This window comes from Mustela erminea, chromosome 10, assembly GCF_009829155.1.
Source record: "Mustela erminea isolate mMusErm1 chromosome 10, mMusErm1.Pri, whole genome shotgun sequence".
NCBI lineage: Eukaryota > Metazoa > Chordata > Mammalia > Carnivora > Mustelidae > Mustela > Mustela erminea.
Window position 1 is genome coordinate 93,539,279 of NC_045623.1, and position 144,179 is coordinate 93,683,457.

A 144,179-nucleotide genomic window follows, 5' to 3' on the forward strand; every position below is an offset into this window, starting at 1 on the left:
GAGCCACCGCGCGCCGAGCCGCGGGCAGGGCAGGACGCTCGCCGCGACACCGGGACGCGCGGGCCAGACGGGGGAGTCCCCGCGTGGACACTCACGCAGAGGCGAGGCGTCCTCCCGCACACTCACGCTCACACGCATGACCCTCAGACACACGCGCCCAAAGTGCCTCGCGCGGTGACACATTTGGATGCCCCCTAACTAGTGCGCGGACACAGAGGCTCGAAGGGCAATTCAGAAGCACGCTGGGGTAAAAACTCCTCGCCCCTTCCACAGCCTAATGGCTGGGCGTGGGGAAGGCAACTCGAGTTTAGGAAGCGGTAGAGTGCAGTGGTCGGGAGTGCAGACATACAAGATTTTCAACCTGGCTGTGTGGCCTTGGGCATGTTTCTTAGCCTCTCTGAGCCTCAATTTCCAGATCTGTAAAACAGGAATAACCGTTTCTGTGTCCTAGGGTTGTTATGAGACTCCTATTCAAGGACTCAGGTAAGGGTCCAGCATACTGCCAGGCATACTGCCAGGTGCCCAGTAACGGCAGCTGTTCCTAGATGATGGTGATCACCATTCCCTGCTTTTCCCTCCCCTGACTTCCCCACCTCCAGTTCCATTCTCGGGAGTAGGGATCCCGTCCTGGGAAGGCTGCAGTCTGTGTGCCGATGGTGGGGATGTGGGGGCTCCCTCCCTGGGCCCTGCTTGCCACCTGAGCACCTGGAGGGCCAAGCTGTCTAGGAGGCAGATAAGAGACCTGCAGCTTCTGGGGGGCTGGTCCTCAAGTGTTGGTACCCCAGGACAAGTTGGGACTCTCTGCCTGTGACTTAGCTGGCATAGACCTTTCCTTAGCTCTCCAACTGCACTCCCAGCCTCCAAGTTCACCGGGAAGAGCTGGTTGGATCCCTGGCTGGAGGTTGCATAGAATGATCAAGACCACTGGGGGAGGACGTGCCAGACCCTGCTTTAGGCGCTTCATAAATTTGCTCTGCTTTGAGTCTCACAGTCCTGCAGCAGCCATGCAGCTAAGGAAACCGAAATGAAGAAAGAGCATTGCTCGCTTGCACCACACAGCTGGTTACATGCTAGAGAGGAGCTCAGATCCAGATCCACTGGATTCTAACACCCACTTCTTTCCCGTGCATCTTTCTTAGTGACACAAAGGGGGAAGGTAGCTCAGATTAGGTGCTTTCCTAGCACCAACTGCTCAGACCAACTGCCTCAAAGACATAGTAAGCCCCCTGTTACCAGAGGCATTCAAGTAGACACTAGCAAAAGGCTGTTCGGGGATGCTGTGAAGGGGGTGGGGGTTAGAGGGAGCAGATTGGACTAGACCCGGAGAGGCAAACTCAAATGCCCACATGAGACAGGCAGGCATCCTGATGAAACCCACTGTGGCGGCGGGGGTGGGGGGGTGTCTCCCCAGCTCCAGTTCACATTGCTTTAGGGAGGGGGATCTGATTTTCTGTGCTTCCAAGAGAGATTTTATAGCTGGAATTTTTATGTGCTCTCTGCTAATATTTAAAGTTGGCAGCTAATGCAAACGTTTTCATAACAACGCAGTGTGGGCAAGCCCGTGGTGGAGCGGCCACAGCTCCTAGGACTCCAGACCTCCCTGCAGGCTCCTCAGATGGAAGAGTTCATGGCTGGCACCTCGCTTGTGGGGCACTGGGCGCGTGGGCACCACGGGGCAGAAAATTGCACGGAGGGTGCAGGATGCAGTCACCAGTACTCATGAGCACTGCCTATCCCGGCCGGGGCTCCCAGAAATATTTACTCATGGGAGGAGGCTTTGCTGGGGGCTGGGGTTCTGCATTTCCAGGTCCAGGTGGAGCCCGCTGAACCTGGGTTCTACCCGTACTGCAGTCTGCTGGAGCTGGGGACTCCTTGAAGGACTCCTTAAGCATGAGGGGACGTTCTCTGTCACGGGTCTGCTCCATATTCTGAATCTTCTTTAGCGAAATTAGAACTGCATTTCACCGGAATTCTGCGGGGTAAGAGCTGCTTGCTTTCAGTCCTTTCCTCGCTCTCCAAAACTCCCAGGATGCCCCAGCCCCCGTGTGCCCTACCGGGTCTCTCCCTCCCACCCTTTCCACTCTGCCTGTCTTGTGTGGCAAAGATGCAACTTGCCCACCCGCCAGTGGGAAGAAAGAAGCCATCAGACCCTTCTCCTAAAGAAATGGGTGTCTCACCAGAGCCTTTGGGAGTAAGATGCCTTCTCTCCTCTCCTGAGTGGTCAGGCAGGCAGGGCAGCTGGGGAGCGGGGGAGCTTCCCTGGCGTCCCTGTCACCGCCAGCCCATCTCCCAGGCTGGACTCTGCATCCCTTCTCTCCTCTGATCCCTGCTTTTCCCCCATTTCAAAGGCAAGGAGAGTGAGATTCTTGGGGACAGAAGGATGGAATCGGAAGCCCTGTGAGGTGCACGGGTGGGAACTGGGATGGTTGTGGTTAGCTTGCCTCCCCTCCCCGACTGGGTTCTGAGCCTCTCGAGGGCAGTTGGCCATGAAGGGTCCTGGCTGGGTGTGGTGGAAACTTTTGCTGAGTGAGTGAATGAGTGAGAAACCCTCCAAGGAGCCCATGCCTCTTTGGCCAAGTGCTTGAGGCCGCCATTGCTAAAGCCGTTTCTGGGCTGCAGGACAGTTTGCCTTCTGAACACCATGCAGGTGTGCTAGCCAGCCCTGCTAAGTGGGCTTGACCTTCACTCTCCAAGGGGTGAAACTGAACAGTGCTCACTTCACCTTTTCCCACCAGCACGGGGGGTCCCTTGGGATCTCGCTCCAGCGGAGCAGGCAAGGTGGGGGTGGGGTGGCGACAGCTGAACTTGGCCAAGCAGGACAGCCTCTGACTCCCTCTCCCACTTCATGGTTCCTCCCCCAACCCCCGGCCTTTGGACTTCTCTGTCCTGAGTGGGAAGGGAGGTTGAAGGGAACATGATGCAAGCCCCAGGAGACTCTCCATTTCCTGGGAGAAATACCCTCTCCGGAGTAGTTCTTCTCACTTCACCTTTCTGAGCCTCAGTTTCTCCAACCAGAGGGGGGTAATGAGGGTGTGCACCAGCTCAAAGGCTTGCTATGAGGCTCACGTGAGTTCACAGGTGCACATGTGCTTGGCAACCCATCATGAGATCTGGGTTGGGAAGGCGCTCCTGTATTTGAGAGGACGGGACTGGCTCTGGGCAGTCCCACACCCCAAGGGAAGCACTCCTCTGGGCGCCCCTTCAGGAACAAGTACAAGAGATGCTCTGGCAGGAGGTGGGTGGGTGTGGGTGCTCCCAGTGGGGACAGTGGTTCGTGGTTCACCCACCCTAACCCCTGCCCAGGATATCCTGTTGCCCCAGGCTGTCTCACCCAGACTCCTGCAGAGAAGCCCGCCCGACGGCCCCTCTCATCCTCTACTGTCAGGGGACCGGAGGGGGGCCCATTCCTCACCTGTGCATATAGAAATGTTGTCTTGTCTCCAGGCTGGAGGATGGAAATCTGGGAGGTCTTAGGAAGAGCCAGATTCCTAGCATGAGGCTCATGTTGCTTCTCCCTTAGGGCCTCAGTGTTCCAATCTGTAATGTGCCCACTGCGCCTGTTTTCCCGAGTTGTAACGGGCATGGAGGGAACGGGGTGCTGGCACTCCACTGGACACGGGACCCTGCCCAGGAACGTGCTTGCAGGCTGGAGAGGAGGCAGCCCCCCCAAAACACGAGGGAGGAAGTAGCTCATGGGACATAGGAAAGATTCACCCAAAGACGGGGAATGTGTTTACTTTTTGTATGTTGCCTCTAGAGCCAGGGCAGGAAAGCCCAAGACAAACCTGTCAGATCGAAATAGATCTGACGCGCCACATTTGTAATTTGTTTTTTTTCTAGTAGCCGTATTACAAAAGTAACAAGAAATAGGCCACATCGAACGTCATAATGTATTTGTTGAGTGACTGTTGCCCGGTATACCATGTTAATTTACTAATCAATTTGCTAATTTAACAACTCTGTGCTGAACCCCTCCCAGGGCACCGTGCCAGGTGCTGGGGTGAACACTTTGGGGCCACACGGACATGGTCCTCGTGCTCGCAGAGCTTCGGCCTAGCGGGGAGGCAGATAATTAACTAGGCAATTACAAAATCCCTTTCCACATAAGGGAATATTTCAGAAACTGTAGGAAAACTTAAAATAAAATTTACAATTTAAAATATTTCAAAAAAAAAAAAAAGTCCTCTTTAAGCAGAAAATACTGAATGTAATTTAGCCCTTGCTCAGTGGCCCAGAATCATCCCTGTGAATAAAGAATCCTCGACTATTGATGTGGGAAAGGACTTTAAGATGAGTTCGTCCATCCAGCCGCTCATGGCAGGACAGTGGGGGGCAGAGGCACCTCCAGCACCACAGTGGTGGGCTGAATGGGCTCCTGGACCACAGCATGACCCCAGGGCTTCTCTGCCTCCCTAGTGTGACCCCATCTTCCCAGGACCCCTGGCTATCTGCTACCTTCTCTCTGCAGCTAGGCTCCTGCCTCTACCAGTTTCCAGCCTCCTGAACTGCTGCTTCTGGCGTGGACTGAGAAAACGGAACGCTATTAGAATTGTCCGTAGAGTAAGACTCCGTGGGCTCTAAGCGAGGGTCTCCCTTGTGAGCGGAGCCCGAGCTTAGTGTCAGGGATGTGGTGGCTAGAGTTCTCTTTAGGTAGCTCTGGCTGCTCTCAGGATGTTTGTTCTGGGGTTGGAGGGTAAATGAGGTGTTGTTATAAATACCTAAGAGGCTTATTAATGGCCAGGCATGCACAGACTAATTGCTTCCTCCTGTTTACATATAATCAATCACTTCCACAGTTTGGAGCCACCAGAGACAGCAGAAAATGGGGGGCGGGGGGAGGTGGACCCCACTGGGATGGGCCTCCGAGCCCTGGGCTGCTTACTGCTGGTGTGCAAGTCTTTCCTGCCCCGAGAAACCAAACCATCCCTTTGTCCCTCACTCCCCTGGCCCATGCTGTCTCACTCTCTCCTCCCCTCGCCCAGGAAACTTCTGGAAACTTCTGGTGTATTCCACAGACTCTCCTGCTCTTCTCTCTCCGTCCCTCCTCAATTCTTTTCACCTTCCCCGCCCCTCACACACCACCTGCCCCAGACCCACGCCGCACGGTTCTCTGGCCCATGCCTGGTCTCAGCCGCCATCCTCGTCGGTAGACAGCCGCACAAGTCAGAAGACGGAACTTTCTCTCCGGTACCTCCTTCTCCATCAGCCGAGTATCCTGGACACCCCAAATCCTTTGATTTTTACCACCAAAACATACCTCGAATTCATCTGCTCCTCACCATAGCCACCCGTCACCTGGGGGACTGACTTTGTGCACCCTCCCCGGGTCCCTCCAGTCACGGCCCACACGGCAGCCAGAAAGCCATTCAGTGCCAAAGATCATGGCCAGCTGCTGCCCCACACCTTCCCCTCCCCTGAGGGGAGACTTTCCAGACCCTTCCACCCTTCTCTCTGGAAAAAGACCCAAATCCTTATCATACCTGCAAGGCCCAGTCCAGGTGACGTGGACCCCAGCATCTCTCCAGGCACCCGCTCTTCCCCTTCTGTGTTCTTTTGAATGTACTATGCCCCCTCTTGCATACAGACGTTGTCCTCAAGTCTCTCTTCTGGAACATTCTCCTACCTCTGTACCCCCTGTCCATCCTCAGAGAGCCACGCCTGAGCCCTGGCCGGGATCGGTGCTCTCGCGGAAACTTGCCCATTTCCATTGGCACCCTCGGCTCAGTTCGGAATCCTGCCTTCGCGTGTCTGATTCCTTGACTCCAGCCACAGTCCTGTGAGAAGGGGGACTGCCTCTGCTCCTCGTAGGCCCGAACCTTCAACAACCGGCGCATGCGCAGCCCTTTGTAAGGACTCTTCGCCCCGTCCCTGGCTCCCTTTTGAGCCCTGCCCAGGCCTGGAACTAAAGCTAGATTCCCTTTGCTACTAACTGCCTATGTGACTACAGGCAAACCTGCTACCTCTCCGGGGGGCTGCTCAGCCTGGGGGAAGGTCACTAAGTGTTCCCAACATCTAGGGTGACAGGAACCAATATTCATTACACCTGTTCATCTTAACAACAGCCCTTTGAAGTAGGTTCTATTATTATCTAGATTTTATAAGTGAGAATAATCAGGGATGGGGGCAGATGACATATTTGTCCTAGAGGACAAAGTCACTAAGTCGTGGGCTCGGAATTCGAACTCAGATCCATGTTTCCAGAGCCCAGGAGTGAAGTCGTGAGGCACCAAAAGTGGGGAGAGTGGTGGGTGCTCAGAAGAGGGGAAAGTTCAGAACTTGGGCTTAGTTTCAGGGAGGGAGAAAGCAGAGGCCAGGTCGGTTACTGATCTGTGGGTTAACGGGAGGCTGTGCTGACCCTTCCCTAAGCCCCTCAGACTTCTGGGGGAAGGGAAAGGGGCTCATGGCTGCAAGGAGAGACCAGCCCTGGGGAACCACAAGGGATGGGGCAGGGAGGTTCTGCCCAGTCTGGGGTCTGCAGGGCCTCGAACCCTGTGGGAAGGCTGGATTATAGGGCCAGGGCCAAATGGGGCCAAACGGGGCTTGACTTCTCAACTTGACCATGGCGTGGAGCAGGGACCCTCCCTATGGAGTATTAGGAGGATGGGGCCCCTGGCAGCAGGTTGGGGAGAGTCCCTACATGTATTGGGGGGCCAAAAAAGAGTGTGGGCTCCAGTCAGACCAGGCTGGGATCCCAGGCCTGACGCCCGCTGTGCGCTCTGTGGCTTCAGGAAATCACTTCCCCTGTCTGAGCCTCAGGACCCCGACTGTCCAAGGGGGACACCACCACCTGCCTTCATGTTATGAAGATCGAAGGGGTTCCTGGTGCGCAGTAGACCCCCCTGCATCGATCTCAGCCTCGCCCCCACTCTCCCCCCCACCTCCCCGCCGCCCCCCAACCCGAAGACCTCCCTCAGGGAGCAGGAGGGATCAGCCATGGCTCATTATCAGAAAGAGGGGTATTAATATCCCTGATATTAAAAAATAACCTTATCATCATTCTGCCTTGTCGGGAGGAGATGAGCCCACATCAGCATTCTGACAGATGGGAACAGCGCTCTGTGTTTGCGGGTATTTGCGGGAGAGAGACGGAGAAGGAGAGAGGGAGAGAGGGAGACAGGGAGACAGGGAGGGGGGCGCAGAGTGTGAGGGCCTGGCGGGCGGGGAGGCCAGGGCTGTGTGGGTGTGCCGGCGGGGTGGGGGCGGGGCGGGAGGTGGGCGGGTGGCGGTGGCACTTCTCCGGAGCAGAGGAAGAGTTTGGGGAGGGTGACTTGGTAATACCCATTATTGAAAGTATTGAAATGCTAAGCAGCTCTAAAGATCTCTGCCTGATTTTCATTAAAGCGGCTGAGGCAGAGGGTGTACTGGGAGGGGCAGCAGCTGGGGAAGGTCTGACGACAGAAGACAGCCAGGGTCAGGACCACACGGAGGCCACCTTTCCAGACACCACCGCCGCTGTTACCGTCACGAGTCACCACGACCCAGGGGAAGCCCCGGCCATGCGTTAGAGGCCATCCTGGTCACTGCGCAGCCAGATCGCTGAGCTGGACCCAGGGCTGTCGCCCCAGTGCTGCTGCTCCGATAGCGCCCCCCAACCCCCATCTTCCCACCCCTGCCGCTTCCGGAGAACAGGTTCTCCTCTGTCCTAGGAGCAAAGAACCCCTATCCCACCTCCGTCCCATTCCTTCCCATCCACGTTTTCTGAGCCCAGGCAGTGTCCTGTCGGGGCAGCTCTCGGGGAACTGCTTGTCTGACCTGGAATAGGTTCTTTCCAGGCTGTGGGTGGGAATTCCCAAGAAGCTAAGGAAGGGTCAAAAGGAAGGAATGCTAAACAGCATGGTGATGGAGGAAGGGAGTTGGCACAGGCCCAGAGAGGGCAACTGACATCCCCAAGGTCACACAGCCAGCAGCAAATGTGGGATCAGACCCAGCTGCCCGGCTTCTCATCCACTGCTCCCCCCACCCCCAAGACCATCTCACTGTGAAGCAGCCGGAACATGGAGATGGGGCAGGGCCGTGGGTTTGCTCACAGTCAGCCTTGGAGCCAGGCAGGGTGGAGGAGTCTCTGTCCTGCTCCCCAGTGGGGCAGGAGGAAATAGCTGGAAGGGGTCATCCTTTGAGGGGTACCCGTGGTGGACTGGATGCTTTGCAGTTCCCCTCCCTTCCAATAACCCCATTCCAAGTCTTTAGGGGTATGGTGCCTCTTACACTAGGCTCCCAGAAGGCCCAGAGGGGGAGAGCAAGCTGTCCAAGGTCAGCCAGCCAGGAAGCAGCCAAACAGAGGTAAACCCAAGGGTATCAGACCCTCAAATCTGGGTTTGTCCCCCTCGAGCCAGACAACCCCCTGGAAGCAGTTTCTTGGAAAGGAGACAGGGTGTAATTTGGAAGCTGGAGAGCCTCAGCGGATTAGGGTCACCTAGAAGGAGCTCCCAAGGGCCTAGTTTGATTTGGAATTGTCCCCAAAGCACATTTACTCCCCGGGATGCGAGTGGAAGGGGGACCGAGAGGCCCGGGCTGCTTGGGGCCCAGGCTGTTTGAATTCCAGCAAGGCTGTTCCAGCTCCTGGCCCAAGGTCATTTGTTCAGGGAAGAAAGCGGCTTCTCAGCCCTCCGTGCCCCTCCCTCCCTGCTCTGAGCCGGGAGCTGGGGGAGGCTGAAGGACAATGTTCCGGTAAGAGCAGATTACCCCGCCAGTGTGAGGGGCCGGCTAGGCGGGATGGCACTGTGGTGACAGGTCCATCAGGCGCCTCTCTGAGGGGATGCTTCCTGGGGCTCCCGGTGACAGGCCCGGGCTGTGGAGGGAGTGCTGATGAGGGGTTGGCTGGAGACAGCCTTCCAGCTCTGGCCTCAGGGCCGGGCGCAGACTCTCTCTGATGCCTCCTCCTGAGAAGCCCCAGGAATCACCCAGCCACCAGGCTGGGTGCCCGCTCTGGACAGTCCCACGGCCAGGGGAACCTTTCTGCACGCGGAACACCACGTGCAGCGAGCCCACTGCCCCAGGAGAAGGCTCCGCTCCTCGGCCTGCAAAGCCAAGCCCGTTGTGGTCTGGCTTCTGCTTTTCTCTGGGGCTACATCTCATACTCTTCTCTCTCTCCTCCAGACCTTTGCACGCGCTCCTCCTTCCTCCTGGCATCCTGCCCTAGCCTCTACTTCTCCCACAAGTCTCAGCTCAGGCTCACCTCCTCCTTGAAGCCTTCCTTGAATGGAAGCCCTGAAGTCTGGGTGGGGGCCCCCCAGGTCCCCGGCACTCACCCCCTTTGTCCTCCTCCTTGTCCTGACGGCTGGCTGCGGTGGACTCTCACGCGTGCCGGCACGTGCTGGACGCCTACACTGCTTCACTCCTTCCTGGCTCCGGCCAGAGCAAGGTGAATCCCTGTGTGGCCATGCAGCAAACTGGGGCATCTTACGTTCGGCCACTGGATAAAGGCGGGGGTGGGGGGTGGGCAGTGATTGCTCAAAGGCACCAGCAGGTTAGTGTCTGATGTGAGCCAAGAATTCCAGGATCCCGACTGTCCACGATCGATGCCACATCCCACCCCTGGTGTCTTAGCCTCTGGGGCTGTAATCTGGTTCTGGCTGGAGGTCAGCTCCCTTCAGCCAGATTTTGGCCCGGACCAGCAACTCCGGCCCACCCCCTCCCCGCAGCAGCCCTGGGCCTCTGAGCAGCTTCTCATGGAGGGTGGGGCTAGAGCGGGGTGGTGGGCAGGGGCAGGGAGGAGCCGAGGCCCCCAGGGCAGCTGGGAATCCATAGCGCCTCCCCTCCAGACTCTCTCGGGCTCTCCTGGCGCCGTTTCTGTGTCCCCTCAGCAGATCCCGGAGTTCCTGACCTCGCTCAGGCCTGACCTCTGGGCTTCCGTCTGGATCTCGCCTCCCGCACGCGATCCCATCTCCACATTTCAGACTAGCCCCCACTCCGGCTCTCGGGGTGGTGGTGGGGGGTGCTCCGTATTCCGGCTGGAGCATTTCTGACCCTGGACCCTGCCAGAAGCCCTGCCCCAGGCCCTCGGTCTGGCCTTGGGCTTGTTCTGCAGCCTGTCCCCGCCACCAGAGCTTTGAACCCCAACGCGGAGCTTAGCACTCCGGGCCCCACCTCCTCTCCCCCCCGCTGCTGAGGGGCTGGGAGGGGGGGCGGCCCGGGATGATGAAGTCGTCTCAGAAGGAAGAAGCTAAAGATGTAAACGAGCCCGTGAAATCCCCGATGACAGCCGTGACCACTGTGGCTCCAGCCATTAAACACGGAGCTTTCACGGCCCCTGAAATACACCTGGGGCGCTTGTCAGCCGCTCCTGCTCATCACACACGCAGGCTGTGCACACGCGGGCACACGCGGGCGTGCACGGGCGTGCGCACACACACAGGCTCAGGGAGCACCCCAGAGGGTGGGATAGGGGACCCTGGGCAATGGTTCCAATAGTCCCCTTGGGCCGCTGGGGAGACGGGAGCCCCGGGGCGGAGGCCCAAGCCTGCTTCCCGCGTGGCCGCCTCCTCTTTCGGTCGGATTGCACAGCGCCTGCCCATCCTCGGCATCCTGGCTGGCCCCAGGGCCTTGATGTGGGTCAGATGCTGTTGAATAGCCATGCCTCTTCCTGAACACACAGCACGGGGCGCGGCCTGCAGCAGGCACGGGATAGAGGTACCGACAGGGGTCAGTCAGAGGCCTCGACCACCGAGGAGGATCCTGAGGACCTTGTGCGTCTTTTGAGGCCCACGCGGCTAAGTCGAAAGCCTGGGGAGTCTGGGCTCTGAGCTCTGGCCTTGCCTCTCCCTCCTGTGTGACCAAGGCCTCCCCTTGTTGAGCAGGAGTGTCCTTCTCTGACAAGTCCCTGGCCTGCCCTGGTCACGGGGGCCTCGGAGCCGGTGGCTCGGGCAGCCTGGCCAGCGATGGTGGCCTGAGTACTGGGGAGCTTGGAGCCTGCTGGGTGCTCGGGCTGAGGAGGCTCCGAGAGGGCCGTCCTAATTCACATAGCACTTGCAAAGGCACATGGAGTGTAGCAGAGACTAACCTGGGCGGGGGGGCTCATTAGGCTGAATGTAGCCCCCAAATCCTGTAAGAGTGAATTTTCAGGAAGCACCAGGGAATCTCTTCTGGGTCAATTCCCCACCAAGAGTTCTGTGCCCTGGCTCTTGCTTTCCTCTCCAGGTGAGGGTCTCACCACCCCCACATCCCCACTCAGAGCAACAGTTACTCTGAACTTCCAGTCCCCCTGCCCCCGTCATCCGCTGTGCTCCCTAGCCTGGTGTGCTCCTCTTCCCTTGCCCCGTCCCTCTGTCCGGGGAACTCAGCCTCAGCCGACTCAAACTGCTGGTCTCCAGAAGCCCTCTCTGGTTCCCACATCTGGGTGAGATGTGTCTTCCTGTTGCTCAGTCTTCAGAACTTCTGCCATCGCAAAACCTATCACAGGGACCTGTCCTCACCAGGCCCTGTTTCTCCACTGGGTTGCAGACCCTGGAGTGTGCTCCTATGGCTCCCGCGGGTTCCCACCTCAAGACGGTGGCACCTAGTGGCTCTGCCAGCACCTGCGGCTTGCCACATGTGGCCGGTTCTGTCAAGACGCCTTCTGTGAGCTGCCTGTCCTGGAAAGCCCAAGGCTGCAGGCAGGCTTAGCTGGGGACCCCATCTTTCTTAAGTGCCAGGCAGCGGGCCAGGGCAAAAAAAGTTTGCCGCCCTCTCCTGGGCACTGTTTCCTTCCTGGGCAGGCCCCTCTCTCTCACCCACGAGGGCCTCAGGGCCCAATCTTCTGTCCAACTCTGTTACTTTCCACCTTCCCAGGGGTCACCTGTCATAGATATGGGAAGTAGGGTGTCAGGGACTTTTATTAGAAAGTTCCTGAACAGAAAACTGCCTGTCCTCAGGGAGGCCGTTCTGGAAGGCCCGATGACTCCAGGCAGGCAGAGGGAATGGTGCGTAAGCATCTGTGGTTCCATGATGACGGTCGCCGGCCCTCCGGGCTGCTGTTGTTGTTAGAGGAACGGCATTCACTGAGCAGCAGTGGTGTGCAGGCGAGACTCATGTAACAGCAGCTTCCCTCCCATCACTCTCTGTGGGCAAAAACGCTCACGCCAGCTTGCAGAGGGGACGCAGGGCGGTGGTCCCTTGCCCCAGGTCACGCACGCAGCTAAGGAGTAGCACAGAGCCAAGGGCCCTGAAGCGGAGTCTGTGGAGAGCCCACACTCAGCCCTCTCCCCAGAGCCTCGGGCTCTCTCTGCCCCGGGCTCCTTCCTGATGCTTAGGCCCTGGTTTCTAGAAGCCCACGGTTTGGTGGTGCCCTGGGGAATGGTGGGAGCCTGGTGAGGCTGGTGGCTGATCCAGCAGCATGTTCTGAGGAGGGCCCCTGAGGGTGACCCCTGGAGGCTGAGCATGTGGGGACCCCTCTCCCAGAGCCTGGCATGGTGGCCCCACCCACACACCCTCTGGCCACCCTCTTATTTCCAACAGGGACTCTTTAAAGAGCGATGACCAGCCTGCTAGGGGACTTCAAAGATAGTATTTGATGAGTTTTAGCAGCTTCAGCAAAACTCTAATTTGAATTTCAGGCGCTGGTGTGTGATTTCCTCGGTGACAGCTCCGAGGGACGCTCGGCTCGGCTGTCATCCTGCGGGGCCTCTGCTGGCTGCCGCCGCCGCCTGCCTTCCCGAGGAAGAGAGACGGCAGGCTGAGCCGAGCTGGGGCCCCACAGAAGCTCAGGGAGGAGAGGCGCACGCCAGTGACAGGGAGAGGGCGGGCGAGGGAGGGGACCGTGGAGCAGAGACAGGAGCTGAGTGAAGAGGGAGGCTGGAGAGGAGGGAAAGGGAGTCGAACAGGGGTGAGGCTGGGGACTGGGGGGAGGAGAGCCACAGAGAACAACAGAGGCGAGAGGCGGGGAGACAGAACCCAGAGCAGGGGCGCCTGGTGGCTCAGTGGGTTAAAGCCTCTGCCTTTGGCTCAGGTCATGATCCCAGGGTCCTGGGATCGAGTCCCGCATCCGGCTCTCTGCTCAGCAGGGAGCCTGCTTCCTCCTCTCTCTCTCTCTGCCTGCCTCTCTGCCTGTCTGTCAAATAAATAAATAAAATCTTAAAAAAAAAAAAGAAAAGAAAAGGCCAGAGAAGGGGGAGAGCGAGAGACAGACAGACTGATGGCCAAAATCCAGACTGAAGGAGTCAGCCAGAGAGACCAGACCGAGAGGGGAGCCCAAGCACAGAGGTGGAGATGGAGACCCAGGGAAGCAGTAGAGGGCAGGGAAGGAAGGAGTGGGGGAGGCAGAGGGGTGAATGGAGGATGGCAGAGGGGTGAGGATGCTGTGCCCAACTCGCATTTGCTGGGCAAGCTCAGTGCCAGGCCCACGGGCAGGGCCAGGGTCCCAGGGGAACAGACCGTGTCAGAAGAGGAGTCCTGCCTCCCAGCCCCTCCCCTCCCGCAGCCCCTCCCACCTCAGCTGGCGCTGCTGTGCCCGGGGTTAGGGTTAGCCCTGGGTCTCCCACCAGGGCTGCTCAGAACCACGTTCCACCCTAGCCTGGGCCCTGCAACGGGGACCTCTGGGACCCAATCCCAGGGCTGTGTGTAGGATGGGGCTCCTTGCCACGGAGTCGGCCCCACGCGGGCACATACGCATGCGGGCACACGCACTTGAACCCCCAAACCCCACACACAGAGCACTGGGAAAGAGAGAGGAAAGGGAGACACAGAAGGAAAGAGGGATCCAGGAGCAAAGGCAAGGTCGCTCCGTCTCTCTGAGCTGCGTGCGGTTTCCTCCTCTGCAGAAACTCTGGAGAGAAGAGCTCACATCCCTTGGGGTCCTGGGGAGGGTGACATGAGGTCACTCATGGGAAGGGTTCAGTCTGGCGCTGGTTCAGGTGAATCATCTCAACTAAAGGGGCAGCCCACCGACACACAGACCCTGGGTTCTGAGGTCCACGTTCCCAAAGTGTGCTCTTCCTGGGGAAGAGGAAGGCCGTGCCCACCTCCCCTCCATCTTCTCCTTCTAAGGTGAGCAGGGAGGAGGCAGGGAGGAGGGAAGGGGAGCCTTACTGGCAGCTCATACCTTCAAGGCCACACAGGTCTCCAGCCTCACAGTCCCTGTGACTGCCCTCGAGGCGGGCATTCTGCCGGGTGGGGAGGGACAAGGAGGGAGAGGCAGCCTTCAGCCCCACAACAGGCCTCCTGGGCGCAGGGGAGTCGGGGTGGCGGGCAGGACAAGACGAGCGTTCCTGCGCAGCAGTGCCCGGTACCACTGCCCTGGCAGCCGCTGGCCACATGTGGTTCGAGCCCTGGAAATGTAGGAAGCCGGAATTGAAATGCTTCTGTCTGAGAAAAATATAAAATAGCTCCTGAGTGTTTTTACATTAATTACATGTTAAAATGAAAATAACTTGGATGCATCGGTTAAATAAAACACATCACCTTAATCTCACCTGTCCCTCTTTACTCTTTGAGTCTGTGTGTTGCCTAAGTGAGCACACTCTTTACTCTTTTAATGTGGGTATAAGAAAATTCAAAATTCCATATAGGTCATATTATCTTTCTATGGGACTGCACTGTTCTGGAACGTCTAGGCACCCGAGACTCCAAGGTTCCATTTTACTGGTGAGGGGCTGATGCTGAGGCGCAGAAGGAAGGGCGCTTGCTGGGGAGGGGCATCTGGGAGAGTCGTACTTAGTCATCGGGAGCAGAGTGCAGAGACAAACACTGGTCTCTGGTGTACGCCGGCCACCAGCTCGCCAGCAGGGAGTGAGAAGCCACAGCTCTCGACAGTTCCAACAGGTGCACGAGGGTGAGGAGCTTGGATAGGCTCCTACTGGGGCTGGTGCAGGATCCCCACGCGGGGTCCTCCCGAAGGACCCAGGCCGGAGAATCACTGACGTCACCACGGAGGAGGAGGCTCATTTACGAAGCGGGGGGCAAGGCATAGCTGAATGGTGGGCGATTATGAAGGCTGCAGTCCTTACAGTTTTCCTAAAAGGCTGATGGGATCCCTCAGACCATGACCTGTTCCTGGACGAAGACCCTCGGGGAACCCGGCAGAGGGCTGTGTGAAGAACAAAGCCATCGTCCTCAGCAGACGCTGGCTGGGTGACGCCGGGCCAGGCCGTGAGCCTCTCTGGGCGCCAGCTTCCTCGTTTGCAGCCTGGGTCTAAGAGCGCAGGCTTTAGAACCCGGTGAATGCAGCCACTGGCTCTGCCACTTACCGATGACCTCAAGCTGGTCACTTCGCCTCTCTAGGGCCCCCATTCTTCCTCTGAAAAGTATGCCTAAGTCCTACCTCAAAGGATTGCTGGGAGGATGGGCAGACGACGGCCGGGCAGCGCTCAGCCCCCGCCGGCACCGCGAGTACCCGTTCGCTCAGCGAACAATGGCAGGGCACCTGCGCTGGGAATCCTGCAGTGAACAAGGCAGGCCAGGTCCCCACCCCTGCAGGGCGACTGCTGTCAGTGAGGAGAGAGACCAGTGGGTAATTTACGAAAGTTTAGATCGCAATAAGCAACATCAGAAAACCGAAGGAAGGCGGGGGGTGGACGGTGGCTCGGGACCGCTCTTTGCAGTGTGGACAGGGACCCCCCATCGCTGCCCCTCCCCCCAGCTCCAGGCAGGCTCTCCCTGCACAGCTGAGAGGCTCTGACAGGGGGCTTCCAGGGTTCCGTCCCAGGTCCACCTGCCAGCGGCCGTGTGACTTTGGACAAGTTCTTTACTTCCCCCAAGACCCCATTTCTTCACCAGTACGATGGGGATAGGAGCACCAACGAGGCTGCGCGGGCTCCTGGTGAGGGCCCCTTGCTCAGTCCACCCCGAGCGCCCCCTGGCCAGGCAAGCAGGGCAGCCACGGCGACAGCTGCAAGTCCCAGGATCGGGGAAAGGAGAAGGTGGAGCGGAGCCCGGAGGAGGACCGGCGGGCATCCTGGCCCCGGCCTGGGGGGAGAGGGAGCCGCTCCTCCTTCTCGCCCCCACAGTGGGACTGGGCACGCAGTGTGTGGCAGGGGCTATGGGCCATTTGAGAAGCCGGAGAGTGAGGTCCGAGGGAGTGGTGAGCGATGAGGAGGCTGGGGAGGTCGGCAGAGGAGAGGCCGGCGGGGGTCAGATCATGGAGGGCCCCGCCCGACTGACGAAGCCGCCAGGACTTCATCTTGGGCACTGTGGCAGGTGGAACCAGGGCACAACCAAGTCAGACCTCCCCTGACGGTTGAAAGGTCTGTGAAGACAGCTCTTTGGGGCCTTCCCTTCTCCGGCTCTAGGTCTCCAGGGCCTCGGACTGCTCCCTCTCATCCCCTTAGCACGCCCTGCACTTGGAAATCAGAGACTGGCTCTCAGGTGGACGGCCAGGGCTGAAGCCAAGCACAGAGCTCCTCTTTGGGCCTGTGCCTCTGCCTCCCTAAACCCACCCCTACCTGCGTCTTCTCACCCCACCCATGCCTGCTTTCAGCCGGTGGGTTCAAACCCCAGCTCCCCCACTTACTCCCTGTGTGGCTTTGGGGGACCCTCTGTCCCTCTCCTATAAAATGGGGAGGAATCTTGTGGGTGTGTGTGTGTGTGTGTGTGTGTGTGTGCTGCGGTATCTAGAAGCCATGACCGAAGGCTTCTGTGTGTCTCCATCCAGCACCCGTGTGAAGCAGGGAGGGGAAGAGATTGTGCTTATCTCCCATCTGAGGGTCAGGGGGGCTGAGACTGAAGGGAGGGGGTCTGTCCAAAGACACTCACGCAGCTCCATCAGGGGCATAGCCGGGACCAGGACTCGGGTCCTATCTTGGCACCTGGTCTAGAACTCTTTCCACTCTATCAGAGGGCTTCCAAAGCAGTATCTCAGGTTGAGGGCTGAAGCTCTAATGCGGGGCTTCCAAGCAACTTCCAGTAGCCCAAGGCCATTCTGAGCTGACAGGACAGGACAGAAGGATATTGTCTCCCCCCAAACCCATTCAGGAGGAATCATTCTATGTGGACGTCTGCTTTCTCTGTCCCTACACGGGGAGCTGGGATCCTCACTGGCCTTGCCCAGAACTGTCTATGCGGCCTGCTGGGGTCCTGCTTGGCCTAGTCTCTGGAAAGTTCCTGATGTTAGGGCCCCACCTCCACACCCGGCCCCAGCATGGCTCTTGTCATTGGTTATAAGGATGGCCTATTTTCTTGTCTGCCCTTCAGCAGATTCTGGGCTCAAGGGCACTGTCCCTTAGCATGGTGCCCTCCGTCCCCAGCACCAGAACGGAGCCCTCTATTATTGGGTAGTCAAATGAGTGTGTGCTCTAAGCCCCGGCCCTCCTCGCCTTCCCTTAACCTACTGTTTTGTATCCTTTTATTTTGGTGTTGCTCCCCGTGGAGTCTTATAAGACGTTTCGTCCCCTCATCTCCACACCTATAAAAATCTTGCGGGGACATACTGATGTTGTACGGTGTATGATTCTTCCCACCCTCTAGCAGGTGGATCATCATCCCCCTCGAGAAGACAAGCCTTAACCCAAGTCACCTGTGTGTCCTGTGGGCGGCTGCTAGGTGGCCTTCGTGGCTTCTTGGTGGGACATGCAGAGGGCAACACGGACGTCAGGGCCCATGTGCTGTCTGGATGGGTGTTCTGGGGGCAGGAAGCTCCGTCCGAGTGGTGGGGGCCCCGCTCCAAGGAGGGCAAGGGCAGGCTGGCCTCACTGGGGTTCCGGGAGGTCTCCGTGGGTGAGGTTTTTAAAGACTCTCTGGTCCAGACTGATTTTACTGATGGAGAGATTGAGGCCAAAGAAGGCATGTGGGGGCGCCGGCATTAGAGAGTCTGTAACGAGACTGTGAGTCTGTTGAGGGGAGGCTATGCTACTCATTCCTGTATTCCCCCCCTCTCCTCCTGGTGCCTGATATTGTGCCTGACTCTGTGTCCGGCTGGGGTTCGATGTGCTGGGCGTGGTGGATAGATGGACGGATGGATGGATGAACACATGGATGGATGGAAGAATGGACGGACGGACAAAGGAAGAGCAGACTGATGCCCAGTCTTTTCTGCACACTGAGGAGGTAGGGTCCAAACTGCAGCCCAGGACTTTAGAAAGCTCTGGTGATGCCAGGTGGGTCTCAGAAAACAGAATAGGAACGCTGGCGGAGTGATCTCTAATGCCCCGACTGCAGACTCATGCTTCAACCGCCCACCCTACACCTCTCTACTTCGGCCTTTCATAGACCTCTCAAATCTAGCAAGGCCCAAAGTCAACTCCTCGTCTTCCCTCCAAGACTCGCCCTCCTGTGGCTCTCCCCACCAAAGCACATGGCAACTTTCAGACCAGAAATCTTGGGCATCACCCTTGGCTTCTCTGTCTTCCCCTCGGATCCCACATCCAGTCCACTTCTATTGGCTCTACTGGCATCTGACCACGCCTCCCGACCACCCCAATACAAGCCGTCATCCCTTTCCTTACTTGGCTAACAAATGAGCCACTCAGAAACTGACTTGGGTCTCATTTTCATTTTAGAATTTCAAGTAATTTTGCTGTGATGAGATATGACAATGGCCTTTAAGCAATCCCCCACCTTTCACCCTTCTCTCCATATTTATTCTTTACCCACAGTTACAGCACCGCTCCTGAAACCTGCCAGTGGCTGGATCTTTAATGTGACCTCAAGGGTCTTACATCCTCTGGATCCTGATTTGTCGCCCTAGCTTCCTCTCCCACTGCTCTCTCCCTTGCCCACTCTGCTCTGGCTACAGCGCCTCTTCAGTATTCCTTAAACAGGCCATGTGTACTCCTGCCTCAGGGCCTTTGCACTGGCTGTTCTCTCTGCTGGTTGGGGGAGGGGTGTCTCTCCCCTGGACACTCAGGCGGCCAATTCCCCAAGCCCTCAGGTCTTTGCTGAAGTCATTTGCTGAGCCAGGCCTTTCCTGGCCACCCCACCTGAGACTCCAACATTGCGACATCGCCAACATTCTCCTTGACACTTGACGCTATCTAGCATTCCACATAGCTTACTTATAGTCTGTCTTCCATATTAAAATATGAGAGCAGGGATGTCACTCTGTACTGTTCACTGAGGTGTCTCTCATCCATCCTAGAATGCTGTCTAGCCCTTAATAAATGTTCCATTGATACCTGTCGAGTGAACGAATGAAGGACTTCTGGTCTGGGAGGTAGGAGCAGCGTGGCAGGAGCTCTTTTTCCTCAGTCCCTCAGCAGAGGCCCCAGCGCTCTGTGGACCGTTTAAGACACGAACACAGACAAATACCGTATAATCCCACTTCTGGGAGGAACCCAGACGGATTCATAGTGAGGGGGAGTAGAGTGGTTTCCAGGGCCTGGGAGGAGGTGGGGGGTGGGAGCGATGCTAACAGATTTGCGGCTTCCTTTAGGGATGATGATCTTGTTTGGTGGGTCGAGTCTCAGTATGAAATGAAGAGAAAGTTCTGGAGATGGGTGGTGGCAATGGTGGCACAATATTGTGAATGTACTCAATGCCATGGAAATTTACACTTAAAAGTAACTAAAATGGAACACTTGTTATGGATACTTTACTACAAAAAAGGCAAAAAAAAAAAAAAAAAAAAAAAAAAAGAACTGAGATTACCACATGCTCAGTATTGTGGATTACACAACATTGAGAAGTCCGAAAGACATTTTGGCTGGCGTGACTGGGGGCAACTTTCTGGAGTGGGAGATATTTGGGATGGGCCTTGAAGGACAGGGAGAAGGCGGGTGGGAAAAGTCTGGCAGAGGATGTGAGTAGAGGAAGGCCGGGAGCCGAGTTTGGCCCCGTGTATGTGTGCCTGGCTGGGGTACGGAGGCCCCACATTGGGAACCTACAAGCCCTGTCACCTCCCCGTGCCGGCGTGGATCTGAGCCTCCAGGAAGGCTGAGGGGAAGCTTCTGATGAGGAAATCGGGGGCAGTTCATGGTATCCAGGGGATCCTATCTCCTCAGGCCCGCCGGGTGGAGGGTTAGGATGCCCCCACGAAGCCAGGGTTCTGGGCTTGTTCACCCTGCCAGGTAGGCCTGACCTGAAAGACTTAGGGCACAGAAACACCAGGCCTCAGACCTTGAATCTCCCTGTTAGTAGTGAGGCCACAGGGTCAGCAAAGTGAGGGTAGAGCACGAAGCCTGGACTCCCTCTTCGCTGTTGCCCTGCCAGCGTCATAGTCCAGGCTACAGAGCAGACCCTCCCCCCACCCCCCACCCCAACCCACCTCGGCTGCCCTTTCTAGGGTCAGGCCCAGGAAGGGAGGACTAACCACTCACTGAGGGCCTGGCACCACGAAGGCTCGGGAGTATTATTTTACAATCCCCAGGGAAAGGCAAGTACTATTACCCTCCCCATTCACAGGGAAGGAAAAGAGGGCTCAGGGGCGCCAAGCGGCCTGCCCAAAGCCAGAACACTCAGGCTGACATTTGACACCCGGGCCGGGGGCTACCATGAGCTCTAGGCTTGCTTCAGACCAGGGCTCACAAGAAGGGCAGAGCCACTGTCCCTGTGTCCCACTCTCCTCCTAGGGCAGACCCTCCCCCCAGCTCTGGAAAGCTTCCTTCTCACAGGCCTGGATGCTTTTGTCCTTGGTCCCTGCCAGCTCCTCCCAGCTGTGCCAGGAGTGGGAACAGTCCCCTCAGCCTCATTGAGGGGACAGAAGGCGGGCTGTCCTGGACAGAAGCTGCCACAGGGGGCTCTCTACAGCCGGTGCTAGGGAGGGAGTCAGACTACTGGAGAGGGGGCGCTCAGGGGGTGTCTAATTCAGTCACGGGGCAGGGGTGCTGGAGAGGCTTGTCCAACGTCACGCGGCTCACGGGTGACAACGCATTTAGTTTTTCTACGGCTTCCGTTATAAATGTGCTGATGTGTCACCACAAATCTTGTTAGTTCCAAGATAAACAAAAGTCGCATGTAGATTTATGGCGTGCTTAGGAAAAAAAGTGCTTCATTGAGGCGAGCCCCAACTACCCCACTAGTCATCAGAAAGCCACAGACACAGCAAGGTGAGCCCGGCCCAGGGGGCGTGGCCAGCTCCGGACACTCGCTCTATGAGGACAAGGCTGGTGCCCCGGGCAGCACGCTCCTTGTCATGGTGTCCTCTCAAAGAAGCGGAAAGGAGAGGCTTTCCTGGCTGCCCTGCGGCCCCTTCTGTTTCAGGTCAGCGCTGGTCTGGAGCTGGTGACAGACGCGAACTAGAACGAGGCATCTTGTGTTCAGGCAATGAGACCTTTCTCGCTGGGTCATCGTGGACAAGCTCCTTCGCCCTGCTGAGTTCCGATGTAATCACCTATAAAATGGGCTAGAAGGGCTGTCACTGTAGAGTTTCAAAAGCCACTGGTGTGGACGACGATGAGGGCGAAAGCGGAGGCGGTGCGGGGCAGGGCTGGCGCTCAGGGCAGAACATCGGGCGCGGGCTAACTGTAGTGAGTGAGAGCAGGCGCCCTCCACCTTGCCGGGGCCGTGTATCACTTGAGTCCCTGTCCCCGCCCCACCCCCCCCCTTCATTGGGCACCCATGGAATGTCACAGGCTTCAGGGACTGACAGGGTTGGGCCTGGATCTGGGAGCAGCCACTCCCCATAGGACTCTTACCCAGCACGATCGTCATTAGCCACGGGTGACTATTTAAATTATAAGTTGAAATTCAATTTCTCGGCCACACTAGCCACATTTCAAGCGCTCGAAGCCACATCTGACTAGTGGTTCCTACGTCCGACAGTGCAGAACAGGCCATTCCCTGCACCGCTGAGAATCCCACTGGGCAGTGCTCGTCTGCTCACCTGGACGGACACGTGATGCCTGCGCCGGGGATGGTGCACGTGCTCTGGCCCAAGGCCGAGGCCAACAAATGGAAGGGCTCAGCCCACCCGTGCCACAAGGATTCTGGCGGAGCCCCAGATCCCCTTCCTCGCTGGGCTCGAGTAGTGCTTTTTCTTGCAAAGTGGATGTAATGCTGGGTCCAATGCTCTGATTGCAGGTCTGCTGCTGACTTACTGGGTGACCAAGGGATGTCGCCTCCTGGAACCTCAATTTCTTCATTGGCAAAATAATAATTCAAGCTCTTTTAGCCTCAGAGCATTGCTGCAAGTAAATGATTCAAAATGCTCGGAAATATGAGGACCCTAGTGACAAAGGGAGAGCACGGCGGAGCGGGAAAAGCCTACCTCTGGTGTCAGACAACCGGACTGCAGTTCAGCCTCTCACTAGCTGAGGACCCTTCCGCCCACAGAGGTGGCCGCGTCTCAGTTCCTTTGCGGTGAAAGGGGTAATAATGAAGACACCTAAACTTTCATGTTGCCGTGAGGCTCAGTAATGACCTGAAAATAGCCCAGCGCTTCTCAAGAGTAAGTAAGGCATTATGGGATTACCCTGTTGCCCATACAAACAAGAGGTTGGCCAAGCTGAGCCAACCATTTGTCACCTTGTCTCATCCGTGCTCTGCCTGCCTGAGAGCCCTCCTGCTCTGAGCCAGCACACCAGATTGGGGCAGAAACGGAGGCATCAAACGGTCCAAGACAGCCTGCTCTGTGGATGCCACAAGATCCACTGGGGCCATACGGCCAGGACTTTCCTCTAGGTGGCGCTGCGGAGCAGTGGGACGCATCCTAAGGAGCGAGGCTCCAGGCCATCCTCGGACCCCAGCGCTACTCCGGTTTTGCGGCTCAGAGTCATACAACAGGTGTTTCCTGAGCACCCGCCAAGCACCGGACACCAGAAATATGGGACACAGAGAGGCGGCTGCGGAGGAGGCCCTGCTTTCCTGGGACTCTGTCCAGCTTGGCCTGTTTTTCATCGGCCTCCCCCACCCAGAAGCCCACCTTACCTGAGCTTCAGAGGGACCCATGGGGTCTCTGCACTGGGGCATAGACCACCCCAGAGCTCTGGGCCCCCTTTGGGCATGACTGGTATTTTCCATTAACCACTTGCTACCTGCCATGACCTGTACCAAGGTCTTACATGCATCACCTTTAATCTCCACAATTACTGTGAGAGCTTTTATTACCTCCGTTTACAGATGAAGGATCAAGGTCAAGAGAAGCTTAATGTGCCCAAAGTCACACATCTAACAAGGGACAGGGCAGGGATTTGAATTCAGATCTGAAGAACTCGAAAGGGTGGCTCTGATCTGCCGCCTCTTATCTTGGCTTCTAATCAGATCCTCTGCGGTAACACGGCTGCTGTCTGGAAAACATTTTCCTTTTAGGAGGCCAATGATGGGAGAGGTGGGCAAGTTTGAGAAGCCCATCCAGCTGCCACCCAGGGCTGCCTTCCAGAGCCGTGTGTGCGGAGGAACCACGCTCGCACGCTCGCACACTCGCACACTCACACGCTCGCACACTCGCATCAGGCGGACCTCCGCCAGCCCTGCGGGGGCTCGAGCAGCTCCGGTAGCTGTCCTTCTGCTCTCTGGGGAAGAGTCTGGACTGAGGACAGGTGAACAAACCATCTAGTCCCGAAGCCAAGGCAAGAGGACATGACTTGTTGCTCCAGGACACCTCATCTCTAGCAGAAAGCAGCAGAGGTTTAGGCCTGCCTGGCTGTCTCAGGCAGGACGGATGCAGGGGAAGGGAAAGGACAGCGCAGGCAGGGAGCCTTGCTGGGTCCTGTGACGACCGTCCAGATGTGACAGACCAGGCTGCTAAGGACTGGGAACTACCAGGGACTAGATCTCTTCTAGCTGACTGGGTACTAAGAGCACGCTACAGAGTCAGACTGCCCATGTTCAAATCCCACTCGCGGGCAGTCACTTGTCACGGGGCTTCCCTGCTGTGGATCCCCTCCTCTGTAACCCAGGACAACAGCAGCTACATCATCACGGTGCTGGTGAAGGCAGAAGTACACAAAGATCTCCGTCCCATGTGCAACAAACACCAAGCACCTGACAGGCATTACTTACTATGAGACTATCTCTAAAAAATATTAACCATCCTGATGAAAAAGACAATGAGAGAGAGAGAGAGAGAAACAGCATTTGTAGGTACTTTAGGTCTTGGTCTGGACCTGCATGGATGTTTTCAGTTCTTACTTCTCATAAATAATCTCTGTCTGGCCAACAAAGTGATCAGGCCCCGGGAGCAGGAACCACACGCTGTTTCAGCCCCGCACAACCCAACGTCTACAGCACCTGGCACAGGACTGGGCCCACGGCAGGACCACCGAGACTGCAGAACTTTCAGGGAGAACAGACCGGGCAATCAGAACCTGACGTGCCTGGTTCACTGTGTTAACAGAAAGGACACACAGCCCTTGCCCTTGAAGGGGTGACGGTTTCGTGAGGGAGGATCTTAAGTGACCCTGTGACAATCTAGTAATCCCCATGCTCCAGATACGACACTGGCTCCCGCCTGACATCCGTCACCCTGTCCTGCGTGTGTGCAGGCTACTCCGTTGCTCGCTTTACCCCAGGTCCCCGGGCTCACAGGCGCGCTAGTCCTGGCCTCCCTGTGTGTGCTGGTTTTGCCCTGGACCCCGTGCAGACCACAGAGGTTTCAACCTTAAAACGAATGAAAAGCCATTTGGTCCTGTGCCAGCCCCGTGGGCCCCCTTCCCCATCCCCTGCCCATTTTTATTGGACCCTCCTGATGGCAGGTCTATGAGATCTCTCCTGGAGGGAATGGTGGGTCCCTGGACTGACCTTGTCCTGATGTGTTTGATCAGCTGTTTCTGGCCTGCGCTGGGGGAACCCGTGCAAGAAGAGCCAGCGGGGTGGTGTTTGATCAGAGCAGCGGGGGAGCTCTGGGCAGGGCTAGCTGTTCTTCACCTTCTGCTAATCTCTCCTCGGAGGACACAGGAAGTGGGATGTTCTGCTAGACCAGCCCCAAGGTAGCTTGGGGAACAGCCTCACTAGCGGGGTGAGATGGGGACGTCGGTTTCTCCCTGGGGGACGGGAAGGCAAGCGAGATGAGCAGCGTCAGCGTCTACTAAGCACCAAGCAGGCTGCCCAGTGCGCTGAGCTCGTGGAGCAGATATGAAGGTCTTGGCGGGCATCGGACCTAGGCTCTGGTAGCACCGGTAACAGGGCAGAAGACGGGACAGTTGCACAAGAATAAAGCCTCAAGGACGTTCCCCAGAAGCAATGAACCTAGACCCCCTCTTCTAGTGAAGCCCTGAGTACTGGGCTATTTACCAATGAAGCGTGCGGCCCCTTGGTCTAGGATAAATTCCCGTGAAGGCAGCCAGAAGCTACGTTTCTCTTTTCACCCAGACACATCCCTGAGCGTACAGGGAACATAAGACGGACACTGAAGACAGTGCTCCAGAGGCAGGGTGGGAAGGCCAGACACCATTCCGCACGCCGCGATTCCACTCCTCGGGTCTCACTACCTGTGCCCCCGACCTGGCATTCAGAGGCTGGCCCTGTACTCAGACAAAACCCCTTGGCTGTGCTGGTCCAAGCCAGGACGTCCGGTCCCCCTCTTGTCCTTGTTCACTCGGGTCTGGGACAGAGGTCCTGGGACTATGCAGTATGGCTCAGAGAGGTGAGGTTCACCTTGGTCTCGGGCACCCGGCCCTCTGTTCCATGCCCTCCATCTTAGGGATGTGCTGGGCCTTGCCCTTCTCTGCCCTCTTCCCCCAGGCTCTTTAGAAGGACTGGACATTGTAACGGACATCATTTCCAGAGCGTCTACATGCCGTTAGGAGTTCAGGAAGGCTTTGCCCAAGGTCATCCACCTAGTTAGTCTATGCCCTTTCCGCTGGGCCATCTAGCCTCCTACAGCAGCCTCCCAGGCCCAGCGCTAAGAAAATGGGACAGCCGAGGGATCCCTCGGCCCATTTCCTACCTCCTCACTTTCACCTTCATGGCTGGAGCCCCGCGGTGTGTTACAATTATCCGGGGCTGCCTAGGACGCTGCAAGGATTATTGCTCCTGATACAACGGAGAGCTCCAGCCTATCTGCAGGCACTGGGTAGGCAGGGGTACTCCTTCAAAAGGCCCTGTGGACTCTGGACAAGGATCCGCTCGTGCCACTCCCAGACTGTCCCAGGAGACGCGAGCACTGAGCCACCTCACCCCTGCTTTCCCTGGCTTCTGGGCTGACCTGACCTTAGAGGACTAGCAGGCAGGACAGGACAGATGGAAAAGATGGGACGTGCCTCCCCTTGCCTTTCACGCGGCTTCTTCCTGCAGAAATGCTGCACATCCTGTCCGTGCGCTGCCTGTCTGCGTCCTCGCGGGCCGCCAGCAACGTGACATTTCCAGCTATTTTCCACAAAAGGTTTCTGCTTATTTTATACTCATCTGCTCAGCACTTTGTGCTTTGGGGCAGTTGAGATTGAAGAGATAAATGAAAAGTGGTGGGTGTTGTAAGGTCTCCCGAGGGTTGAGAGGGAGGGAGGGAGGAGGGGCAGCGAGGGAGGGGGAGCGAGGGGGGAGAAAGGGAGAAGAGAAACGCGAAGGTGCGGGAGTGGCCACCACTCAGCACCGGCAGCCCAGGCGAACGGCTGGGCTGAGCGCCACAGGCAAGACTGAGCTAACAATTAGTCTCAACACCAAGTTCTTTAAAGCCAGCCTTGGAATTCCCTGTACCATTCTGTGCGGCCTGCCCCCCTCCGGATGGGGGCTGCGAGGGTGTCGCCCCCAAGGTCACGCGCTGAGGAAGTGGCACAGTGCGGATGTACCCCGGATGCACGTGCACACCCGCCTCTGAGACCACGCACCACGCTCAATCTCCGGCAAAGAGGGCTCTGGAACAGCCTCCACCTGATGGGACAGTCTCCCCTCCCCCCACCATGCTGGCAGGGCCCGAAGGTACAAGAGCCCCTAGAACTCCCTGTCAAGCCTGTGCCCACGCGACAGCTGGCCAGAACCAGAGAGGAAACAAGTCTCATTATAGTCCGTGTGAAACTCACGCAGCGCAAGTTTTTCAAAGTACATATTTTATTTATATAGAATAGAGCAAGTTAAATGAAAATAATGGTTTATATCTCAATTACACAGCATCAAGTCCTGGCTGGCTGTCCTGACTGGTGGGAGGTGTGGCTGGCCTTGGAAGAAGAAACGACCGATGAACATTTCCATGATTTGGACACAATGTGAATGAGCCCAGGGGATAATTTTTCTCAACAGCATGATCCCAGAGCACAGGCAGCTTCTCTCGTCCTTATAGGCACAGCTGTACACGGAGGAAGTTTCTGAGCCCTGGCTGTGCTTTGAGCTTCTGGCCCAGGTCCTACCAGCCCCAAGGTTTTCCATGGCAACAAAACAATCATCAGCTTGCCTCTGATACCCTCTCCAACCCCAAATCTTCCTGTTACTCCTGTTTTTTCCCTGCCTCCCAAGGGTCCCTGGGAAACAGTGCACTAAGTGGGGAGGGCTGAGGCTGTTATTCTTTCTTCGGGAGCAATAACTAAAGCGTCCTAGCCACTTTGCCATCACCGTCCTGCTTTCTGGCCCCAATTTAATACAAACACTCCTTATCCCCTAGAACCTTTCTATGTGAGGTCAGCAGTTTCTTCCATCCCTTAGGCAATTCCCAGATCTCAGACCCATGAGACTTAAAGGCACAGCCCTGCTGTGTGATCAGCGCGTGGTTACTGACATCACCTGCGGTGAGCAACTGAGGGGCCACCTCATCTTTCTTCTTGATTCTGAGAGTATCCCTGACTTATTTAAACCATGAACAGAGAAGGGGACCTTCCCCCCATTTTGTCCCTCCGCACCCAACCAGCAGAGCGCCTCCCCGAGGGATGAGGCCGATGCTGGTGGTCAGCGGGAGGGGAGTCAGAGCACTTCCACAGAGAAGGTCTGGATCACCGGGGGGAACCCAGCATTCACAGCACAGTCCTTGCTACTTACTGGGCTCCAAGTTTTCTAAACATAAATCTTTTGAGACAGAAGAGACGGGCTTTCTTACCTAAACGAGTAAAGAGCTTTGCCTTTGCCTCTGCCTCTCTGCTGCCCGTGGCTGGGTGCTGCTCACGTCCTTGGGACAGCGCCATCCTCCTCTGGCACCCCTGCTCTTCCATCTCCTGTCGCCTCACTTACCTGGGATGGCAAATCCTGTTCCCTAAGTGATCCCCGTTACTCCCACAGAATCAGACTCCAGCTGGGCATCTGCCTGCCTGTCCTTCCTTGCCGGCTGCCTCAGAAGCTCTGGAAGCAGAGATAGTCCAGGGTCCTAATGGGACATATTCAGGCAGGGGTTCCAAGAGGTCCACAGCCTCCTCCACACAACCACAAATACCCCCAGGATTCAGCCTGGAGGCCACCAGGATGCACCCATGGCAACAAGGCAGAGACCCCGCTGCCATGGGAAAGCAAGTGAGGGGGACCAAGGGGAGCACGATGACAATGTCCTCTGTGCAGACATTCCGGAGGTCTCCTGGGCAGCAGTGGGAGGAAAGAACAAAATGGCCAAGTGAAGCTAGAACAAGTCTTCCTACAATACAACCCGCGCCTGGGCACCTCTCGGAAGTGACACTATAAAACTGCCACCAGTGCAGTGCCCCGCAGAGGTCCACTCGGAGCAAAGGCTAAATGCAGGACACACCTTTCCTCCTTCCTCCCTGGAAGCAGCACAGGGTCTGTGCCTCCCACCCGGCGGGCCGCGGGGTCGGTGAGGCGTGTCAGGCGGCAGCTGCCACCTCTCTGTATGCCCCCCCGCTTGGGAGCTGCTAGTCCTCGATTACGCAGCAAACCCGTGCCCTCCATTGGACACCCAAGCAAGGAGTTCTCGGGACTTGAAAGGATCCGAAACTTGGTTTAAAAACTTATAGCTTTCTTTCATCATGAGACTTCTGAAAAAAAAAAAATCACTTTCCCCTACAAGCCCTTAGCAATTAAGTTTTTATTTGTCTTTTGGCTGCAAGCAATTCTGAGGATGCAGTCCCCACCCACCGCCGCAGAGCCTCAACTAGTGGGCGGGGCCGGGCCACGCTGGTCCCTTCCAGAGCATTTCCTCTGGTGCCAGGGGGAGACCCAGCGCCCTCTGCCCCTTGCTGGTCATGAGCTCTCCAGGTCCAACAGCCCCCAGACCGCACCACCTGAAGAGAAGCCAGCGGCGGCGGGAGCAGTGAGGGCTGCGCGTGGAGGCCACGTCTTCAAGGTTTGAGCACCATCTTCTGGTCAGGTTCCGGCTTCTGAGGACTTGCCTTTGAAAACTTCATTTGCTCCAGAATGGAAAGATCCCTGAGCTGACAAGCTCAAGCTGACGTGCAGATCAAGATGAGGACACAAGTGGAGGCGGGAGGAGGGAGCTGCCCGGCGTGTGGGCCCGCGCTGGAACTCAGCCCCTGCGCACAGGTGGACAGACGGCCGCAGCAGCCACGCCGGGCGGTGGCAGGGCTCTGCCTTTGGTCCTACCAGCGGCGTGCGGAGGCCAGCAAAGTCCTGACCGTGTCCCAAACTGACCCCTGGTCCCTGCTTGTACCTGGGGACGTGAAATGTGCTCGGAAAGACGGCGCGGGCGTGTCCTCTGCCAGCCCCCAGCCGGAGGGGGAGTGATGAAATGTGCACCACCCCTGCCAAGGAAGAAGTCGCGTGAGGGGGCAAGCAGCCCTGCTTGGTGTGTAAACACGCCACTCACGAGCAGACTGTGACCTTCTGGCACCAGGGAAAGGAAGATAAATGCTAGTCATTCCCTCCGAACGGTGGGAACCTACATCCATCTAATTGCACTTCATAATGGATTCCACAAACCATTAATTATCAGATTATATTTTAGGAACTGAAGATAAAAAAGCTTTGTGAAATTCAGACTCCGAAGGATCACTAGCCTGCAGTAACAGCCGCCGCCTGGAAGAGGCGGCCAGCAGGCCACTCCCAAGGCATCGAGAACGTGGCGGGAGGAGGAGCCAGAGCGCCCCGGCACCCGGCACTGGCGCTGGTTCATGGGCCATGCCCCAGGCTCCAGAGCAAGTGACCGACAGTCTTGGCTTTGAGGAGAACACCGAAGACCGCAGGGACAGCCCTCGGGTACAGAACACCGCAGAGAAGATCCTGGAAGGGCAGGGCTTGTCTCCGCAGCTGGATGGCCGCACACGAAGTGTATCGCAGAAACCCTGCAAGGCTTGGTTTGGGGAAGGGCGAACTGTACCGGCGAGGTGGGACTCGGCCTGTGTTAATGCTCTGCTTCCTGCTCTGCCGCCACCAGGAGAGGGCCGGGCCGCCCAAGCGGACGGGAGGATGACAGAGTGAGGAAGGCCTCCGGTGTGCTCCGGCCGGGGGTGGGGGGCGGCGGTCTCTGTATGGTGTGCTGGTGCTTTTCTCTCATTTCTAAATGGCCACGAGGCCCCGGCAGCATTGATAGCCCCAGTGTGTGGACCGTAGGCCCACGGCTGCCTGCCATTCTGCACAGCGAAGGTGGCCAGCGCGCGGCACCTCTCTGATGGCCTGGTCACCACTCCCACCCCACTGCTCACCACAGAGGCCACAGCGGGAGGCCTGTGGGAAGGAGGCCTGTCCCCTGGGGAGGGCGGCAGTGTCCGAGCCAAGGACACCAACACCGCTGGTTCTCTGAGAACAGAGTGAGTGCGCTCGGTTGGTGCAGGCTACGATGCTCGCTACTCGGGACAGCCAGGGACGGAGGGCAAACCGCAGGCTGCAGAACGTTCTCTATTGCAAATGCAGGACCCTCCATGGGATGAGCAGCCACTCACTTGGCCTCGCCACAGATCAGGGTCACAGTGCCATCGAGCAAATCCTCCACGGTCACTGCCACAAGCTCAGAGCTGGTCTGAGAGGTCTGCGAATCTGGCAATGTCACAAACACCTGTGACCCAGCAAGCTGGGTCTCCTCCAAAGTGATCACCTGCTCCGTCGGGGCCGCCGGCTCTGGGGCCTGGATAACCTGAAAGGGAAAGACCGTGAGGCTGCTCTGGGCAGTGTCTACAGGGAGCTCCCCAGAATTTACATGGTTTTTGTCTCACGCTGTAATGATGATATTTATGTTTTCACCTGAGGAGAGCAATTACATGTGCCTAATGGGAAGAGGCAAGTCTAACACACCAGCGATGCAAAAGAGAAGGCAGGCAAACAATTTAAATAACTCTGTGTGCTAAATTGCTGTAATTTAGCTCAGTACGCCATCTCAGGGTGCCCAGACTCTATGATTACACACCGGTGAATACCGGTTCAGTTTCCTACACTGGGTTTTCCTGTCTCGAGGATCACACTGCGGAGGTAAGGGCCATGTGAAAGGAATGCTACTTAAAGTGGTTAGTCTCGGGCTTGACCCCGGAAATGGAAGGAATTACCAGAAGCCTTGGCTGGCCAAAGGTAGTGTCTGGCCCTCAGGTGAACAAACTTCTTTGGCGGCGACACCATTCCAGAACTCAGGAGCAGGAACGAGTGGAGGAAATGTGGCTTTTATCAACTCCCTCATTCGCCACCCCCCAACGCCCCTACTGGGAGCCCCACGCAGGCCTCTTCCATAGCTGTCACCTGTTCAAGGGGGGTCAGGGAGACCCCGTCTGTGGTGAAGCACACCCCGTTCCGGTCCCAACCTCCAAACTGATGCTTGTGACCTGTGGGGACTTGGGGCAGCTTGGTGCCCCCTGATATTTTCAAACCAGAGAGCCTCTGTGGGCATAGCCACCCTGGCCCTCAAGAACTAGCCACGAGTGGGGAGCAGAGTGCTAGGCCTGAGTGGGCAGAAGGGGGAAGCTAAACTCAGCTCCATGTCTGTGTCGTGGCGGGGGGTGAGAAGATGGATTATGGTGTTTAATCAAAAATCATCTAGGACAGTAGTTTTCAAACAGGTTTTCTTTTTCTTTAGGAATGGGAGCCTTTTTTTTTTTCCCTTTTTCCTCAAAGGACATCTTACCAAGAATCCTAATATATAAAAAAAGATCAAAGCAGAGACATTCCGGGTGACATGGCGGCAGGAATTCCGCTGCAGCCCGCCCACCTGACCTGCCCTCTGCTCGCAGAGAGGCCTGTGAGGACACGGTTCATCAAGAACCTCTCTGTGGGGCTGGACAGTGGGAAGGTCCAATCAGTTAACAGCGCTGCTCCCGTCCGTCGACAGATGATCCACAGACCTGCATTGCTTTTCCTTGTCCGCCCACCCTCTCCGGAGAAGACAGGAAGAGGCGAGCTTCTCCCCCAGGTAAAGGTGAGGAACTCTGACATACCCGGTGTCCTGGGCCCAGCCTAGAGGAGCTATTGAAGTGTTTCAGCAGTAGGGGGGTCCCAACAGCTCACCCCCCTTTCTCCGAGATTTCCTGCCACTCCTGCCACACCCCACGGTGTTCTGCAGAAGGTGGGGAAGTGTGTGAATTAAGACAAAGCAAGGTTGTTCTGCTTTTGGAAATTCTCCCTCTACCCAGGGGCCATTTGCAGGTGCTCCCCAGGAGACTAGAGTGTTCTGTTCTGTTTGGTAAGGGGCCCAGAGAGTCGCTTCTATAAGGCCCTCTTAGTCATGTTATTACGTATGGGATCCTCTGGGAGCCCCCAAGAGAACGGCTGGGTGGTGTGGCAGAGCTGCCTCCAGAGAAACCTCGGGACCCCCGCGTCAGCACCCTCGTGGCGGGTGGCCCCAGAATCACCTGTACCACCTGGGAAGCTGCCGCTTGGGGTTCAGAGCCCATCACCTTGGGGTGTTCGGATTCCAAGTGACCATCCAGCTGGGCCTGGGAGGTGAAGAGCTCCCCACAGAGCTCGCAGGGGAAGGTGCTCTCGGACTGCTTGAAGTGCTCCATGGTGACGTGGTGCTGCAGCGCTCCCGGGAAGCGGAAGGTGGCTGCGCAGTACAAGCACCGGAACGGCTGGGACCCTGGAAGAGGGGGACAGAAAGGACGGGCTGCGGGCAGAAAGCCTGAGGAAAGGAAGAACAGCCGAGGGGAGAGGAAGGAGCAACCAGGATCGAGGTGTAGAGGCAGATTCAGGTTCGGTAGCACCCGAAGCTTCTACGATCTGGGGGATCCTCCTCAGGAAAGATAAGATAACATGACAAATACAGGACTAGGTCCCACGCAAGCAAGGGGCTCCGCAGCCACGCTTCGCCAGCATTAGCTCCAGAATGACTCTGCCTCAGCTCAGGGCCAGGCTTCACTCAACTGTGGACCAGGATGCTGAGGACACCGTACCTCATCAAGTCTACAAGGCATGCTCTGACATCTCTGACCCGGGTTCAAGGGCATCTTATGACCACTACAGGCCACGCAGCAGTGGGATGTAAAATCACCAATAACCATGTGCACACGGACTGCTATGGTGGCAGCACTGAGACCTGCGAACTGTGTGTGTCTGTGGCTTCCAAGAACATCCCTGAGACAGGAGTGGTGCACGTTTTTAACTCCCAAGAACCAAATGGTTTAGGAGGGATGAGTAAGGGGCAGATGTTCAGCTACATCCCTAAGCAGCAAGAGTAGACCAGTTTTATGTCATGCTCAAGGGACTGAAACTAACGGCCTGCTGTGCCCCACCGCCGGTGCTGCTGGTGGCGGAGCACATGCCACGTGTAAGCACACGTGCCTCGACCGACAGAAGTGAAAGCTGCTCTGAGAGGTGGGATGCTCACCATGATTTCTTTCTCGTATTTTCCTTCTGATGTACCCAGAGTGTGTAAAATCTCTGCCAAATTAAGCCCAGAACAGCATGCAGAATCACCTGCAAATTCTAAGTGACGATGTAGTTTAATTGGCAGTTTTTCTTTTCTTTTTTTTTTTTTAAGATTTTATTTATTTATTTGATAGAGAGAGAGCAAAAGCAGGCAGAGAGGCAGGCAGAGAGAGGGCGGGAAGCAAGCTCCTCGCTGAGCAGAGAGCCCGATGCGGGGCTTTATCCCACGACCCTGAGACCATGCCTGAGCCAAATGCAGGGGCTTAACCCACTGAACCAGTTTATCTTTCTTAATGGTTCATACAAGACTAGCATTTTAGATTTGAGGAGACATGGCAGCAACAAGGACAATCTCAGGTCACGCTGGAGGGATGCTCACGGATGCCGGGCCTTACACGCTTTCTGGGTACTAACGTATTTCAATTTGCAGTTACCCTGCAAGGAAGGAAGCACTCTGACGTCAGTCCCTGTTTTACTGGTAAGGAAACAGAGGCACAAGTCCGTTTGGTTACTTGGTCTGGCCTGCATGGCTGTGGATGGTGGACAGGAGACACACCAGGGCAGTCCAGGCCAGGAACATCTCACAAGGGGCACTGACCTGAATGCTGGCACTTGATGTGGACCTGTAGCAAGGCCGGTGTGGGGAAGAGCTCCTTACACTGGTCACATTCGTGGAACTTCATATCTGTGAAGCACACAAGGAAAGAAATGGTGGGAACCAACTGGAGGACAGCTCTCTCAGGCTGCAGAGGGCGGCGATGGCCAATACTTAGCAAGCATCTACCAAGTGCCGGGAACCTCACAGCTCTGAACTTGCAGAACAATCTGGCGTAAAGGACACCAGATCGGAGCCAGGCCGCCCGGATGGAAGGAGGGCTGCTCTAAGAATGGAGTCGGAGCGCCACCAATTGCACAGCACGCGCCTCGCACACAGGACATGCTTCATGGCTGTGGTGATTACCCCAGGCTGACCGGCAAGGGGGTAATGTACTGACTTTCTGAAGAGAAGGAAACCGGCTCAGGCAAGAGAGGTCACTTGCCAAGGTCATGCGGCATGTGGGAGTCAGGCTTTCCGCCCGAGCCTGTCTGCCACTACAACCACCCGTCCCAGGTCCCACCGTGTACCAGCGTCCCTCAGCGCTGGGAGCTCACAGTGCTCGAGGCCCCCAGGTTTGAGAACCACTGCCACTCAAGCTACTCTTCACTGCTCCTGATGGGCCAGCGTGGCCTCCTTCAGGTGTGCTGGGACAGAACAAAGGCCACTGCCACACACACCACAGTACAGAACCGGAAGTTGGGATTTTTGGCTGGAGCCCAGGATGCTGTCATCGAGCCACTCCCACTCATCAGCTCACAATGGCGGCCTCAGGCACCCCAACTTCACCTGCATGCTCTGCCTTGATGTGCTTCTTGTGTTCAATGGTGTTGGAAAAGGTTTTGTCACAGGAGCTGCATTGCAGTGATGAGAATTTGGAAGACCGATGGTTCTGAGCGGCAAACACATCAGGGTGGTGGGTCCGATTGTGGTACCACAACCCAGACAATTGCTGTAAGGAACATGGCGAATGTTAAGTCTTAGAAGGTTCCAGCAAGCTGGAGAGGTCCCAAGGCCCTCGTGAGACAAATGAGCTTATGGATCTAGATCACACTCTCACCATCACACTGAGTGCTCACGTGAGAGGAAAGGCTGGCGGCTGGGGGACCAGGCTCCTGTGTATTTACTGAGAGACCACTACGGGGCAGGGCACAGCCTGGTCCTTCAGAAACTCTCACCCTTCACAATAAGCCTATGAGGGAGGCATCAGAATCTTTCTAGTGAGGTGAGCTGAGGCACACAGCGGTTAAATGACTTGCCCAAGGTCCTATCAGTAAACAGCAGGGCCAGAATTCAATCCCTGGCCTTCCCACCAGAGCATGTGAGCTGTATCTCACCGCGTCCCAGAGGCCCAGGGAGGCAGCAGAAAAGCCTGCTGAAGCAGAAGCATGCGCGGTCCCTGCTCCTTCCCAGGTTCCAGAGCAGCCCGGAGACACTCTCACCCCACAGTTCCCGGCTTTCCCAGTGGCCAAGCTGATGCCTTACTCAGCTCTGTAACCCTGAGGCCATAGCACCAGGTGTGGTCCAAAGTGAGCTCTCCACGTCTGCGGAGCTGCATTAGCCGCGGTGTTTCTGTCCCTACATCCAAATCTTACAGACGTCACAAGAACCATTTTTTCTCTGCAGTTTTAGAGTTGAGTTTCTCATATGTGGTTTCTTTTTAGTTCCATATGGGGTTTCCCTTTAATTACATACCAAATTCTACGGTGAAAAAGCAGACCCCTTCCCTAGGAGTTTAAAAACAGCGACAACAACCCAGTCATCGTGCTAAACAAGGTAACTGCAGGCAGTGTTACACGGCCCATTGTCACTCTCACATCCCCTGACACACGGGCTCAACGGGCTGCACAGAGTGTGAGTGTCCAAGGGGAAGAGCAGTATTCAGCTCGTGACAGGGCTGAGATCCAAGAGAAGAGCTGCAGGAATTCTCGGCTCCAATTAAAGCTCCCAGCTGCATCACTCTGACCAGATCACCTGAGAGAATCTCAGCGGTTATGAGCTGCATCCTTCCTGAGCGGCAGCCACCTCGTCCGCTCGGGGACTCCGGGCAGATGCAAGGGAGGGCAGGCCGGGGACGGGGGAGGTGCTCCGGGCCGAGCGCGTGGTCACCTGGTAGGCCTTGTTGCAGATCCCGCAGCTGAAGGGCTTCCCGCCGACGTGGGTCACCATGTGGCGCTCCAGCATGGAGGGGGCACTGAAGATCTTCCCGCACGTGGGGCAGGGGTGGTACTCCTTGGAGTGCACCTCGTGGATGTGCCTGCGGTGGTCCTGCAGCGTGGGGAAGCTCATCCTGCATTTCTTGCAGTCGTACGGATCCTCGATGTCTGGTTTCACGGACATCCGCGGGGAGAGAGGGAGGGAAAAACACCACGGGCAGCCGTCAGGAAGGCGCGGCAGCTGGGTGCGGTTCCGGGTGCGAGGCTGTTTGGAGGTCAGGCAGGGCCGCACGCTCCGAGGACCAGCAGTGAGTGTGGCGATCGCCTGACCACCCCCCCACCTTTGTCCGGGGAGGGGGGGGATGCCTCTGAGGCTTCTGTACGAACCCCTCTGCGGCACCAAGTAGTTCGTCCCCATTCCTCACGTTACATCCTACAAGTTCAATTCCATTTAACTACTTTGCAGGGAGGACTGCCCTTGCTCTTCCCCTGCCTGCGCTGGGCATTTCTGAGTGTTCTCATGTTCTGCAGAGATTTCCAACACACTCCCCAGAGCCTCACTGTTTGCTCTGTTGTCAGCGTCTGACTGACAGGAAGGATGCTTCCTTGCTCCTCACCTTGGATTCAACAATAAAAACATTCTCAATGTTTAATGAGTACAGCATGACAGCCATATTCTAAGTGCCTTACAAATATGAACTCACTCTAACCTTCCAATAACCCTACATGTGAGATCTATTATCACCCTATTTTAGAGATTAGGAAAAGCAAGGCTTCGAGAGCACCCGGTGACACAAGTGGGAAATGACTCAACCGGGTGACAGTCGCTGCTCTCACTCTCAAGGCTGTGCTCTGAGCCACCTGCTTAACTAGACACGCCAACTCTTCAGGGAGGCCTCAGAAGTAAGAACTAGCACTGAGGAAGGATACATCTGCCATCCCTGTGGCAAGAGATTTCAGTTTTTCTGAAAGCAACAGAAAGCAGCACATTTTAATAATAAAATCCTTTGCCTACTAGCCAATCTTAACGTGTGCACGGGCTCCAATTAATTCCAGAATTTGGACACACGGCAGCACTCGGTATCATTAACTGGTGTCCCTGTGGACATGAGCTCCGAAATCTCAAGTCTACACTGTCTCCAAAGACACGGGGTGAAGCAGTTCTCCATATGCTACGACGCAGGCCTGGGAAACAGGCAAGCAGTGGCCTGGGAGAGGGCCCTGGCCGCTGGCCTGCTGCCAATGACCTTTCCCAGGACACGGAGGTCTTTGGGCTCCTCTTCGTCCTGACAACTGATCAGCCCCACCATCTCCTGGCTCCTAAGTAATGCTACCAGGAAGAGGAGACCAGAGCAGAGCATCCAGAGCAGAACGTCCTTTGAATAGGTCGAAAGGACATCAAAATGATGGCACTAGATCCAAGCCAGACCTCTCATCTGGGCGTCTACTGCAGCTGGATATGGGGACTTGTGAACTCCCCAGGGGAAGGGGCTGCACTGTACGTATGTCCAGCATCGCCCCGGGTCCAGCCCCATGTCAGGGACACAGGAGTCCTGACAACAACCTTTGTTGGCTGGCTGATAGTATATCTGAAGTGTTGACATAAAGGCCATGTTTGTGAGGCACTGTTTTTGCAGATAGCTAGAAACTGGTGTGTGGAAAACGGGGGTAGGGAAGGGAGGAGGATATGCAGGGTACGTGGCACGCCAGAAAGACAGGCTTTGATGGCGACAAATGGCACCTGAGAGGGTTGCTTTTACCACCAATACTCCTATCTGGTGTTTACTGAGCATCTTCTGTGGGTCAGGCAGAGGCGTTCATGCTTCACACGGGATAGACACCTTATTAATTCTCACAGCAATCCAAGGCGGTGGCATTATTACTTTTCCTCATGGACAAAAGGGGCATGGGGGATTGGAAAGGTAAAGAAATCTGTTTAAGGTCTCAAGGTAGTGAATGGCAGGGTCAAGGTCCAGTTCCAGGCCCTTGTGGAGTCGGAGCCCAAGCTCCTAACCCCCCCACAGCTACGCCGTGCTGCTCACCCTCACTGCAACGAGTCTGCTGGGGGAGACGGGACGTGGCTGCAGACGCCACCCTGGCCACTTCCCGAGGCTGGGATGAGGATGCACAGAGTTTTCTTTGCCTTCCTGTGCGTGTGTTGATTAGAAGTGTGTATTGTCTGTATCAGTTCCGGTAGAAGTGGAGAAAGGTGGGGGCAGACCCCACTACCTGAGTGGCTCCAGGGGCACAGGGGAGGGAATATCGGGCAGTAGGCTTCCCAGGTCGGGAGGGGGGCGAGAGCAGGGACCACTCACGACAGTAGATATTAACTCAGACAGCGTCCGGCTGCTCCTCGGGGAAAGGTGGGTAGGACTACAAGATGAGTTGGGGAGGGAGGGGGCAAGCAAAGAGCAGCTCAGTGGACTAAAGGGAATATTCTGGAGCTCTGCAGCCTGTCTGTTACTGAGGCTCTCCTTCAAGCATAATTTGCCTTTGTCAGGCAAGCAGTGCCAGGTGGGCTAAAAAGGAGACAAGGAAACAGCTCGGACATTACACAATGACATGTTAAAAATGGGATTTTTCTTGAAATAGGAATGAGGGACTTGGTTTTGCTGGAGAACAGGGGAGGGGAAGACACCAAGTGGGGACTGGCTCTGGTGGAGTGACAACTTCTGTCATGATCGTTACACGCCTTCTTAGAGCCAGGCCTGGCACCGAATGCCTGACAGCCGCCATCCCAGTACGTACTGTGAAAGGTGTGCAGGTGGATGGACAGGCCGTTGGCTTGCCGGAAGCCCTTGCCACAGTCCCTGCAGACATACGGCTTGTCCCCAGTGTGGGTCCTCACGTGGCGGGACAGCTCAATGGACTGGGCGAACACAGCATCACAATACTGGCAGGCGTACATTTTCCCTGGAAACAGCACGAGTTTCCTTATTAGAAATAGCACCAAACACGGAAGGCATCCCTAAACACAAGATCACACGGTAAGGCACGTGTCGGGGAATACAATCTGGGAGACGGCGTCAAAACCACATGCAATTTGTAACACCCTGGGTGAGAGGTCTGCGCCCTTCTATCGGATGGCACCTCGCACGGAGCCGATGACAGTGTGGCCTCCCTCCCCTGCGGGATAAGAACAGAGTCCTCACACACAAGACCACCCATCTGTTAACCAGGCCCCTCTAAGTTATGGAAGAGCTCATTCCGCTCCCAGAAAACAGACAGATCCTCCTGCCCAGAAACTCCTGGGTCTGGATCCCTGGCCACATGCACCATGTGGAACCGCGACCGCACACGGAGGTGACAGACAGGGCTAGAGAGAAGGGAAGCCTTCCCCTGCTGACTTGCTATGAAGTTATTATAAATCATCTGGCTTCTCTGTTCCCTCACACACATAATGGGAATACAATGACCAGACTGCCAAAGACTGTTGGGAAATAGAGGTAAAGAGCAAGGCTGGAAAACTGGCATGTGTAAGAAACCACCAGACCAGCTGTGCCTCCAGGGTCCCTTCTGGGCCAGCAGAGAAGTGGAGAAATCAGTGAGGTGAGAGTCCAAATCCCTCAAATCCGAGGTCTATTTCAGCTACAGCAATCAACATCGTTTGCATTTTTCACATGTTGGGCTTTGAAATAAGATTTTGTTAGGAAAAAAAGGGTTTCTTCGATCAAGAGTTGAAATTATTGAGAAGCCCAGGACTCAGCCCTTGGCCGCCTGCTTTGTAGATGACCTTAGCTCAGAGCTCAGATACCATCTGTACCCTGAGAATGCCCACAGTCCTAGCTCTGGCTCCCAGCTTCCCCTGTAACCACGACTTACACATCCAACCTCTTACTTCTGTCCTTCTCTGTGTGGAGCGCACACCTATCCCTCAGACAGAGCTCCTGAGGCTCCGTCCCCGGCACCCCCATGGCCTGCCACCAGCCCCCAAGCACTCCAGTTCCGTCCACTGCAGGGAAGGGCAGGGCCACACACTTGGCTGCTCATCCAGAAACCCCACAGCCGTCCTTAACCAGCCGCCCACCACGGGTCCTAGCACTTCTGCTTCAACACAACCCCAAACCTGAATGTTTGATGACTGCCCCCAGCATGCCCTCGCTGAGAGCCCCGACACCTCCACACCGGACGACTGGCTGGCCCTGCCTCCCTGTGAACATGACTCTTCTCTTATTAAAGCAGACTGCCGAGAGTGGCCAAAATTAACTCCAAATTAACTCCAAAGAAGTCACCTCCTGCTGCTCCTCTGCTTATAGCTGGCCCATGGCTTCCTGCTGTAGAATCATGGCCCCTGAGGGTGCCCATGACCTAACGCCCCGAAACTTGGGAACATGTTCCCTCATGTGGCAAAAGGGGCTCTGCAGATATGATTAAGTTAAGGGTCCTGAGATGGGAAGACTATCCTGGATTATACCAGCAGGCCCAATGCCATCATGGCTTCTTTGGAAGAGAGAGCAAGGAGGGTCCAAGGAGGAGGCCCAATGGGGGAAACAAGGACGTGGCCATGAGCTGCGGAAGCCACACAACCTCTAGAAGCTGGGAAAACGAGGAACAAGTTCTCCCCCAGACCTTCCAGAAGGAACACACTCACCAAAACTTTGACTCTTCCTTTGTTAAAATCTCGTTTGGCTCTTTAACCTCCAAAGTAGCAAGGTAATACATTTGCCTTGATTTTAGCTACCGTGTCTGGCAATTCATGACGGCAGCAACAGAAACCAGCCCACTCTGCGTAAAAACCCAAGTCCTAAAAACAGAACAAACTAAAACAACAACAAAAAGTCCTGACCCTGGCCTCTATGGCCCTACACCTGGCCTCTGGTGAGCTCTCTGGCCTTCTCTCCCACCGCTCTTTCCTTGTCTGCTCTGTTTCAGCTCCTTCTAGTTCTCTTGTGGTGTCTCAAATAGGTCAGGCTCATTCCAGGTGCGGGGGGCAGGGTCTCTGCGCTTGGGATGCTCTTCGAAATCTTCCGCTGGTTCCAGTTCTCACGTCACTCGCCTACACAAGCCTCACGTCTCTGAGGCCTTCTCTGATGACAGCGAACCCTGCTGATGATCCCGCTTTATTTTTCTTCCTAGTAATGACTACTATCTGAATTTACACTACACATTTGTTTATGGTCTCTCTTACCACTGGAAGTGAACTCCATGGCACCTCGGTGCGTATACACACGCCTGGTGCCTGGAATAGTGCTGTAGAAATTCATTTACTCAATGAACGTTTACTGAGGGTCGAGTCTTGCTAAGTACTATTCCAGTGATGCAGCAGTTGGGGGGGTGCGTGGGGAACTAACAGCTCTACCTCGTGGAGCCTGCATTCTAACGGGGGAGACTGACTAGAAACACGAGAAATTAATGAAGTAGGTAACATTTCCTGCGACGAGCCCTACAGCGGAGAACAAGGCAGGGGAACTGGAGCTGGGCTGAGATTTTACACGGGGTGGCTGGGAAAGGACTCGCGGGGAAGAGCTGTGAACAAAGACCTGAAGGAGGTGAGGAGGGACGACAAGAAAGCCTTGGAGTGGAGGGAAGGGCGAGAACGCAGGGCCGGCAGGTGTCCTCCCGGGCCGGAGCCTTGCAAGGAGGCTGCAGTCGGGGAGAACTGGGCAAGGGCGAGGGAGGGGAGTATGAGGGGAGGTCTTAGGGGACCCGGTCACAGGGAGCCTGGCAGGCTGGCGTTAGGCCTTCAGATTTTACACAGAGTGAGGTGAAGAGCTTTTGCAAAAAGGTTTTGAGCAGAGAAGGGACAGGCTATGGGCTAGCACCGGAAGGACCACTGGGGCCTGTGTCCCCAGAGCACCATCTAGGGAGATGAGAGCAAGGGCAGGTGGTTCCTACCACGATCCAGGTGAGATGATGGCGGGACTTTCTTTCTTTTTTCTTTTTTTTTTTAAAGATTTTATTTATTTACTTGAGAGAGACAGTGAGAGAAAGCACACGAACGCACATAGAGGGAGAGGGAGAAGCAGGCTCCCTGCTGAGCAGGATCCGAGGACTGTGCGATCCTGACCCCGAGCTGAAGGCAGATGTTTCACCACCAACTGAGCTCCCCCAGGCGCCCGATGATGGGATTCGCCCTTACACATAAATGTGCCAAACAAGGCAGGGAGTCCTCTGAGAGGCCCTCTCTGACCACGCATCTCCCTGGCTCTGAGCAGGCTAGAAACCCCTTCCCCGTCCTTCCGACTTGCTGGGGTTATCCCCTATCCCAGTGTCGGCAGCTCTGCACCGCCTCGGTCTCTGCGGCAGAGAAGCCCCTGGCCCGTGAGCTCTGGGGGCCCAGCAGCTCCGGCATCATCCCTTGGCCATGGTCTGACCCACGGCACGTGCTCGGCCAGGGTTTGTCTCATGCGTGAACTCTACCTCGAAGCCCGAGGAACTCCTGGTTTTCTGCCAATTCTGTAACTATAAGGTCACAATCCTACATTAGTTAGCCTCTCTTCATGAACTCTTACCATAAGCGTTTTACGTGCCCATGTACCTGTGTGCTCCTGGTCATCACTCTAGGCAGAGTGTGCACCGTTTTTTGTTTCTAATCTACTTGAGAGACATGTCATGCCTCATTCCAAATGGGTTTTTGGGCAGGTGGCCCACTGAGAGTTGGCAGAAAGAATGAAGAGACTCTCGGCACCCTACCTTCCGAGTGCTTCTTCTTGGTGTGGTAGGCCAGGGCGGAAGCCTGGGTGAAGGTCATGAGGCAGTGCTTGCACATGAACGGGCGGTCCCCCGTGTGAAGGCGAAGGTGGTTCTTCAGGGTAGAATTGGCCGCGAACTTGGCCCCACACTCTTCACAGGAGAAAGGCTTCTCGTCAAAGTGCTCTGTCAGTTTGTGGTACTGCATGCCTAGGGAAGCCACACCAGGGGCCAGAGGGATACACGTCATCAATGTGACCACGCCAACGTGAGGACATATAACCGCGCTGCAGGGGGCCAGGCCCCACGAGGAGGCACAGCAGGCCACCTGCACTCGGCCCGCACTCAGCCCTGCTGCTCATCCACCCACTGGCCCGTACTCCGAAAGTCACCTCGGTCCCTCTCCTGTCTGCATCAGGCACGGAGTGTTCTGGATGTATCCTTCCCCTCCCCTCCCCTCTCTCTCTTAAATAGGACCCACCACCAAGAGACAGTGAAACAAAACTTGGTTTTATGTTTCATTAGGTTTAGCCAATGTCTGGGACGAGGGTAAACAATTCTGACTATCCGTCCCAGAGTTTGTGACCTATTTATTATCAAGAAACAAGTGGTATGTGGAAGCCTGAGTCGGCCGTTAACTAGCTGGTTATTGCTACGAGTAACAGCCGCCGCCACTTACTAACTCTACTGCAGGCGCTGTAAGAAGGTGTTTAACTATGTTAACTCTTTAAAACAATTCCAGAAAGTGGGTGCTGTCAGGGTGCCTATTTAACAGATGGGGAAAGGAAAGCTCGGGGAGCTGAGTCCACAGCTCATGCTTTCCTCAAAACACCACCCGCCTCTGTGGGAGCCCTCTGGTTCCCAGGCCCATCCGTACCCTTACTGCACACAACCAGAGGCAAGGCCTGGAGTCCACACCACAATATCCGGAACTCCCGCCCTCTGAAATCACTCTGCCTTCTTGGAAGTACCTGAGGCATGGGCAAACTCTCTCCCACAGAGGTCACATGTCACCGGCAGCCTCTTCTTCTTCTTCTTTGGGATATCGGGATCTCCTCCTGCACCATGGGCCTCCAGCTGATGCTTTTCCAGCTCCTTCTTAGAATCCTTGGTCTCGTTGCACTCCTTACACTGCACCTGCTTGCTCTTGGCCACCCGGCAGCGCTTCATGTGCACCTTCAGACGGCAGTAGAAGTGGAAGCTTTTGTCACAGGCCTTACACACGAAGCTCTTCTTGGCAGCGTCGGAGGAGGCAGACGTGTCTTTCTCTTGTCTCTCTGGCAAGGAACCAGTCTCTCCTGGACTGCTCTGTTTCTCAGACTGGCAGCCTTCCTCCGCTGGCTCGGCCACCTTCTCGTCTGCTCTGCTGTCGGCTTCACGGTGACACTTAGCGCGCACCTTCCACCTCTCCCTCCCTCCACTTTCCTGGGTAAGGAAGCCTGCAGATGAGAGAAATCGCGCGGCTCTGGAAATCCTGCGCTTCTGCTTTGCTTCCTAATCTTTCCTAGAGAAGGCTGCAGACTAGGGCGGGACCCTCTAAAACTCTGGAATGATACCACTGTTACCTTCACTTTCCAATACACACCCACAACATCGGCTTAGATCTAAGCCTGTGACCTGCGCAGGTACTGAGAGCATTTCAAAGTAGTGAGGCAGCGATGGATGAAGCCGTCTACGAACTACTGCCTCTTCTCTGCAGGACGGACACAACCTGTTAGGAAAAGCCTCACAACAGGCTTTTCCCCCAGCGCACCTCCCCAGCCCCCACTCTGTTCCTTACCAGCGTGTGCTAACTCGTGCATGACGGGCTGCAGGTCTGGGAAAGATCTGTGCACGGTGCATAGGAGGTGACATATTTCAATGGCCGAGACGGATTTTTCCATGGCTCTGCTCAGCACTACTTTCAGGGAAGCTTCAGGGCTCGCCGTCTCCGAGGAAATGCTCAGAATCTAAATGAACACCAGGAGACAAAGGTTTGTGGTTAATATCAGCAGTTTTCTCCGTGGTTCTCAACTAGGGGGGCAAGAAAGCGAATTTGAGGAAGACACCACTCCGTTTAGAACAGATTTACACGTCTTGTGATGAATGGAAGGGAGAACACTCATTTCCAGATAACAGGGAAACTGGCAAATTCAGAAAGGAAAAGGAGAAAAGGCAGACCCAAGTCAAGACAAATGTGCAAAAACAAAGGTACCAGAGCAAGGAAACGCTGGGCATTTTCTACGAGAAGCATCTTCTCAGAAGCCAGGAGTCTCCAAAAGAACTTTTCTAGATCTCACTATTAAAAGCTTGGAAAGCTACAGGATTTGGTAGTTGGTGGCTCTGTCCCGAAGATCAAGATAATTTCTCATAATATGCAATTGTCACAGTGTCTGGAAGTAATTCTGTATGATCAGTGGCTTCACATTTTTAGACACTTAGATGTACCCTTTTAAACATTTTCTTTCATGGAAAAAAAAAAAAAAACTCGGCTTTTTAAAGAAGGTTCAAATAGGGGCTTTAAAGAGGCCAAGAATTTTATTTCAAAGCCATCCTCTTTCAGAATGTTAGCGCGATCAGCAGAAAGAGTCCGTACACTAAGAAAATAAAGCGAAACCATCCACAGATGGCCAAATGCAAGTTTCTTTTGGGAAGACATTTTATTTCTGCTCTTTTCAAGTCTATCTAAATAAACCTGATGTCCCTGGAGGTAGGCCCGAGGCTCATTAGTGAGGCTCAAACTCATCAACTACAAGAGCTCCGTCTCTAGAGCGCGAGGCGTGCCGGATAGAGTCTCGCAGATGCGTCCGGCTCGGAAGGCCCGCAGAAATCCGTGCCACCGTCTTCCCATCTGAGAGTCAGACCACGGTGGGGCTGTCACCTGTGTAGACAGTGCTAGAAACCTGCCCTTCGGCACACCTTCCACGCCTACCTGGATTAAAAGGCACATACGGGGGAACCTGTAGTTTAATTTAACCCCCTTATAATTCTTTCCCACTCGAGATGCCCATGATCCTGAGCTGGACATCCACGAATCCCCCCACCCAAGTCCCCACCTGGTTTTTCTGGGATGCTGGCCACACTGAAAAGCCTTACAGAAAATGAGCTGGCACTACGTGATACCCCATATGGGCAAAAGCTTTGTTCTAGCTATGTTTGTCTTGGCTCTTCCTAGATGCCAGACCAATTTTACTTTTCTTCCTCTGAAAGCAGTTACTCCATAAAACGTGTTAGGGAGCAGTTATCATGGTTCCCTTTGAGTTTACCTAGGTTCAGGTAAATGAAATACATCTAAGTTTGAGCCACATGAGCCTGGATTCAAACCCCCGCTTCCGCTCTGACCAGCTGGAGCATCCTAGAACTGTTACCAGACCCCTTAGAGCCTGAGTCCCTATTCTGTAAACTGTGGGTGACATCCCCTGCCAAGCAGGGCTGAGAGAATTAAACAACAAAGAAATGTTGGCTCAGCACGGAGCTCGGCGTGCAATATGCACTCTGCAGAATCCAGTGCCTCCCTCAGGAATGAGACCATCCCAGGCATGAGCCTGGTAGAACTCTCTGGAACAACAGGCTTTTCCTCCACCGCACCTCCTTCAAAGCCTCTGCCAGCAGCTCCTCCTCCACGGTAAAGCCCTTGAGTCCCGTCCCTTGCTGGATGGCCTCTAGAATCAGTCTGCGATGCCTCAGGATGGCTTCCAAAGCTGCACTTTCTGGGTTGGCCACTGAAAGAAAGGGGGATTGAAAACTCATGAGTGAAACCAGGAGCACCATTTTTCCTTCACCTTTTCTGACTGTGAAGGGTGAGAATACACTTCACCGATCCTTCCCGGAGCTGGGAGTGGGGAAAACGGCAAACGGTGCTGAACTTAGCATGTAATTAATATCAGCTTAGCATAGTTACTGCGTATTTTATTTTACGAGGTTCACAAACTCCCGTGTCCTCACACAAAACCGCCAGCCCTTACTTGCAGTGGTAGGGGTGTGGAAAATGGCCATGAGAGCTCCTGGGGCTCCTGCTCCAGGGGCCAGGAGAGTCCCTGCTACTCTCCAGCAGGGACAAGGCTCTGACAAGAGACCGGGGGGCCTACCTGCCCGGAAGAAGGCATCGGCACCAGGCTCTCTCCGTATTTCCTCCATGAGCAGGTTCAGCGGGCAGATCTTGGTCTCCTGAGCCACCAGCAGCACTTGCCAAATGGCCATTGCAGAGAGAGTCTGCTTTTCTAGAACTGCTGACATCAGAGAACTGAAACCACCCGAGCCAGAGTCACGTTTCACGAGCTTCTCCATGACCTTCAAGATGTGGCACAAAAATACACATAAGGGACCCTCTAGCTGCCAGCCCAGCTGCAGAGCTGTGAGCCTGAGTTCTGGGCCACAGCGGACATACTTCTGGGGAGGGGTTTCTCAGCACCCTTCACCTCTCAACCGGAGACTTTTGTACCCGCCAAAGCTCTTCACACTGCCCTTTGAATGCCTTTCTTATTCCTGCAGAAATTACAACCTCCGACTTATGATTCTGCCCTAGAAAGCAAATCACCTTGTTCTTCCTTCTCTATGGACCTCTTAGCATTTTTCAACATGGCTGTGTGTATATATTTATGTTAAATACAGGTATAGTTTTGTTTTGTTTGTTTGTTTGTTTTTTAATTTTATTTATTTATTTGACAGACAGGGATCACAGGTAGACAGAGAGACAGGCAGAGAGAGAAGGGGGAGGCAAGCTCCCTGCTGAGCAGAGAGCCCGATGTGGGGCTCGATCCCAGGACCCTGGGATCATGACATGAGCCGAAGGCAGAGGCTTTAACCCACTGAGCCACCCAGGCAACCCCCCTAGGTATAGTTTTAAAGTACGTATATATGTCCATCTTTTTTCCTTTTCCCATTTTACCCAACCCCCCTCCCCGCCCCCTTTTTCTCTTACCTCTCTTTCTCCACAGGGTAAACCCTTCACGTGTGAGATCATTTTTAGTAATATCTGGTTGTCTGTGAAAATCTCCGAGAGGTTTTCATGATACCGTCTCAACAGCTCGGTCCCATATTCATCAGGGCTTGCTTGGACTGCAAGGATATTAGCAAAACAATAATGTTTGCTATAACAAAATGTCTTTACGGGCTTTTGCTACAGAGGAGTAGGGGAGTTACAAATGAGAGAAAGAGGATTATCACACAAGAGCTCTGTCTCCTCTGGAAGGCAGGTTTGGCTCCCGGCTTGGGGCCTCATACATGTGTGTTCAGATCTCCTCTGGTCTACCCTTAATCACTTGGTGCTTCAGGGTCGCAAAACCTCTCACACTTTGAAAGCCAGTGCCCAGCAGTAGAAGCCAGTGATAGCTCAACAGGGAGGTAATTAGAAGGCGTGCTTGTAAGAGACTCATAGACACGCAGATTCAAGGGGTGTTACTCCTCGAGCCTGAGGTTAAGGACCCATGTGGCAATCCAAAATACTAGCAGACGTTCAGTTGAGACTCCAGTAGTGAGACTGACCTGTCGTTCTTCATGCCCTTTGAGTCGATCTGTTAGGGACTCTCTTTTAAAAGGTCACACTTAATTTCAAAGGACGAAAAATAGAAACTATCATGCATTTCCTTTAGTTTTACAAATATTTAAAAACGTATTCTCCTCTTTGGCCCAGTTCGCCCTGCTTCTGGGAATCAGGCCTTACAAAATGCTCCGGAGGCAAAAAAATCTGTGTGTGAAGATATTTGCCACTGCGTTACCTGTGATGAGGAGGAGGGAGAGAACACCTAATGTTTACCGAGGACCTATAATTTGCGAACTGTTGTACATATACTGTCTCCCAGGAGCCACAAGAATGAATGTGATGGTATCATTCTCACCCCCATCGCAGGAAAAAACGAGGTTCGGAAGGGTTAGGGTCCCTAGGCTCAGGGTCACACATCTACAAAATAATCAGGATACAAACCCAGGTGGTCTTGACAGCCTAAGTGTTACACCCCATGTGCCCCTAAACAGGGCAGGAGTCTTACACAATATGCGCCCTTGTGATGGAAAACTACAGAGCCTTCAAAATACAGGGTTATAGAGCATTTCCTGAAATGTGGGGCGGAATGTTTATGTTATACTGTTAAATGAAGGAAATTATAAAATTATAAAATACAGTAGAATATCTCAACATTGGAAAAATAATGTGACAAATATGTTAATGCCCCAGTACGGACATAATCAAGTTGGGAAAGCTGGAGGTTGTTTTCTTCTTTATTTTGTAAACTGTTCAAGTTTGTATAGATATTCATTGTTTCTAAAAGCTAGAAGAAAGTTGTTTCCTTTTCCAACTACCCCTTTTCTGAAAACCACGTTGGTCTCAAGGGCTCTGGGATAAAGGAGAACTGGCTAGACTTGGCACATTTTTCGAAGGACTGGGACAGGGACTCACTGCCCCGGACTGAATGCACACGAGAGGTGTGTAATCCTGGGGCCTGCCGGAATGAACCAGTACTTGCACGGGAGTGGGAAAATCAAGATCGGTGTCTTTGCTGCTTGGATTTAACGTGTCCAAGCCACGCGCTCTGTGAGTCGGCTTGCTCCTCGGCATTCCTGGGGGGCTGGGGGCCAGCCGTGGGACAGCCACACCTTCACAAACCCTGAACCGCAGGAACATTATGAGGACGCCTGACCAGCAAGAGCCGTGCTCAGATCTCCGATCTCAACTCCAGAACTACGGACAATCGCTGGTTTCTGCGGCACTAGGGCGTCTCTAAGCATCACCTCATCTCCCCAGCATGGTGCCCAAAGGGTGTTTAAGCTCTAATTTTTTGTGGGAGAGATTCCAGTCCAGAGAGCTGACAATTAACGGATACCTGCGGTGCCCTGCGAGGTGGCTAATCTCTGCAAATTCTCCAGCAGAAGGCCCAAGTTCGGGGACGCAGGTTTCACAGCCTGAAGGAGCTTTACCAAACTCTCTGCAGTCACAGTCCTGTCTTCAGACATTCTGTGCAGCAGCTTTTCCATCGTCTCCTTGGGTGTTCCGCCCTCGCAGCAATTCAGGATCACCTGCAGTGGCGAGCAATCAGGCAGACAGCAGTTACTGGCACTTCCAAGTGCATCTGACACGCCGCCGGCGAACCCAGCGAGACGGCAGCACAAGGCGCCTGTCCCCGGGTCCTCCTCTGCGGTCTCCAGCACTGCTCTTCCCAGAGTCACTTCCTTGTGCTGTGGTAAAAGGCCCACGTTTTCTCCAAACCAAACAGCTCTGTGAAAATCCCTCCTCCTCAACTGGAGGTCTGAGTAGACTCCTTGTCCCCCTGCCCCCCACCCCCACCATTTGCATTTAGTGAGAAGATTCTTACAGGAAGCCCACATGGCAGCGCCAGGAGCCCAACTCTCACCGGCATCTTCAGACTGGGTTTGTTTAGGAAACTCAGAAACAGGCAGGCAACTAACGAGTACAGCTACAGCGGTTTTAGACTGTTCGATAACTACGTGATAGTGGTAAGAGGTTACCACTGCAGGCCAATCCCGTTATTTTACTTCCTCCTACTCATTCAAACCTTTTCATAGCAATTTGAATGCCCAGGTAATTTACACATTAGTCCATGGCCACCAAAATAACAGACTTAAAGTGCATGTCTGGATAATTTTTCTTGCAGATTCTGTATCTTCGATCTCTCTCATCAGTGCCACATACGCGGCTCCAGTCACCATCCCCCGCTCCCACCCCAGCTCGTTCTTCCTTGGTGGGCGGGAGTCAGAAGGGCGCAGGGCTCCAGCAAGAGGGTGAAGGATAAAACCCATGACTGTTATCTTAAAGAGATTTTCCTATTACAGTAGAACTATTTTCTAATGGACTACAACTCACTATGTGTAACTTGGCTCTTATGGTGCCTATAACATGCGAGATTATTTCAACACACATAATCTACAGACTCCTAGTAACCGAATTTTGAGCTCTCCTTCAGAAGAATACCCGCTTTCAGGAGCAGTCAAGCAGATCAGTCCCAGAAGCATGCCAGAGGATGCCATTATCAAATTAACTCCCATTTAAAAATAAATTTAGCTTTAAAACCAAATTAGTTTTATGTATATGAAAGGAATATCTATATTACATATATGAAAGGAACCCATACATTATATATTAAGCTGTCATATTCATCAGTACAGAACACAGTCATTCTCTTTGTTTAATGTCTAATATAACTAGATTCCTATTAAATGAATCATAATTTAAAATTCAAGTGCCTGTATCTGAAAACCACTCTGATTTCAGTGCTATCTCTTTGTTCCTAAGCAATGACCTGATACACAATGAGGCAGCCATGTACTGTCAACAGTGGGTAGGGGCCTTAAAGCCAGACAGGCCTAATAGGAAACCCAGTCCTAAAATGTATAGCCGGCATGACCTTGGGTGAGTTCTTCTGTTCTTTGAACCGTATCTTCCTCATCTGCGAAAGCAGAGAACAATACCAACGCTTGCACACTTGTTATGAGGAGTCTCTAAAGTGAAGCTGCTATTTGTAGAGCCCGACATAATGTCTAGGACATTCGTGATCTTTAAATGACAGTGGGTACTGATATCCTTAGGCAGCTGTATTTTGTACAGCGGTAAGAGAATGTGCCGTGTGTCCACGTCTGAGCTCTAGCACGGGCGCCCAGCAGCTGCGTCTTTGGGTAAGCTGCTTCACCTTCCTGAGGGTCTGTATCCTCATCTTTAAAATGAGGGTACTATCTGTGCCTTCATCGAGCTGATGTGAGGGCAGAAATTAATGTTTAAAAGGTCCTCAGCACACTGCTCAGCACACAGTAAGCAGTAAATTAACGACTGTCGCAACTGCTATTGTTGTACGTTTCCAATCCTGAAGTAAAGACACATCTATTTACCATTTCTTACAGAACCCAGGTATGTATACACAGGGGCCGTGGTGCCTCGATTAGCATCATCCTATAACAGGAGAGAGTTCTAAAAGGCCCAAGTGCGGGGTGCCTGGGCTCAGTCGTTCAGCATCTGTCTTTAGCTCAGGTCATAATCCTGGGGTCCTGGGATTGAGCCCCGCAGTGGGCTCCCTGCTGTGGGGGGAGCCTGCTTCTACCTCTCCCGCTCCCCCTGCTTGTGTTCCCTCTCTTGCTATATCTCTCTCTCTGTCAAATAAATAAATAAACTCTTAAAAAATAAAAATGAAAATAAAGTAAATAAAAGGCCCAAGTGTACGTTCCACGGGATGGCCACACACTGCGGCCACTTGATCAACATTCACCTCTACGTTCCTGCTTTATTGTTTGGCTTCAATTTTCACAAGAAGTAGCTAATGAAGCTCTGGTAGAACCCCGATTCCAAGAGGTGTTTCTGTGATTTATAACTAATTTACGTTCTTCTGCTTTAGTCCTTTCTGTCAAGTAAACTGAAAGTGACAGAGGAAAATGACAGTGTGTGGTCTGTCTTGGTGCAGAGAATGAGGCTGAGTCTGGGCTCTTCCTATAAATGCTGTTTTACCAAGATAATGAAACAGTTCAAAGGACACATTCAATCTAGCTAATAAGGAAAAGGTTTGAATGAGTAATCGAATGAAATCCCTAAACAGGGAATCAGGTACTTCTAGAGCTACAAGCAACTTACTTAAACTGAGTGCCTAAAATTAAATTCAGTCTTAAGCTGAAGGAAGCTTAATCTTATTTTGTATATTATCTTTCCCTAAGGAAATTCAAAGGAGTTATAATTTTGGGAACATGTAATTTATAGAGTATAATTTTAAGATTAAGGATTGTTCCCATTTTATATGAAAAAACTACAGTTTATGACCACTGAGAAAAAAAGGAATTCAGAATCCAGTCTTCACTACTGATCCATGCTCAGCGATCCTACTACTGCTTTCTAAACATTTTCTCTTCCCAGACATGTAAGCCACTTCCCAGAGTTTTAAGAATTGATGCCACAGAAGTTCTCTGTCCCTATTCCTTCCTTCCAGATATAAAAATATTTTTAGCACAAAGTTGAAATCAATAACACCAACAAATACAGTTATCTAGTTGACTTGAGAAGTCATGCCAGCAGTTTTATGAGGATTTTAGTAGTTGGCTGGTGGGAGACTAAATTGGTACAACCTTTCTGAAGGGCAATTTGGCAATATATAGCAAACACCTGAAAAATTTCATACTCTCTAATCCAAAATCCTACTTCTTAGAAAATTACTCGAAGGAAAGAGTTTGAGAAGTATGCAAAGATCTGTGTGCAAGGATGTTCTCTACATCATTTACCACGGCAAAAAATTGGAAACACATGTGCAACAACAATCAACGAATCATGGTGTGTTCATTACATAAAACACAATGCAGCTACCAAAATCCATTATTATAGTATGGAAATGTATTCACAATGCATTAAATAACAAACCCAAAGGTACTCTGTATAAGCCTATCCCAGGATGACTCAAATGAGAAAAAGTGGGAGCATGTGCTCCAAAATGTTAGCTGTGATCATCTCTGAGTGGTGAGATGGTGAGGGATTGTAATTGGGTTTTTTTGCTCACTTCCCCAATTTTTCCTACAGGTGAACACTGTATCGTTTCTATAAAGAAGAAAAGAGTCAAAATTATAATTACAACTGTGTCTAAACGTTTTCACTCTTGGAGCCAACAGTTTCCTATTAGCAGCCCACCAGGTGGGAGCAGGACTATCCACCCATCCACATATCCAAACATTTCATCGTAGGACAGTGTGTGAGTCCCTCAGCCAGCTGCTGCCAGGGGCACAAAGAGACATGTTCAAGAATGTGAATTTCTGGGTGCTTGCTATGCAGTAGGTACAAAAACACTGCAAGGGAAGAAGTGCTATGTGCCACAAAAGAGGTTAAAAAAAGGGCTACATAAACTCAGGAGGGAGGAAGAGGTGCTCGATCCCATGGTTACCCTTTTCTCAGTGTCAGGCAGGAATTCCTCCGTGGCTGTTTCCAGGAACTCCAGGATAGGTCTCAGCTGTGTGACACCCTGGATCAGGTCCTCTTTGTGTTCTAGTAACAGAGCAGACAAGGTCTTTTCCTCCTCTGTGCTCCCTGGGGCGGGGCGGGGGGAGAGAGACAGAGAGATGCACAGGAGAAGCTAGTCAATTTGAAGAAAATGACAGCATGGTTTGGCAAGAGAGATCTAACAGAATAGTAAAGTGATTCTCAGCCTATTTTGAGCACCCGAATGCAGAATCTCTTTTTGGAGAGGAAAATACTTTATTATTCTGTTTAAACTCTATGAAAGGAAAAAATGTTTCATTTATCTGTCGAAACACAAAGCCGCAGAGCCAGCCAGAGGTTAACTTCTGCTTGGCAAGGCCACTGCTTTGTACCTAACCCAAACAAGAGAAACTGCAGCCGTCGGTGCTGCCGGCAAACCAGTCTGCCCTGGGCACTCAAAACACTGACTGGGATGTGTGGCTTGTGAAGGGCAGGAGAACACGGATGGTCTTCTACTTCAAGAAGTCAGACTAGTTAACTAGGGGACTGAAATGTAGACTCAAATTCAGGCTGTATATTTGTCATCATCAGCTTCTGGAATTATGTGTAGAACTGATGTGAAAATCACTGAACGATAACTAAGCCGCTGAGGAAATGTATCACTGGAGCAAACCTGACAGCATCTTTCCAGAATAAAACTCAAGCCACTCAGGTGGACGGGGTTTTCTCCTACCTTCTGGCCGCACTGCATCCACACCTTTCGCCTTTCCATCTAACAACGCTCTCTTTACTGCGGGATTGGAATCTTGGCACAGCCTCAACAGTGACACAACAGTCTGAACGTCCAGGCTCTCATCTTTGACTTTATCCAGGATTCTCTGGAATGCTGAGTGTCCTTCTTCACCCTCAAGACATCCCATTATAGTCTGGGGACACAAGCAACCGGAAAGAGAGATCAACCAACCACAAGAACCCCGTGCTCCTTGGATCTGGCGAGTGAGGCCCTCTTTGGCCTTTCTTGGTATTTGGCATCCTGACGGCTTCTGTATCACGGCTCCTCTGCCTTCAGAACACAGAAGCATTCGAGATGGATAAGCACCCGCCTTTTTGATCCCTCCTGCTCAGCCTTCCTCACTGATTCTCCTTCCAAATCCCTACCCATAAGCAGTCCCGAAAACTGATCCCAACTTTGTTCTCCTGTATGCTCTCCCTTTGGAAAAGCCCTTACATATGCAGCTTTCATATCACCTCTAGGCCAATAACCCTGAAAACTAGCTCCCCAATCTTCAGCTTGCTATTTAAATCTAGAGCCACACAGTTTCTACTAGAAATGCCTTATCCTCCAGAGGTCTCGGCACTACATGCCGCCATCTGGACTCTTCCAACCTGGAAGTACTAGAATACCAGCCACTCCAGTGGTGAAATAAACAAAATTAGTGGGAGGAACGCTGACTGGACGGAAGGGTCAAAATTTCTGTTTTAGCAATAAGGAATTTATTTTTTAAAAATCTAGAACCAAAAGTTAATTTCATGTGCACAGCCTTTATATTTCTACTTGGCAAAACTACAACCTACCTTTGATGTTTTTTAGTGTCAATACTGTAAAAGAAGAGCTTCCTCACAAGAAAGCGAAAAGTTATGGTTTTCTGCACATACACACACACACACACACACACAAAACATGAAAGGATCTCATGAATATCTATACTTGCAAAGTTCAGGTAGGCAGTTCTTATAAATTCTGGTAGTAATTACAGGTTTAAAATTTTTGTTCAGAGAGATTTTTATCTTTCTCTCCTCCTCCCAAATAAATAGGAATTAGGAACGAGTTAGACTGTGTTTCTTGGCTTTGCTTGAGCGTGCTTCCTGATCACAGAATGGACATGACATATAAAGCCAAGGTAAACTTAAAAAAAAAAAAAAAGCTTCTTATGATTTTTAGTCATGTACAAAAATAAATTCAGATAAAGCCCAGTTTAGGAATCTGTATTAAGTAACTTCCATGAACCTGAGTAACTCATCTTGTCTCCAGTTTGGAAAATAATAAACAAATGAAATACCAACTCTGCTGAAAGCTCAGTTGAATGGTTTTCAGTCGCCTTTATTGAACCTTCCACGCTCTTGTTAGTCGGCCTAAAATCTTGTTAAGGAGTGCCTTTGCCCTGACAGCAGCAGGGACCTGTGGTAGGCGGCCTCTAAATACTTCACAACAACCCTGCCACCAGGCATTCATGCCCTTGGGCTGCACCTGATGTCGTGCTTCCAAGGGAAAGAACATGGCAAGAGTAATGGGGGGCACTTCGGAGGCTCCGTCACCGTGACTTCCTTCTTGTCTGTGGGGGCATTCTCTGCCTTCACTCTGGAAGCAGGCTGCCATGTTGTGAGCTGCCCTACAGAGAGGCCCACGTGGCAGGGAATGTCTCCAGCCAATACTCAGTGAGTGAGCTTGGAAGTGAATCTTCGGAACCCTGCCAACAGTCACACGAGTGTACTGGGAAGGGGCCATCCCTCGCCCTGCCCCACCGCGTCCTGAGCTGTCTGTGGCCTTGGCTAATAATACACACCCTGACTACAGACCTGCCAGGGACCCTGAGCCAGGGACTCAGCAAAGGATGCCTAGGTTCCTGACCCACAGAGATGGTAAAAACTGTGTTTGCTTTCAAACTGCTAAATGTTAAGAGTAATTGTTATGCGGCAAGAGATACCTAATATAGACCCTCTCAATGCTAATGCCGTCAGTAAACAGGTTTTTTTCTCTCTTTATTTCTCATTTCCTTCCTCCTTTTCTTCAATGCATCTTAACGGATACAGCATTTAGCTGTCTTCGTCTGCCCTACGCCAGTGTGCTTTCTCCCGAAGCTCTGAGCATCGCGAATCCACGTCTCGCAGGACCCAATCTGTCTGGCAGCAGCATCTGAGCCGGTGGGGAAGGGACGCTTCCATCCACAGAGGCGTCTGATGCGCTTCTCATTATCCTCTCTGCTGTCTCCTCCTCTGCGGAACTGCTCAGCAGTGAAATTAAAACATTTGTTAACTTCATTGCTCAGCAGTGACGCCAGGGTGTGACCATCTGGGAAGGGGAGCAGGGGTGGGCTGATGAAAGGGCCAGGAGGGAGCAGTCAGCTGCCTGGACAGCCCTGCTCTTTGCTCTTTCTTCCAGAACCTACTGGGGACCTGGCACCAGAGCGAGTGTTTTAACTGTTATTCCATCAGCCCCCTAAGCTGCCTGGGGCTCCTCCGTGCAGTGAGCCCTTTTCTGAAATAGCCCATCTGCCTAAACAGAGGGCGTCCCATATTGCGGCAGGCTGAGGGTCACTGACTGCTACATAAGACGTCAGCCCAAAACAGAGTTTGGCTCTTTAAGCAAACATTTGGAATTCCTTTGATTCTTAGAGTTAAAGGTACTTTGGTAAATTCATACCAAATTATGGTCACACGTGTGATCAACAGACTTTGATTTATGAATGAACTATATAGGTCAATATACTTAAAGATGGGACAATTTCCTTTCCTTCAAAAATTTAATCTTTGCCTTATACTAAGGTCTTTGGATTTACTTATTTTCCCAACTGTCTGCCTACTGCCTTTGGATTCGTTTGAGTTATGCTGTGTTCTTATGCGTTCACACCTTCCCTGAATGCTGAGGGCCAGCCAACGGCCCTCGTGACCCAGACCGGAAGAGCCGAATGCCATCCCAGACACTGTGTCCATGCCATCTATGGAACTCCTCCCGTCGGTCCTAGGAGGTGTTATTACCAGGGCTACTTTTATTCTTTTTTTTTTTTTTAAGATTTTATTTATGCATTTGAGAGAGAGAGAATATGAGAGACAGAGGGAGCATGAGAAGGGGCATGATCAGAGGGAGAAGCAGACTCAACCATCGAGCAGGGCGCTCGATGCAGGATGCCATGCCGGGAGCCTGGATCATGACCTGAGCCGAAGGCAGACGCCCAACCAACTGAGCCACGCAGGCGCCCATTACAACGACTACTTAAATGAAAGTCAGAGAGGTGAGATCTCATGGCCAGTAAGCAGCGTACCTGGGAGGAAACGGTAAGTCAGTGGAGTAAGTCAGTGGAGCTTACTCTACTGACTTAGCACCCTTTCACTAGTTGCCACCTCAGATTTTGAGTGTAACCGAATCCACTTACACTGCACTCTCCTGGACCTGCTACGGTCAACGTCACGTTGAACACTGGGTCCTATCTGGACAATTGACACCATTCCTCCTGGTCCTGGAGATTTGTACATAGACAGGTACACTGCTTCATAAATATTTAACTGAACGAAATTCTCTTGCCATAAAACCAATAGCCTTTCTATCGATGGCTGCATATGTTAGATGACATAATTAGCAGAGAGAAGATATGGAAAAACAACTTACTTCCATTTCTCATAGACCTATAAAATGAACCCTATTAGCTCACTTCTCAACAGGGTTACCCTATCCTGTCAGTGAACACAGTCCACAAAACACAGACCTGCACTTTGTAACAACTCTCCAAAGCAGTGACGTGGTCGGAAACATCAGATTCATACAGGAGAAGAGGCTTGTTTGCCTCTGAAACAAAGTTGAAAGAGAAAAAAAAAAGCTCCTAGGTCTTAAGCTTTGGGAGTCTTTCTAGAACTTCAGGTGAAAACTGGATCAAACAGCAAGGAAATCAATAGCAGAAGTTATCTCCTAATTCTACTCAAAGATTCACTTTGCTATATACACACTTAATTAAAAGCAGGGACATGGCTAGGAATAAAGAAAGAGGACAATTAAAAGTTCCTGCATAAAAGCTAAAAAAAAATTATAAGCTTGCCTTTAAACATAGGTTTTGCTCAGCTCAGCCAGAAAGCCTGTTAGGTCAGTATCTGCTTTCTCTAATGGGCAGGGATATTACACCAAGATAAAGACGGGCAGAAGCCGCTTTCCCATCCCAGCACCCAAGAGATTTCTCCTTAATCAGTTTTGGCTTTGGTTTCACACAATCCAAGCGGCCCAGCCTCATCCTGTGTTGTTGCAATCACTGCTTAGGGAATGGCTTTGCCACCTTTCATCATTTATCTCAGGAAACAAAATAAACAGGACACTAGTTCACGGTGTCCTCCTGAAACTCCATTCAGGCCAGGTGCACACCTTGTGTCTGTGTTTCAGAAAAGAAACAGTCTAGTCCGTGTCAACTAGAACACGCTCAGGCCTTCACAAGCCTCCAGATTTCACATCTAAGCACAGATTATTTTTAATGTTAAGCTGTCTTTTTAATGTTATGCCGATTAACCAAATAACAACAACAAAAAGCATTTCAAAGCTCCTTAGGAGCTAAAACTCTTTAAAAAGAAAAACAACAAACCCCCAGCCTTAACAATTGGAGCTGAAACGTAGACTGGTGTTTCAAGCGAGCAGTTTGCAAATGCTTTCAGTACTGAGGCCTTTTGGGGATTTCCATAGTTTGGTGACTCCAAAAAAATAATTACATATGTGGCAGGATTTCTCTGCTGTCAAGACACTCTATAGGGATAGGGATCCAGTTTTATTTATACGTGTCTTCCTAGCAACCAGCTCAATGCCTGGCACACACCAGCTGCTCAGTAAATATTTGCTGAATCAAGGCGTAAGTAAAGAATAACACTTGGGAAAAATGTGTACATGGTGGCCCCTCAAAACAGCGAGGTGCCAGCACAGACACTGTGACATCTGCCATCATACACTAAGAACTGTGCAAGCCATTAACTTCTCTAGCAGCGCTTCTCAGAAACGGGTCTTACTGATATCAAAACAGCAACACGGCAGCTTATTAAAGATGTAGATGCCCAAGCTCTACGACTATCAGACTCTCTGGAAATGAGGTCTGGAGGTGTACATATTCATGAGTGTACTGGATGATTTTCATATACACCGAACCACTGTTCTAGAGACTGATGGCTGTGAACCAGGCACTACACCTGCAGTTCAGTAAGGTACTTCCAAGTGGATAATGGTCCCTATTTGAAAGCATGACTTGCAAATTAGGCTTAAAGTAACAGCAATCCATCTCATGTGTCAGAGCAAATGACCGTGGCACTAAGATATTATAAGACATTAAGTAAAAAGGGGTTTCAAGGTCAACTAAGTCTAAAAATACTAAGTTAACGCATAAACAAACAACAGCAGTCACCACCAATTGAGCTCTTTTTCTCTGTGCCTGGTATTTTAGTGTGAGTTTTCCATCAATAATCTGTATTAGTTTCACAATGATCCTGTGATGTAGGTGACAACATTCCCAATTTACAAATTAGGAAATTAAGGCTTACACAGATTAAGTTGTTGGAGGTCACAACACTAGCAAATGATAGAGCTGAACAGCTAACTGTATATCCACACAATGGAACTCTGCTCAGGTCTAAAAAGGAGTAAATAAGCATGGATAAGCCTCAGGAGAATTATGCTGATGGCAAGAAGCCAGATGAGAAAGAATATAGACTACATGACTCTCTATACATAATACTCTAGAAAATGCACATTCATCTACAGAGAGCGAGCAGGTCAGGGTCACCTAGAGATGGGTGGGTTGAAAGGGGCTAGCAGGAGGGATTAGTAAGGGCATAAGGAACCTCAGGGGTGATGGGTATGTTCAGTATCTTGCTTGTGTTGATGGCTTCGGGTTTTAAAACTTATCAAACTGTATGCTTTAAATATATACAGCTTGCTGCATGTCAACCATACTTTAATAAAACTGTCTATAAGAAAGTTAAAGGAGAAAGAGAAGTACTGGGCTCAAGTACAAAGGCTGTATTTTATTTAATGGAATCGTATGCTCTTCAAGTATTTTTTTCTTTTTCTTTCTGCAGCTGAAAGGTACTATGGAATGTAACAGAATCAGTTTTAAATACAGCCACTAAGTGATTTGTAGGGCTCTTACTCTGACCTCTAAAACCGTGGAAGAAATAACATAAGCCTATAATGATCCCCAACAGTGAATCACTGTTCTAAGTACTACTACTGTTATTGTCACCAAAAGATTAGGACAAGAATTGGGAGGGAAAAAAATGCTGGATGAAACCATGTACAGCAAAAATTTCTCAAGCACCTGTTATCTGCCAGACACTTTTAGGTACCAGTGTTAGGAAAAAATGCTTAAAACACAGCTCAAGTAAGTACACAGGCCACCCTAATAATCTGAATATTGCTGATCTAGGAATGCTACTACTCCCCTGTCACCAAAATTAAGTGGACAGGAAGTCCTGCAAGGGAAAATGAAGAGGTGTGTCTCTAAGCTATCACGCCAACAAACTTGTGACAAAAATGATAGATTGAACAGTTAAGAGAACATCCACATGCAAAAGTATAAAACCATAATGTCCTTCAGCATAATCAGTACAAAGAATATCAAGGTTTTACAACCTGTCACCTCCCTAACAGAGTCACTGAGGTTAACCCAGTGTCATAAAAAGCTGTTCTCTCAAGAAAGTAATTTACAGTCAACTGTCAATTAACCAAGGTTAAAAGAAATACTTGACCTTGAATTGTTGGTTTTGGTTTTTTTTTAAGTAAGTTTCTATGAATCTGGGAAATACTTGTACGGTAGAAGGCAGTTACTGCTTGGGTGAAGGTAACTAACAGACACTCAATTGCCTACAGCGACACGGGAGGCCTCCCCCACACACTCCCCACCACGCAGATGAGCAAGCCTGAGGGGACAGTGCCCACTGGCGCTGCCAGCACCGCTCAGCATGGGAGGCATGGCTGCGGGAAAGGCAGTTCTAAAGTGGCTAGAGGAGTTCTAAAGTGGCTGTGGAGGCAATCCTGTACATTCAAGGGATGAGAAGTCAGGTAGTGAGGAAGCCCCCAGTGGGGATGCGTCTTGATGAGATATTGAAAGAAAGAAAAGGTCAGTTAAGAGCATGATAACCACTGGGCAGTCTTCTGTCAGGCCATTCCTAAACACTTAAACATACATGACACATGTGTAGCATTTTCCCCTACTAGCAGTAAAACCCAGTGTGCAAAGGCACCGCTCTAAAGCTAGAATGCTTGTGTTTAAATTCTTGCTCAGTCCTACAAGCTCTGTGGCCTTGGCCAGGTTATATACCTTAGACCGCTTTTCTCATCTGTAAAACGGGGGCTAAAAAATCAATAAAACAGTATCCATCCCGGGGGGGGAGGGTTGTGAGAATTAAATCTGATAACATGTGTGCCAAGCACAGTATGGTAAGTATTCAATAAATTTCACTATTAGTGGTTTCACGGTGGAAAATGGCCACTGTATTCCTAAACATTGGATGCAATTTACTACATAAGGTATACACATTAGGTTCTTTTCATACCAGGTTTTAAGTATTTCTTAATGTTCTACTTCAGTTTTTATCATTTAGTCTGGATTTGGGGTTGTCCATGACTACTCTCTGCCTCATTTTATCCCTGATTACTCTGGTGGAAATGGTTTTGATTAGTTAAGTATCCTGGATCAAAACTGGTTTAAGTCTGGGTGATCAGAATATAACTTAGTTTTGAAACCATCTTGCCTAGTACTTTTCTAAGACAGCCCTTTAGAGAACAAATATTTAAAAAAAAAAATTAAAGTTTGAGGGACACCTGGGTGGCTCAGTTGGTCAAGCATCTGCCTTCAGCTCAGGTCATGATCCCAGGGTCCTGGGATCAAGTCCCCTATCAGGCTCCTTGCTCAGAGGGGAGCCTGCTTCTCCCTCTGCCTGACACTTCCCCTGCTCTCTTTCTCTCTCTCTCTGACAAGTAATTCTTTTTTAAAAAATTTAAGTTTGAAAAAACTGAGACCCGGAAGTGTTTTGTGTTTTCATAGTTCTGCCCCATATGGGAAACTCATCTGGTATCCAGAGAACACTACATCAGCAAACAAATAAAACTCATGGTACTTACCTCCTCTTGTGCACCTTTAATTTCTGAACATTCTTCTAGTCTTTTTAAAACATCCTGGGTAACCAAGAGTGCATCAGAGAAGACACTTTCATTCTCTAGAAGAAAATTCAGCTGATGCTGTTTCCTCTCATACTCTGAGTACAAAACAAAACACACACACACAAAAGTCAGTGATTCATTACTTGAGATGATTTTTTTTTTAAGTTTAAGCTGACAACCTTTGGGTTATATGCAGCATTTATAACTGACACAGATATAACAGTTGTGGATAACAGAAAACAATGGCCCTAACCAGCTGCGTTCTCTGGGCCATCCTCTTCCTGGTTAGAATAATGGGTCAGCATCAAAACTAGTCCATCAGGGGCGCTCAAGTGACTCCCTTGGTTAAGCGTCCGACTTGATCTTCGCGCAGGTTGTGATCTCTGAGTCGGGCTCTGCACTGGGTATGGAGACTTCTTGGGATTCTCTCTTTCCCTCTGTCCCTCCCCACTTCCTCTTTTTCTTTCTCTCTCTCTCAAAACAAAAACACCCCGGGCACATCGTTATTTCAGTATTGCCTTCTGCTCTGCAGCTTATCCTCTGACTTCCATCACTCGAAAACACAGACATTTTAAAAGAAGAAGAATGCCCCTGTGGGGTGCTTGGCGGGCTCAGCTGGGGGAGCGTACAACGCTTGATCTCAGGGTTATGGGTTCAAGCTCCATGTTGGGTATAGAGATGACTTTAAAAAAATAAAATCATTAAAAAAAAAAAAGAACCATCCCCCAGTAGCAGTTTTGTTTCAGATTCTGTGTGGGATTCTGGTTTCCTATCTAGCAGTGGTTTTTGGTAAATCTATCACTGAAACAAGAAAATTCATAAAGAACACTGGATGTAGTAACCGACAATGGGAGGACAGATTACAACAGAACTATTAAATGAAGGTTACCTGGCTCCGTGCTGGCCTCCTTTGCCTCTCTAAAGGCTTGTACAGCAGGGGAGGGGGAACAAACTTCAGATAGACGAGGAGTCTGCCCCGGGGTGTCTGTGTTCCCCTGCCTCCCCTGGGCAGTGGAAGGCCCCGCACTCATCTCTCCGGCAACCATATCGACTGCGTCCTCAGCCTCGGCTTTCACACAGCCCCCTAGAGGGGCAGAAGCCTCCAGGGAAGGGCAAGGGTCTGCAGTGCCCTCAGAGGCAAGGACTTCTATGTCAGGCTTCTCCGGTTCCCTCCTGAATGCCTCTGAGGATGGTAGGGAGCCGTCCCTCACCACCTGACCCTGAACAGAGCAGTTCACAAGGCTGGTCAGAAGATTTTTACAGCTAACGGCCACATCGAACATCTGCAGGCTGTCGGCCAGAGAGATGATTTTGGAGAAGTTGTGCTTGCCCACAGGTAGTCTGCCAGTGTACATCATTTCTAACAAGAGGGCAAACTCCTCGGGGCTCACAACAGACGCATCGATGGAAATGGTGTCTGTGTTGTCCAGCAGCGTTTTGAACAGGAGGCTGGCGGCAGCCAGGACCAGCTTGTGGGCCCGGAAGTAAATGGTGCCGATGGAAATGGTGCAGTCACAGAACTGCTGCTCCTTGCACAGAGTGTAGAGCTGCTGCAGCAGCTGTCGACTGTAGTTGGGGAGCTCCATGGCCTGCGCTCTGCCCCAGGACTTCTTCCAGACCCACTCCGTTGAGGATCAGTGCGGTCTCCTAGAGAAACCCCCGAAGTGCCATGTTAGTACGTCACAAGCACACAGGGAGAGACCCTGAATGAAACAGTTGCACAAACAGGCAACTCACTCACGCACTCGCCCCCTGCTGCTCCCCAGGAGGGGCGCCGCGCTAGGCACACTATGTCAGTGACACTAGGCACACTATGTCAGTGACGCTGATGACAGCGGCCACGGGCTTAATGCCATCAAGGGGCTCATGCTTCGTGCTTCACCTGGACATTCCCACTGGAGCCTCACAGTGACTCAGTGGAGAGATACCATCCCTCCCCCATTTCACAGATGCGACTGGAGCTTAGAGATATGGAGACAACCGGCCTGAGGCAAAGCAGCCGTTCAATGAGTTAAATGACTTGTGTGTATCACCCACCTCTAAGCGGTAGGTAATACACTGCTGGAGGCGTTCCTGCTTCCCGTGAATTCTCAGCCAACGGAAGGAGGCAACTATATAAACAGATCTACAGCACAATGTCCTCATCTCCACGTGACCTATCTGCAACCCTGCACACCGGTCTCACTCCCTCCTGCTTCAAAAGCATGTCTCCTAGCTCCTGCTCTCTCTGGCTCTCCCGTGACCCCCCTAGCCATGCCTTCCCAGCATCCTTGGCTGGGCCCCCTGCATCACGGTGGCCTCCACAGTTTGGAATGCTCCAGGACTCAGTCATCTCCCCTTTCGTCTTCCTTCTCATCTGATTCCACACCCTTGAAATATCAACAAATGCTGACAGTTTGCAGGCTGACACCTTGAGCTTGGACCTCTCCTCTGCAGGCCAGAGGCACACCTCCAGCTCCCTGCTTAGCATCTCCGATCGGAAGACTGATGGGTGGCTTCAACCTATATCCCAAACTCTCCTTCCATCTTCCTACTCCTCAGCAATTTTGTTCAGACCAAAACCTGGAAGTCATCCTTGAGTCCCGTTTTTTTTTCCTTATACTCCTTATCCAATCCTTTATAAATCCTGGGGGCTCTACCTTCAAAATATATTCAAAAGTCCAATCACTTCCTGCTGCCTCCACTGGCTCTGCTCTGGTCAGTCTAAGTCTCCGTCACCATGTAAGTGGCCTACTACAGCAAGCTCCTCTAACTGGTCTCCACACCCCTGTCCTGTTCTAGCACCACCCCTACGCCACCCTACCTTAGCCCGGTAGTCAGAGGGATCTTTTTAGCACACAGCCAGCGCCTGTCCCTTCTTTGCACAGACGCCTTCTTGGCTTCTGGTCTCAGAGTAAATGCAAAAGCCGAAGTTCTTCTAATGGCCTACGCGCCCCTCGCGACCTGGCTGGCACTAAGTCTTTAGGCCGCCTTCTCCCCTCACCCACTCTGCCCTACACACACTGCCTTCCTTACCGATCACGGAACAGTCTGTACATGCTTACTATGGCGTCTCCGCACGTGTGCATGGCTCACTCCCCCTTCCAGCAGGTCTCTGCTCTAAGGCCACAGCATTACTGAGGGCTTCCCTGACCATGTCCTTTAAATAGCAGCCTCTTCTCCAACCTCAGAACATTCCATCCCTCTTACTCTATTTATCCGCACAGCATTATCACCTTCTGACATCTATTTTTACTTATTATCATGTATCTCCCTTCCGTGGAATGTAAGCTCCATTAGGGAAGGACCATTTAAAAATCATCTGCCCTCACACAAGTGTTGCTGATTAGTTGGTGGAATGAATAAATGAATGGGAGGAGATGCAATGGCAGAGACATGCGCCCAGAAACCCAGCTTAGGGAAAAGGGGTGTGGAGCAGTTAGAGTAAGGTCTGGAGGAGGAGCTGAGCTGCCTGAATAACTGTGGAGGCCCCAACGAGGTGAGGGGAGTGAGACAACAGGCGCTCGGAGTGGGAGCCTGCACGGCAGACAGACAACTATCCCCAGTGGTGGGGAGGAAGGGGTGCTGGTGGGACTGCACGGAATTCAGTGATCCTCGAACATAAGCAGGGGACAGGCAGTATCAGGAGCTAAATCTGGCAGGCAGAGGTTGTGGCCACAGAGAGATACATGGGCCACGCTTAGGAGCTTGGATTTATCTGAAAGGCAAGGAGGAGCCACTGAAGGGTTTTAAAGGCTTTAAGCAGGGAAGTCACATGGCCAGAGATGCATCTTAAATGGATCATCTAAGTGACATCGGCACAGAATTGAGGGGGATAATGCTGGAGGCAGGCTCTGTTATTGCAGGAGTTCAGAGATAAATCAATGAGGACTCTGACCCACAGAAATGGCAAGAGAAGAAAGAGAAAGAGACATCCAAAAATATTTAGGAAATGTAACTGTCATGATTTAAAGTGTGAGTGGCTGTGAAGGAAGACAGCTCCTGGGCGCTGTTCTGGTGAGTGGGAGTGGCTGCGGAGATGATCCAGATAACACAAGAGAGCTGTCTTGGGAAGAAGACATGTAGTTCAGTTTTGGATTTGAGGATCTTATGATGATAGCCAAATTCTATCATCTTACTTGTGTAAAGAAAAGAAAATACACTGACAAAAAAGCCAAATGTCAAAATAACACCGGCTGCCTCTGTTAGCAAGACTGCAGACGATCCCCTTTTCCTTCCACCACTATTTATTCATTTTCCCATATTTGAAGCTGCCAGATAAAAATAAAAATGGGGTGCCTGGGCAGCTCGGTCGGTTGAGCGTCCACTTCTTGATTTTGGCTTGGGTCATGATCTCAGGGCGTTAGAATGGAGCCCCGTGTCTGGCTCCGTGTTCAGCAATGAATCTGCCTGTCCCTCCCACTCGGCTCCTTCCCCTGCTCATGCTCACATTCTCTCCTTCTCTCTCCCATAGACAAGCAAAATCTTTAAAAAAAATAAAAATATTTCCAAGTTCTGGTTTCTGGTCTGGCACATAAGCAGCTCAGGAAGTCACCATTCCATCCAGACAACAGTAAAAAGCTAAACAATGGAAAGATCAACTACTCTTCTTGGATCTGTCAGAGAACTGAGGTTGCAGGGCAAAACTGCTGTCCCCCAAACTGGAGAAAAAGGTAGATACAAAGAATCCTAACTTCTCAGAGCAGAAACCCACCAGCAGATACTGCATGGGAACTGGTACCAGAAAAGGAAAACTAAACTGAAATTGGCAAAACGCTGGAGGCTCAGGGTGCAAGAGTTTAAGTTAAAAATTCCAGAGGGACCAAGTCATAATTTTGTAAGTTTTACCTCTAGGCGCTCTAAGGGGTGAATATAGGAGAAAAATTCCATCCTGCTTCTGGAAGGGGGAGGGGAGAACCAATCATTTTGAAATATGCCAGAGTACTCTGTTCTTAACAAGGCCTAGCTTCAGGAGAAACTATTTTACCAGATTCCAACCTAACTAGAGGAAGGGAAATACCCTTCAGCCCACTTCTAGCCATCCTGCACCACTTAAGTGGTGGGGGTGAGAGGGGAGGAACAGAAAAACATTGGTGAAGTTCATACTCCTGTGGTACAGGCTCACCAAGAGACTGAGACCTAATCATTGTTCTATAAAACACTTCCTCCCCACACCTTACTTTCCCATCACTATACACTTATTTACCACAATTCCTTTTATCTAGTACGTAATGTCTATCTTTGAAGAAAAAATATGAGATATACTAAAAGGCAAAAAACACGGTCTAAAGACACTGAATGAGTATCAGAACCATAGATACATCAGGAGTTATCAGATCAGGAATTTTTACAAACTGTGATTAATATGCTAAGGACATTAATGGAAAAGGTAGACAACATGCAAGAACAGATGAACAATGGAAGAGAGATGGAAATTTTAAAAAGTGCAAAAAATGCTCTAAGTCAAAACCTAACAGAAATTATGAATGACTTTGATGTGCTCATTAGTAGACTGGGAAAAGCTGAGGAAAGAATCTCTGAGTTTGGGGATATAATCAGAAGAGAATATCTGAGATCTGTGGGACAACTACAAAAGGTAAAATGCAAATGGGATATCTGATGGAGACGGAAGAGAAAGGAACAGAAGCAGTGTTTGAAGTAATAATGACGGGCATTTCCCCACATTAATGTCAGTCACCGAACCGCAGGTCTTGGATGCTCAGAGAACACCAAGCACAACAAATTCCAAAGCATTACACTTAGGCATAGCATATTCAAACTACAAAAAACGAACGTTTAAAAAAAATCTCGTAAGTCAGAGGAAAAAAAAAAAAAAAAACTTTACCTATAGAGGAGCAAAGTAAAAAATCACATCAGAAACCATGCAAGTAGGAAGAGGGTAGAATAAAATAACTAAGTGTTGAGAAGGAAAAAAAAAAAAAAAAAAAAAAAAAGCCCAGCAAACCTAGAATTCTGTACCTTGCAAAATTAACCAAAAATACCCTTAACAAATTAAAAAAAAAAAAAAAACAAACCACCAGAAATCATACAATCTTTGCTCTCAGACAAGAATGGACTTAAACTCAAAATCAATGACAGGGTGCCTGGATGGCTGAGTCGGTTAAGCATCTGACTTCGGCTCAAGTCATAACCTCAGGGTCCTGGCACTGAGCTCCGTGTCAAGCTCCGCACTCAGCAAGGAATCTGCTTATCCCTCTCCCTCTGCTCCTACCCCTGCTCATGCTCTCTCTCTTTCTAAGTAAATAAAATCTTAAAAAAAAAAAAATGACAAGAAGATAGCTGGAAAATATGTGGAGGTTAATCACACATTTTTCTAAATAATACATAGGTCAAGGAAGAAATCTCAAGAGGAATTTAAACATATTCAAAATTAGGGGATGCCTGGCTGGTTCAGTCAGTGGAGTATGAGACTCTTGATTTCAGGGTTATGAGTTTGAGCCCCATGTTGGGTGTAGAAATTTAAAAATATATATGTTCTAAACTAAATAAAAATGTAAATACAACTTATCAAAATTTGTGGGATGGGGGCGCCTGGGTGGCTCAGCGGGTTAAAGCCTCTGCCTTTGGCTCAGGTCACGATCCCAAGGTCCTGAGATCAAGCCCTGCATCTGGCTCTCTGCTCAGCGGGGAGCCTGCTCCCCGCCCCCCCCCCCCCCCGCCTCTCTGCCTACTTGTGATTCCTGCCTGTCAAATAAATTTTTAAAAATTATTTCAGACCAATCTGAAAAGACCTAAATCTATCAAAGAAATATGAACAATTAATAACTTTCCAATAGTGGAAGCACCAGGGCTAGAGGGGTTCTCTGGTGAATTCTTCCAAACATTTAAGGAAGAAATTACACCAAGTATCTACACTCTCTTTCATTAGACAGAAGCAGAGAGGATACTTCTAACTCATTCTATGAAGCCAAATTATGCTACCACCAAAACCAAACAGACATAAGAAGAAAAAACCAAAAAAACTATAGACCAACATCTCTCATCAACCAAGACAAAGAGATCTTCAACAAAATATTAGCAAAACAAATCGAACTATGTATACAAAGAATGATATACCATGACCAAGTGGGATCTACCCCAGGTATCCAAGGCTGGCTCAATATTTGAAAATCAATAAATGTAATCTATTACATCAACAGGCTAAAGAAAAATCACATTATCTTATTAACAGATGCAAAAAAAATAACCACTAGGAAAAATCCAAAAGGCATTTATGATTAAAAAAAAAAACTCTCAGCAAAGTAGGAATAGAGAGAAACTTCAATTTGATAAAGAACAGCTACAAAAAACTAACAGTTAATGTTATAGTTAGTAGAGAAAAGTTTGAAGCTTTCTTGCTAAAATCAGGAATAATGTAAGGATGTTCCTTCTTACCACAGCTTTGCAATATTATACTGGAAGTTCTAGCTAATTAATGAAACAAGAAAAGGAAATAAAAGGTATACAGGTTGGGAAGAAAAGAATAAGACAGTCTTGTTCACAGAGGATATGTTTGTCTATGTAGAAAATCCAAAAAATCCAAAAGAATCAACAAAAAAAACCCCTAATATGCAAAAAAAAAAAAAAAACAAAACAACCCTAATATGCAATTACAGCAAGAATGCAGGATATGAGATAAATATACAAACATTAAGCACTTTCCTACATAACAGCAATGAACTAGAACTTGAAATTAAAACATTACCATTTAAGGGGAGTCTGGGTGGTATCATTAAACATCCAACTCTTGGTTTCGGCTCAGGGTCATGAGACTGAGCCCCACACTGGGCTCTGTGCTGAGCATGAAGTCTGCTTAAGATTTTTCTCTCCCTCTCCCTCTCCTCCTCCCCATCGCACCTCCACTTGCATGCTCTCTCTCTTGCTCTCTAATAATCTTTTAAAAATTAGCATTTAATTAGCACCTAAAATTGAAATATAAAAAATATGTATGGATAAGTTTAACAAAATATGTACAAGAGTTATATGAGGAAAACTACCAAACTCTGATGAGCAATATCAAAGAAAAACCAAGTAAATGGTGAGACGTTCCTATCCTATTCATGGATAGGAAGACTCAGTACTGTCAAAATTTCAACTTTTCCCAACTTGATCTATAGCTTCGACACAATCCTAATCAAAATCTCAGCAAGTTATTGTGTGGATACAGAGAAACTCTTTCTAAAGTGTTTATGGAGAGGCGGTTAGCCAACTCAGCATGGAAGGAGAGTAACAAAGCTGGAGGACTAACACTATTCAACTTCAAGATTTACTGCAAAGCCAGAGTAACCAAGACAATGTGGTATTGGTGAAAAAATAGATAAAAATTAGCTCCAAAAAACAGTCAACTAATCTTTGACAAAGAAGCAAAGACAATACAAAGCAGCAAAGATAGTACTTCAAGAAATGGCGCTGGAGGGGCACCTGGGTGGCTCAGTGGGTTAAAGCCTCTGCCTTCAGCTCAGGTCATGATCCCAGGGTTCTGGGTTCAAGCCCCACATTGGGTTCTCTGCTCAGCAGGGAGCCTGCTTCCTCCTCTCTCTGCCTGTCTCGAGAGCCTACTTGTGATCTCTGTCTGTCAAATAAATAAATAAAATCTTTAAAAAAAAAAAAAAAGAAAAAGAAATGGCGCTGGAACAACTGGACATCCACATGTAAAAGTATGAATCTAGACAAAGCCCTTAAAACTTTCACAAATTTCACTCAAAATGGGTCACAGACCTAAATGTGAAATGTTAGATTATAAAACTAGAAAATAACATAGGAGAAAACCCAAATGAACTTGAGTACAGTGATGACTTTTTTTCAGTATAACACCAAAGGCATGATCCTTAAATGAAATAACTGCTAAGTTAGATTCCATTAAAATTTAAAAATACTTTTGTTCTGAGAAAGGTCATGTCAACAAAATGAGAAAACAAGCCACAGACTGGGATAAAATATTTGCAAAAGACACAGCTATTAAAAGACTACTATCCAAAATATACAGAGAATTCTGAAAACTCAACAATAAGAAAACAAACAATCTGATTAAAAAATGTGCCAAACCTTACCAGACATCTCACCAAAGAAGAGATACAGATAGCAAGTATAAAAAGCAAGTATAAAAAATGTGCAACACATGTCATAAGAGAATTGCAAATTAAAGCATCATATTACAATGGCCAAAATCCACAACACTGACAATACCAAATGCGGTGAGGATTTATAGTAACAGGATCTCCTATATATTGCTAATGAGAATGCAAAACGGTACAGCTGCTTTGGAAGACAGATTAGCAGTTTCTTATAAAACTAAACATATCCTTACCATATGCTCCAACAATTGTGCTCTTGATATTTTCCTAAATGAACTGTCTACATAAAAACATGCAGATATTTAGAGCAGCTCTACTAATAACTGCCAAAACTTGGAAGCAATCAAAATGTCTTTCAGTAGGTAAATGGATAAATAAACTGTGGTTCATTCAGATAATAGAGTATTATTCTACACTAGAAAGAAATGAGCTAACAAGCCATAGAATGACATGGAGGAAACATAAATGCATATTGTTCAGTGAAAGAAGCTAATCTGAAAAGGCTATAAAATGAATCCAACTATATGACATTCTAGAAAAGGCAAAACTATGGAGACAGTCAAAAGATCAGTGGTTGTTAGTGGCTAAAGGAAGGCAGGGATAAACAGGTGAGGAACAGAGGATTTTTAGGGCAGTGAAATTATTCTTTATGACACCACAATGGTAGATTCACGTGTTATACGTCGGTCAAAATCCAAAGAATGTACAATACCAAAAGTGACCTTAATGAAAACAATGGACTTCGAGTGATAATGGTATGTCAACATAGGTTCACTGACTGTAACAAACGTTATCACCGTGGTGTGGGACAGTGGGGTGGGTGTGGAAAACCCTCTACTGTACTCTGTACTCACAATTTTTTGTAAACCTAAAACTGCTCTAAAAAAGTTATTTATAAAACTTCATAAAATGAATGTAAAACTTTCAGTTCTAATCACCCAAAGCCCTATCTGTACCATGATATTTATTATTATGGAACATTCATGAATTCATGTAATATTTTTAGTTTACTCAGAGTATCTTTAAGAACATCTAGCCCTACTATCTGAGTACAATTTGTCTTAATACCTGCATTATAACAATGCGTACTTTTTAAAAACAAATAAACTGCAGCCCAGGAGCTAGCCGACTGGCTCTACTAGTAGAAGGGGCAGGGGCAGGACCGGAATGCCTATCTCCTGGTACTGGTGGAAAACAAAACAAAACAAAACAGATTCTGTAAGATTTAAAACAGGCAAAAGTAAGGACCATCTTTTTTTAAAAAAAGATAATTCTTGGGCGCCTGGGTAGCTCAGTGGGTTAAGCCGCTGCCTTCGGCTCAGGTCATGATCTCAGGGTCCTGGGATCGAGTCCCGCATCGGGCTCTCTGCTCAGCAGGGAGCCTGCTTCCTCCTCTCTCTCTCTCTGGCTGCCTCTCTGCCTACTTGTGATCTCTATCTGTCAAATAAATAAATAAAATCTTAAAAAAAAAAAAAAAAGATAATTCTTAAAATTTATAAATTAACTTATTTTAATAACTAGGAAAAAAACCCAAAAGAACAAGAATTCAATGTGCAAATAACACAAACTATAAACTTCTCAACAGGCACTGAGGTTTTTCTAAAGAATGAATTGTATCAGCAGAATGTGATTTTTTTTCCCCCAAAGAGAAGCCATAGGCCTTATGAATTCAATAAAGCAAAATACTTCTTTGGACAATACATTAGATCTTTTTAAATATTTTTATAATACGAAATGAAACAAATGATTGGGATTTTATTCTCAGGACGAGCTTAAGATGTTTTTTGGTCATTTTTCTGGGGGAAGTTATCTATGTCTTTCATCAGATAAGGAAAAAAAAAAAAGATCTAGCAATGATCCAGAGGTATTTTGAGCATTAACTACAGAAACTTGTGGTCAGAACTATTTCATATTTTTATTAATAAATAAATTAGATGGGGCGGGGGACACCTGGGTGGCTCAGATAAGAGGCTGCCTTCGGCTCAGGTCATGATCCCAGGTCCTGGGATGGAGCCCCACATCAAGCCAGGCATTGAGCTGAGCCCCCTGCTCAGCAGGGAGTCTGCTACTCCCTTGGCCCCTCCCCTGCATCACCACGCTTGTGGGCTCTCTCTCTCTGAAATAAATAAATACAATCTTTAAGAAAAATAAATTAGATGGGAAAATAATGCAATAACTATAGCAGAATAAGCAACTGAGCAAGGTTCAAAAAAACTGAACTAAATTATGTGGCTTACCAAAACACAGATATTAAAAACATGGTTATAAACTTGCAATAACGGGAGAAGAGAGATACAGGTAAGGCAGAAGATGTTCAAGGATAATCAAGGGCTACTTATGAATGTAAGTTGGCAATGTTGAAAGTTGAAATTTTACTAAGATTAATAGGAATACTAATTGAAAAGCAAACTTTTGGCAAAATGGCATGTCAAGCTGATGTAAATGGACCTTTTCTCCCACTTCATACAGAAATGCTGGATAAAACATTTTAAAAATGCTTTTAAAATATATAGTCAAGCTTTAAAAAAAAAAAAAAAAAAAGAAAATCCTCAGGCACCTAAAATGAAAGAGACATCAAAATCAAAACTGGAACATTAAGTGGGTATTGAGACCATGGTGGCCCACAGGGGTTTCAAACTCCAATACAGTCCCCAGGTTTGGAGGAGAAAGCATTAATCCTCACATGGGTACTAGAAATACAGCTTCAGGCAGGTAGAAGGTGGGCAAGTTGAAACTGAGACCCTTGCACAAAGCCCAGAGCCTCAAATACCTATCCTCCCTTGATATGCAGTCTAAAAAATCCCTGCTCACTGGTTCAGGAAAGCACCCACAGGAAATCTAAAATGCAGGCCTATGATATAGAGATGCACGTGTAGGTATGCAAATTCATATCATACAGGAATCCTAAGCTGAGAAATTAATATAAAAACTGGTCTTTGACATGCAGCAGAAAAAAACCAGAGTACTTCCACAACCCAAGGCACAGGGACTCACATAATGAAGAAGAAAAACACAGAACAGAGCTCACTATTACAAACCATATGAGGAAGACACAAACATGAAAAGTAAACCTATACTGGCTAACAGCAGAAAATGTCAGAAGGTGTCTTTGAAGCATGGAAGGGAAATTTCTTAATGCCCCAAATGCCAAAAAAAAAAAAAAAAAGGGGAGGGGGATGATGAATCTGACTGCAATGATAATAAAGGTTTCTATCAAAGACATAAGTAACAGACAATGGACAAAGGGTAAATTCAGGAGATAATATGTAATTTTCAGGAGATAATTATGTAAAGTTTAAAGACAATGCGGAATTAATACCTAGCAGATTTAAGAAATTTCTGCAAATCTAGAGAAAAAAATTAAAATCCAAGGGGGAAAACGAGCAAATGATGTAACCAGGCAATTCAGAGATGGAAAAGCTTATTTTTAATTAATCAACAAGTAGTAATAGTAGTTGTTATAATAGCAGTAATCTGGGCACCTGGGTGACTCAGTGGGTTAAGCATCTGCCTTTGACTCAGGTCATGATCCCTGGGGCCTATGATCAAGCCCATATCAAGCTCCCTATTCAGTGGGGAATCTGCTTCTCCTTCTCTCTCTCTGCCTAGCTCGTGTTCTCTCTCTCTCTCAAATTATTAAATAAAATCTTTAAAAAAATTAATAGCCACTAGCAATTATCTGATGATTATTGTATTCAGGAAATGTTTATTATATTCAGGAATATGCTTTACATGTACTAATTCATTTTGTCCTCTCAACAATCTGACAAGGCAGATGTTGTAATTATTCCCTTTTACTGATGAAGAGACTAAGGCCCAGGAGGTTGAGTAATTTCTCCAAGATCTCACAGTAACACAGTAGAACTTGAGTTTGAATCTAGGGCACCACTGGTGGGTATATAAATTATACAGCTGTTAGGAAAAACATTCTGCTAACATTTAGTGAAAATTTCTGTATATATATATGTCTTATAACCCAGTGATCATATTCCTCCACACCTATCCTAGAAAAATTCTTACATGGGTCCATAAGGAAGCATGGACAGAAAGATCACTGGGGCACTGTTTTTGGTAGATCAGAGGCAATTTAAATGCCCCTCACTAAAAGAGTGTAAGTAAAGGTTCAGGAGGTATACTATGGAAAATAGTGCATTAGAAAGAAGGAACAACTAACTAGCTACCAGGACAGAAACACGGAGAGATACCCAGTACTGAGGGAAAAAGTAACAACCACAGTCAGCTCTAGAGCGTAACAGCATTTCTACAAGTTAAAAACATACCATCAAAACAATACCATATACTTGATAAAGCCACATGTGTAGCCAAAGATATTTCATCAAATATATTAGAGTGGGTGCCTACAGTGTGGGAGGGGAATGAGAAAAGGTGTTGGAGGTGAGAAAGAAAAACAGAATCAGACAAGGGAAGACTTGCTCAGTCAGAGAACTGCTAGTGTCACAGATGAGGGGGCTCCCCGCACCACCCCCAGAAGGCAAAAAGTACAACTGAAAAGTCACATGAGCAGATAAGAACCACAAGAAGGAAAGTCATTAAATGCAGGAGCACAAACAGCAGCCCCAAGATTTGAAAACCATAAAAGCAAACAGACTATAATTTAAAATGCTGTAAATTGGGGTGCCTGGGTGGCTCAGAAGGTTAAAGCCTCTGCCTTCAGCTCAGGTCATGATCTCAGGGTTCTGGGATCAAGCCCCACATCGGGCTTTCTGCTCAGCAGGGAGCCTGCTTCCTCCTCCTCTCTCTCTGCCTGCCTCTCCACCTACTTGTGATCGCTGTCAAATAAATAAATAAAATCTTTTTAAAAAAATAAAAATAAAAAAATAAAAAATAAAAATAAAATGCTATAAATTAATTATATTTCATTTTAATAAACAGGCAAAATGAAGGAAGTCAGAATCAAAGAACAAGATAATATGGTAAAAGGATAGTCAGATGTGAAAAAGAACTTCTGGCTATAAAAAATTTAGTCACTGACATTAGCCCATTGATAAATTAAATAGATGAGATACAGCTAAAGAAAAAATTTGTGATTAAGAAACAGAAGTCTGAGGAAATTTTTCAGAAAGTAGCAGAGTTTATAAAAACAAATATGAAAGGGAAGTTAAAGGACACAGAAGACAGAATGAGAAGGTGTTCCAGATGAAATAATGGAAAACGTGTATGAGAAGCAATTTGAAGATATAATTACTGAGAATGTTCTAGAATTAAAGGCAAACATGAGTCTTCAGAAGAAAACTTCAAAATATCAACAACATGGAGAAAAAGAAGTTGTAAGGAGACCAAGGGAAAAGACTTTACTTACAAAAGGATGACAACTAGACTGATACAGACTGTCTATTTAATAACAATAGATGCCAGAAGAAAATGCAGTAACAGCTGTTGAATATTAAGGAAAATAACAATCAAGAATCAATATGCAGACTAAAACAAAATTATCTTCAAACAAACAGACAGACTGTCACAGGAAGAATTACTTTAAGAAGGAAACTGAACCAGGGAGGGGAAAAAAAAGAACATAAGAAGATTCTAATAGCAAGTGGAAAGCAAAGAAACTGCTAAAAAAAAATCCACTGGAAAAGTTAAAATCAGAAAGATTGATAACATCAATGCTGGTGAGGATGTGGAATGACTCGAACTCCCATACACTGCTGGCAGATGTGTAAAATAGTACAACTACACAGGAGAGTTGGGTGGAGGTTTCTTTTAACATGGAATAAACTGCTAATAAATGCAACAACATGGAAAACCTAAAAGCTATTATGTTAAGTCAAAGAAACCAGGCAGAAAAAGTATACACATAGGACTCAACTTACAGGAAAAGAAAATACAGGTAAAACTCATCTGAAAAAATCAGATAGTAGTGTGGAGGTTGTTGGGAGGCTGCAGGGAAGGGAAATGAATGGAAAGAGACACAAAAGAACTTCCTGGGGAATGGACATGTTCTACATTTTTTTCATGGGGGGGTGGTGTTTAAAGAGTAGATTTTTTTTTTTTTAAGATTTTATTTATTTGAGAGATAGAGATCACAAGTAGACAGAGAGGCAGGCAGAGAGAGAGGGAGAAGCAGACTCCCTGCTGAGCAGAGAGACCCATGCGGGGCTTGATCCCAGGATGCTAAGATCATGATCTGAGCCAAAGGCAAAGACTTAACCCACTGAGCCACCCACGTGCCCTGAAGAGTAGATATCTGTCAAAACTCTTCAAATATAATATGTAAGCTCAGTTGTTAATTATAACTCAATATAAAAGAAATTTAAAAATGTGCTGGTATACTCAAAATGCACTGGCTGTTTAAAAATGGGTACTGGAAGGAGAGGTTAAAAACAATACAGAATAATGATAACTACGGTAGCTAGCACTTATTGAGAGCTTATTATGTGCCAAGCACTGTTCTAAATGCTCTGCATATATTAACTCACTTAATCCTTTCAACAACTCCATGGAGTAGGTACTCTTATTATCCACATTTTACAGATTTAAAAAACTGTCGCACAACAAGGTAACATAACTTACCTAGGGTAACACAAATGTGTGGCAGAGCTGGGGTCCAAACTCTGGCAGCCAGGCTCTGAAGTCTGTATTTGTAGAAATCCGATGCCTCTCTGAAATTAACAATCAACAACATGGAAGATGAGAGATCAGAGTCAGGGTGTCCCAAGAGTTGAGAGGATGACAAAAACAATGACTGACTTTAGTCCTTAGCCGAAATGAAGTATGTTAACACACTTGTAGGGGAATAGAAGCAAGGTAAGTATTGCAAACGCAGGTACAAAAGAAAAGAAAGAAAATGTGATTAATACAAAAGAAAGTGAGAAAAGGAAAAAAGAAAGGCAAAAGAAAATTGCATTAAATAGAAAGCAACTGAAGAAGGCAGAAGTAAGTCCAAATGTATTTACAGTCATAATAAACAGACTGGACTTTCTTGCTAAAAGGCAAGGAGAGATGGGACCCCTGGGTGGCACAGTCAGTTAAGTGTCTGACTCTTAGTTTCAGCTCAGGTCGCAGGATCTCAGAGTCATGATTATGATCAAGCCCTGTGTCAGGCTTTGTGTTCAGCTCGCACACACATGCACACACACGCTCTCCCCCTCTCTCAAATAAATAAATCAATCTTTAAAAGGCAGAGAGGTTCTCTGATTGGGTTTTTAAAAAAGCCAACTATCTGTTACTTACAAGAGAATTAGTGAGTGGGCGAGTTTACACTTAAAGCGGTACCCAGCGCATAGAAACTACTACATGTGATAGTTATTACTAGAGACTATGAATCATCCTCATTAAATAGTTTTGCAACCAGCCATCTGACTTGACAGCTGAAGTTTCTATCTGTAAATAAACAATTAAACTATATAATCTTTGTAGACTACTTTCAGGTACAGAACACTGTTATTAAATAAATCGAATATATAATCAAAAGGGATACACTGGTGATTTGGGGGCTACTGAAATGTACTATAGAGGCTAAACTATACTTTGCCGATCTCACAACTGAAATGTTAGAGCTTCTAACATACCTTCCTGTTTCCCCCAATGCCCTCTGTAGGGAAGTTAAACTGAGGAGAGAGAACTTAGCACTGGATATAACATTGTGAAAGTGTAGCTTTCAGAGCTAGAACACTGCGTGTTGGAATCTCTAAGTGAAGTCCTGTCGATGCTTGTATAGAGGCAACCTAAATTATGTTACTAAGCACTTAATGAAATTGCTAGGCTTGGGGAAATTGTCAGAGGTCCCAAGGGAAGAACATTTAAGCAAAAAAGAACACCAGAAAGATGGATGTTCCTCAAAGGAACAATACTAAAGCCTCAAGAAAAGACTATACTGATATAGACTAAAGATACTTAGAAAGAAAAAACTTAATTGGCTGAACCAAGTGCTGCATAATGACCCAACACACAAATGGGGATTCAACACAAAGTGGAAACTAGGCCAGCTTTCTAAAAGGAGCACAAAGAATATTTATTTATTTATTCATTTACATTTTTATTCTGTCTACTTCCAAAAAGGATCTGAAAGTTTAAGGACTGTTTAAGTTATAAAGAAACAAGAGAAAAACCAGAAAAGTGAGAACTAAGTCATAGCTGGTTGGAAACATGGAACCCCTTTAATGAACAAGGGGGGATACAACACTGAAGCCTTACTCTTGATGTGCACCGCTTACTTAAATACAATAGATGTTCTGAAATCCACAAGTGCTGGTGATGTCCTCAGCAAAGCACTCAAAGGCCTTTGCTGACACTACTGGAGAGCGTAGGAGGCTCTTTTCTGTACCTCAAGAATTGGACCTACCATTCACTAATTATTATACTGTACACACAGATCATCCAATTCTCATTATGGGTTATTTGTCTGTTATTTACTTAGCACATTGCTAAGTGCTGTGAAGGATTCAAAGGAAATATAAAACAAGCTCTTTGTCCACAGGGAGTCAGTAATAAAGCTGATCTGATGCTAGAATGATTGAAAACAGATCTCTTAAAAGGACAATACATACAAGACAAAAACGACAGGAAGAGGAGACAACAGAGACTGATCCCAGTGAGTGGCAACGAAAAGGCAAGCGCTGCAGCTGGTAAACACAAGTGAGGTCCAAGTCCAACAGGCCAGGGTGAAAGGTGGAGAGCTCCAAGCAGAGGAAGAGCCACGAAGAGGAACTCCGTTCCAGAAGAGGCACATCTGGCCCATGTGCTGGAAATCGTGTATGTGTCCAGGACACTGGCACTGCACCCGGCTCTGGAAGGACATGCAGTAACTAGCTGCCATCATTATTATGGACACTGGGCTGGCCAGGGTGGGTCTCCAAAACCACTGGCGGAAGAGGATGGGGGGAGCACAAAGCTACAGAGGTTGGGGGGAGCAGAAAATGAGCCGAGGAACCTCCACCTGCTTTGAGAGAGGAGCTTCTGAAACAGGAATAGCACAATGAAAGCAGAGCTTTCCCAGTGACAGGAGGGCTGGACTAATAAGGAAAGTGCCTGGCAATGGAAAGGAAAAACAGGCGTCTTCTATTATGTTGTCTATACAGGCTGTAGCCTCAGACATCCTGTATTATGGAGTTCCATGGAGAAGCTGGGCCCACCTCTGCCTGGATTTGTGTGTTCCAACATACACGACAGAAAAGCCATTCTATTACTTAATCAAGGGTCTTCGATTTTGGTTGCCCTAACAATTCTGCCCTCTCCTTTGGGCCCATCTATCTCACAGTCCAAGACATCTCTTACAGTCTGGCTCAATGCAACCTTATCTGCTTAAAGTTTTTGTTTGTTTCTTTTTTGTGTTGTTTTGTTCTGTTGCTGTTGATAATCCCTTTCTCCTAAATAAAATCTTTACTTCTACCTTGATGCCTGGGCTCTGCTGGAACCAGAGAGTGGAAGAGACCTTGGAGAGCCCTATTCATTGCTTTCAGCAAACAGAAGTTCATTACTTTATCTATCACGTACTCTTGTCGCATGACCAAATGACCTTAGTCCAATCTCTTCCCTTTTTAAGGGAGGAAACTGAGGTCCTGGGAGGCTGAGTTGCTCTTTGATCCGAGTCGGCTTTAACCCCATGGCTATTTAGTATCTCACAAACAACCAGAGTCAGGTGAAGTAACAGGCACGCTCCACATAATTAGAGCAAAGATCACACATTCAGAGACAAGAAATGGGGCATTTGCTACACACAAAAAGATGATTTTAAATGTAAGGTATCTAAGGAATCAGCTAAGTTAAAAGAGAACCACTAGCAATTATTTCTGAGAATGCAAGGTGGATGGGTGAGGTCAGAAAAGGGTGACTGCAGCTTTTAGTGGGCCCAGATTTCTCAAGTTCAAAAACAGCTGTCATTTGGTCCTGTCTTACACGGAGGGCCTGAAAGGCACCAACATGTAGTGTAAGGGGTGAGGTCTCCGTATTTGGCATCCCTGGGCTCGTGGCAGTATCCTGTCCTGTGCATTGCCATTGTTGTTTCTAACGAGCGGTATATCACGGTCATCCTCATCATTCGGTTCCAGAGTCTGGTCTCCTACAGTTCCTGTCCTTGAGACTTACAGCAATACTGAATGGCCTAGGTGCTTTTCTATGGTATGTTTTGGTCACTGGGAAATCCAAGTAACCTGAACAGCTCCGAAAAAGCCTAGGAGTGAAGATTCTCAAGCAGCATCAAGGATAAAATTCTCCTCTGGGGCTCTGGATGCTGTCTAGTGAGCAGTAATGGTAGAAACCAAGCAAGGATGACACAGGGATGATACCTGCTTGTGTGCTGGGATTTACACCTCATCCCATTCATCTTCGTTTTACAGATGAAGACTAAGGCTCAGAGATAGTAAATGCATTAAGGGGCATGAGTTACCAAGGGGCATGAGTTACCGGGTCTCCGTTCTCACGCCATGGTTCTGTCCTCTATAATGCGAAGGCCTTGCTGGATGCCAAGTCTTAGCTACCACTTTTGCAGATAATGTTCCCTTCCTAGAGCTCAGTGGCCATCAGGAAGCACAGCTGTGGGGACTTGGTTACTAAACAAGTATACTTACAGTCTCAGCCTGAGGGAACTGGTTAGCGAGCCAACCACATCCACTGCCCCATCAGCTCAGGAGACCGTATTTTTCACGATTATCAACTCATGTCTCATGACAGAGTTAGCCGGAATAATATCCCTGCTCTTTCTTTTCATATTCTGCCAAATTATAGATATTACCAAATAACTACTAGTAAGAGCTACTAATAATTAAGTACCTTACTGTGTTTCTAAGCGCTTCTTATGTTCCCTCCTTTAATACTAACTAACAATCCAGCATGATAGGTAAACCCAACTCACAATAAATCCTAATAGGTGTAAGGTTCAGGCCCAAGATCATATAGAAAATAGGAAGAGGAACTGAGATCTTAATCCAGGCTGCCTGACCTAAATATCTTGCCCTTCTATCCACTAGAAGGGCTTCTTGGGGATCCATCAAAGAAAAGAAGAATCTGACCCAGAAGTTCTGGGGTAGGGCCTGAATCTGCATTTCTAATAAGCCCCAGGTGATATGGATACTGTCGGTCCAAGAACCCTCTCCGAGGAAAAAAGCACTGTACAGCCCTGCCTGTTCTCCAATCACTTTTTTCACATCAAATTATTATGTCTTAAGTACCTCTAAAAAAATCTCAAGTCATCTTCAAATCCTTCCCTTTTGCACTTGTCTTTGGCTCCAGTCAGAAAAGCAAACTCCCTAACAGCTCTGGGAATAAAACCTACAAGACATGGAGGACTCCAATAACCATGCCTAAGGCGAATAGCTCTGTGGCCTGGCCCCAACCCCAGCTCCTGCAGAATACATTTCAGCAGTCTGGCCTTCCACGGTTAGTCTGGCTTCCCTGGCTGCTGCCACAGTAACCAAAAGTCAAACTGCTCCTGATCTAACGTGGTCAGCCGAACCTGGTTAGGCCTTGGAAGGGCCTAGGATGGTAGAGCCAATCCATGAATGTACGCTAAACTGCAAACAATGAAGAGATCTCTGCTTATGACACTACGTATGAACCCCTGTGTATTCCCTTTCCAGCCATTACGCCATTTGTCTTCCCCAGAATCGGGCAACTCTACTGATCTTCCACAGCCTTCTATCGGGTTTCCCCGACAGCTGTATGGAACAGCGTTTCAAGACCTGCATTCTCTCTTGTGCCGCAAAGTCTAAAATCAAGGCTCAATATTACGTGCTGCCCTGTCAATTGGTAAAATCAGGAAGGCCTCAAGTGACCTAACTACAAATTCTCCTACCCATTCTGCTCCGGTAGACAAGGTCCCTGAGCCAAACAATCCTCCTTATCAAAGGGACTAAGGTCCAGCTCCTGTCTACCCCCTGAGTAGTGGGTTTCAGTTCCTTATTAGCCCCCAAGATTATTCTAGCAAGCCAATCACACACCCTGGCAGAAACCAGGAGGCACCCTACCTTTTAGATCCTGCAAAGCCCGCCTCCCACAGCCCCTGATGGTTCACTCTGCTCCTGAGGGCAAGCCTGTGCGGCCCTGAGCAGCAGCTGTGTCCTCCTCTGGGGCTGTGAGTCTATGTGACTAATAAAAGCTGCGGCCAGTCTCATCTGCCCGTGTCCAGTGTCATGTGTTAGCCACCCCCATAACCCTAGGGTAGGAATTCCTCCCTCAGCAACAGGGTGAGTAAGAGGTGATTAAAACACCCTTTCTGCCCAATCCCCAGTCTCTGCTCTTTTCCATATGCTTCAATCTCTTGAAGGCCTTTGGCAAGGTCACCAACTGCTCTGTGATGGTAATAACGTCCAGCCTTGTGCTACGCACTGTCCAAATACTTTTCCATTCATTTTCCTAACATCCCTATGAGGTAGATACCCTTATTACCCCTAATGTACAGATGAGGAAAGTAATGTCTAACAGGTTATGCCCAAGACCATATAGCTAAAAAGTCTGAGCACCGTTTAAATGCAGATCTGCTGGTTCCCTGTTCTTAATGACTACCTTAGTCCTGACAGAATTTCTGGGCTGGGTGTTAGCATTCCTCAACCCCTCTCCACAGGCAGAGATGTGCTGCTGGCTGGCCTGACAGGAGCACTTGCGTTTGAGATGCCTTATTTCTTCTGCTGGTCTCTGCTGAAAGATGGATGGAGAGGTGTATCTGGAAAGAGTGCCCTTGCAACAGCCAGGCTGGCTGGCTGCCAAGAGACTTCCCTTGATGGCCTGAACTTAATTTACCAAAAGTCTGATTGTCTGACTGTCAACCTTCCAGATACAAAACACTGTCCCATTTAAGTCTCACAGTTAATTGGACTTTGGAGGTTCGATAACACAGTCTCACTCCTAAAAGGAGTATAAATTAGAAAGTGAATTTATTAGTTAATGTATTAGTGAAATAGGTCTACTCTTTACAGTTACACGTGACAAAATTCCAGTAGCAAAGTCAAGTGTCATCAGAAGAGACTGTGTGCTACCAACATTCAGTGGGAACTGGGGGCATCTGCCTTGGCCCAGACAGGTAGAGCCTGAGTGCAGCGTACACTACCCCGGCCCCACAAAGTGCTCTGCTGTGTCCCTTCTGTCGCCTGTACTCTTCGGTGGCTCCCATCTGTCTTTTGGAAAAGCAGGACTCAGCTTTGTCTCTGAGGTAACCCTGTGCATGTATTTAGTAGCTCAGACCACGTGCTGAGTTTTTGCTCGCTCTCCAGACGCAGGCAGTGTGCGCCTGTTGCCACAGCCCCAGGGCTTCCACTCAGTGCGCTCTGAGCATTTATGGGATCAGAACAACTTTCCCGGCAAGCAGCTTCACCCACTGAAGCTCTCAGCTCACTTCAAACTCAGCCACCCTCTAACTTCTCCCCGGCTATTAGCAGATTCAGTCCTCACCCCCTTTCCCCCTGCTCCTCACCCCCTCCCCCCACCCATGCACTCTGTCACCTGTCGCTCTGCCTCTCTTCAGCCACTCTGCCACACATCACTAATGACAACTTTTTTAAAAGTATTTATCAATACCAAACAGGGGAAATGACTCTTCATCAAAAGGATAATAAAAGTTAGGGAATTTTGCAACTAAAATTCTCCTTAGAGACTATGTAATTTAAGCCTTTTACAGATGAAAAGATATAGAAATTTAGTGACCTGCCAAGTCATATACCTAGATAATGGCCAAACCCAGGCCCCAGATTTCTGGGTTTTCAAGACAGCATTGGAGCCAAAATACCAAATTCCTAAATATACAAAACAGGGGAGGGGCTAAACAGGGAGGGCTTCCCACATATCTCATAGACTGGTGGCCATTAGCACTAGGTGTGGGAGACAGCACATTTACTATTCTTTTCTTTGAATGTTAATTAAATATCAATCACTGATAGCTCTTTCATGAGAAAATAATTATCCTCAAGCCAGAAAACTGCCCAAAAGTGTCTCGAAGAATATATGATTTCAAATTCCCCAACCCATTGTTATTCATAGAACTATAAGGTAGATTTGTGACTTAACAAAAATAATAGAAAGAAAAACCACATTTTTAAAGTGAATAAGATATTTAAAAGATAACATATTTAATGAATATGTAACTGAGTCATGATGGAAAGGCTTTTTTACACATAAATCACAAATAACCAATAGATGTGATAGCATAAAAACATACACCTCCAAAAAAAAACAGTATCAACAAAACTAAAAGATAAATGATAAGCGTGTCATAAGAAGTGAAAAATGAGTGGCTAATATCAGAATAGAAAGCTCATACAAATCAATAAAGGAAACAAATTAACATTTAAATTTTTTTAAACGGATAAAGAAAACTCACAAATGAAATAAAAAAGTCCAACTGATTTAAAAAGTTCACCCTTATGAATAATTAAGGAAATGCAAATTAAAACACTGATGCTATTTTGAAGTGATCAAATTGGAAAAATTTTGCAACAATAATATTTAATTGATAAGCAGTAGTTTTAGACCACGCACTCTGATTTGGCGGACTTCAGTTTAAAGCCTAACTCAAACACTTAGTGACCTTGGGCAAGTCACCTTAATCACGGTGACCCTAACGTCTTTACTGTGTGTGTGTGTGTGTGTGAAGAAGAAATGGGATAATGCATCTGAATTGTTTTAGCCAAGTTCCTGTCAACAGTAAATGCTCAGTGTTAGCTGCTATTATTATAAAAATAATACTTGTATTAATAACACAAGGGAGGGAGCACTGAGACAGGTGCATACACAATGCCAAAGCAAGTACAAACTGGTAAAAATCCTTCAAGAAGTAATACAGTAAGTAATCTGCTCATCTAGAGCTATAAAAAGTGTCTTTGGAGGGAGACATGAGAATTTGGGGGGTTTGGAAAGGATATACTCTATACGCACTGTCTGATTGTTTTACCAGAATGTTTACATATTTAGTTGTATAATTATAGATAAATGAAAAAGAATGATAAGCCCATAACAGAAGAAAATTTTTTTAACTATTTATACCTTTAGACCCACTTCTAGGACTCCCATCTACATGGAAATAATTAATTAGAGATATAATGAATTATTTATGGATACTGAATTCAGAAGAATAGCACCACTGGTAAAAAACTGGAAACTGAGTTGTACCATATGAAGATTTTAAGTAAATATGATATACAGACATATTATGAAATATGCAGTCAGTAAAAATTAGGTTCCTCTGTAGGATACCTATAGCACAAGCAACCAAAAATAAATAAATATATAAACAAATTGGACTTTATCATCTTCAAAAACTTTTGTGTATTAAAGGATACTGTTATGAAAGAAAAAGAGAAGCCCAGAATGGGAACAAATACTCTCAACTCATTTACCTGATAGAAGTCGAGTATCCAGAATATATATATATAGCGTATCAGAATACAGTATCCAGAACTCTTACAACTCACCAGCAAAATGACAAGCCCCTTAAAATCAGGCAAAGGATTGGAATAAATCTCTCTCCAAAGAGGATATATAAAATGGCCAATAAGCACATGAAAAGATGTTCAGTATCAGTTGTTGTTAGGGAAATAGACATTGAAACTGCCAAGAGCTACTACCCCACACCCAGTAGGATGCTTAACAAAACACACACACACAGGCAGAAAGTACAAGTGTCTCGAGGATGTGGAGAAATTCGAAGCCTCACACATAGTAGTTGGTGGGAATATAAAATGTACAGCCACTGTGGAAGAACCAGGTACTATATGAGCCAGCAATTCCAATTCTAGGTCCAACACAAATGAAATGAAAACATATATCCACATGTGGAGCATTATACACAACAGCCAAAACCTAGAAACAACCCAAACATCCACCAACTGAGTAATGAACCAACAAAATGTATATCCATACAATGGAATATTCTTCAGCCATACAAAGGAATAAAACATAGAAAACATACAACAGGGGTGAAATTTAGAAACACTATGCTCTGTGAAAGCAGCCAGTCATGAAAGGCTACGTACTGGAGGGTTCATTTATATGACCTGTCCAGAACAGGCAAATCTGTAGAGATAGGCAGTGGACTAGTGGTTGCCAGGGGCTGGCAGGAGGGGGAATTGGGGAGTGAATGCTAATGGGTATGGGGTTTTCTTCTGGAGTGACAAAATGTTCTAGAATTATAAAGCGGTGATGGTTACACAGACTTTTAAGTTGTATATGTTAAAACAATGAACTGTATGGTATGCGAATTATATCTAAATAAATTTTTTAATAAGGCTCTTAAAGATTTTTAATAACATGAAGAATGCTCTCAATATACTAAAAGGAAAAAAAAAATCAGCATGCAATTGTATATATAATTCCCATTTGGTTTAAAACTGATGGGACGCCTGGGTGGTTCAGTGGGTTAAGCCTCAGCCTTAGGCTCAGGTCAGGGTCTCAGGGTCCTGGGATCGAGTCCTGCATCGGGCTCTCTGCTCAGCAGGGAGCCTGCTTCCCCCTCTCCCTCTGCCTACCTCTCTGCCTACTTGTGATCTCTATCAAATAAATAAATAAATAAAATCTTTTTTTAAAAAGAGAGAGAAAATGTATGTACATGCATGTACACATTTGCATTTAAAGACAGAAAATATATCAAAATGCTACCAGTGGGTTCCTAAGTAGTGTCATGATGGAGGATTTATTTTCTTCTTCATATATTACAGAATTTTTTTAGAATAAACATGTATTATTTTTATAACAAGGAAATTTAAAAATAGAAACCCAGGTAGGTCTGGCTGGCTTCAAAGCCAGTGTCATTTCTAACAACCTAGTCATTCATTAAACATTTAATTAGTTCCTACTATGTACCAAGCAAAATTAAGTAAGATAGAATCTCTGCCTGCAGGGAATTTACATGTGTCTACCATGGGGTTTAAACCTGAGTGCATGGACTGGGAAAGGAAAGAAGAGTCCTCGGGTTCTCCAAATTAAACGCAAGGCTGTCCAACTGCACACTACCTGGGGCAGAGGGTCCATGGCTGTCCTGAGTGGCAGTGTAGCTTAGTGGTAAAGGATGGAGCTGGAGCCAGGCTACCTGGTGTAGAGCTTGAATGTCCAATCGCAAAATGTGTGCTTGAGGGGCGCAGGTGCCTCATCTACAAAATAGGGGAAATACTGGTACTTCTCTCACTGGGTGGTTAGAAGATTAAATGAGTTAATACACCTAAAGCACTGGCAGTATGCACTGAGGACACAGTAAGTGCTCAATAAATGCATCAGCTGCTAGCCACTAGCTCACCACCGCTGCCACCACCCCACCACTATATTCTCAAGGAGGTGAAGACAGAACGGACTAAAGTCCACTAGAAAGGTGGTTTTCCACATCTCAAAACTGACAGCATCTGATTCTTGATAAGCCTATAATAACCATTATATTAAACTCATTTCTTTTTCCAGATTCTCTCAATTTCTAATGAAACTCTTCTTTGGAGACATTCTATAAAACCCAGTGAGACAAAACATCAAAACGGTCAGCGTAACAAACTGCTTGTGGCCTCTTATCTTCGAACTCCTAGAAACAAGTGATTTTTCAAGGCTATTCTAATGGAAGGAGGCTTTGAGAGGCTTATCTGTCTTTTGCCTGCTTTTCCGGGCACACAGCTCCTGATTCAGCTGCTCACCCACGATGCCTCTTCACAGGCCAAACTGCAAAATCTCTGGAGCAACACTGTCGTCCAGCGAGGGACTGGGGGCCGTGACTGTCTTCCACCTACTGCGACTCCTCCATCCCGCAGTCAAGATTCTCAACAAGCAATCATCACTCCAATGCTTTTATATCCAACCTTTTAGGTGCTTTAAAAAAAAAAAAAAAAAGCTCTTGGCTTTGTCACTGGTACTTACAAGCACCTTGCAGTGATCTGAAGATGGGGGTAAGTTCTGAGGTTTCACCAACTCGATTATGAAAACAGGCTTTTGCTCAGCTGGGAATAATCGATCCAGACACGGAACACCATACCAAAGGTCAAATTCAAAAATACCCATTTAATGCAGAAATTAGGGAGCTCAGGCAACTACATAATACCAAACCAGCGCTGGTGACTGGAGAGACTGGTGCCCAGCTCTAAGGGTCAGAGGCTCTAGAGCCCACCCGCGTGCCCAGGGGGTGAATCACGGCTCTGTTCTTCTCAACAGCTGTGTGACTTTAGGCAAGAGACCTAATTCTCTAGGCCTCACTTTCCTTGTAGGTAAAATGGGGATATTAGCACTTTTTGGTGGGGTGGCTTATAAGCACTAATAAGCCTGCGTATATATGAGTCCATATACTTAAAGGACATCTCCGGTAACACTGTAAACATTCATTAAATGTCAAAGGAAACATAAAAATCCACCGGCCAAACTATTTCATTTTATAGTTCTTAGGCTAGATAACTAGTTCACAGATGTACTTTTTTAAAATCACTCTGCTTTATCACTTATATATGTTATGAATGTATCTTCTATATGTCAAATACTGCATTTTTTTTTTAAAGAACAGACTTTATAGACCACCACACTGCTAGTTTCAAACAGCTGGTCTGAGGTGGAAACCGACTGTAAGGAAACCTACCCTGTTTCCTTACAGTCAGTAAGGAAACGGGGTAGGTTAGGTCTCTCATAGAGGCCTAGTACTGGGCTTTAATCTGAAAGAACTGAAAGCCTTAAATTCATTGAAAATTAGCAGGAGATAACAGGAACTTCTGAAATCACCTGGTCCAATTCCCACATTGTGTAGATGAGGAAATAGGAGATGCTGACGAGTGTCTTAAGATCTTCCAGGTCAGACATGAGACCCTTCCTGTTACCTATGTTTTTGGTACCTATTTCAAGTGGACAGCAATGAAAAACACATTTTGGAAAGGGAAAAAGACACAGTTCGGAAGGGTTAAGGTAGGGATCTAACAATAGGAGCTAACATTTGCAAACATTTATTATAACCCAGGCCTTATGCCAAGCACTTTGCATGGTAGCCTTACATAATTTTTGCAAAACCTGTGAGGTAGTTACTATTATTAATTCCACTTTCAAACGAGAAAGTAGAGTCCTATCAAAAGTAAATGGCTTGCCCCAAATCACAAAGCTGGTGAGCACTAGGCTCGGTAAATGAGCCCACGCTGTCTGACTCCAGAGCCGGAATCTTCCCCGCTGCATACTGTCCAAGCATGGGAACTGAAAAAGCAGTGAAGCTCTCGATCTCTCATTCTTTCTCCTACTTTTTTGGTCACGTCTCTGTTCAGAGGCAATGCAGAGATACATAGTAAAGAAAGTGGGGGGGGGGGGTTGTTGTTGCTGCTGTTTGTTTGTTTCTAATTCCAGTATAGTAACATACAACATTATGTCAGTTTCAGGTGTACAATACAGAGATTCAACAATTCTGAACATTACCCAGTGCTCATCATTGAGAGTGTACATAAATAAGGTGTTTTTCAAGTAAGAAGAGATGCCATTAATTTAGAGGTTACTTATTCTGTGGTATATAAGGTGCCACCCACACTTGTCAAGGCCACGAGGCACATGATGGTGCTGCTGGGGAAGGTAGAGCCCATGCAGCATTAGCAGGGTTAGGGCTCTAAGACCCCATTTCCTTAGTCAGGGGACAGTGTGTCCCTGTCCAACCAGCAAATCTTTACTGAGCCCCACCAAATACCCTTAACTAAAGCTGTCCTTATAGAGAGAAGAAATTCAGCATAACCCTGCTCTCAGAGAACAGATCACCTTCAGCTTGGACTCCTACTCTTCTTACACTTCAGCAGCTGACTATCAGCAGCACTGGAGACTGCGGAGCTCCCAATGCCCAATTACTGCCTTGTGATACCATGCAGCTCACCCAACCTTCGCTAGACCTCTGTGCACACTGGGCAGATGAGCTCCATCCTCCTCTCCTTCAAGTTCTGAAAGCTTTTTGTCTTTGAAGAAGGAGGAATAATTTTCATCTCCAGCTTTCTCTTGTCTATCACGAGGGAGTTAGCTTGAGGCTAACAAGGGGTTAACTTGGGGAGCTAACAACAACAACAACAACAAAATGCAAAAAGAGGATAATTTCTCTATTGCTTCTAACTTTGGGAAAGAACCTATGGGATTCCATAGCATTTGCTCAAAAATGTTCAAAGGAAGACATGGAAAATTTCATCCTCAACACTTCACTGCCTAAGAAAAAAAAATCCCAGAACTCCAGGGGCCAATTATTCTGCTGTCTCGGACTTTGACCTTAGAAAGGTTCGAACCTGCCTGGAACTGAGGGCCGCTGACAGCAGAGCACCAGCTATATGAGCAGCCAGTATCTAGGGGGGTCAGATCTAATGACTGCCGGCCGTCAGAGCATCATTCACAAGTTACAGTACTACACTAAACCTATGGGCTAAATGAGTAAGAGCAGCAAATTTCACTGTTATTTAAATTCGTAAGTTCCTACTATGTTCCCAATATCATGCTGAGAGCCGGGTCTCAAAACACTGGCAGGCCTTTACAAGTCAACTAATACTGGACTCCACTGATAAAACTAGGCCAAGAGCAGGCAAGTGAGAGCAGAACATAAGGGAAGAAAGAGGGAGGGGTGATGGGAGGGCTTAGTGTTTGCAAAGAGAAGCGAGGTTGGAATCTTTGTGATACGAATTAGAAAGGAAGACTAAAGTGATACTGTGAGCTGGAGTTTAGAATGGAGTGGTATGACTGTCTCCCTTGTTTCCGTTTTTCCCTCACCAGTTGGGAGTTTAAAATTTGAAAAATAACCTTAATAAAGAGCTAAAAAGAGTTGGGTTCCAAACCTGACTTTAACTTTGTAACCCTGAGCTACTTAATTTTTTAAAACCTGCTTCCTCTACTGTAAAAGGGAGGTAACATGTATATGGGAGTTCAATGCTAGTCACACTTTTGTGTGTTTGAAACGTCCATATTTTCATGGAGATATTAATATCTATTGCTTAGTGGCTGTAAAGATTACCAGAAATAATTATGGAAAATACCTAGCCAGAGCCTGGCACTTTGTGGTATTCAATAAATGGTCACTATCATTATCAACATGCTATTTTTTAAAGTTCTGGGATGAGGTCAAGGAGAACAACCAGTGAATTAACAGCTGCAGACTGTACACTTAGGAGTATCTGGATGTCTGTACAAGGACAATCTTTGCATATATGGGTCTTATAGCCTCGCTCTTTTATCTACTTTCATCTTTCCCTTCCTGCTTTATTCATCCATTCAACAAATATGCACAGACTGCCTACTGTATGTAGGACACAGAGCTATGTACTGAGAAGGGAGGAGGGCAGACAAGAGAAGGGGTTTTGAGGGGACAATATAACAGGATGGGCTGGGGGTACATCTATGAACCATCTGAAATGACACACAAAAAGTTTTGAGTACATGGGTGTGTAACACCCCTCAAGAAGTTCTGGAGGGGGACGCCTGGGTGGCTCAGTTGGTTAAGCAGCTGCCTTTGGCTCAGGTCATGATCCCAGCGTCCTGGGATCGAGTCCCACATCGGACTCCTTGCTCCGCAGGGAGCCTGCTTCTCCCTCTGACTCTGCCTTCCACTCTGTCTGCCTGTGCTCGCTCTCGCTCGCTCTCTCTCTCTCTGATAAATAAATAAATAAATAAATAAATAAATAAATAAATAAAAGAAGTTCTGGAGGGATTCCAAAAGGGATTATTTTAAAAAAAAAAGTTAAGACTGAAAATGTAACAAACTTAACAAGAAGCATACAAAATTTATAGGAAAAAACATAAAACACTCTTGAAAGGTCACAAAAGTAGCCCAGAGCAAATGGAAAGATGGGCCAAGATCTTGGATAAGAAGACTCAACATCATAAAGATGTCAGTTCTAAGCTAAATAATAAATTTAACATAATCTCAATAGAAATACCATCCATTTGTTGCTGTCTAAAACTAAACAAATTGGTTATAAAGTTTATATGGCAGAATAAACAAGCAAAAGCAGCCAGAAAAGCACTAGGAAAGAGCAATATGGAAAAACTGGCCCTTCCAGATGTTAAAAAAAATTATAAAGCCTCTAAAATTAAGACGGTTAAGATAATAGCATATGAATCGACAATCAAACCAATGGAACAGAATAGAAAATCCACTAAGAAACCCAAATGTATACAACAGTTTAGTATCCAATTAAAACAGCACCTCAAATCGATAGGCAAAAAATAAGAACTTTTCTTTCTTTCTTCCTTTCTTTTCAGAGAGAGAGAACAGGGCGGGTGGGAGGGAGGGGGAGAAAGAGAGTCTTACATGGGCTTCAAACCTAGGTGGAGCCCAACCTCATGATCCCAAGGCCATGACCTGAATTGCAATCAGGAGCCAGTGCTTAACTGTCTGAGCCATGGAAGTACCCTGATAAGAATTTTTCATAAGAGATGCTGGAATACCTGGCTGGCTATTGTGGAAAAGATAAAATTGGATCCTTCCTCAAACCAAATGTCAAGATAAATTCCAAAAGGATAAGAACCTTAGATGTTTAAAACATAAAGAGTGAAACCATAGATATACTGAGAGAAAACACTAATGAATTCCCCATAAATTAAGAGCAGGGGAAATTCCTAACTGTGACTCAAAATCTAAAGCAATACACTGTACAAGCCATAAATATAATATGTAAAGATGAAAAACTTTTGTACAGCAATAAAACAACATATGCAAATTTAGGGACATGACAAATTGGAAAAAACGTTTTTGCAACTTATATCACAGACATTGGGCAGATAGCTCATATCTCATTAAAGGAGAAAACAAATTTAAACTATACTGAAATTATTTCTTACCTAACAAATGGGCAAAACCCCCAAAATTTTGACATAAGACTCAAGAGAGACAGAGGAGGGGGATCAGGTATGAAATAATCTTCTATGAATGCAACTTGTTACATAGTTTTGATTTTGGAAACACATAAATGGCTTACATAGTTAAAAAAACAAAATGAGATTTTTAAAAGCAAATCTTAAAGTTTAAAACAAATGAGCCTGTTGATAAAGCTTATCAAGTTGGTGGCATGAGAACCAGAGAAAATACTTGGGAAATACTGACCTCCGGACAGTATTTGACTACATATTTGAAGGGGCACATGGTCCCGGGACAAAGGAATGACATAGAAAGCCCAAACAACATTCAGTGATCTAATGGTCAGTGCAGAGAGTGGCACTGCTACCGGCCTGGTAAGTAACATGGCCAGGAAACTCCAAAGCCCCAGAGTGCAGCCTACTTGTCCTGGGAAGGATGAAGTTCTGGGCCCACTGAGCATGACGAACTGGTGCTCAAGTAGAAGGGTGAGGGAGGAGGGAGGGAAAAGAGTGAAGATGAGACTTAAGACAGAGTCTGAGGGCAGCAAAGGCCAAGCCAAGGAACTGCATTATCCTGAGGGCAGGCAAGCCATTTGAGAGTCTGAAGCAAGGGGGAAACAATCACATGTGATCTGTGCTTTATAAAGATCACTGGCAACAGTGTACAAAATAGATTAGAAAGGAACAAAGGAAGAAGCCAGCTGGTCAGCTCTGAGGCTATTGTAGTAATTCAGGACGAGAGATTATAGTAGCTTTAACCAAAAGAGAAAAGGGACATCATTAGGCTTGTAGCCTAAATAAATGTGCGCTATTTGTGGGTAGGGAGTGGAAGGAGGGTGGGGAGTTGACAGAAGGGGAAGAACATGGGGGGACTTTCTGCCTTTTGCAACTCTCTGGTGCCATCCACTGAGACTAGGAATCAAAGATAAGTACCGGATGGAAGCAAAATGGCAAGTTCACTGCTGCCAGAGCCCCTGACACCATCCTTCAGTGCGAGTGGGGACAAGGAGTCAAGGACAAAAATCCACCAGTCAGACTGCAGTCTTTGAAAGCTGAGAAACAGATGAAAGTAGCAGGTTAGATGACCTCTTGCAATATTTTCTCACAATCAGAAACAGAACCACATACCGTTCACTTTGTTTTTATATTTTAATAAATTTCAAGTAACCAATATTGAGATCCTCAAAAGCGAGGGATCCTTTGTTTCTAATCGTCCTCATCCTTCTTGGGCCCTTTCCTTCTTAAAAATTTACTTCATCAAACATTGAGAGCCCCGAAATTAGACTCTGCTAAAAGCAGAAGTCACTCATGCCAATGTATCCAGGGGTCAGATAGATGTAAAAATCTCTCTCTGTAAATGTAAGCACTCATTGATAAACACCGTATGGGCCAAACCAACCGCGGCCCACAGCAGTTTTCTACTGAGGTGCAAACATTCCAAGATAAAGACCTGAAAATAGTTCTTTTCTTTCCATTTGAGTACTAATAAACCAGAAACTGTATCTTCGAGTTGACTTTTTTTTTTTTTTTTAGGTAAGTGAGGTAAGTTTGGTTTCAGAAAGAGCCGATTCCCTTCGCAGACAACACAGGGATGCCAGGACAAAGGAGGGAGAGCATCTCCCCTCCATCACTCCTCTGTCTCTGCCTCCCTCAACCCATCCCTCTCCTCCTCTCTCCCTCCTAACCCTACTCTCCTACAGTCCTGAGGAACCAAGTCCATCTGCAAGAAGCTGATGCCTAGAGCCCACATCTTAGGCTGTTAACCACTCTTCCTTTGACCTGTCAGAAGAGACTAATACGGCAACTGCTACCAAGGTTGCCAAGGCAACACATCACCAGTGTGGCAGTCTTCTGTAAAATCATGACAATGACCTCTGAGGCATTTCCAAAGTACCTCGTTGGGTAAATAACCTCTACCAGACATGCTCACTTGGCCACTTTTGACAGGAAGCAAGGCCCAAAAAGATACTTTCAAAATTATAGTCAAGACCACGCAGTGGTAAGAAGTAACTGGTTTCAGGGGGTTGCTCAACACTATTTTGGGCCAGTGGTATCACATGTGACATTTCATTGTCAGCTCTGCACCTTGAAGGTCAAGGATCCCTTTGAGACCCGATTAGAGAAATGGGCTAACTCCCCAGAAAAAATGACACCCAGAAAAATTTAAAGGATTTGTGGGTCCCCTGAAACTCAACCACTTAGCCCAGATTAACAAGCCAGGATCAGCTATAATGTATTTACTTCATTTAAGGTAATGAAATACTTGGGTGTCATGAGTTGGAGGATTTGGGGTTAAACACCACCACTGGGGAAGTATAAGGAAAGCCAGCGATCTTTCCTTACCCTTCTTTCCGCTGAGGCCTGCAGAAACCTCAAAACTGCAACGGTCTCGGCAAGTGACACACCGCACCCCCTCCATGACTTGAAGACAGTGACAATCTCATCTCTGAATTTAAGTGCCCTTCATATTTAATTCTTTTCCTCTACATGGCTACAGCTTGCTTTCTTCGCATTATCGGGATGATGGCTTTAGAAGGCAGCCTATTGGAGATCCGGAAAACCATAAATTCCAATTCAATTTCCTTGTGAAAATCAAAGAACTCACTCTCTTGAAGAGTTGAAAGCGGCTGAGGGGTCACTGCCTTCCTCCGGGTGCTGGTACACACAGTACTCCAGAAGGGTATCATAAACACCCAGTATAAGGCAACAGGGCATACCAATTTGTTTTTCAATCTATTTTATTTCAGTTCAAAGCTTCTTTGCAGACACAAAGCTCAAGAAAACAAGCCACACTTTGGTTCTACTCAGTCTCCTTCAATCTCCAAAAGCAGCTGAGTGTTGCCAAAGTGTGGCTCGTTTTCCTGCAGTGCCTGTCTGCAATGATGCTTTGAACTGAAATAAAATAGATTGAAAAACCAATTCGTATGCCCTCGCTCCTCCTGCAGCTTTATATTATCCTTCAAAACTAGTGTTAGCACTTTCTCTTTACTGGAACCCACCAGACCCAAATCACAGAGTAAAAGTGGAATACTTGAAATGTGAAGGTCCCGCCCAAACCTAAAATAGCAATCTCATGCAGGGCTTATTGTTAACATCGCATTAACATGCCACTCTCCTGTCCAGTTCTTTGCTCCATTTGCTGGACCGGATTACATCACAGTTTAAAGCAAAACTTGACATTGCTGATCTTCTTATACAGTTCGCTGGATTTCTCACTGCCTCTGCAATTTGCACATTCATGAACCCAAACACCTTCTGATTTTTACCAATTCAGAAAGTCTGCTTCTTGTTTTAAAGCATCTGATGCCTTGCATCAAGTATGCAACATTATTTTGAAAACTTTCGGGGGGAACCCAAAATCATTTACGAGCAAACTTTGAAATGACCACCAACTAGAAGAAACCTATCATTTTCTTAGACTGCCTTAAGAAAATGCACATGTCTTCAAAGGAGGAACACACTAATGAAAAGTGCTCTGAACTGACTGTTGTATAATTTGGTTAAAAAAAAAAAAATTAAAAGCCATTTGGAAGAGTTCCTCTCTCAACAGAAACATTAAGAAAAAACAAGATCTGTTCTGTCCCCCTACCCCATCAAAGATAGAAACATACATATACACCCACAGTTCTGCTGGTAACATAATCCTGGATTTTTGTTATTATTTAGCACTTCAAATAAATTTCCATTGGGGGCCAAATTGTGGTTTGTTTTCTCTAACTGGAATTGAGCAACATGTGTAACAACAACAAAAAGAAAACACCCAACCTGTTATTACATTTTCTCTTATTTAATCCACACAACAACCCTTTGAGGAGGTACCATCATCTGCCTTTCAGCATTAATCTGGCCCATGGGCAGGCCACCCAGCTAAAGCTGGCTTCAGGGCCAGAGACTCAGAGCATGGGACTGAATCACAGAACCACTACTCACTTCTTCCAATCCTCCAACACCCCAAATTCTTGCCACCTCACCATCTCTGATCCTATTAAAAAGTTCTTCCTTCCCAGTTGTCTCCCCTCTCCCTTCCTGCTGGACTGGATCCTTGTCGCTCAGAGAGATACAGATTCAGCTTAAACTACCTTTCTCTAGCGGCTTGCTGGGCCATCCTGGTAAGAGGGGTTTCCCAGGTTATCCCAGGTTAGCCTTGTTTGACTACCTTCATCACAGATGCCACTATTTGTCTTAGATATGAGGTGTTAAGTCCATCTCGCTCATGGTAATCACAAGGTCTAGCACAGTGGTATCTGGTACATAGCAGAAACTCAAATATTTGCTCAACCAATGGCCTGAATGTGTTTATTTAATACTTAGGGGACTACAGGCTGTGGGCACTGGCTAGCAGCTGATACAAAACAGGGAAGGGGTGGTCCTGCCCTTGAGAGCATCTCAAGACAGTAGAAAAGATAATAAACACATGGGATAATACCAGGTGCTGTGACCAGCTAAGGTTCAGATCTTAGCTCCCTTGAATAAACCCTAAACATCTCTCCTGAGTCTCAGTGTCCTCATCTTTAAAATGGAAATATTAATACTACCTTTGACATAGTATCGGTGAGAAGACTGAATGATAATCCAAGTAAATAAAGCACATAGTACACTAGCATGCAGAAAACATCTAATAAATATTAACTACTAATTTTACTATGATGCTGACAGCTGTGGTTTAAATTACCTTTGTTTACCTATAGACCATCTCTCCAAGACCCTACTGAACTTAAATTCTGTGAAAGGCTAAAGAGCACGTTGATCTTGTTCACCACTGTATTTCCAGGGATTTGAATCCTTTCTAGTACATAGCAGGTGCTCAATAAATACTGAATGATTCATGAAAGTATGCATGCAGGCGTGGGGTGTTCTGAAATCATTTGTTAGTTAAACTAGTGATGAATAGCTAGGTTTGGGAACTACTGCCAGAGAAGAAAGGCATCTAAATTAGAAAGCAGGGTATGGCAGAAGTTTGACGATTTAGCTAAGTAAAGAAAAACTTCATTTTGAGGTTGTAATTTTATCTTCACAAGCCAAACACAGACTCGAATCCAATTTCAAGCCAGAATCAAGGAGCCCCAGGTTGAGACTTGAAAGAAGTTGAAGCCGTGGGAGGTGGGTTACCAAGCACAGGGCTCGCTGGAGTGAGCTCCATCTGCCAGACCTATACTGCACCCTAAGGAAGCTTAACCTCAGAATCTGTCTTAGGTGGAAACATGGACACTTACTTATGAAGTGTTGTTAACAAACAAACAAACAAAAAAAACCCTCTGGACATGAAAACAAATAAAACACCTGACTTACTGTAGGCGTATTTTTGTTATCAAAAATAGGGGAAACAATCCCCATGTTGAATAGCAACCAGATCAGTTAAGGCTAGAGCTTTAGGTGTACGGGGTAGTTTTAACTGGAGTTTCCCACTTCGTGAGAAGTGATCAGAAGAACCGCTGGACAACACTGACCAGTCTGCTTGTCTCTAGGGCTGGGGCTGGCACACTTCTGCGAAGGGCAAGGCCTAAGCATTTTCGGCTTTGTGGGCTATGCCAGAATCTGTCGCCACGACTCAGCTCAGCCCTTGCAGCAAGAAAGGAGCCACAGATGATACAGAACAATGAACACGGCTGTGCTCCAATAAAACTTCACTTGTGGACCCTGGTATTTGATTTCATATACGGTTCACGAATTACCCGAAAGTCTTCTCCCCGTCCCCCCCATCCCCGCCATTTAAAAATGCAAAAACCACTTTATGTTCCCGACAGACAAAAACGGGGTGGGGTAGGGACTGGCCCAAGGCCGGGGTTTCCCGACGCCTGGTGCACCTGGCAGAAGAGAGTGGGGGAGACTCGAGAAGTAGCGGCAAGGAGGCCTCGAATCGCGCCAAGTGGCAGACGGAAAGGGGCGAGGGCAGGCCCCAAGCTGGGGCCAAGCCGAGTGCGCCCCGACGGGGCCCCGCGGCCTCTCCCCACCGCAGACTTACAGCCGAGCCTGCGCTCGGGGTGGGAGCCACCCCCGGGGGTCCGCGTCCCGAGCGAGAGGAGGTGTTTGGGACTTGGCAAAGAGCCCCGCGGAGTTCGCACGCCGAAGGGTCTCAGCGCGCCCCTAATCTGGGGCGCCTCTCGGGCCTCAGCAGCTAAAGGGGTCTCCACGCTGAGTCCCAGCCCCGTTTCTATGGTTACCTGTTCAGCACCGATTCAAACTGCCGTTCTTTATTGACAGCGCCATAGAGGACATGAACACTCCTGCCCGAAGGGAACAATAAAGCTTTCTTCATTCAACAGCGCCAGAGACGCCAGAAGGCGGCCATTTTGAGGCCGGCGCGTAAGGAGTACGAGCGGTGAGGGGGCCGCCCGGCCTGCCCCGCGCGCCACAGTCACGTGCCAGGGGCGGGCCTCAAGGGGCGGGGCCTGCGTCGCGCCGCGACCTCCACCAATGCTGGGACGCTGGGGCTGCCGGGTTGCAGGCTCGTTCCCTGACCCATGACCCTTAGCCACTCTCTCCCCTCCCCACTCTCTCTTTTGAAAGTTTGAGTGGGGCTCCGCGGACTCTTGCTGGGGCACTGCTAGGCTTAGGATCTTATTTCAAGAATGGCACAGAAGTAGACACGTTAGATTTCTCTACATCTTTCCAAAACATGTTCACGTGCAAGGCGGAGACGTGACCTGAGCCGAGTCCCCAGACGCATCCTCATTGGTGGGCAGGCTTGGCGCTGCTCGGCGGTGATAGGCTAACAGGCTCATGTCAGCCAATCGTGGTGTCTTGAAGACATCTTGATCCCGCCTGTCCCTCGTCCCCTCCGGAATGTAGAGGGTGTGGGGGGGTGGGGCGGTGATCATAGCTTTTTTGCTCAGTTTCTCTTTAACACGCTTTGTTGCACAGTGAGCTGTCCTCGTTGGAGATGCTCTTGCCACCCTCATACAGCCAACAGATTAAGTCAGATCCAGACAGTATCAGACAAATTAAGTCACATCAGTGCTGGCCCACTGAACCTCACACTGTCACTCTGTCACTGACGCACAGCCAATTTTTCTGTCACTGCCAGTCATGCCGCCCAAATCCAGCGCTCTCAGTACAATGCCGAGTTCCCTCTGTGCTTACAGCTGTTACATCCACAATGTCAATATTCGGTCGATCTGAGAGCTGTCATTGTCAGACTGACTCCCACTCCATCACCGTTTTTAATCACAAATTCAATCTGCTGGGCAAAACTGTCACTTGCATTGTTGCTGCCATTGGGTTCATTATTGTTTACTGTCACTGTCCAGTAGGCGACCACTGTCAATGACCACAAACTTCAAGCAGTTCTGTACAGTGTAGTAGCAATTGGACTCTGCCCAGCTGTCACCCTTTCGGTTGTTTTCACCGTCATTGTCATTCAGCTACTTTCACTGCCCCATAGTCAAGCCAATATTTAGCAGGCCCTTACTGGGTACACAGCTGTCCTCGTTACTGCCCAATTAGTCACTTTCACTATTATACTCTCATGTCACTGTCACATTCGGGGTCAGATTTACTACAGCTGACATCCAGTCACTTTTGTAGTCACTAGAGCCACACCACAGCTGTTGTCCCCCCTAATTCATTTCCACCATCTCTGCAGTCTCCTTTAATAGGAGCCCCCAACATAGAGGGTTGCCAGATTTGGCAAGCAAGCTACAAATACCTAGAATGGTACATGGCACATAGTAGGTGCTCAAAAAATATTTCTCAAATTAGTGGATTTTTTTTTTTTGCAAAACAGTATTATTGCCCACGTACTATATGTAAATGTGAATGGCTTGTGGTTCAAACATCTCAAACAATAAGAATAAGTCTGCAGCCATGATCTGTCCTCTGTGTTCTGTTTAACAAGGTTCTGCATCCTACAGGGACTAGGAGAAAAGACAAGAAATGTGATTACAACGTACATGAATTCCTGGGACCACAGTTACAAAGAATAGGATTTCTGAATTTTGTATTTCTTATTTTAAAAGGAATGTATGTTTATAAAATATAGGAAGGACTCTTCCTTTCTGATGGACTGTTTTAGCTGTAACAAAGAATGCCGTCCCTCAACACACACTCATACACAGTCATGGGTCAATGGCTGCAATTTCTCCATGACTGTTTACTTGAGGTTTTGCATTATTAGAAATTCCCACGAGGCTGCCTCGCCTATAGTTCATGAAGAACAGCATGGGGTCATGGAAACAATGGCTCCAGCTTCCATCTGGCCATCACATGGGAGAATAAGAAAACAGGGACGGGGACCTCTAAGGACTTCTCTCTAGAGAGCCTCAAGGATTGTTCTAGAAATAACTTGTGCTTCTCAATCGCCAGAAGGACACAATCCCTCACCTAAAAGAGGAAGATACATGAGAACTTTTCACCCTTTCTTGTACCTTGACAGAGAATGTTTCCAGGCTGATGCCTAAGGGGCTCCAGCTAAACTACCAGTTGTTTCCAGAGTGACTATTACATGCCAAGGACATTGAGATGAGTAGAGCATGGTTCCTGCCATAAGTAATGGCATAGCCCGCCCCCACTTCTAGTGCTAGTAACAGCCAGGCATCATTTACCTCACCCTTATTCTCTGACAAGCTCTATGTAGATTATCTCATTGGATTCTCATCACCCTCTGAAGAGGTAGCTGACATTATTACCCTGTTTTATGAAAGAGAAAACTGGTTCAGAGAGGGTGACACAGATCCCAAGAAGTGGAGTTGGGGTTTAAACCTGGGAAATCTGACTCCAGAGTCTTCACTTTTTTTTCTCAGAATAATGCCTTGAGGGTTTTACCAAATATATGTGTCCATTATAAAGAGTTCAAGGATTACTGGAAAAACAACAACAACAACGAACGAGAGATTTTAAAACAGAATCCCTATAAATCCTAGCACTTAGCAGTAACATATCATTATAGCTGAGCATTTCTCCATTCCTGGGCATATGTATGTAGGTGGGTAGATGGAGGGATAATAATGATAATAATGAGTTTCCCTCCAGTATTGCACTATGTGCCGGACACTGCTCCAAGCGCTTTACATGAATTAAGACGTTTAATTTACTCAGAGAGAGATGGAGAGACATAATTTTATTAAAATGAACTCATTTCACATATTTGGGGTTCACATCAGGAGCCAACCACCCCGTGATATTTTCCCCCAAATCTGGTTCTTTTCTCAGTCTTTGCTGTCTCCTCTCCGCCTTCTAATCAAATCCCAAGCCCAGAGTCCTTGGGCTGCAAAAGCTGAGTCTTTAAATAGCACCCTCTCCGCAGCTGCTGCCCGGTCAAATGTCTCTGCTGTTCCCTCAGGCGGTGGCAGTATTTGTAGACGGGAAGTTTGCTGGATGCTCCACATAACGCTTTTTATTTGTTAGCGTAGGTATCTGGGCCTTGGCATTCTTTTTTCCTGGCTTTTTAAGTGTTCAAATTTCACTACCCTTTTCTCAAATCCAAATGAAGCTTGGTCTTCAGATCTTGCCCAGTGGAGACCAGCGAGTCTCAGATGAGAAAGCTGTTGGAATTTGCCGAATGACTCAGAAAGGTCAGCCGCCTGCGCATCCATCCGGCATGACAAAAGACTCGGAGGAGGGAGACTGCTGCCCCGCAAAAGGGGCTGCCCAGCCAGTGGAATCTGGAGCCCTTCTGTAGGTCTGGTCCTACCAATATCATAAACTGTGAATGAATCCCTTGCCTTGGTTTCCCCTGAACAAAAGACGCTTTGCATTTAGAATGATGAAATGAAATTGACATCTCCATGGAGATGGAGATCCACAAAAGCTCAGGTTTTCCAGCCAAACCTGCTTCTCCTCCTCAGCAACTTAGCCCAGAAAGGACAACCCACCCCGCCCTTCTCTGCCCAGTTGCTCAGGTCGGACACCTGGAAGTTGCCCTTGACATTTCTGTGGCTCGCCCTGTCAGTCCCCTAATCTGACTGATTTTACCTCTAAATAAAAGTCCAATTGACTTTTATCTCTCACCGACTATACTGTCCTCATTCTCCAGCCTCTTTTGCTATCCTTTACTTTTTTCTGCAGATGCAAGCCGGCATAGTTTTTCACGTCACTTTGAATCAACTTTATCAAGCATAGTTTACATACAAGAAACTGTACTCATTTAAAGTGGAGTTTTAGCAAACACATACACCTGTGTAACCACCACTATACCAAGATACAGAACATTTTTATTTTTTAGAGCAGCTTTAGATTCACAGCAAAATTGGGAAGCAGATACGTAGGTTTCCAATATTCCCCCTGCCTATACACACATGCATAGCCTCCGCTACCATCAATATCCCCATTTCCTGATACATTTCCTGCAGTTGATGTGTCTGTGTGGACACATCATTATCCCTCAAGGTTCATGTAAGGATTTGCTCTTCTCACTGTGCATTCTATGGGTTTGGCCGAATGTAGAATGGCATAGATCCACCATTGTAATATCACACAGAAGAGTGTCCCTGCTTTCAAGATCTTCTGGGCTCCACCTACTCGTCCTCCCTCCCTCCAACCCCTGGTAACCATTGACTTTTTGACTGTCTCTATAGTTTTGTCTTTTCCAAGATGTCATATAATGGAAATCATACAGTATGTGGTTTTTTTCCAGACTGGCTTCTTTCACTTAGTAATATGCATCGGAGTTTCCACCATGCCTTTCCATGGCTTGACAGCTCATTTCTTTTTAGCACTGAATAATAGTCTATCATCAGTATGGACCTTGGTATATTTACCCATTCACCTATCGAAGGATATCATGGTTGCTTCCAAGTTTGGGCAACTATGAACAGAACTGTCATAAACAACTGTGTGCAGACCTTTGTGCGGACCTAAGTTCTGTATTTGCGTAAATACCAAGGAGCACAGTTGCTGGAGCATTCAGTAAGAGGATGTGTAGTTTTGTAAGAAATCAAAGAATTGTCTTCCAAAGTGCCTGTACCATTTTGTATTCCTACCAGCAATGAATAAGATTTCTTGCTGCTCCATAACCTCATTAGCTTTTGGTGCAGCCATTGCTCTGGATTTGGGCCATTTTAATAGGATTATAGTGATATCTCATTGTTGTTTTAATTTGTGTTTCTCTGATGACATATGATGTGGAGCATCTCTTGAAACGCTGACTTGCTCTCTGTCTGTCTCCTTTGGTGAGGTGTCTGTTAAGGCCTTTGACCCGTTTCTTAAACAAGTTGTTTGTTTTCTTATTGTTGAGATTGAGAGTTCTTTGTGTATGTCAGATAAAAGTCCTTTTGCAGGTATGTCTTTTGCAAATAGTTTCTCGAAGTATGTATCTTATCTTCTCACTCTCTTGATAGTGTCTTTGCAGAGTAGAAAGTTTAATTTTAATGAGCTCAGCTTGTCGATTCTTTCTTTCACAGATCATGCCTTTGGTGTTGTAGCTAAAAAATCATTACCATACTCAAGGTCATCTAGATTTTTCTCCACTGTTATTTTCTAGGAATTTTATAGCTCTGCGTTTTACATTTAGATCTGTGATCCACTTTAAGCTAGTTTTATAAAGAATAAGGTCTGTGTCTACATTCTTTTTTTTTTTTTTTTTTTTGCATGAGGATGTTCCGTTTTCCTAGCACCATTTGTTGAAGCTATCTTTGTTCTATTGTATCGCCTCTGCTTTTTTCAAACATGAGTTAACTTCATATAGGTTTTTTTTTCTGGGCTATTCTGTTCCATTGATCTATTCTTTTCCCAATACCACATACTTGATTACTGCAGCTTTATAGTAAGTCCTGAAGTCGAGTCCTGTCAGTCCTCCAACTTTGTTTTCCTCCTTCAATATTTAGTTGGCTAATCTGGGTCTTTTGCCTTTTCATATAAACTCTGGAATCACTTTGACCCCTTAAGTGGTATAGGATATCTAGAGTGGGTTACAATTGGGTATTTCCCTTCCCCCAGGTCAGTTAGGCTCAGATAAAACCTCAACAGATTAGAATCCGGTCAAATGGTTTCCTAAGGAGGGAAGACCTTATTCTTAAAAAGAATAGAAGGCTCTGGTGTATTTCAAAATTGTTCCTTTCCTCGACCCCTGACAAAAGCAAGGGATTTTTCCTGATACTCATTAATGGAGCTCCAGGAGGTACAACTAATGAGAACTAACAAGACTAGCCTCCCCTCTGCAGTTTTTAACTCTCAGACTTGTCCACACTGAGCCTCCAACATTTTGTCAACCACAGTTCAGGTTTCCCTGTCCCTACACTGGTTCTTTTTTTTTTTTTTTTAAGATTTTATTTATTTATTTACAGAGAGAGATCACAAGTAGGCTGAGTGGTGGGCAGAGAAAATGGGGAAAGCAGGCTCCCCACTGAGCAGAGAGCCCGATGCAGGGCTCAATCCCAGGACCCTGAGATCATGACCTGAGCCAAAGGCAGAGGCTTATCCCACTGAGCCACCCAGGCGCCCCTGATTTTCAGTTTATTCAGATTTTTACTTGTTGGGAGCAGAATGGCTATTTCCAAGTTTCTTTCATGCTAGACTAGAAACCAGAGTCCTAAGACACGTCCATCACCTGAAAACGTGCACGGTTCCCCGGTGCCCCTTTCCTGTTCGACTGCCCTTCTGCAGCTCCTGCCCAGAGCAACAACTGATCTACTTGCTATCAGTATAGTGACTCTGGTCTATCCTAGAATTGCATATATTAAAATTATGTAGCATGGAGTATGTTGTGCCTGGCTTCTTTCATTCAGCATAGATTCACTGAGCTTCATCCACATTGCTAAGTTGTTTTTGTTTTTGTTTTTTTTTAAAGATTTTATCTATTTATTTGACAGAGAGAGATCATAAGTAGGCAGAGAAGCAGGCAGAGAGAGAGGAGGAAGCAGGCTCCCCGCCGAGCAGATAGCCCGATGCAGGACTTGATCCCAGGACCCTGGGATCATGATCTGAGCCGAAGGCAGAGGCTTTAACCCACTGAGCCACCCAGGCACCCCCACATTGCTAAGTTTATCAATACTTTATTCTTTCTAATTTCTGGGCCCTTTGGTATTGATAGATTACCATGCGTCTGTTCATTTGCCTGTTAACTTTGGTGTTTCCAGCTTTAAGGTGTTATGAAAAATGCTGTTATGAATATTTGTGTGCAAGTCTTTGTGCAGATGTGTGTTTTTCATTTCTTCTGGGTAATGCGCCTGGGAATGGAATGGCTAGGTTATACAGTAGCTGTTCATTTACCTTTATGAGAAACAACCAAAGAGTTCTCCAAAGTGCTGGTGACGTTTATATTCCCAACATCAATGCTGAGAGTTCCAGTTCATCCACCACCTTGTCAACATTTGGTATTGTCAGTTATTTTAAATGTAGTCATTATAATGGGTGTGGGGGGGATATCTGCTTTTGGTTTTCATTTTCATTTCCTTTTGCATGTTGTTTTTCTCATTATTGAGTTATAGAAATTCCTTGCATATTTTGGATACAGGGATACAAGTCTTTATCAGATCTATGCTTTATGAATATTTCGGTCTTGCCTTGACTTTTCTTTTCTTTTCTTTTCTTTTTTTTTTGATGGCATCATTTGAAGAGCAGAAGCTTTGAATTTTCATGAAATACAATTTTTCCTTTTAAGAGGAAAACTAGGGGCACCTGGGTGGCTCAGTGGGTTAAGCCTCTGCCTTGGACTCAGTTCATGATCTCAAGGTCCTGGGATTGAGACCCACATTGGGCTCTCTGCTCAGGGGGGAGCCTCCTTCCCCCTCTCTCTTTGCCTGCCTCTCTGCCTACTTGTGATCTCTCTCTCTGTCAAAAAAAAAATAAATAAAATCTTAAAAAAAAAAAAAAAGGAAAACTATTAGCAAAGTGCATCTGCTTAATGGAGAAACCCTGGTACATTCCTCTCTAAAAGTTAGGAACAACACAAGTAGGGTTGCCATCACCCCTATCTTTTTTAACATTATGTAGGTTGTATTACTCAACACGATCAGATAAGAGAAAAGAGAGATAATAGGATTATATACCTGGAAAACCCTAACCCTAAAGGATCTCCTGAATAACCAATGATAAGAAAAAGAAGGAGAGGGGTGCTTGGGGGCTCAGTGGGTTGAGTCCCCGACTCCTGACTTTGGCTCAGGTCATGATCTCAGTGTTGGGAGATCCAGCTTTGCATGTCCGGCTCCACGTTCAGTGCAGTCGACTGGAGATTCTTTCTTTCCCTTTGTCCCTCCCACTCCTTGCACACACACATACACTCTCTCAAGTAAATACATAAATCTTAAAAAAAAAAAAAAGAATGAGAAAAAGGGAGATAAAGCTGGAGGGGATGTGGGAAGAGATAGGAAGGAGAAGATGGGAAAGTAAGGTGGTAATGTATCAGACAAACATAAGGAAACCAGCTAGAAGACAAAGGCCCTTGCCTTGGACTTGGAATCTCTCCATCAGCTCCTCTAGTTCTCAGGCCTTTGGCCTTGGACTGAATTACACCACCAGCTTTCCGGGTTCTTCAGCTTACAGATGGCTTATCAGTACATATCTCAGCCTCTGTAATTGTGAGAGCCAATTCCCAAAGTACATCTCCTTTTATATGTTTCTATCTCAATCTCGATCTCTATGCTATTGGCTCCTTTTCTCTGGAGAACTACGACTGATGCAACAATGTGTAAATTTTACACAGAGCAGTTAGAAGAGTTAATGGGAAAAAGACTGTATTTACAATAGCAACAAAAGAAAAAAAATACCAATGCATCGACTTAATGTCAGTGAAGGATACAACAGAAAACCTGAACAGAAAGATATACCAGGGCTCCTGGGTGGTGCAGTTAGTTAAGGGTCTGGCTCTTGATTTTGGCTCTGGCCATCATCTCAGGGTGATGAGACTGAGCCTGGTGCCAGACTCCATGCTGGGCATGGAGCCTGCTTGAGATTCTGTGTCTCTCTCTCTCTCTCTGCTCTCTTAAAAAAAAGGCGGGGGGTGGGGGGGGTCATACCATTTCTTAAATAGCAAGAAGACTAAACTAAACATCATAAAAATGTTAATTCTCAGCAAACACACGAACGGGTTTTTTTTTTCTTCTGCAAAGAAGCTGATTAAAAAGTTTAAATGGAAAAATAGACAACAAAGAATGTGGAGAACCAGCCCGACCAGATATTAAACTATATTCTTAAAGCCTCAGCAATTAAAATAGTGGGCAACTAGCACAAGAAAAGACAAACAAATCAACGGAACAAAATACAAAGTCCAAGCATAGACCAAAATGACACATAGAAATTTAGTATATGCTAAAAGTATAAGAGAGAAAAAGTAAATTTTATAATTAGTTTGGGGATAACTGGGTAATCATTTGAAAAAGATGTTTTATCTATATCCCACATCTTATGTTAGAGTAACTAAAAATAGATCAAAGATTTAAAGCTAAAGAATTGTACACATGAAAGTACTATGGAATGGTGGACAGATTTCTTTATAACTTGGAGGTGGTGAAGTTCTTTCTAATTGACTCAAAATCCAAAACCCAAATAAGAAAAGACTGATCGAGTTAGCATTTTTAAGAAAACTCATGAACAGGAGTGACTTTGTGGCTCAGTCAGTTAAGCGTCTGCCTCGGGCTTGGGTCATAGTCTCAGGGTCCTGGAATCCGGCCCTGCATTAGGCTCCTGGCTCAGTGGGGAGCCTGCTTCTCCTGCTGCCTTGGCTGAGGCTTACTTATGCACGTCTCTCCTGGCTCTCACGCGCACGCTCTGTCAAATAAATAAATAAAATTAAAAAAAAAAGAAAAAGAAAAAGAAAAATCATGAACAAAGTCTAAATGAACAAAGCCTAAATGCCCCAGGAAGGGGCATAGCCAACTTCAGCCCTCCTGCCCCAAGCCACAGCTGCGAGCTCCGGGCTCCCGGCTCCGGGCTCTGGGCTCAGGCTCCAACCAAGGGCTCCCCCTCCTTCTGTCCTTTCCTCCCTTTCTCTCCTCCTCCCTCCCCACCCCTCCTGCCCAGTGGAACAGCCCGGGTGCTCTGAGGGGCTGGGAGGGCATGGCTTGGCTCCCAGAGGCGGTGGTGGCCCATGGAGGGGCTCCCAGGCAAAGTGGCCCCTCCCCACGCACCCTCCCACACCCGCACTTAGTTTCTCCTCTGGATCAAACACGTAATAAAGAGAATGTTTGGAATCCGGGGCGGGGGGGGGGGGGGGGGGGGGAAGACACACTGGGAAAATATATTTGCAATTCATATTAAGAGGATTAATTTCCCTAATACATGAAGAACTTCTAGAACTTCATAAGAACAAGAACAAAACTCCCTTGAAAATCTTAGAAAAATGGGCAAAGACGTGAAAAGACCTATCACATACACATGGGCCATAAATATACAAAAAGATGCTCAACCCATTCATACTCTGAGCAGTGCAAATTAAAACCGCCCTGAAATATCTTTTTTTAACACATAAAATTGGGGAAAATTCTGGCATTTGATAGTGTGATGGTAAACAGACGACACTTTCATACACTGCAGGCTGGAATAGAAATTAGTACAGTTCCTATGTAGATTAACAATATTTGGGGCACCTGGGTGGCTCAGTGGGTTAAGCCTCTGTCTTTGTCTCAAGTCATGATCTCAGGGTCCTGTGATTGAGCCCCGCATCAGGCTCTCTGCTCAGTGGGGAGTTTGCCTCCCCCACCTCTCTGCTTGCTTCTCTGCCCACTTGTTACCTCTCTCTCTCTTTCTCTGTCAAATAAATAAATAAAATCTTTTTAAAAAATAAAAAATAGATGAACAATATTTATCACCATTTAAAAATGCATTTTCCCTTTGACCCAATAATTTTGCTTCTAAATATTTATTTTATATATGTGCCTGTGTGTGTGTGTACACAATGATGCATATACAAGCTTATTTACTGAAATAATTCATGAAATAAGAACAAAATGGAATTTAAACCAAAAAACCTTGCTTCAGTATATTGTGATGCATTTATCTGATGGAGTATTATGCTTTAAAAAAAAGGGTGAGGAAGCTCTAAAATCCTGATAGGGAAAGAATTCCGGTATATACTGCTAAACTGAAAAGCAAGAGCTAGAACAGGGATCAACAAGGCTTTTTTTTTTGGTGAAGGGCCAGACACTAAATATTTTCAGCTTTGCAAGCCATGTCATCTCTGTTGGATCTGCTCTACTTGCTGACTTGTCATTGTCGCTGGAAAGCAATCCGGATTGGGCTGGATTTGGCCTGCTGGCAGTTCATCAGACCACTGCACTGTATGTATAGTTTGTTACTTTTGTGTCAATGTGTGTGTGTGTGTGTGTGAGTGTGTGTGTAGATAAGAATATATATTTGTATTTACTTATATCTGCTTAAAAAACATTGAAAAGATACATATGCCAAATGGGGTGTGTATCTGTTAATGGCCAATGAGGAGACAGGAAACCAGAGAAATCTGAACAGAGAAACTTTAATATAAAGAATGATTAGCTAGTGGAGTGCCTGGGTAGCTCAATCGGTTAAGTGTCCAATTCTTGGTCTCAGCTCAGGTCTTGGTCTCGGGGCCTTGAGCTCAAGCCCCTCATTGGGCTCCGTGCTGGGCATGGAACCTACTTATTAAAAAAAAATTATTAGCTAGTAATATAACTAGTATAATATTAACTGGTAGAATGTAAAGAATTATTAGCTGATTAGAGATTAACTCCTAAGAGCAATAGAGAGACCTCTGAAGCAGTGAGTCCAACAGAATGTTCTGCAACATGGGATATGTCCTGTGTCTTCACTGCCCAGTAGTAGTCATGAGTCACACTGGCTTTTTAAAATTTTTTTTACGATTTTATGTATTAATTTAAGAAAGAGAGAGTGAGAGAGAAAGAGACAGCATGAGTAGCAGGAGTGGGAGAAGGAGAAGCAGATTCCCTGCTGAGCAGGGAGCCCGATGTGGGGCTTGACCCCAGGACTTCGGGATCATGACCTGAGCCGAAGGCAGACCCTTAACTGACTAAGCCACGCAGGTGCCCCACATTGTATATTAAACACTTGAAATGTAGCTACTGTGACTGAGGAACTGGATTTTTCTATTTGATCTTACTTTAATTTATATTCAAATTCAAGCAGCCACATTTGTCTAGTGGCTACAGCAGGGGCAGAGGTGTGGGTCATAAGCTGCCAGCTTGAAGGTGGAGGGAGCGTACCCAAGCAGGAACAAACTTGGAAGAGCCTCCCTCCCCCTACTCCCCAGACTGAGAGCTGCACGGCACTGGAGAGGTGCAGCTGTAGCCCATGGGATGCTGGTGTGCGTGTACCACTCAGTTCCCTGCATACCCTTGACAGAGAAGCACCTGCTAATACGGAAACTGCCACACTCTAGAAGCCAGAAAGCAAAGCTCCAGAACTGGAAGACAAGCCTCACCCTCTTGCAGTTTCCCTCTGCACCCTCTGCTGATAAGGCAGCATTATGCCATCTGCCAAAGGACAAATGTTTACAGGCTCTAGTTCCAGTATCACAAAGCAACATGAAGTAGAGTCAGTCTAGCGTGTAGAGGCAAAGAAATGAGAGCTGGCACAGGGTGGATGGAAACTGGGTAAGAGCACAACTTTTCGCTGTGTACCTTTAAATATTATTCTGAGTTTGGATCGTGGAAACATGTGATTTACTCAACAAATTCAAGACAAGAAGCTAAGGGGCGCTTGGGTGGCTCAGTGGGTTAACCATCTGACTCTTGGTTTTAGCCAAGTCATGATCTTGGGGCCCAGGATTGAGCCCTGAATCCAGCTCTGTGCTCAACACAGTGTCTGCTGGTCACCAACCCTCCCTCTCTGCTCCTCCCCCTGCTTGTGGTCTCTTTCTCTCTCTCAGATAAATAAATAAAATCTTAAAAAAAAAAAAAAGACAAGAAGTTGAAAAATAGATACAAAGCAGATACAAAGCAGAAGAAAACTAGGATACCAAAGCACCCATACAGACCAAAAAGATCACATATATCAGTAAAAAGAATGTTATACCGGGTGCCTGGGTGGCTCAGTGGTTAAGCCTCTACCTTCAGCTCAGGTCATGATCTCAGGATCCTGGGATTGAGTCCCCCATCGGGCTCTCCGCTCAGCGGGGAGCCTTCTTCCTCCTCTCTCTCTCTGCCTGCCTCTCTATCTATTTGTGATCTCTCTCTGTCACATAAATAAATAAATTCTTTTAAAAAAATGTTATACCAAGGAGACATGAAAATTATAAACATATAAACATCTAATAATACAATTTAAAAATACATTAAACTACTGATAGAATTATAAGACCAAGTAGCTGAATTTACAGGGTGGCTGGAAATATTAGCATATCCATCTCAGAAATAAATAAAACAGAGAAAAAAAAGACCAAGGATATAGAAATAGAACTTTTTTTTAAGGATTTTATTTATTTATTTGACAGATATCACAAGCAGGCAGAGAGAGGAGGAAGCAGGCTTCCCACTGAGCAGAGAGCCCAATGTGGGACTCGATCCCAGGACCCTGGGACCATGACCCGAGCTGAAGGCAGAGGCTTTAACCCACTGAGCCACCCAGGCGCCAAGGATATAGAACACCTGAACAATGAATGAATATAAGCTAATATAGATGAATACATCCTCAAACCCCAAATATAAACTATTCTCAAAATCACATGAGACAGGTGAATATGAATCATGTGCGAAGCTACAACATAATTATTAATAAATTCCTAAGAATCAGCACCATTCTGGTCAGTTGCTTAAATCCAATTCAATAGAAGTAGAAATCAGTAACAAACAGGAGAGCTGAAAAAACTCCATATGTCTGAAAATTTCAAGTCATACTTCTACATAATGCATGGGGTAAAGATAATAAGGGAGATTAAGAGATCCTTATCATTAAAGTGAAAGGTATCTAAAAAACCAGCAAGATGTTGCTAAAGCATTTCTTGTAGGGAAAATTATAGCTTTGAATACATTTCTTAGGAAAAAAAAAGAAAGTACAACTAAAATGAAGTTAATCTTAAAGAAGTTAAAAAATAAAAAATAAATAACGGAATAAATCTCCCCAAAGAAGAAAGGGAATAGTAGATAATAAAGGGCAAGTACCAATGAAATGGTGACGTGAGGGGAGACAATGAACAAAAGGGGGAAAAAAAATCCCTAAAACTAAGATACACAAACCCTTGGCAAAAACAGAAGAAATAAACAAAATGCATTAATAAAAGTGAACAAATGAGCGTAGCTACAGCAGAAATGGTAATTTTCATTTAAATTTGATGCTATCAAAATAAAAATTTAAAAATACATAGAATAAAATAAAACTAAAAAAATACACAAGAACAGAGTTTTGCTGTATCAGGATGCTTTGGGCTGCAAATAATGAAAAAGAAATCAATCTAACCTGATTTTCAGATTAAGAGATTTATTATATTATAGAACAGGAAGTGCACAGATAGGATAATTCAGGGACTGGTTAGCTGTACCTTCATCGAGACATCAAAGTCAAGTTTCTTTTGATCCTTCTACTTTTCCATCCTGGCAGCAGACTCAGCCACAGAGCAGCTCCCCTCCTAGACACAAGATAGCTTAGTGGCTCCAGGCTTCCCATTTTGTCAGAGAAAAAAAATCATTCCTCCAAGCCCCTCATCCTCTACCATATACACCAGCCCCTTGCAGTCAGAAATCTGTGTATACTTTTTAAAAATTTTTTTAAATTTATTTTTTTAAAGATTTTGTTTATTTATTTGACAAAGAGAAAGATCACAAGTAAGCAGAGAGACAGGCAGAAAAAGAAGGGAAGCAGGCTCCCCACTGAGCAGAGAGCCTGATGTGGGGCTCGATCCCAGGACCCTGAGACCATGACCTGAGCCTAAGGCAGAGGCTTAACCCACTGAGCCACCCAGGCGCCCCCCCCTTTTTAAAGATTTATTTTAGGGGCACCTGGGTGGCTCAGTGGGTTAAAACCTCTGCCTTTGGCTCAGGTCATGATCCCAGGGTCCTGGGATGGAGCCCCACGTCGGGCTCTCTGCTCAACAGGGAACCTGCTTACCCACCCCCCCCCCCGCCTGCCTCTCTGTCTACCTGTGATCTCTCCCTCTGTCACATAAACAAATAAAATCTTAAAAAAAAAAAAAAAAAGATTTGTTTATTTTAGAGAGAGAGAGAGTGCATACGAGGTCGGGGAGACAGGCAGAAGGAGAGAGAGAATGTCAAGCAGACTCCTTGCTGAGCACGGAGCCTGACACAGGAGTCCACCTCATGACCCGGAGATCATGGCCTGAGCCAAAATCAGGAGTTGGCCACCTAACCGACTGAGCCCCCCAGGCCTCCCAGAAATCTGTGTGTAACTTTGACTACCCCAAAATGTAACTACTAATCATCCACTGTTGACAGGAAGCCTTACTGATAACATAAATCGTCGATCAACACATAATTTGTATGTCTATGCATTATGCAGTAAAGTAAGCTACAGAAAAGAAAATATCATTAGGAAAATTCTAAGGAAGAGAAAATACATTTAGAGTACCGTATTGTGAAAAATCCTGTCAGTGGATCTGTGCAGTTCAGACCTGTGTTGGTCAAGGGTCAACTGCACTCTTCTGCCTCACGGCGTCATTTACTCACAGCTAAGCTAATCCCTGACAAGGAACAGGGAACCACTGTGTTTGGCATTGGCCAGATCTGGGTCACCTTCCAAATGGCTCTCTGAGGCTGCAGGGGGCTACAAGCCCCTGAAGTATGTGACCGAGCAGAGAAAAGTGGCGGTACAGGGAGATGACTGTGGTCAGCATGTCTGCTATTGCAATGAAAAGCCTGATGCCAAAAAATTTGGAAAACCGAAGCAAAATCCATTAAGTGCTTAGAAAAATATGAAACGTCTAAATTGGCACAAGAAGAAAAATATTTGTATAAATTATCCATTCATCTGTTCATTCCATAAATAATTATTAAGTACTTATTAAGTGCTAGGCACCCTGGAAAAACTGGATTAATAAACACCACCACTCCCCCTCTCTCACCTTCCTGACCCTCCCATACCTTCCCTCCCTACCTCCCTTACCCGGCCAATTAAAAAAGTCACCAGACCAGCATTGTTTTGCAGGTAAATTCTACCAAACTTTTAGAGGACAGCTATTTCCTATATTATTCTAGTTTTCCCGGAGAAGAGGGGAGGGGAAGTTTATCCAAGCAATTTATGAATTTAGTTAAACCTTGATATTATAGTAGATATAGGAACAGTATGAGGAAAGATAATTTTAGGCCTACTTTATTTGTAATTATAGATGCAAGATTCCTAATTCAAACAACCCCAGGTGGGATTTAGTTTAGAAATGTAAGGATGATTTAGCATCAGATAAATCTAGCAAGGTGTTTCAGATTAAAGAAAAAAATACAATATTTCAATAGATATGAGAAAAAGATCTATTTGTGATTAAAGTAGCATTCTTAGCCTGATAATAATCCTCTATTAAAAACTTACAGAAAAAAAAAGGGGGCACCTGGGTGGCTCAGTGGGTTAAAGCCTCTGCCTTCAGCTCAGGTCAAGATCCCAGGGTCCTGGGATTGAGCCCCTCATTGGGCTTTCTGCTCCGTGGAGAGCCTGCTTCCTCCTCTCTCTCTGCCTGCCTCTCTTGCCTACTTGTGATCTCTGTCTGTCAAATAAATAAATAAAATGTTAAAAAAAAGAAAACAAAAAATAACTTACAACACACCTCGTATTTAATGAAAAAAAAAAAAAGTGGACTTGTAGTTATTATGGAAACCAGACAAGTATACTTCCCAATACCACTACTGTCCTATGTCCCTATACTGGGAACTGGCATATGATAGAGATGGCATCACAACTCAGTGAGGAAAGAATGAATTATTTAATAAGTGGTGGTGGGAGAATTGACTCACTATGTAGAAAAACTGAACATACCCTCCTTTCATATGCTGTTAAAACACACACACACACAAAATAGGTCAAAATACCTCCAGATGGATGAAAGACCTAAAGCAAAGCTATAAAAATTATTAGAAGAAAAACATCGGCAAATGTCATTGTGACTTTGCAATTGGTTATGAATTTTTTTTATAGAGGAAAACAAAAGGATTAGACTATTTCAAAATGAAAGACTTCTGTTCCCATCAGTTAGATTTAGGTTGGGCTCTAAGAGACACAAGCAGTCTGGAAATAAGTGGTCCATGCCTGGCATCAGGCAACTAGTCTTTCTATGGTGATTTCCCTATCCTTAACACGTGTCTCCCAACTCATGATCCAATAGACCAACCAGTGAGGAGAAAAGGGGGAAACAAGGAGCTGTTTCTCCTTGGGACTATTTCCTGCAGGGGCGCCTGGGTGGCTCAGTTGTTAAGCGTCTGCCTTCCACTCAGGTCATGATCCCAGGGTCTTGGGATCAAGTCCCCACATCAGGCTCTCTGCTTGGCGGGAAGCCTGTTTCTCCCTCTCTCACTCCTCCTGCTTGTGTTCCCTCTCTCACTGTGTCTCTCTCTGCCAAATAAATAAATAAAATCTTAAAAAAAAATATTTCCTGCAAATTTCCCATAATATCTTTTCTTATGTCTTATTGGCTGACCTTAGTCACATGGTCACACCCTGCAAGGTATGCTGGGAAATATAGTCTTTATGCCAGAAAGCCTTGTATCCAGTTAAAAGTCTTTTTTTTTTTTTAAGATTTATTTATTTATTTATTTATTTGACAGACAGAGATCACAAATAGGCAGAGAGGCAGGCAGAGAGAGAGAGAGAAGGAAGCAGGCTCCCCCCCTGGGATCATGACCCCATCCAAAGGCAGAGGCTTTAACCCACTGAGCCACCCAGGTGCCCCAAAAGTTAGTCTGTTTTAATTAACAGAAATTAATTAATTAAGAAAAAGAGAGCAGTTACTGGAGATAGCTAGCAGCTATACAATAAAAAAACAAAAAACATGAAAATGGAAAAAACACCATAGAGTTAACTGGCAATTAACAAAGTGGGTGAATATACTTCCAAATTATATGACTGTCATTAGTATCTGAAACCAGCAAAGCGGGGGAAAAAACAAGATTTCTCTATATAAATGTGGAAAGAAAAGCAAGCAATTCACAGAAGAGGAACTCAGAGGTCTAAATAAAGTGATGTTTAACCTTATTAATAATCACAGAAAGGCAAAATAAAGTGAGAAATAGATATTGCTTTGCATCCGAAGATAAAACATGTGATAATATCAAGCTGTCAAAGATGCAGGGGGAAATGCAACTTCCATGCACTGCTGCAGGGAGGGAAGATTGGAGCATTTTGCATTTGGAGGTATTTAGTGATAATGACAAAATGCTCGTCAATTTATACTGCAAATCCTGTCTAATGTATAAACCCCAGAGAAGTTCTTGCTGAAATACACAAAGTGATATGTTGAAGGGTGTTTGTTGCAGCATTAGTTTATAATAACAGAATAGGAAATAGCTTAAATATTCTTCAATAAGTAATTACTAACGAAATATAATACATGTAGATAATGGAATATAATGCAACAGTCCAAAGAAGTAGACTAGATTTCCGTTAATCAGCATGAATAGATCTCAAAGAAGCAGAATGAGATATATGACAATATCACTTATGTACATGAAATATACACACATAACAATACCATATATTGTATAAATAGACATATATGCATTTAAAATGTAAATGCATTTATAAGCTGAAAGCTCCTTACGTGTAGATCTGGGCTCAATTAATCTTTTAAGCCATGAAACACCCAGTTTTACAAATAATCGGGTGTCCCACCATGTTTCTTGAATGAATGGATGACTTTTCCCCAAGCATAAAATTGCTGAGTCTGATGTGCTACAATATGGGATTGGTGTAATGATTCATACGAATATTTTCCTCTTTGGGGCTTGCATCATTTGCCTCCAACTGTTTAATCTCATCAAGCCGTGCACTCACAATTTCAAGTTATTTCTTGGGAGGCCATTATCATCGCTGGTTTTTTTTGTTTTTCATTTGGAATTGTGTTTCGAAAGTATCTCTTTCCCCGCAGGTTTCGAGCCATCTGCGATAAAGGAGGTACTTAAGATTTCAATAACAACAAAAACAGATTAACTAAAGGTTTGCCTTTCATGCTGAGTATATTTCTGTTCAACTTTCAGGCGAGGCACTACAAAGAGTCTATTTTGTTTCAGTCGATTGAAAAGGAGGCCTAAGTACTGGGTGAAACGCATTTGCTCTCTTTTCAACTGTTTCCAAGGGTGGCCATCTCTCCCCTCAGTTACCCGCCTGCCTCACACATAGGTCTGCTCAAATGTCATTTTCTCCAAGAGGCTTTTACTGTTTATAACAGCATTTCCCTTACGCCTTAGTTTTTGATTCTTCTTTATTTTTCTTCATGACTTATTTTATCATTTTGTTTATTCATAGGTTATTCAAGGTTCATTCATTTATTATCTGTCCCCACCCCACCCCCAAGAACCTGAGCCCCAGGAGATCGGACACCTTGTCTCTGTCCTTCAATTGCTCTGCCCCCATATAGGGGAAAGTGCTTGGAACAGAGAACACGCTCAATGTGCATGGACTGCATGAACGAGGAATTTTCTGAAGTTTTTGTCAAAACTTCCCTGTTGGGGTGCCTGGGTGGCTCAGTGGGTTAAAGCGTCTGCCTTTGGCTCGGGTCATGATCCCAGGGTCCTGGGATCGAGCCCCACATCAGGCTCTCTGCTTGGCAGGGAGCCTGCTTCCCCCTCTCTCTCTGCCTGCCTTTCTGCCTACTTGTGATCTCTCTCTCTCTCTCTCTGTCAAATAAATAAATAAAATCTTTATTAAAAAAAAAAAAACCTTCCCCATGATGCTGTTTGTCTCAGTGCATTTCTTATAATTAACCCAAAAAGCATGTCTCCCTTTCTCTGTTCATCTTTCCGCTCTGTCTCTATTCACTGAGGTTTATTGAGCTCCCACTGTGCGCCAGGTTCTGTGCTCAGTGCCGGAGGTTCTGAAGCAAATGACAACAGACCAAGCCTCCAAATTCTTCTTTCTGCTTTCACAATGACAGCGACCTCACCTTTCTAAAATTGGTAGACGCATATTAAAAGTTTACTCCATGCTAAGCACAGAATGAATTCTCTACACCCTCCACGATCTTACGAAGTCGATATTATTAGAGTGTTTCAAAATTTCTTTCCCGGAAGCATGCGGTTTACGAGCAATAAATAAAACAACAGAATTATCTTGTCAAAGCCAGATGGAGGCTTGCAGAGAGTGGCATCCAGGGCACAACTACGTGGAACAGGTGCAGAGCCCCTGCAGAGCCTCCCCGCTCTTCCCCCCACCTGTTCCCCAGGGGCTCCCGATGCTCTTTTCCCATCAAGCACACCTTTGCCTTCAACTTCACAGATTTGTTTAGCAACTGTCTTATCACTTGAGGCTTTTATCCAGAAGGAACACAGACATGCAGGGTCACGAGGGCTTTAAGGCATATTTGAAAGAGATGCCAAACTGTTTATATCACAGTCCCCTCTTCCATTCGACCCTCAACACTGCCCCTTCACAAGAAAGGACTTTTGATACACCTTAGCCTTTTTTTACATCATTTTAGAGACAAGGAAATTGATGGTCGGAGAGGTTAAGAAACTTGAGTGAGTGGCTGATTCAGGATTTATACCCACACCTGTCTGCCAGAGCTATGTTCTCATCCACTGAGCTCTGCCCACTCGAATGGGACCATTTGCACCCATTGAGGTCTCTACCAATTTCCTTTTTATATTTCCCTCTGAGGGTGGGGTGGTGAACCTGGGAGACAAGAGATTCAGACCCTAGTCCTGCCTGTCTCTAATTTACTATGTGACCTTGGGCTGTGTATTTTCCCCCCTCTGACCTGCTGTGGCCTCATTTGTAAAGCAAGAAGGGAAAGACGAGCATTTTTCATATTTGAAAAAGAACTCTTCTTCAAATGAAGTCACACATAGAATTACGACGTGCGGGTACATAACACAGGTGAACACAGAGCTTCTCTATTTGAATCTGGAGCTGGAGGCTTTGGAGCTCTGTCCATGTGCCCCTCCCCCACACTAGGGAGGGGTTTCAGAGATTCTGTGAACCTCCGAAGTTCTGTGCTGATTTGTGTGTGTACATGTACATGTTTTTCATCCATCCCAAAGGGGTCTATTAGTCCCATTAAAAGGTGCTGCTGGTGATCCCAGTCATAGCTGACATGTACCAGAAGCCATGCTAAAACACTTTGTACGCCTTAACTCATTTTGTCCTTACAACGACCTGATGAACAGGTATTAATAGTAGGATGTTCATTTCACAGATGAAAAAACAGAGGAACAGAGTGATTAAGTCAGTCGCTCAGGGATGTACAGCTAATATTATGTTTTTCTAAATACCTAGCTTTTTCTATGAGTCACCAACCTATGCTCTTTTGCTAAGTTTTATATACTCAGAAAACTTCATACTGTCTCCTAGAGGATATTGTGTTTCACTATGATATTTTGCACTCAAACTGTTGCGCTTTTTACCTAGGCTTTGCTTAGAATGCATCTCATAGAGACCTCGTTCCTCCTGGGCTATCCAGTTTGATCTCTGCCTGGGTGTTGATGCCCCCTCCAGCTCCAGGATAGTGTTTTTCAAAATTTGGTCTGGACACCTCACCTTGGAATCACATGGAAAGCTACAGATCACCTCTGATCTGAACCAGGGTCTCTGGTGCATGTATGCATTTTTTTTTTTTTTTAAAACAAAAGAGGGTATATGGTGGTTGGAAGGTTCTGGTAATGAAATTTCACCACCTGATTTCCCTCCGTAGGGGAAGCCTTTGTAGAGAGGGTCTGGCTATGAAAGTTGGAGTAAGAGTAACAGGAAGTGAGCGAGGTAATGTTCTCTAGCTCAGCCTCAAGTTCTGTCTTAAGCACAGTATTTGCTATTTTTTAAGCTTCACAAGAACCAGGGGTGGTAATATTGCCCTAATCCCCTTAAAGAGGAAACTAGGCCTCAGAGAGTGATAGAATGTCCCCAAGCAGAGGGCAGGCAATTTGATCTTTTCCTACCATTAAGTCATGAGAATAAATATTCCTATACTGTCTTCTGGAAGTTTTATTATTTTGTCTGTCACATTAAGCTCTACAACCCACTTGGATTTTTTTGGCGGGGGGTGGGGGAGGTTCTATAGAAATATTCAATTTTCCCCAAGAATCTAATCTCCAGACACGTGAGGGCGTGTTTCTGGCTTCTCTAGTCTATCCCAGATTTCTCTTTGTCTGTCTTTGTGCCCACACTTCACTCTCTCCATTCCTAGAGCTTTATAACAAGGTTTGATGTACCATAGAGCAAGTGTTTTCATACGTTCTCCAAGATTCCAGAGCTTTGCCCAGCCAGGTCCCTACTACATTCAGGGATCTACTCACATGGTCCTCTGAGAGCCCTTCCCCTACCACGCTTAGGAAACGGCCATCCTCTCCGTCATTTTCTATCTCCTCGACTTTATTGTTGTTCCTATCACGTGTTGAGATGTAGGTTTCTTTTTTTTTTTTTTCATGTTTTTATTTAAAAAGATTTTATTCATTTATTTATTTGAGAGGGAGAGAGAGAGAGAGAGAGAGAGTGAGTGGGAGCAGGGAGAGATGGACAAAAAGACTCCATGCCAAGTTTGGAGCCCAACGTGGGGCTCGACTCGATCCCAGGACCCTGAGATCATGACCTGAGCCAAAATCAAGAGCTGGATGTTCAACCAACTGAGCCAGCCAGGTGCCCCTGTGTTGTATATTGCCTGATGCACATGCATGAGAAGGTAAACGCTATGAGGGCAGGGGCTTTGTTTTACTAATGGTATAAAGTGAATGACTCACTGATTAAATGCATGAATGAACAGGAGGGTTTGGGGCAGGAAGATCATATTCTAACTTTAGAAAGATCACTCTAGTTGTAGAACTGCAAACAGAGCACAGGATAAGATTGTAGGCTGTAGGACTGGCTGTTAGGTACGCTAACACAGTGTCCAAGATTGAGATGGCATGGCTTTGACCGGGGCAGGGGGGAGTGGAGAGAGTGGACAGAGCGGCTTGGGAGGCGAAAAGCTCTAGGACTTCAGCCCAGGGGCATTGAAGGATGGACAGGAGGCAAAGATGGTCTCCATAGCTTAGACTTCACCACATGGCTTGTTGTGGCACCATTTATAGCTTGTGGCTATAACCTGCCTGTAGCCAGAAGTGAGACCTCGAGCCCATGAGAATGATGTTGGGGAGGCTCCCGTGATTCCAGAAGTCACTAACTCAACAACTCATGCCCCTTTTAAATCTGCTTCCATCTTCTTCTAGGGAGTGGGGGTGGGGGTCGGGAATAACTCCCAGGAGAAGAGGGAAGAGCACCTGCCGTGGAGGGAGCAGCTGGGCACAGAGGATGTCAACAGTTTCAGCAATGCAGGCATTTCAGACTTCCTGGCGTTCACACAACTGAGGCTCCCTTAGGACCCTGGGAGAAATATCATCCAATAGCTAGCAAATACCTCTGGCCTCCCCGAGATGCAGTGCTGCCAATGACCTTGGTGGTAATGACCTTCAGAGGAAGATCCAAGTGAGCACAAAGCCAGTTGGAGGACACTGTCCAATCCAGGGCTGGAGCCACCCTGACTCCAGAGTGCATGGCTGCCTGATGAATTAGAATTCATCTTCTGCCTTGAGGGCGCCAAGATTAAACAGATGGAGATTTGCCAAAGTCTGCCTTCAGTGGATACCCCAGCCTTTTTGGGGACCCTTGGGGTGCAGTAACACCTGGCCTGACCCCGCTTCCTCTCTTCTCCATTCCAGGTTCAGTTACCCAGTGGTGAATGAATTCATATTCACAGCAGGACGAAGGCCAAACCCAAGACATTCTCTCCATAAATGCCATTGATGGGGGTGCTGCTTGGCAGTTTCTGCGAGCAGCGGTTTCTTTATGACACAAGCATCCCGCTGGAGGGGACTGGCTACCCTGCACAGGTTGGGGGTTTCGGGGGGAGCATTTGGTTCACCCAGATATAACCCTCATTTCTTTGTCATGAGCCCTGTGTTAGATGGTCTGATTTCTTGTTTGGCCTCTAGGGTTTGACACACACTGTTCCTTCAGCCTGGAAGAACTTCTCTGCCCCTTCTTAACCTGGTCAACCACACTCATCCCAAAGAGCTCAGATCAACTATCACTACTCTGTCACTCCCACCACTTTGTCAGGTGTCCCTCTAGGGCTCCCTTCTCTCCACTCCTGGTGCCGATCACACCGTTGTCTCTTGATGCCTACTGGCTTTTTCATCCCATGTGCCTAATACAGTGCCTGGCATGAGACAGGTCCCCAGGAGATGTTTGTGGAGGAAAAGAAGAAAGAAATTTACAGTATCGTGCTGCAGAAAAGGAACCAGAAGATCTCAATCCTATAAATGACCTCGGAAGCAGTAGGATTCCTTTGCACCAACTGACATGGTAGAAGTCAGGACTGGAAGATCAGGAACCGGACTTTGGCCTGCCATGGACACTGATTCCTTTCTCTTTTTTTTTTTTTTCAAGCTGACATCCCAAACTTCACCTCAGAGACTTGGGATTGAGACTCTGCTCAGCCACTCATGTGCTATGTGGCCTCGAGCCAGGCAGTTTCCCCTCTAAGCTTCGGTATTGCCTTCGTGAAGTAGGGGGTCCGGCTGCATATATGATGCTAATATATATAATTTGGGGTCCTTACAAGTGCCAAGTGCTGTTCTGAGTACCGGGCATGTATGACCTCATTTAATCTTTACAACAACCCTGCAACATGGGTCTCATTTTCCTCATAGTCTCAATGGGGAAACTGAGGCACAAGAAGGTTACACAAAATCTGCCCAGTCTCGCAGCTAGTGACAAATGGAGCTGGGCTTTTATCCAACAACCTGTTTCTAGAGCCTACCTCTGAACCCCAAAGCCAAGCTGCCTACGGGCTGGATGACTGGTAAGACTGTTCCTATTTTTTCGTGGAACGTCTATGACTCTCAAGTAGAGGGTATTTACATGAGACGGCTTCAGTCCAGTTTTAACTGGCTCTTCCTGAGAAAACAGAGGTATTCAGCCTCTTTTCTAAGTCCCTCATGCTGGGTAGGGAGGAGGCTGGTGAGGGTGTGGATTCAGGAGTAAGGCAGCCCCCGCTGCCCACCTGCTGTGAACATCTGAACATTGGCAAGTTCCTTCACCTCTTGGAACCTCCCTTATGATGCCTGTTAAGATGCAGATGAATTTAAAAATCCTTCTTGGTGTCTGTAAGGATGATACAGTACAGGGAAGGTTGCCAGATTTAGCAAGTAGAAATACCACACGCTCAGTTAACTTTGAATTCCAGATAAGCAAGGAATAATTTTTTTAGTATAAGTATGTCCCATGTGATATCTGGGACATACTTATACTAAAAAAATTATTCCCTGTGTGTCTGGAATTCAAAGTTAACTGGGTGTCCTGTATTTTATCTGACAGCCTTACATGCAAAGGAAGCAATTAGCAGAGTGTTTGTCCCATCAGAAGGACTCAGCCAACTTTAGAAAGATCTCAGCTTAAACGCCCCTCCCCCCCGCCACTTTGCATTTCCCAGGGAAATACTTTGGAGGCCTGGACTGTGGTTAAAATCTGCATTTACCCATGTTTGGATGCACCTGCCTGGTAAAAACTGTGAACCTTCGGTTAACCATGTGGCTCCTCGGCTGTGGATTTGAGTCCAGGTGTAGGATTTCAGTAGAGGAGGCCTGAAAGGGTTCTCCTGAGACAAGGGGAGATGCTGAGATGCCCCTTGTCACCAGAGGCAAGGTGGAAACCAGCACCACCTCCCCAGCAGCCCTGACAGGCTCCGCCTCCCCTGTCGGTTCTCCAGCCAAGGGCGCCATCTTGTGCCAGCATCTGGGTGACCAGCCTGGCATGCAGCTCTGAGCAGAGGCTGGGTCCCAGGGAGATGCCCGGAGAGGCCTGGCTTGTCTCTGTCCCATCAGAGTTGTTCCCTGTCCCCGCAGAGTCTCCCTTCTTAGTTCCCAATGACCCCGCTTCCTTTCTTCTCCATCTCTGCTGTCTCTCTCTCTCCATCAACGCTCACACTAACCTGCTGACCGCCACCTGCTCTCTACCGTCCTGGTCCTTGGAGAGACTGCAGGTGCCTGAAAGCACAGATCAGGAGTCGGAAAAGCCCAGACTGGGACGCTGGGAGAACCACGTGCTAGCTTTAGGGCCTTGGAAGGACTCACATAACTCCTGTAAGCTATTTGCTTTTTAAGTTTATGATAAAAGAAAAAAAAAAAAAACCCTGTCTCACATCTCTCGAAGGACTTTGATGAGGAAGAATTAGCGGTGCATGCAAAAGTGCTCTGAAAATTGTCAATTGCCTTGACAACATAAGTGATTTAATAGTATAGTCTTATATAGCATCTATAATCATAGAGTATGTTATCAGTAATGGTAACGACAGTGACATTTCCTGGACACCCTGATACCAAGCCCTGAACGTCTGCAGACACCTCTGCCTCCTCACCTCTGTTTGTCTCTGATTTTTAGACCCGGGATGCACACCGCCAGCTTCTGCCTTCTCTGCTGCATTAGGCACCACCAGCATCTGGGAGACAGATGCAAAGAGCGTCTGTCAGCAAGTCTCCCACTCCCTATGCCTTGATTTCCTCATCTGTATAATGGGGATGAGTGAAGCCTGGCTTCTTGTGGGGATTAAATGACATAAGTAGGAAACATCCGGCAATTTTAGCAAACTCTCAATAAATGCTGATGATTATTTCCTTCAGATGCTGGCTAGGATGTCAACCACCCCCCTTAAGGAAGCAGTGAAGAAAAACAGAATCGGCGTGTGTTTTGTAGCTGGAGAGAAGTGACTTTGACAATCTGCTCTGCCGCCCACATCCTCACTCTGGGGCCCTGGCAGGTGCCTTCACCTCCCTGAACCAGTTTCTCTCCCTTGAAATGAGGATGCAAATAGATTTTATCTCCACGGTGGAGTGAAGATTAAGTGACACCGCTTTGTAAAGGGCTCTGCGTGTTTCTGTCCCTGCCTTATCGCCAAACTGCCGCTCTGACATTTTTCTTCTTCTTCCGAGTCACACCATTTCCTCCATCTATTCAGCTTCTCCTGTGGGTCAGATCCCATGCTAGCTGCTAGGGATGCAGAAATGAATAAGGTCCGACTCTTGCCCTCCAGGAATTTATCGTCTTGTGGGGGAATCGTACTAAAAAGAATGATTTCCATTTATTGAGCACCTACTAGGCTGCAGGTATAGTGGTAGAGGGCTTTATACATGTCCTCTCAGCAAATCATTGCAAAAACCCAGGACTTGAACCCAAGCCAGTGACACGACCCCAGAGGCCTTGGGCTCACCTGTGGCTGTCTCAGGTCTTCTGGAACCCATTGGTCAGGTACGTGTGCCAATTGCAGGCGAAGAGGGCCCCCATGGTGGTCTGAGAGAGACGGGGGGCCCCAGAGGAGGGGTTCTCAGCTCCACAAGGAAAGATGGAGGTGTGGTGGTGGTGGCAGGGCAGCCAGTGGGCTCACAGATGTGGTCTCAGAGGGAGATGCTCTGGGTGCCTGTGGCCACAGGGCAGAAGCTTGGAGGCATGAGGAAGCGGGGTGCTGTCAGGGGACCAGAGCACAGGAACAGGTCAGAGCCAGAATGCAGGAGTGGGACTAGACGATGAGGGGGAGGTGGGTGGAGAAGGGGCCCAGAGCCCGGAGGGTCTCGGCTGTCCTGGTTCGGCTGAGCGGTTTGGAGTGGGTGGTTTTGGAGGGAGGTGTGTGAATGTTGAGAGGGTGGTGTGACCCCCACAGCAGCCATGTGGACGGCGGAAGGAGGAAACTGCTAAGATTTCCCATAACTCAGTCCTGGACCGAGAGCAGGGGCGAAGGAGGGTGGGGAGGAGCAGATGTGATGGGATGGAAGTGACATCCATCCTGACATCCTGAGGTGACACGAGGGAGAACGGGGGCCGCTCCTCCATGGATGGCTGGGCAGATGCTGCCATCTACTGGGACAGGGAATCCAGGAGAAAGAGCAGAATCTGGGGAGAAGGATGGTGAATTTATTTTGAGTTGCTGATGAATAAGCAGCCCCAAAATGCCACATTCCAGGCACTGCTGTGTACACGTCATTGCAAACCCAGGAAACAGCTCTGTACAATCCCACCATCATCCCTACTTCACAGACGAGGAAACTAAGGTTCAGAGACATCCGATCTTTACCTGGGATCACACAGCTCAGGAGTGGTGGGGAAGGATTTAAACCCACATCTGTCTGGCTCCAAACCTGGTGGGAAAGAAAAAATCATGGAGGGATTTTCAAAGTTTCCATCATGAGACCTGAGCCCAGTGATGTCCAATTGTTAGAGCTGGACCCTCAGGATCATTCCAGAAGCCTAGGAAGGTATTGACGGCATCTTTCGTCCTTTTGGTCCCAGAGAAGCCCTTTAGGGTTTCAGCCCTTTTCTAAGACTCAAACTTGGCCAAGCACACCCTGGGCCAGAGAGGACTTGCTGAACCACAAGGAGGCTCTGCCTATGGTGTCGACCCTCCAGTCCCTGTCCTCTGACAGGATAGACATGAAACACATATAGGGGCTGGGGATTCATTTGCCAATTTGGGGTTTGGTGAGAGGAAATGGTGTGTGAGAAGTGGAGGGGAGTGTGCTTGAGTGGGCTTGTGAACCAGTCAATTAAAGACACTACACAAATAATAATCACTGTAGCAAGGGTTGCCATGTCTGGGGGCTGGTTGTTATCTCCCAACCTTCCTTACTTTGCCGCTTTTTTGGTCCTCACAGCAATCCTGTGACATGGGTATTATTATTTTTCTCATTTCGAAGAGGAGGAAACTGGGACACAGAGAGGTTATGTAACCTGTGCAAGGTCACACAGCCATCAACAGTTTGAGTGTCACTCTTACTCCTTAGCCTGTCCCACTCTACCTGGCGTGTCTGGCAGCCAGTGAGGGGGAGGGGGCAGAGGGAAAGCTGGGGAAGGGGCAGGGGCAGCAGCATTGGATCCAGCCTCCCTGAGCTTCCTGCTGGAGCTGGAGGGGGAGGCAAGCAATTCGGGCTCTGGTCTCTACTCTGCCTGACTCCCTGTGTGACCTTGGCCATGCTGTCTCCACCCTGGGTTCCATAATCTTTTTTTTTTTTTCTTTAAGATTTTATTTATTTATTTGATAGACAGAGATCACAAGTAGGCAGAGAGGCAGGCAGAGAGAGAGGAGGAAGCAGAGCAGAGAGCCTGATGCGGGCCTCGATCCCAGGACCCTGGGATCATGACCTGAGCCGAAGGCAGAGGCTTTAACCTACTGAGCCACCCAGGTGCCCCTGGGTTCCATATCTTTGTGCAAAGAGACTGTTTACTTAGGAGGTGTTGCAGTTTCTTTCCAGATTAAAATGGTGTGATTCTAAGAGCCTTGGACAGAGGCACTATTTGGGTGTAAAGGAGCCAGTGACCCTGGCTCTTAGTGGAGTGAAGGGTAGGAGCTGGAATGTGCATCTGGTTTGTGCCTCTCTCTTTTAGGTTGCCGCCCTTGGGAAATTGAGGTTTCCCTGGACTCCAGTGTCCCTCATTGCAGCAAGCAGCCACTGGAGGGTGCTGTGTCCCCACAGTTCCCTGTGAACTTCCCTCCCCTGGCCCTGACTGTCCCCTTGTGCCAGGAAAGAATTTGGGAGACCTGGGGTGGGTACCTGGGGGGCCTCCAGACACAGCTGGGTGCACTCAGGCCATGCGGGGCCAGTAGGACGTGACCCTGTGGAAGGAAGTTCAAAGAGCTTTGACCAGGGGACAAAGCCCTGGGCTTCAGTCTGCCTTTGACTCATGCATGGTAAGCTTTGGGCAAATTGCCTCCTCTCCCTGAGCCTGTTTCAGCAGCTGTAAAATAGGGACAGTGATGTCTATGGGTTTGTCGCGAGAAATGCTATCCAGGACAGATCACCTGGGAGAGCTTGCAAGGACTTGGATGTTGTCTCTGCCAAACTAAGTATTTCTTGTTGCAGTATTACCCTCAAAGAGTCATTCCATAACCACTGCTGGGGAGAATAACATCTGGTAACTTTCCTTAGATCACCTTAAATTCTCACGATGGCCCCATGAGGAGCAAATTACTATCATGCCCATTTCACAGTTGGCAACACCAAGGCCCAGAAAGGTGACCTGGCTTGCCCAGGGTCACCCAGCCACCGGGTAGCCTTAGTCGGTCTAACGCCACAGACTTCCCTTCAACCATGACACGACCTCACACCACCTTGTGTCAAGGCAGATGGGAATTTGGTACAACTCACCGAAGTCTCTCGGGCCGAGGTTTCAGATGAACGCCCTTTATTTAGTCCTTTGGAGGTGTGGGTGCCCTCCCGATGTCCATAAACCAATGTCCTTGATATGGTAGTACCTTTCAATAGGGTAGGGGACTCTAAATTCAGATAGCCTTCTTCTCTTCCCCCGGACTTGGGCAGGATTCTTGGTCCTTCCTGGGAGACAGAGTATTTCCCCCACAATAGGCCAGGCTTGCACGGTAATTGTGGTGAAAGAGGGACACACCTCCAGAAGATGGTCCCATCAAAGGGCTTATAGTTCTTCTTGGCTCTTATTTTCTAGCTTAATGAGAGAAAGATTGTGCTATTTGCACAGTTGCACATAAATGGAAGTCTGGCTTAGCTTTACACAATTTCTGATCTCTGTCTCCTTACCTTTCCTGTACTAGAGAAGAGTGGAGGGGTAAAGATGGGGAGTGACAGCAAGGTGAACTCTGGAATCTTCCATGCTGGGGAGTTCTTGGAGTCCCAGAGTCATGGAATCGTGGTGCTGGCTAGCCAGAGCTCTCATGGCTGAGATGAGGCAGCTGAGGCCCAGGGAGATGTCCAGACCTGCCCAAGGTAGTCCCAAGGTCATTGACAGGCTGGAACCAGAAGCTGCCTATTCTCCTGGTCTTACACCCACACATTTTGCCAAGTCACTTGTCGTCCAGAATGCGGTCAGTTTAGGAAACACAGACAAGGAAAGGGGATGGGACAGTGGACAGGGACGGGGACATGCTGACCTTGCTCTTTGAAAGCTCTAGTGGGGAGTGGATTGTCTTCATCTGACGTCAGCCCCTGGACAAATAATGGCCACGGAAAGCAAATATTATGAGAGTAAATGTGTCAACACAGAGCTGGTGGCAGTTTTGGTGTCAGAAACAGGCTGAGGACTCCAGGTTCTAACGGACCAGCCCCCCGATGCTGCCTCCAACCACACGCTGGGGAAGCAGGACCTGCCTGCTGCCGTGAGGCTGAAGGGGCAGTGGGATGGTTTGGAGAGAACTGGGAGACGCGGCCTGCCCAGGGCTTACCGGAGAACGCATGTCCCATAAGAGAGCTGTCAAGTACTGAGTCCAGGCCTTCCTGAGCACTTTATAGAGATTCTCACTTAACGTCCCCAGCAGCCCTAAGGGACAGGTGTTGTCCTCACCTTTTAGATGAGATGCCAAGACTCGGAGAATTGAGAGTTGAGTGGGGGAGGGAATTTGGTCCAGGCTGTCTACCATTTGATGTGTTTCAAGATCTGGGTTAGAGACCTCTCTTTATCAGAACCACCAGGAACACCTGTCAAAAAGGAGATTCCCAAACCTCACCCCAGATCTACTGAATTAGAACCTTGGGATGAGCCTGGGAGTGGTACTTTCAATAAGCAACCAGGGAGGAGAGGAGGTCTGTGCTGCTAAGATCTGGAAATAATTGCCCAAATAGCAGGAGTCTGCCAACTTTATCTGCCAATGAATAGATAATAAATATTTGAGACTTTGCAGGTCTTATAGTCTCCTTGGCAACTATTCAACTCCGTGGTTGTAGTGTAAAAGGAGACCCAGCCAATTTACATGTGAATGATCGTGACGGTGTTCCAATAAAACTTTATTTACAGAAACAAGTAGTGGGCCAGATTTGGCCTATGGTAGTCTGCTGTCCCCTTGCCTAGCCTACAGCATGCAAAGAAACCTCATAACCTGCCTCTCTTATTGTCTCCCCAGCAGCCCTGTGAGAAGGATATGGTTATTTCCATTCTACAGATGAGAAGACTGGGGGTCTAGGAAGGTTAGAGATCCATGGTCCCGCAAGGAGGGCATGGCAGAGGTGGAATTAGAACCAGACCTCCTGATCCCCTGTCCAGTGGCACTGAGAAGCATGAATCCTGATAAGACTGTGTGGGCCAGAGGGACTGTGATTATTTAACGAAAGCTGCCACCATCCACTGAGAGCTTACCACGTGCCAGGCAGTCGTTAGCTCATAGAACCTGTTACGCAGATGTTGAATGTCATTGTAGCTGTCACATGTGGCTGTCACAACCTCCCTGGGAGGTAGGGAGGCATCTGCAGTGTGTCAAAACCAGCTTATCTCAAGTGTCCCATACACCTGACATGCCACAGCTGGGCAATGGAAAGGTGGAAGCTGCTGACAAGATGTATTTTCCTTTCTGTTCTTGAGTGTACGTGTGCATGTACACACACACATGCACACACACTCTCTCTCTCTCTCTCTCTCTCCACTCAAGCAAACATCAAACAGAAGTGTAGTCAGTTCAGTGATCTCCTGTTGCAGGTAGGAGAACACAAAATTCAAGGTCTGGAAATGACTCCTCTCTTTGTACATGTCCCCACTGAGATGAGGAACCACAAAACTGCCTGGTTTGGGGGAAAGAATGGTGGGCTTCCAGTTGGCCTAGATTCCATACAACACTCTGCCTCTGGTCTCCAGGTGACCTTAGATGCTACTTTCCTCATTCATAAAAGAGTGTCACTTTCCTAATTTATAAAATTATAAAACTTATAAGGGCGCCTGGGTGGCTCAGTGGGTTAAGCCGCTGCCTTCGGCTCAGGTCATGATCTCAGGGTCCTGGGATCGAGTCCTGCATCGGGCTCTCTGCTCAGCAGGGAGCATGCTTCCCTTCCTCTCTCTCTCTGCCTGCCTTTCTGCCTACTTGGGATCTCTGTCAAATAAATAAATAAAGTCTTTAAAAAAAAAAGATGTTTAAAAAAAATTTATAAAATGGTTGGGAAATAGGTTTGTTCCATTGTTTAAGTCATACCAAGCAGAGCACAGTCAGATCTTTTTTTTTTTTTTTTTTTTAAGATTTTATCCATCCATCCACCCATCCATCCAACCACCCATCCATATATCTCTATCAATCCATTTATCCATCCAGGTATTTGCTGAGCACTTTCCATGTGCCTGGTTTGGCCCTGTGTCACCTATCTCCCCTTCCCCAGGAAATCCTTGCTGGTGTTCACAATAACCTGGAGCTTGAGGCAAGTGTGATAGCAGTCCAGATTCTAGATAGCAATAATTGTCCATGCTTGGACTCCAGGGAATTTTTGGAATGCCTTGAGGTACTTTGAGAACAGATAAGGCCAGAGACTGAGCTCCTCAGGCTGCACACACCTCCCCACGCGTGAATAAGAATACCCTACATGAATGGGTAAACAGAATGTGGTATGTCCATTCAATGAATAGTATTCTGCCATGAAAAGGAACCAAGTCCTGACACATGATACTATACAGATGAACTTGAACCCATGCTGAGTGAAAGAAGCCAAATGCAACAGACCACGTATTACATGATTCCATTTACAGGAACTGTCCAGAAGAGGCCAATCCTTAGAGACAGAAAGTAGAGCAGTGGTCACCAGGTGCTGTTAGGGTATAAAGTTTCTTTGGGGGTGATGACATTTTCTGGAATTAGTAGTGATGGCTGTACAACCTTATGAATATAATAACATGCAAGCAGCATATGCTCTAATGGGGAGGGATTTATAGTATATGAGTTAATTTATTAACTTAAAAATATGTAAAAGTTATTTGAAAACATGAAACAAAATTCCCATGGGCTATCACACATGCTCCCGCTGACTTCCACTAGGACAGGGGCCAGTCATGCTGTGTTTCAGCCGAGAAACTGGGAGCTCAGAAAGGGCGAGGGGCTTGTCAAGACTGCATTGCTGATTAGAGGCAGAGGAATGACGAAAAACTGAGTGGGACTCCTGGTCAAGTGCTCTTTCCTTCACATCAAGTTGCCTGAGGAGTAGACATGAGCCGAACTCCCCACTCTGTCCGCACTTGCCACTTAAATACAGGAGGCTCTGGAGGCAGTGGCTGTGCTGGGAAAGGCTGCAGTGACAGCAGATGGCCACTGTTCAAGGAGCATTACTTGGTGCTGGAAATGGGGGGACCACGTGTGTTTATTTCATTGTCACTGACCCCTGCCTATTATGATCCTTTGTGGTTACCTCCAAATCCCCCTCTCATAAGCACCCAGATAATTCCTGGGGAATTGCTGGGAGGTCATGCTGTCCTCTATGGAAACCAGAGAAATGGGGCATCAACATATAACGCAGGTTAGGCTATGAACATTGAGCAAGTCAGGGGATGGCTCAGGGACAACTAGTCCTGGACATCCCCATAGCTACAGTGGCCTGCATCTGGGCTGCTCCCACTTGCTCTGGTCTCTATTGCCCTGCCCTTCACTGTTCCTTGCTTCCTACCCACTTTCTGTGTGTGGTGCTGTCGGCTAGATGTCTATGCTTCCAGTAAATTCGCCTGTGCACTCATGAGAGACAGAGTCGGGTTCTGTTGCTTGTAGCCATTTGCTCTGACCAATGTATCCCTATGAGACAGATGCTATTATTTTGCCCATTTTACAGATGAGGAAACTGAAGCTCAGAAAGGTAAAGGGCTCGGGGGTCCCAGATAATGAGTGGCAAAGCCAAGATTTAAACCAAGGTCTGTCCGAGTCTCGAGCCTAACCTCCCAACCTCTGTAAGAAGGGACAGCAAACCTTTGTCGTAGACCAGACACAGCCGGGCATATCCTCTGAACAGCTCGATGAGGGAGACATTACCCCTATTTTAGAGATATGAAAACTGAGGCTTAGGGAGATGCGGTAGCTGATTTAGAGGTCCTAGATCTGAGACTGAAACAGGTTTGCTTGACTGCAAAGCCTGTGCTAATATGCGAAGGTGGGAGCTGAGACTCGGATGGCGGGTCTCCCTCTTCCCAGCTGGCAGAGTTCTGAGCTGCTCTTGGCCCCATCAGCACCGCCCTGCCCAGCCCTGAGGCGTAGAAACTGGACTCAAGCCATTAACACATGAGCTTCAGGGTTGGGGCCGTCCGCTGCTAGGAACCCTGCCCCACAGCTCAGGTCCCCCATAAATCAGGGGCCAAGGAAGCCACACATTGGTATGTATATCCTGTTGCCTTAAAAAAGGTTCTCTTGGTGTATTTCATTTGTGAAAAAGCTGCACATGTCCCGGGCCCCGTTGCCTTGGGCCAGTCTGGCGCTATAAGGATGTTCTGTCCTCGTGGAGCTGGGACCCAGACTGACACCGTTGGGGGTAGGTCTGTGTCTGTATCAGAGGCCATAGGTCAAGACATGGTGTTTGCTTGGGCCCTAGTGGCCTGCAGGTGGGACTCCAGGAAGGACCCATGGGACAGGCTTGATGGGGAGAGGCATGGGGCCAGCACAGTGGAGGGAAGGTTCCTATTCCTAGGCCCCTCAAAACTGGCCTTAGCCCCCACGCCAGGGCCATTCCCAGACCATCCTGAATTCAGACTGGACATGAACACCCACTTCAAAACCCTGCACTGTCCTCATCAGGGACCCAGCGCTGAGCACCGCTGTGGCTGCCCTCACCCCAACCCTGTCCACAGTTCAACCTGACGTCAACTCTATCTCAAGCTCAGCTCAAGTTCAGCCAACTCTGGGGCTAACCTCAGATGCATGGCAGCTCCGTCCAAACACTCAACCCTAACCAGGCCTGAATCTGCTCCCAGCTCTAACCTCAGCCCCAGCGTGCCTGAGCCCCAAGGCCAGCCAGTGGTCTGCTCCGCTCGAGGGCAGAAAGGTCAACAGATGGCTTTCCTTTGCCTCAGGGTCTGAAACAAATATTTATTAAATACCGTCCATGTGCCAGACCTTCTTCTAGGTGCTGGAGACACATCAGTGAATAGGAGCGTTGCCTTGGGCAGAGGGGGAAGATTCCTCCTCCTCCTAGCTTCTCTCTTCCTACCATCCCTACCCCCACCCCAGCCTCCCTCCTTTCCCCCAGCCTCTATCCTGTCAGTTCCAGCCCCCTTCCTCCCCCCAGCCTCCCTCTTCCCCTAGCCTCCCTGCTTCGAGACCTCGCCTTACTCTCCATCCCCTCATCTGTTCTCTGCCCTCCTTCAGAGCCAGAAGGCTCTGTGGCTACCCTTCTGGACAGCTGTTTTCTTCGGTGGGATTTGGACAGGTCCCCTCCATTCTGGGCCTTGGATAAGCTTCATAATGGACAGGGAGAGAGGGAGGCTGGTAAAGGAGGTTAAGACCCCACCCACTCCTACCCAAGGAGAGATCAGAGCCTGACTCAGGGCACAGGCTTGGGTTCCCAGTGCTGGTTGCCAAGGGATCTCTCTGAATCTCTATCTCCTTAAAGCAAAGTGGGGATGCTGCCCCTACCTCAAAGTGTGCGGGATATGAAAGTCCTTTGTTAAAAGTACGGCACCAGGCGGGGGCTCCTTGTTAATAACACGGACCATTTATGGGAAGGTCTAGGGCTCAGCATTTAGTAGGGAACCTGTAGCTACCACCAATTACTAGTACTCCGTTACCTGCCAACTCTGCAAAGATCTAAGGGGTTTGTGAGGCTCACCAAATTGGAAAAGCAGTGAAATTAGAGTTGGAGTGATTCCTACCATCTTAAAACAAAACAAAACAAAACACCCAGCGGGTAATAGCTATTCGTTCAAAGGGTCTTGTGTGCAATCGGAAGTTGAAGAGGTGGTGTGTAACGGGGGGAAGATGCGGAGATACTGGTGGTGATGAGTTAAGGCTTGTAATTGCCAGCTTGTTAATTTCGTCAAGCCCTTGTCATCTGCCAGAAACACTTCAGGCCCTGCTGCATTCTTCATCCGCACATCACGAGGGGGTAAATGCCCCAGTGTAACAGACCAAGCAGCCGAGGCTCGGAGAGGTGAGGTAACTCGCCTCCTCTTAGGTGGAGGGTCCAGGATGGGAGCCCAAGCAGCCTGACTGTGAGCTCGGACTCTTCCCCACCATGCTCTCTTGCGCTATGCTGAGATCTTGCCTTCATTATCTCACTTGGCCTCCTGATAATTCTGCTAGACTAGGATGGTCATGCTGGGGTTACACGGCGGGCCCGTGCAAGGCACGGTGCTTGCGTCATGTCACCCAAATGCTTGTGAGACACCCCAGTTTTATAGACGAGGAAGGAGGAGCTCAAAAATAAGGTTCAAACCAACCTCAGAATAGTGTTTAAGCTCCTTAGACCAGCATTGGAAGCTTAGGAGGCCCCTTGGGGTCTGACTCCTGCCTCCCTCCATGATCTGGTCAGCTCCCTTGTCCACCTACTGGACTCTCCAGCGCTGTTTGCTGTTCTCCGAGAGCATCCCGGTGTGGTATGCTTCTGAGCCTTTGCTAAAATTCCCACCACCCGGGATGCCCAGTCCCTTTATAGTGTCTGATGCCTGCATGTCCTTTAAATCTTAACTGGGATGTCACCTCCTCCAGGAAGCCCTCTCTGATTGCTTGGCAGGCTGGGAGCCTTTGTTGTGTTCTGCCATAGACCTCTGCCCTGTCCCCCCTAACACACTGTGTTGTAATCACCTCTTTGCTGGTCCATCTTTCCTACTGCACAGGGAGCATGGTGAAGGCAGGGGTCTGTTTGTCATGTTCACTATTGTCTCCCTAGTTCCCAGACCAGCACCTGGCTCCAGGAAATGCTCAGTCAATACTGAATCTTAAACAAATAAAATGTGTCAAAGTAGACAAAACAGCTCAATTCACTCAATATGTACTTGGTGACAAGTGTTTTACATGTATACCATTTCATTGAATGCTCTCATTTAAGGTTTGGACAACCACTGTGGGAGGTAGAGACTCTCCCTATCTCTATTTTAAAGATGGGAAACTGAGGCACAGAGAGGTTGATTCTTTGCCCAAGATCACACAGCTAGTACCGGTGATGCTGCGACTCAAACCCAGGTAGCCCTACTCCAGCGTCCCTGCACTATTGTGCTTCTAAGATACCTAAAAGGTAGTCACAAGTCTTGGAAAAGAGTAAACTCCCAGTATAGCCATCAAGATACCAGTGTAGTTGTTTATTCAAATAAGCAAGTGCTTTTAGAAAAATTGAGGTAAGGGCGCCTGGGTGGCTCAGCCCGTTAATTGTCCGACTCTTGATTTCAGCTCAGGTCATGATCTCAGGGTCACGAGACTGAGCCCTGCATCGGGCTCCAAGTCCAGCATGGAGCCTGCTTAAGATTCCTTCTCCTCTGCTGTCCTTCCCCTCTTGAAGAAGAAGAAGGAGTAGAGGAAGAAGAGGAAGAGGAAAAACAGAAGAAGAAAGAGGAGAAGAAGTGCCGTAACATAGAAATCATTACAATACTCAAAGGTAGACAATCAGGGGGGAAAGTCTCCCTAGAAGTTTAGCAAGATGTACATTCCCAACACGAAACGCTGATTGAAATGGGGAGTGGAAAGAGCTGCGGGTAAGCTGGCCTTGGGTGATGTTCCAGAATGTTTCTTGTCAAGGAGACAATAGGACAGCTCCTGGCAGGTGGGTGTATTCTCACCTTGTTCCCAGCTACATTTCGTCCCCTCTCCTCCACCCTGACCAGCCACAGCTGGGCTGCTGGATGGATGGGCAGCATGGTCGGGGGCGGGGACACCCACCCAGACTTGTTTCGAGGGCACAATCTCAGCACTTGGACAGGGGCGTCTGGGGTGGTTATCTGTCTGGTTTGAATTAAATGCTGGGCTCTGCAGAACCTTGGGCTCATTAGCGGTTTCATCGCCCGGGCTGGCGCCTGCAAGATGGTAACATTTTATTGTTTCCTTGCTTTTTCTTTCTTTCTCCTTTCTGTCTTTTCCCTCCCCTTTCTTTATTGTTTCAAATTTCCACCTCATGCCACAAAAATGCAAAGACCGCCACAATCCCCCATGGGACCCACTCAAGTCACTGGCGTCTCTGGTGCCTGTGCTTCTCACTCGCTACGGACCCAGGGGTCCCTTCCTCTGGACAGGACCCCCAGGGGAGCGAGGCTGTGCATTTCCCTGCTCCCCTGTCCCACACACAATACACCCCACACTTGCATTTCTCTGGGCACTTTGGCTGATACAATGTTTAACAGTTGTTTCTAGAGTCTCTCAGCCCCCGCCATGAGTTTTGAATTCGAATCCAAGATTTCTTTTACTTAATAACTCAGCATGCCAAGGTTAAGTGTTTGTCACCTACCATTGATGTTAGACCAGAAGGAAGGAGTGAGCAGAGGGTATCTGTCACACACTGGCATGTGGGAATTAGCTAATGAACAGTAGGTACTGCCCATGTCCTGCTGGTGCCAGGGACAGCTCTGTCACTTGAGAGCACATCCCTTGGTGGCTTCAGAGACAGGAGATGAGAAGTCACACTGAGTCAGTGTTGAGAAATGGGAGGGGGGCATCAGGCTTCATCAGCAGCAGCAACATCATCATCTCCACTTTTGTTATTACCCTTCCGAGTTGCATGCCCAAAGAGACCCCTGAAAGACTTAGAGGGTAGGGGAACCCTGGGGATGGTGAGTCACCTCCGGGAGGAGTGGGAAGAAGGAGATAGCATTGGAGGATGAGTTAGTTTCTGATGACCATGATCAGAGCTTGTTATGGAAGACACATTACCTTGTGTTTGAGCTGACGATGGTTCCTTCCAGGCTCTGTGACCCTCACAGCCATCAGGAGGAGGGAGCTCCTGGTCTCTAGGAAATCACACCCTGCGTGTGTCTGCTGTTCTGGGGAGGATGGTCAGTGTTGCTGGGGTCTGGAAGGCCATGCCAGTGTACTAGCTGGGGTTTTCTGGAATCCTCCGCCAGACACCAGTTTGGGCCGAGAAGTCACGGGGCTGTGGGTGGGTGCGTGGCTGGAGCTGGGAATCAAGAAGTCTGGGTTTCTGGATGCTAATCTCTGTCTCTTGCCTTAAGCACTTGGTTCCCAGGACACCACACATTGTTGGTTTTCCTCCTTCTTCCCTCAACACTCTTTCTCAGGCTCCTTTCTGGGATTATCTGTTCTTCCAAATGTGTACATGTTGAAGAACCCCGGGGGCTCTCCGTCCCCTCCCTGGGTAGGCTCATCCAGTCTGACAGTGTAGATGGAATCTCTTCACCCTGACTTCTCCCCGATATCTAGCTCCAGGCCAGGCCTTTCCCTTGATCTCCAGACTCTCCTATCCAGCTTCCCACTTGGAGGAGGCCCACCACAGCTACAACCAGATCGAGGTCCCATAACCCACTGTCCCTTCCGTCTTCTGCTCCTAGGTCAAAGACATCCCTGGTTGCTTCAGCCCAGACTCCTACAGTCATCCTGCCTCCTCCATTTCCCTCACATCCTGCATTCAATCTAGCCACTGGTGCACTCAGTGCTAATTTAATGAGGAATCTAGACTCCCATAGGTACCCTAGTCTACGTCCCTGTAGCTGAACTAGCCTTGCTTCCCCTCTTCGCTGCCCTCTGGTCCAGTGACCTTTCAAAAGTGGACATCAGATCTTGGTGCTTCCCTGCTAGAAGCTCTCAGGGGCTTCCTGGCCTGGATGTAATACCGTCCTACCTGGCAGCCAAACTCCACTTGTGTGTTGTTGACTCCTGACTGCCTCTCAGTTTCCTATAATTCTGTCTCACTTGCTCTGATCCAGACACATCAGCCTCCTTGGTGTTCTTGGCCTTTCTAAATTTATTCATGCCATAGGGCCTTTGAACATGCCACTCTTCATGCCCAGAAAGCGCTGGACCACAGGTTCGCAAGTCTGCTACCTCTCTTTGCTCAGATCACTTTTCCAAAGCTACCTTATCTAAGAGGCTGTCCCTGACGGTCTTCTCTAAATGACCTACATTGGCTCTCTGCTCAGACTCCCACATCCGTCGGTTCCAGTCCCCGCCCTAGCCATCTTTTTCTTCATCAGACTTGCTTCCTCACAGGATTAAATTAGACCAGGTCCTTACTCGTTTGTCTCTCTCTCCCACTCAGTTGTAAGCTGAAATGTGGGGGTTTTGTCTTGTTCACCCCTCTTTCCTTAGTGCCTAGCGCTGTGCCTGGGACATAGTTGGTGCTCAGTAAAACTGTTGGATTATTGAATAATGAATACCCTTGGTGGGTATTCATGAGAGAGACTAGGTTCGTGGGACCCCTGACACTGTGAATGTTTGCTGAATGAATTAACGTGAGGGTATTGTAGTTGTCTTTTTGACCATCAGCTCCTTGAAGTCAGACCCATGACATGGTCCTCTTGGTGTTTCTCACAATACTTTACTGAGTTGCGTAACCTCAGGTAAGTTTTAGGTAACCTCTCCGGGCTTCAGTTTCTTCATCTATAACGTGAGAACAATAATCAGGCCCATGTCATAGGGCTATTGCGAGGATTAAGTGCGTTAATATGTGGAAAGGTCTTAGGACGACGTCTGGCACAGAGTCAGTGCTCAGTAAACAGGAGCTGTTATTAACATCCCGATCTCACACATAGTAGGTGTTTCGAAACCTATAAGGCAGGGGATTGAGCAGAACTGAGTTACCCTGAGCTGAGCCCAAAGAAGCCTGTTCCTACTGCCCTTGGCTTTTCCCATACTAGGAGCCGGGGGATTGTCTGATAAAATGGACTGAGCTGAAATTAGAAACCACATGATGCCGTCAACTCATGCTGAGTTTGTGGTCAGCGAAACCCCAGAGCCTTTCTTCACAGCTGTATTGCTCAGCCAGCAATCCCTCATCCTGTGTTTGTGGCTTCACTTTATTTTTTGTGGTCTTTTGCTTTTTTTATGTTCCGGATTATAAAAGTAATATATGCCCACTGTGGAAAGTTTACAATGAGCATAAAATTACAAAGGGCAGGAAAAGAGCAGGTTACAAATCAGCATGAATGGTTTGAATCCACTTGCATAAAAACGCTTTTATATATTTATAAAGCGAGGCAGAGATAGACAGGAATAGAGAGAGAAGTAGGAGAAGGACACTTGAAAAGACGGCCACGAGCACGTTTGCAGGGTCTGTTCTCTGCGGCTGCCCTCCACGGGATCTTTATCTTCTCCGTAAAGCTTTTCCTTGAGGCTGTTTGAATTTTCCTAAGAACAAACAGGTGTTAACCTTTCGAAACTAACTTATTTAATTTTTAAATGGAAATCGGATAATTTATCTCCCCTTCTTAAAATCCTCTAAGTGCTCTTCATTCATTCAAAAACTATTCATTGAACACAACAGCGCCAGGCCAGTTCTCTCTTGTTCCTATTGGATCTCACCACTCCCTCCACTATCTCGGACTATCATTCTTTATAGGTTCTGGGTGGGATGTCAGACCCCCGCTTAGAACTTCACCTTCGTGAAGGCAGAGCTCACTGTATACACATGCCTGTGCCTCTCTCATACACAGCCTGCTCCCAGAGCCTCAAATAATATATGGTGTATGGTAGGCACTTGAGAAATATTAACTGAATGAATGAATGTTTAAAGAGTTAAAGAAAAGCTTTTATGATTCAGATATTTTTGCTAGCAACTTGGTAGGTTTCCTTCCGAACTGCTTTCTATTTTATGTATGAATATAGCTGAAAACACAAATAACATCTTTTTCTTCTTAAGCCAGCATCATAATATGAGCATTTCCCATGGTATCAAGAAGTGTTGTTTTTCTTGACTGTACAGCAGTGGTTCTCAGCTGAGGGTAGTTTTGCCGCCTGCAAGGCGTTTGGCAATGTCTCGAGACTCCTGTAGCTGGCGGGAGAGGTAGGCATTGCTAGTGGTGGCTAACACACACGCAGATAATGCACAGGTCAGCCCCCGCGATAAAGAATTCTCTGGCCCTAAGAGCTGAAGGTGTCAAGGCTGAGAGCCCTGCTGTCTAGTAGTCCTTCATGTAGATCCCTGAGATTTGACTCATCCAATCCCCCCTCTTGTTGGAATTGGAGTTGCTTCCAATTTTTCACTAAGACAAAAAAGGTCATGATAAACAGTTTGACACATAAATATCTATGTTCTACATGATCCCCTTAGGAGACATCGCAATGCTTGATTTTTGGGAACTAAATGAAGGACAACATTGACCTTGCTTGACTTTCATTACATCAATTTCAAATGGGTAGTCTAGCCCCTTTGGGCATTCTGTCCTCGGCCACATTCGTGGTCTCCCCTAGCTGTGAGTCGCGTCAAAGAAAACATCCAGACTTTCAAGGTCAGGGTGCTTACTGTGATGAGGCGACCCCAGCAGTGTCTCACCTGTCTTGGTCAGCCCGGGCTGCTCTAACAAATTGCCATAGACTGGGTGCCTTAAACAACATTGATTTCTTACTGTTCTGGAGGCTAGGAAGTCCACGATCAATGTGCCAACAGATCCGGTGTCTGGTAAGGACCCTCTTCCTGGTTTGCAGACAGCTGCCTCCTGGCTGTGTCCCCACTTGCTGGACAGAGACAGTTCCAATCTCTTTCTCCTCTAAAAGGGCACTAATCCCATCGACGGGGCTCTACTCTCAGGACCTCATCTAAACTTAATTGCCTTCCATATGCCCTACCTCTCAATACCATCCCACTCGGGTTAGGATTTCAACATATGAACTTGGGTGGGACGCAGACTTGCAGTCCATAACATCACCTGTCCAAGATTTCAAACCTGCATTTGGGAAAAGCCTGGTGAACCATGATCCATAAATAATGTCTGTTATGGGATTGGGAGGGCAGAATTGAAGCAAGGATACTGTTACTTGCCCCCCCTGTTATGCCAACAAAAATTATTCTCCAAGACAGTTCGGATGCCACTTTGGAAATCGCTTTTGGGGTATAAAATGCCTCCCCTCCTTAAGAATATCATCTAGGTGGGAGGTGTTGCTGCATGTACAAATACAGCCCTATGCAAAACAGAATACTGGCTCATTTGTCAAATATTTACTGAGCCTCTGTTCTGCACTAGGTGCTGTTCTAGGCACTGAGGGCACAGAGATGAAAAAGAACAGAGAGAGGGGCTCCTGGGTGGCTCAGTCGTTAAGTGTCTGCCTTCGACTCAGGTCATGATCCTAGCGTCCCGGGATTGAGCCCTG

General features: G+C 47.8%; 1 protein-coding gene across 5 annotated transcripts; it reads right to left on the minus strand.

The window, feature by feature from the left end:
• Window positions 1–26,742: 26,742 nt before the first annotated feature.
• ZBTB40 (zinc finger and BTB domain containing 40) lies at window positions 26,743–100,632 on the minus strand. 5 transcript variants are annotated; one of them, XM_032360888.1, is made up of 19 exons: window positions 100,444–100,631; window positions 78,122–78,210; window positions 63,427–64,184; window positions 62,499–62,632; window positions 54,372–54,564; window positions 53,604–53,746; window positions 49,566–49,758; window positions 47,669–47,805; window positions 46,836–47,037; window positions 46,336–46,469; window positions 44,549–44,717; window positions 43,740–44,207; window positions 42,772–42,978; window positions 38,887–39,051; window positions 36,092–36,306; window positions 34,772–34,934; window positions 33,986–34,072; window positions 32,418–32,599; window positions 26,743–30,673 (listed from the first exon to the last, which is right to left on the minus strand). In XM_032360888.1, exons 3-19 carry the CDS (start codon window positions 64,121–64,123, stop codon window positions 30,479–30,481), a joined length of 3,684 nt encoding a protein of 1,227 aa, XP_032216779.1. In that variant the 5' UTR covers window positions 64,124–64,184; window positions 78,122–78,210; window positions 100,444–100,631; the 3' UTR covers window positions 26,743–30,478. The 5 variants fall into 5 exon arrangements, with proteins under 5 accessions (XP_032216779.1, XP_032216776.1, XP_032216777.1 ...); XM_032360885.1 differs by having other exon boundaries at window positions 32,373–32,599; XM_032360886.1 differs by lacking the exon at window positions 100,444–100,631 and adding an exon at window positions 100,245–100,424 and having other exon boundaries at window positions 32,373–32,599.
• Between the last annotated feature and the right edge of the window lie 43,547 nt (window positions 100,633–144,179).

Excerpts from the sequence above, each read along its gene's own strand:
- ZBTB40 (XM_032360887.1), bottom strand. The coding sequence starts at position 64,123 with ATGGAGCTCCCCAACTACAGTCGACAGCTGCTGCAGCAGCTCTACACT. Across the intron at positions 54,565-62,498 it reads TTAAAGGTGCACAAGAGGAG|ACTATAATGGGATGTCTTGA; the intron begins GTAAGTACCATG and ends TTGTGTCCCCAG. Across the intron at positions 47,038-47,668 it reads TACCCTGTGGAGAAAGAGAG|GTCATGGAGAAGCTCGTGAA; the intron begins GTAAGAGAAAAA and ends CACATCTTGAAG.